The sequence below is a fragment of the Nannobrachium achirus genome (assembly GCF_963921795.1).
Source record: "Nannobrachium achirus genome assembly, chromosome: 8".
NCBI classification, from domain to species: Eukaryota; Metazoa; Chordata; class Actinopteri; order Myctophiformes; family Myctophidae; genus Nannobrachium; species Nannobrachium achirus.
Window position 1 is genome coordinate 52,415,780 of NC_137817.1, and position 121,896 is coordinate 52,537,675.

General features: G+C 42.5%; 1 protein-coding gene across 1 annotated transcript; it reads right to left on the bottom strand.

The window, feature by feature from the left end:
• Positions 1 to 41,776: 41,776 nt before the first annotated feature.
• yap1 (Yes1 associated transcriptional regulator) lies at positions 41,777 to 97,260 on the bottom strand. Its single transcript, XM_080730939.1, has 8 exons — positions 96,424 to 97,260; positions 93,171 to 93,403; positions 70,784 to 70,902; positions 66,814 to 66,927; positions 55,814 to 55,989; positions 49,088 to 49,221; positions 44,533 to 44,645; positions 41,777 to 43,659 (listed from the first exon to the last, which is right to left on the bottom strand). The coding sequence occupies exons 1-8, from the start codon at positions 96,628 to 96,630 to the stop codon at positions 43,418 to 43,420; spliced, it is 1,338 nt and encodes a 445-aa protein (XP_080587065.1). The 5' UTR covers positions 96,631 to 97,260; the 3' UTR covers positions 41,777 to 43,417.
• Positions 97,261 to 121,896: the final 24,636 nt, after the last annotated feature.

Here is a 121,896-nt window from a genome sequence, read left to right on the forward strand (position 1 = left end):
ACTCCTTTATACTGGTTGTTGATGGCAAATGGCAGGACACTACAGTCAGGCATGATGTGCCATTGTGTCAGACTGAGCATTCTTCCAGCTATTAGACGTCTAAAATACGTATATAACATAACGTCGTTGTCGGGTGAAAACCTTGTATGTCCAAGGCCGTTCGTTTTGTATTCATCATTTAAAAAATGAGCTAAACTAGTGAAAATAGCAGATCTACAAGCACACAACGCCTCGCAACGCCTCGCGGTGCGAGGCGTTGTGTGCTTGTAGATCGGCTGGTTTCACTACTTTTGTGCGACAGCCTTGTATGATGAAGCAGGGCTTCACTTGGTGAAAAAACGTACAAATTTGAAACTTGGAGATACGAGGTTTCTGCCCGACAGTGACGATAAGTGAATGCTATTTAGATGTCTAGGCTTAGATTAGACGTTGATTAGTTTTTTTAAGCATCTATATAGACTGTCTATATATATATATATATATAGCCATTGAAATAACGTTGATTCAACGTCTAGGATAAGCCTAGCCGGGTCATTTGGTTTCAAAGATTTCAAGCATGAAATATTTAAAAAGACTTTTATCAAAAAAAAAAACTTCCATTTACTGCTTTTTGAGCATATTTTCCAAAATATGTCCATAAAGTTTTTAATTCTCATTACCGTAACGTTTTTAAAACATCAAGTCCATTTAATAGAAAGCTAATAATTTTGTTCAAAAAGTTGATTGTTAGTTAACAGTAATGCAAAGTTACACGAAACTCTGAAATAATATATTTTTGTAAATTAAGGTTTTTTTATTTGAATTTCACTGATTTCTCTCATTACCGCAACGCCTTTCATAAATTACATCCCAATTTTTTACATATTTCATTGAAACCTGAAATGTTTTCAAAATGATATGGCAATCCTGAAAGAACGTAACATATAGATTCTACACATGTATTTTGAAACAATTTTCCATTTTTCCATGTACTGTATTAAATTAACACCTGTTCTGGTAATGATACACATAGGTTTCGGAAATGAGGTAGATGATTTCAGTAAATTCAATTACCAATTCAATTGTCATATTCAATTGACAATGACAAATATTTCAGTTATCATTACCACAATATAGGTTCTCTCTACTGCAACAGGCATTAAAATGTTGCGGCGTGTGAGACCATGTGTTGTGGAGGATGATAAGAGTTAGTATTCTATGCTAACAATGGCATGTAACAGTATTACTCTTCTGTCATTGTCATTTTTGGAACTTAAATACCTTTAAATTGATGAAGAAATTATGAACAAAGCTTTTTACAAACATGGAATATTTCATGTTGTGGAAATGACAATCACTATTGTCGTGTGCAGGGTTTTAGAGATTAGTTTTCATTTTATAGTTTCACCTATCTATACAACAATCTGTTAGTCAAAGCAGTGGTTCTACAGGGACGTGCTGGGCCCCTGAAAAAGAGTTGGAGAGGCTCTCATTGCGCGCTGTAGAGAGAGATTTCTCTCCATAGCGCTGCTGCTACTCAAAGATTGAGGGATTTGCCATTTCAGATCATGACAAGTGACAAGCCACTGCCAGTAGGCCAATTGAGTTATATTTTGGGTGGAAACCTTGTATGTCCAAAACCGTTTGTTTTGTATTTATCATTTAAAAAAATATTTAAACTAGTGAAAACAGCCGATCTACAAGCACAACGCCTCGCACCGCGAGGCGTTGTGTGCTTGTAGATCGTCTGTTTTCACTACTTTTGTGCGACGGCCTTGTATGAAGCAGGGCTTTGCTTTGCGAAAAAATTTACACATTTGAAACTTGGAGATACGAGGTTTCTGCCCAACAGTGACGATTTACTTAGTTGGCCGCCCAAAAATGGAACGAAGGCCGACATTTTATTTTGAATTTTTTCCTAATGGACCGGCCGGGAATGAACCGGCCGTTCGGGAGTTGTCCCGCTTTTCCCAATGGCCAGCACGTCCCTGGTTCTCAACCAGTGGTCTTGGGACCACCAGTGGTCCTTGAGGGGGTTCCAGGTGGTCCCCAGCTAAATGATGGAGAGTTTGTAACCAAATGGATCCTTATAGAACTCTTGAGAGTGTAAAATGTAACCAAATGGACCCGTTTAATTTGACTCTCTCAAGAGTTCAATTATGGTTAAACATCTGCTTAACTTACATGAAGTCTACACAATTAGAGAATGAATTGTTATTTTGAGAAAGAATTGTTATTTTGGTCAATGTTTGCCTGTTGCCTCTCCTATGGTACAATATCAGTACGAAATTGTGAACACAATCAAACGATAACAAAATAATTTAAGTGTTGGATCTGAGAGGCTAAATCTCATCAAATGGTGGTTTGTGGCGCAAATGCTGAATAAATAATATACCTCGTTAAGAAAAGGGTTTTAAAACCACTTTGTTAGAGAGGTCCTGTACTGTGTGGTGGTTACACTGTACAAAGGTGAGATGTTCCTTTGTTGTCAGTGTGTGTTTTGTACAGTATATAAGTCATGACTAGTTGCTGTTTTAATGACCGTTTCCATGACAATGTCTATACCACAGTCTTATGCCTTTGGCTGATACAGCTGATCAGTGTTTTGGAAAACACTTTTAGGACGTATAAATTATGATGCGTGGGGCTTTCCCCTGAAAGTGGCTATAATGAATGAATGGTTGTAGCCAAGAAAACGTCTAACATGTGTATCACATGTACTGTAGATCACCGGGGGTGAATTAAGATGCACATGCGCTCAATTCGATTCAAAGGAGCTTTTCCGTTTCCGAAAGTTTAAGAAAATGGGGAAATATGCAGTTGGAGGGGGTAAATTATTGTGTTAAACAGAGCTACTGTATGTCACATTGTGTCGTAATATACACTAGTCCTGTGCCCGGGGGTGTGCACAGTATATGAGGGAATGAATGTAGGAGTCTCAGAAGTAATGTTGGAGAACCCAGACCGGTGCCCGTTGGGCAGAATAGTCACCATATTGTGCAATACCTGTTGTATCCGTCTGTCTGGCTGGAACTCTTTTATGCCCATATGGTGTTCCGTGTCCAGGACCAGGCCAGTTCTGTGATGTCATCACTGTAGTGATGTCAGTCAGTGATGTAATTTGGTGATGTCAGCATGCAGACAGATGGTCAGACGGTGGACGGACAGACAGACAGACATTCGTTAAATTAATAGTTATACATGTTATGATATAAAGCTTTTTTCAATCACATTGAGACAATTTGCAGCATTTTGTCTCAAAACTATTTAAATAGTATACAAAAGAAAAAAGCCTCAGATTTAGTTTACTCAAAGGTAGCACCATGTCTCTTCACCAAAAATAGCAGATCTACAAGCTCACAACACGTTTGTAGATCGGCTATTTTTGGTGAATGTTCCCCCCAGAATATGATCAGTCAGTGCCGATCAAAATAATCTGAATATATATTTGAATTATCTGCACACAAAAACGGTGGAGAAATATAAAAGAACAGAATTTGAGATGAAAGACAAACGTCAGGGGGTGGCAATTGTCATTTCCTGCAGGACCCCAAATGACTCCACTGCCGGAGGGCTGTTGGAGCCTTCCCTAAAACACCCTGGATAATGCACCACTTGTCTAAGACTCTTCTCCCTCCTGCAGGCTCCCAAACTGTGGAACAAACTCCCCCTTACAGTCAGAACTGCAGACCCACTCCTATGCAATGTAAAGACTCACCCTCAGGCTCCACCTCACCCGCCAGCACTCCTCATTCTTTCTATAGCCTTCTTGTCACTTAGTTTTTTTAGACACTATGATATTGTCGTTGTCGGTTGAAAACCTTGTATGTCCAAAACCGTTCGTTTTACGTTTATCATTTTTAAAATGATTTAAACTAGCCGATCTATCTAAAACAGCCGATCTACAAGCACACAACGCCTCGCGGTGCGAGGCGTTGTGTGCTTGTGGATCTGCTGTTTTCCCTACTATTGTGCGACGGTCTTGTACAATGAAGCAAGGCTTTACTTTACGAAAGAATGCACACATTTGAAACTTGGAAATACGAGGTTTCCACCCGACAACGACGATATACTGTATATCTTGGCTACCTGTGTATGTTCCTACAACATGTTACTATAACATTAGACATTTTAAATGGGAAAATGGATGGAACCTGTGTTTACAATGAGTCTCACGTAGAATGCTTGTTGACAAGGCTTATTTATAGGATAGGGGAGTTCTCAAATGAATTCAAATATCAAAATATTGATTCAAGCAAGTTAAAAACTGTTCCACAAAAAGTCCCAGGTAGGTTATTATGTTACACGCTGAGGAAGGCCCACAGGGCCGATACGTCCTGTATTTGTGCTGCCGCTGCTGCTGCTGGGGGAAAAAGCCTTCAATAAACAATGAAGAATTCGTCCTAAAGTGAGTGCTGGTGTCCTTGTCTTAAAAGTTCAGGTTATGAAAACCACCTCAACATTTTAAGCTCTGTGCCCAAAAATACATTGAATTAATCTATTAAAGGAGTAGTTCCACAGGCTTCTTTGGGTGTGTAATTGATACAAAATAAGCAATTTTCTGTGTTTTACTCTTTTCTTAAACTTTTCTAAAGTGAAAAATAAAAAGAGACAAATAACGCAGCTTAAGACAAAAGACAATAAAAAAGTAAAAAGACAAAATTACATAATGTATAGTCAAAATTAAACAAAACCAACATAAGACAACAAAGCGACAAAAAGTTTTTTTCATGTATGAAAGTTATTCTATATTTTGGAGGTGTTATTATTTTGAACATGTTTGAATTAAAAATATGTACTATATTCTGAAATGAGAATAATAAAGATGTGTAGGAAACATAAAGAAAAGATATTCCCAAAAAAATAAAAAAATAAAAACGGGTCCCGACCTTTGTTTGGGAAACAAGTGCCCTGGAGAAAACCTTTCCAATAAGAACACTCCAACATGTCCCAGCACAGCACTTTCATCTGGCAGGTAGATAATTATCCCCCTGGTGAATGTGTTCTGCTGGAACAGGTTGGAACTGTTCCTACTCTGCCTACAAGTACTATACACGCACAAGCCCTTAAAAACATAGTATTCAATCAGCAGAGCAGTGTCTTGGACTTGATTTTTTAGATTTATTTTTCCATCTTTTCCCGAAGCGTACCTTCAATCGCTTCTTAATCACTTAAAGTCCTTGACACTTAATTGAACGGAGAACCAAAGGGCTCTATACTACAGGTAGGTGTGCTCCTAACCCTAACCCTTTTCACCGAATGTAGCCGATCTACGTCGCTGATCTGCTATCTGCTATTTTCGCAAGAATGTTAGCCCCCAGAACTGGGACACTAGGGCAGGGTTTCTCAGGGTGGGTGCCGTGAAGCAAGTCCAGAGGTGCCTCAGAATACTTTCAATATTTTGAATGTATCAATATCACTTCAGTTTAACTACTTATACTTAGTAAAAGAGACTGCACTTTTCTTCGATCTTTTTCAGTCTACATACACCGAGTCTCTTCACCAAGAATAGCATATCTACAACGCATCACGTTGTGACGCGTTGTGAGCTTGTAGATCGGCTATTTTTGGTGAATGTTCCCCCCCCAGAATATGCTGGTGTTTAAGTGGACATACTGTACTCATTGGGGGAAATATTTACATATTCGACATAAATGTAAGGTACTGAGGACGGAAAAAGTCATTTACAGGGGTGACCTGAGCCAAAAAAACTTTGGGGACCACTGCTTAGGGTTATATGTGGTTAGCCTTCTTCAAAAAGTCTTTAGTTTAGATATTATAATACCATATAGGCCTACGTTCATATTGAATGTGGTCTTACAATTTCTGTGAACTGTGACACGATGACCGTTGCATTTGATGTGAGGACGGACGCTGAAGAGCTTGTCTACGTGTTCCAAAAGATGTGAGCATTAAACTGTTTTAGGTTTTTAGTCAACTTGACTCGGAAGGCATGTTGCGCTAAATGCCCCTGTCTCTGTGTGTTCAGCAACAATGAGTATATGGCCTTCCTAATGGAACTCCCATTTAAAGACCATCAGAGTTAATTAGACAAAACACACAGTCAAACACAGACATTAAACACACGCACGCACACACTCACCCAAACATGCTCTCATTAAACACTCCCACACAAAACACATGCAAACATTAACCACACTCACACACACGCACACACACACACACACACACACACGCACGCACGCACGCACGCACGCACACGCACACAACAAATAACGAAAACACTCAGACATTCCATCGTCACCACTAAGCCCTCCTGCTGTCAGACAGGAAGTCATGTGACCCCTGGAAGGTGTTTAAAAGAAGACGCCTGGCACCGAGGCTCACAACACAACACGACACGGCCCAGACACGAGCATCAGCACCCAGAGCAGCTCCCGTCTGAACCTGAACCCAGATCAGCTGTGATCCAGAAACCACAGACCAGACCTGCAAAACTCCACTGAGGTCAAACTCAATACAGAAGTAAGTACAATACCCCTCTCCCCTCCCTCTCCATCTCTCTATGTGACTGTCTGTCTGTCTGTCTGTCTCTCTCTCTCTCTCTCTAGCTGTCTCTTCAGATTTTCGGGGCCTTTTTCAGATATTTGCGGCCTGAAAGTCCGGTTAAGTGGTCTCCATATTTGGGTACGTTATTTCTGTGACATAACACATGATGTAATAACTTAGAATGTCCCATTTGTGAGATTTATTGCACCCGTTAATACTACGAACGTGGTGTGACATATAGAGCCGGGTGCAATAACCACAATATACCACGGTTGTGTAATGCCTAACATAAATGCCTTATAAACTAGAAAGAAAGATGCAATTGGACATTGCAAGTGTGGTTGTTGTGACGTGAGTCACACTTGCAAATTAATTCCGTTCCAATTTTCCTCATTCAAGTCAATGGGGAAAATTAATTCACATTCATATATGGAGATCTCTCTTTGTCCCTTTTATGCCCATATATCGAGATTCCTGATGTCCTCAATATTAAGCCCATATCGTGGAATGCCCATATATGGACATACTGTGTCAGTCTCATGTGGTTTATGATGTCAGACATCTATAATTTCAGTCACCTCCATATTTGCCGGTCGATTTGACATATGGCCCAAGTGCGTGCCACCAAAACTGTGGGAGAAAATAAAGTTTATCTGTGGGAGGGGAAAGAAAGATGGATGGATTGATGGATTGATGGATTGGTAACTGTACTAATGTCCAGGCACGTGCACACATAGACATCAAAGGGGGCTTGAGCCTGCCCTTTTATCAGTCTGTTAAAAGTTCCCTCTCCAGACCATGAATGGAGTTTTTAATACAGTGAAATAAATGCAAATGCCCTCTTTCCACGCCATAGAGATTTGCCTTGTCCAAACTCTCCTGAACTTGAACACAGCATCTTATGTTGAAAGAATTGCCCTCTCCGTGTAGAAATCCATGCCGTTACGCCACATCTCCAGTATTATTCACTCGATTATGCTTAGATCAGTGTGATATCAAGCACCGAAAATAGCCGACCTCCAAGCTCACAGCGCGACGCGTTGTGAGCTTGGAGGTCTGCTATTTGAGATATTTCCAACAAAAGGCCCTTTTTAGAAATCTCAGCCCCTGCCTCTGTAACATTCTCTGCACGTCCCTGGCTGACAGTGGTAAATGTACTAATGTACTGTATGTCCACCACCCCCTGCAGACATGCAGTTAGTTCAGACCTCCAGAGTGGTGATGCTGTTCGCTCTCATCGTGGTGATATCAAGCCCCGTCTCTACTCAGCCTCTCAACCACCCGTTGCCGCGACAACTCCAACCTCAGCAACACCACCCGCTGATGCAGAGAGCACGCCCCGCCACCCTGCTTCCACAGGTGACACGCCATGCTGAATACATCCTTGATGCATCCTGCATGCTCGTTTTTAGAACTCAAATACATTTGTAATATCAATTAGATTCATTTAATGTTCAACTCTGCACTTGAAACACCATAAGAGAGCCGGTGGTAAACATATAGCCCACGGTGAGTGTTTACAGTGAGGAACTTTTCTGAATCTTTGAAGCTGTGAATCAAATAGCCTCGGTTTTGATCGGTTCTCAAATCGTGGTTCTCAAACTTTGTCATGCCAAGGACCCCCAAAATGATATTTGGCCGCAGAAGCCCCATCTCAAAATATTTTGTTCCACGGACACCAGAAGCAAAGATTTTCTTTTTAAATGTTCACTCTGAATTTGGGTCTTGCCTTCAGGGGATATCTTCAGAAATAGTGTCAAATCCTGGAATAAATTCCTTACCAAAAAATGTCTTCACCAATGTGTTTGTAAAGATGTCTAGTAACACATCTCACAAAGACTGAAATTCAGTTTCCCTAGCCTAGGAGAATCTGTGACAGCTGCTGAAAGTTGTGTGTCCCATTAACTTAACAATACAGGAAAAAACACACACTAAAGAATATGCTTTAGTAGCATGTGAGGGGTCAAACTAGGGTTTTTTCTTGATTCTGAACCCATTGCAATCATTTATTTTGCATGAAAAACATCCATTGGGCTAAAAACGGACCCACAAACATATGGTTTAGTGATGAGTCATCACTTTTCACAGTTTTGTGGGGGCCGTTTTTAGCCCAAGGAATGTTTTTCGTGCAAAACCGATGCTTGCAATGGATTCAGAATCATGACAATCCCCTAGTTTGACCCCTCACATGCAAGCATATTTATTTTTGTGTTGTTTGTCCCTGTATAGTTAAGTTAAAGGGGAAGACCACCCATTTTCAATATTGAACTATGTCATTAACTCATTCTGTGCCAATGACTGCTTATGACGGTTTTTTTCCAATAGCCCTGTGTGCCAATGACGGCTTATGACGGTTTTTGTGTTTTTTACATAGAAAAAAAAAAAAAAAAAAATCATTTTTTTTCTTTTTTTTTTTCTAAAGATGTCAAAATGACCTGAGATCAGAGAGATGCTTTTCTCTGTTTGTGTGTTCGCTCCCTCGTTTAGCTGATTGAGAAAATGTGTGTTCATGTGTGTCCATTCTAGTGGATGGACACTTTTTTTCATTCAAACAGCTCTATCTCTGGAACCATTTGTCCGATTGCCAAAATTCTTTTTGCCACTGAATCACAACAACTGTCTGTTTCTGTGGGGGAAAAAATTATAAAAAAAAATCTTTTTTTTTCATTGCATAGTAAAGAAAAACATACAAAATCTCGGCACAGCTACCTTGGAGCCATTTTGGCATCTGGCACAGAATGAGTTAATATACCTTAGAGGAGTTGTGTGGAAATAGAAGAAAAAAATTCCCCCTCTTCTGTGTTGCCTAGAACTGGAGGATTGATTTTAGGATTTGTATTGTCAAGTACAACTTGATGACATCACACATTGTACTTTACAATACAAACCCCAAAATCAATCCTCCAGTTCTAGGCAAGACAGAAGGGGGGGGACTTGTTTTCTATTTCCACACAACTCCTCTAAGGTATATTAATGACATAGTTCAATATTGAAAATGGGTGGTCTTCCCCTTTAATGGGACACCAACTTTCAGCAGCTGTCACGGTCACGGATTCTCCTAGGGAAACTGAATTTCAGTCTTTGTGAGATGTGTTACTAGACACCTTTACAAACACATTGGTGAAGAAATGTTTTGGTAAGGAATTTATTCCAAGCACATTTTAAGATATCCCCTGACTATTAAGCTAGATGCAGAATATATACACCTAGCTCAGACCCGTTGGCAACCGAAAGGACACATTTATCCTAGTGCCATGCTACCTATGTATCCTAGTGACATGCCATGCTATCTACCTATCTCTCCTTACTGTTATTAGTGGGCTTGCGCAGTGGTTTTCAAACTTTTTCGTGCCAACGTCCCGGTATTTGGGCTGCGGACCCCCATTAGAAAATGTTTATGTGCCAGGGATAGATACCCTGTAAAAAGAAATCTAAATTAGGCCTATTCAACATTTTCCCAAACAAATGTGAGCGGGGCTAACCACTCCTACGTCAGGCTTTGTGTGTCCCTATGTCTGTATGAGCACAAGACTAACGTCACACGAATCTAACGTCATAGAAAGTATGCAGAGACCGACATCACCATAGCTCACGGACAGAACGGCCCATACAAGGAGATATGCACCTGTGTCATGTTTGAAATACATGCGAAGTCAGCACCGCTCACAGGTGCTGTTTTTAAATATCTTCAAAAATAGCAGGTGTGCAAGCTCACTCTGAGCTTGTAGACACGGCCTGCACACTCCTCATGCATCGAAGGCATGCATTGAAGGAAGTATGAGCTCAGTTCGGGGCTCTCCCCAGGTTGGCAGAGGGAGAGTAGTGCCCAGGATTAGGCTACAGGTGAAAAGTGGGTTACAAAATTGTGGCATAAAAATGTACAGAAACAAAGAAGTATAGTAATACAAACGAGTGTGTATGTGTGCGTGCGTGCGTGCGTGCGTGCGTGCGTGCGTGCGTGTGTGTGTGTGTGTGTGTGTGTGTGTACCTGTGTGCGTGTGCGTGTGCATGTGCACATGCAGGACTGGAAGAAGCGTGCTGCAGTGGAAGACCTGCTGTCCCAGCTCTCTCTGCCAGGGGGCGACATCACGCAGCGCGAGGCTGAGGTGGTTTCCGTGGGAACGGAGGAGGGGGAGACGGTCGCCATGGTGACGGAGGAGGAGGGAGGCGTGGCCAAAGAGGACCTCAACAAGAGAGAGGACGCCCCCAACAGCCTGCCGCCCCGAGAGAGGAAGGCCGGATGTAAAAACTTCTACTGGAAAGGATTCACCTCCTGTTAATGGTACCACAGTTAATACGCATGATTTGTTGTTGTACTATTTACTTTGATTTACTATTTACTATTAGAAGACATCTTTGTTTTTTTTTACAACAGGTGTTCATATTTTAGATTGTAATGAGAGAAAAGAAAAGATGAGTGAGTGTTAAATTTTTTTCATTTACTGCTTTCTATTGTTTTAGCGATTTTAGTATTTTGATTTCAGTGGGTGTGGGTGTGGACACAATAAGCCGGCAATGTCTTTGTTACTAGCCCCCATAAGTCACATCTTCCCATGAAAGATTGCAGTGCATCTTGGGAATGGGCGTATTGTGTCTAAAAAAGACACATTTAGCCACGTGCCCCCACCCCAGGCCAGGTTGGGGCATGCATGCATTGCAAATCAAAATCGTTAAAATCACTAAAACGATAGAAAGGAGTAAATGAAAACATTTTAACACTCATCTTTTCTTTTCTCTAATGACTATCTAAAATATGAACCCTTGTTGTAAAGCCAGTGGCTCTCCAACATGTTCATGTGCAGGGACCCCCAAATGGACAATACAGTATATTTGACGGCAGACCCCCATCAGAAAATATTTTGTGCTATATTGTTGTTGTACCTCGTTGTAAAAAAAAAGAAAAGATAATTTCAAAACTTGTGATCATCTCCAAACCAGGGGTCATCGCCATGCACGGCTTGTGGTGTCCGTTTTTGTCAAAATTTAAGTTTTTCCACGGACATATACAAAATGAGCCTTAAATGACCAGGTCTCCAACTCTGATGGAACCATTTTGTGCACTCTCAGAGTTATGGGGTTTCTTGAAAATAAATAAAAAAAGATTGAGAACCACTGTCCCAGTGGACTCCTAAAGAAAACCTGGAGACTTGACATTCAGTAATTGGGTCTTATGATCAAAATAAGAACATTATAATAGTGTGTAAAACAAATAAATCTAAAGTTTGCCACGGACAAGAACAAGTCTTTGCCACGGACCTGCTCCAAACAGACATGTCCGCACCCCATGTGTTCTTTGGTGCTCCACAAGGGGGCACCAAAGAACACTGTTGAAAAAAAAAACTGCTGCACAGTATAGTTAATAATGATTATTATTATTATGTTATTACTAATCTATATGGCAGATCTACAAGCTCATACCACGATCATCTATTTTCAGGGAAGATATTTAATGTGGACTGGAAACAGAAAAGACACTATTATAGAGATAACAACGTATGCCGTTTGATTGGTTTATGACTTCCGGTTTCTGACCCTGACTTGTTGTTTTGCTCCTAGTTGTGACCCCGCCCACGGCCATGCCAAGACCAATCAACCAATTAAAGACGATGACCTGTACCTGACCAAGACAACCTACCAATCAGCATGAAGCGTGTGTGTGTGTGTGTGTGTGTGTGTGTGTGTGTGTGTGTGTGTGTGTGTGTGTGTGTGTGTGTGTGTGTGTGTGTGTGTGTGTGTGTGTGTGTGTGTGTGTGTGTGTGTGTGTGTGTGTGGGGGGCTATCTGTCTAATTGTCCAATAAAGAAATTAATCAAGTCCTGACTCCATCCCTTTCTTACAAACCTCTTATATATGGGTCATTCTCAGAAAACCAATGAAATACCATGGCAGTGAACATTTCAATATAAAAGTCACAATTTGATAACAAAATTAAATGGAAATTTTAAAGATAATACTTTTCTCTTTCTTGTACAGAGGTTTATTTAGATGTGGAAGTTCATTATTATTGATTTCTGAAATTCCCTATAAAACTATATTTTAGTATGGATAAGCTATATGGATTTTACTAAAACTGAATGCATATTGTTAAATATGTTTTGTAAAAAATATAACATTAATTTATAATAAAAAAAAATACATTTCAATTAAATATTTAAGTTCCAAACATGATAATGACAGACTTTGTGATGAGTCATACTGTTACATGCCATTTTTAGCATAAAATGCTAACTCTCATCCTCCGCAACACATGGTCTCATACACCGCAACATTTTAATGCCTGTTGCATTATTTGGGGGAGTGGTGCTAGCTTGAGGATTGATTACATTCCTTAGAAATGTAATTTCCGCCTATAGAAAGTCCTTATATAAAAAGGCTGCTGATTCAAAATAGAACCAAATTTCGGCATTCTGATTGTGAAAAATATGATATGAAAAGATTATGTCACGTTTCGTTCTATCCCAGGAAGGGGTATAGTCAACTTTTGTCCTGTTGTTTTCTTCCACTACAGTCTGCTTCTCATCAACACTGAGTCACTTAAACCTGTGTGGAGGCAAAAACACACAAACATAGTGTGTGCTTGGTGGAAAAAGTACTACATCTTTTTTTCACATTAAATTAAATTTCATTGTTGTTGTATTAAATAATTAACGTCTTATTCAAGCAAAAGTAGCTTACTCTGTTAGGCTGGACTCACACATATGTGTGAAACATCTTCTCCGTATCGTCTGAGAATGGCCACTGGGTACTAATGCATTGTCAATGGAAGGTTGTTTGGTTTTTTTGTTGTTGCCGTGTCTCTAGCTCAACCACAGCCTGTCTTTTGGCCAAGAGACACGGCAACGACAAAACACCAAACAACCTTCCATTGACAATGCATTAGTACGGCGCCCCCAGTGGCCATTCTCAGACGATACGGAGAAGATGTTTCACGCAAATGTCGGTACGGCGCCTTACAAGTAAAAGCCACTTCAGGCAGCTGCTACTCGAACATGGTAACAATAAACCTAACCTCCCCCTCCCCCTTCATTGTAAATACCTTTTATTTTTCATTATTTTTCTGATGATATCTACTGCATAGTACTGTGTTTACAGATCAACTTTTAGCCAATCATGAAGCAGCATTCTCGGTGACGTCACAATTATAGAGTAAGTCCATTGAGTTCATTGGGGGAGTGGTGCTAGCTTGAGGATTGGTCAAGCTTCACATGACAATTTGGCTACCCAGACAATAAATAGTTAACCACACTTGTCATGAAACTGTACCTTTTCCTATGCAAACTTCTAATGAAGTCTTGAATCAGGTTCTGGGGAAACTTTATTTTCACTAGATAAAAGTTTATGCTGCCATTGATTGATTGATCATTGATTGATTGATTGATTGAAGAATTTATTAGAAGTTTGCAATATACACCCTAGGTGGGGTTGGCGATAGGGCCTTTCTGTGTGGAGTTTGCATGTTCTCCCCGTGTCTCCTAGGGTTGATACCCTCACAAAAACATGCAGTATTCCTGGTCTCTATAATGCCTCCCCCTGGCCAGCTGGGGCGCCTGAAGGAGGGGAAAGGAACTGGTTGGAATAATGTGTTCCTTCCACGCGCTACGTCCAAACCAGGGAAATCCCCACTGTCCTCCTTATGCATAGAAGGAAGCATGAGGTCAGTCCATTGTCTCCCCAGGCGCGGCAGAGGGAGAGCAGAGCAGAGCCCAGGATTACATAAGTATTTAACGTTATGTAAAAATCCTCTAATAGAAAGAACACAATAAGATAAGACAACCTTAAAAAGACACTGGTATGGAACTCCTGGTTTACTGGGACGGGGTTCAATCCCCTGTGGTGTCCTTCTGTCATGTTGTCTATCAAATTGTCTAATCTATTATAGTTATTGCTAACTATCATATATCATCCCGACACTTGATGTGTCAATTACCTACAAGCACCACTAGAGGTCACTAGACAGCAGACAATCACTATAGGTGAGAGTAGGAACAAAGATTGCTCGGTAGACAGAGAGCTTTGCCTTCCGGCTCAACTCTTTTTTTTTCTTCAGAACAATGCGATTTAGACACTGCAAAACCGCTCCTGCTAATCCGATTCTCTGGCTGATCTCGTTCTCTGTCTGCCCCTTTCTCTCATTCGTGAACAAGACCCCGAGATACTTAAACTCCTTCACCTGGAGTAAAGCCTCATTCCCTACTTGGACTGCACAATCCATCGGTTTCCTGCTGAGAACCATGGCCTCAGATTTAGAGATGCTGATCCTCATTCCGGCCGCTGTACACTCGGCTTAAACTGGAAGTCTCAGTTGGAACTGTTACCCCTGCGACCCGATTCCGGATAAGCGGTTGAAGATGGATGGATGGATGGATGGGTGGAGTAGCAAAAAAATGCTAAAAAGATAAGGTTCCTCAATATAACCCAACTTTTGAGTTGAGTTGGCAAAATGAATACAACCCAAAAGTTAGGTTATATTGACTACTATCTTGGGTCATTTTAAACAAATAATTTGGGTCCCACAACAATGTGTCACACATCCCCACGTTCGTCTCGACAAGCTATACAACATACTAAAAGATGGGCATTATCGGAAATGTAAGACTTAAAATCTATGTTTTGACGACATAATTAGTCTTTTTGGGGGTTTTGCAGACAATCTGAAAAAAAAAAAGAATTAATTCATATCCACACGTTCGTCTTGATGAGATATACAACATACTAAAATACGGGTGCTTAAAACCTATTGGTTTCCGAGTTATCGCACTTTGAAGAATCTAGGATTAGATTTAGAATTAAGGAGAACATTTCTAAGACATTTTAAGTGTGCCTGTAACTCAATAAGTGTGTGCAACCTTGTGTAGCCGTTGGTGTTAGCATTAGCATTTGTTAGCATTAGCCTTTATTTTAGCATTAGCATTTGTCAAAAAAGTAGGGTTCCAGGGGTCGCACAGCAATGTGTCACACATCCACACGTTCGTCTCGACGAGCTATACAACATACCAAAAGATAGGCACTATCGGAAATTTAAGACTTAAAATCTATGTTTTGACGCCTTATTATAGTCTTATGTAATTTGGGGGGTTTTGAAGACAATCTGAAATAAACTAATTAATTTCATGTCCACGCGTTCGTCTAGAAGAGCTATACAACATACTAATAGACGGGCGCTTAAAACCTATTGGTTTCCGAGTTATCGCACGTTGAAGTTGTTAGCATTAGCATTTGTTAGCATTAGCATTTGTCGTAAAAAAAGTAGGGTTCCAGGGGTCGCACAGCAATGTTTCACACATCCACACGTTTGTCTCGACGAGCTATACAACATACCAAAAGATAGGCACTATCGGAAATTTAAGACTTAAAATCTATGTTTTGACGCCTTACTATATAGTCTTGTGTAATTTTGGGGGTTTTGAAGACATTCTGAAAAAAATGAATTAATTTCATGTCCACGCGTTCGTCTCGAAGAGCTATACAACATACTAAAAGACGGGCGCTTAAAACCTATTGGTTTCCGAGTTATCACACTTTGAAGTTGTTAGCATTAGCATTTTTAGTATTAGCATTTCTCGAAAAAAAAAGTAGGGTTCCAGGGGTCGCACAGCAATGTGTCACACATCCACACGTTCGTCTCGACGAGCTATACAACATACCAAAAGATAGGCACTATCGGAAATTTAAGACTCAAAATCTATATTTTGACGCCTTAAATGGTAAATGGTAAATGGTGCATTTATATAGCGCTTTTAATCCAAAGCGCTTTACATAGATTGTGCATTACATTCACCCATTCACACACACATTCATACACCGGTGGCGGAGGAAGCCATGCAAGGCACCAACCTACTCACCGGGAGCAATTAGGGGTTCAGAGTCTTGCCCAAGGACCCTTCGACATTAACTCAGGGGGAGCCCGGATTCGAACTGGGAACCCTTCGGGATTTATACCCTTCGTGCTCTAATACCAGTTTCTCTACCCCTGAGCTATGCCGCCCGCCTTACTATTAATAGTCTTATGTAATTTTGGGGGTTTTGAAGACAATCTGAAATTTCATGTCCACGCGTTCGTCTCGAAGAGCTATACAACATACTAAAAGACGGGCGCTTAAAACCTATTGGTTTCCGAGTTATCGCACTTTGAAGTTGTTAGCATTAGCATTTGTTAGCATTAGCATTTGTCGAAAAAAAGTAAGGTTCCAGGGGTCGCACAGCAATGTGTCATTGTGTCACACATCAGTTTACAGTTTACAGTTTAGGCATTTAGCAGACGCTTTTAATCCAAAACGACTTACAATAAGCAGATAAAATATCACAATAATAAACAAGGTTAAATGTCAGTACATCAACAGCAATATAACAAATGCAAATGAATATCTATCTAGCAAAACAATATAATCTGTAAAGATTTTTTTTTCTAAAAACCTAAAAAACAAATGCTAACTAGCTTCATGTATGGACATTGATTTTCCAGTAGTGCTAAGGGTTTAGGTGGAGTCTGAAAAGGTGAGTCTTCAGTCCACGGCGAAAGCTAGCGAGTGAGTCCGTTGTTCTAAGTGCGACAGGGATTTTATTCCACAGCTTGGGGGCCTGGAGGGCAAACTCTCTCGGACGAGTGGATTTTTGCCCTGGGGTTTTTAGCGAGGGTTCTGTCACACATCCACACGTTCGTCTCTACAAGCTATACAACATACCAAAAGATAGGCACTATCGGAAATTTAAGACTTAAAATCTATGTTTTGACGCCTTACTATAGTCTTATGTAAATTTGGGGGTTTTGAAGACAATCTGAAAAAAATGAATTAGTTTCATGTCCACGCGTTTGTCTCGAAGAGCTATACAACATACTAAATGACAGGCACTTAAAACCTATTGGTTTCCGAGTTATCGCACTTTGAAGTTGTTAGCATTAGCATTTGTTAGCATTATCATTTGTCAAAAAAAAGTAGGGTTCCAGGGGTCGCACAGCAATGTGTCACACATCCACACGTTCGTCTCGATGAGCTATACAACATACCAAAAGATAGGCAGTATCGGAAATTTATGACTTAAAATCTATGTTTTGACGCCTTACTATATATAGTCTTATGTAATTTTGGGGGTTTTGAAGATAATCTGAAAAAAATTACGCGTTCGTCTCGAAGAGGTATACAACCTACTAAAAGACTGGCGCTTAAAACCTATTGGTTTCCGAGTTATCGCACTTTGAAGTTATTAGCATTAGCATTTGTTAGCATTAGCATTTGACGAAAAAAAGTAGGGTTCCAGGGGTCGCACAGCAATGTGTCACACATCCACACGTTCGTCTCGACGAGCTATACAACATACCAAAAGATAGGCACTATCGGAAATTTAAGACTTAAAATCTATGTTTTGACGCCTTACTATAGTCTTATGTAATTTTGGGGGTTTTGAAGACAATCTGAAATAAATGAATTAATTTCATGTCCACGCGTTCGTCTCGAAGAGCTATACAACATACTAATAGACGGGCGCTTAAAACCTATTGGTTTCCGAATTATCGCACTTTGAAGTTGTTAGCATTAGCATTTGTTAGCATTAGCATTTGTCGAAAAAAAGTAGGGTTCCAGGGGTCGCACAGCAATGTGTCACACATCCACACGTTCGTCTCGATGAGCTATACAACATACCAAAAGATAGGCAGTATCGGAAATTTAAGACTTAAAATCTATGTTTTGACGCCTTACTATAGTCTTATGTAATTTTGGGGGTTTTGAAGACAATCTGAAAAAAAATAATAATAATTTCATGTCCACGCGTTCGTCTCGAAGAGGTATACAACATACTAAAAGACTGGCGCTTAAAACCTATTGGTTTCCGAGTTATCGCACTTTGAAGTTGTTAGCATTAGCATTTGTTAGCATTAGCATTGTCGAAAAAAAGTAGGGTTCCAGGGGTCGCACAGCAATGTGTCACACATCCACACGTTCATCTCGATGAGCTAACATACCAAAAGATAGGCAGTATCGGAAATTTAAGACTTAAAATCTATGTTTTGACACCTTACTATATAGTCTTATGTAATTTTGGGGGTTTTGAAGACAATCTGAAAAAAATGAATTATTTTCATGTCCACGCGTTCGTCTTGAAAAGCTATACAACATACTAAATGACAGGCACTTAAAACCTATTGGTTTCCGAGTTATCGCACTTTGAAGTTGTTAGCATTAGCATTTGTTAGCATTAGCATTTGTCGAAAAAAAGTAGGGTTCCAGGGGTCGCACAGCAATGTGTCACACATCCACACGTTCGTCTCGATGAGCTATACAACATACCAAAAGATAGGCACTATCGGAAATTTAAGACTTAAAATCTATGTTTTGACGCCTTACTATATAGTCTTATGTAATTTTGGGGGTTTTGAAGACAATCTGAAAAAAATGAATTAGTTTCATGTCCACGCGTTCGTCTCGAAGAGCTATACAACATACTAAATGACAGGCACTTAAAACCTATTGGTTTCCGAGTTATCGCACTTTGAAGTTGTTAGCATTAGCATTTGTTAAAAAGTAGGGTTCCAGGGGTCGCACAGCAATGTGTCACACATCCACACGTTCGTCTCGACGAGCTATACAACATACCAAAAGATAGGCACTATCGAAAATTTAAGACTTAAAATCTATGCTTTGACGCCTTACTATAGTCTTATGTAATTTTGGGGGTTTTGAAGACAATCTGAAATAAATGAATTAATTTCATGTCCACGCGTTCGTCTCGAAGAGCTATACAGCATACTAAAAGACTGGCGCTTAAAACCTATTGGTTTCCGAGTTATCGCACTTTGAAGTTGTTAGCATTAGCATTTGTTAGCAGTATTATTTGTCGAAAAAAAGTAGGGTTCCAGGGGTCGCACAGCGATGTGTCACACATCCACACGTTCGTCTCGACGAGCTATACAACATACCAACAGATAGGCACTATCGGAAATGTAAGACTTAAAATCTATGTTTTGACGCCTTATTATAGTCTTATGTAATTTTGGGGGTTTTGAAGACAATCTGAAAAAAATGAATTAATTTCATGTCCACGCGTTCGTCTCGAAGAGCTATACAACATATTAAAAGACGGGGGCTTAAAACCTATTGGTTTCCGAGTTATCACACTTTGAAAAATCTAGGATTAGATTTAGAATTAAGGAGACATTTTCTACCAAATTTTAAGTGTGCCTGCAGCTCGCTAAGTATGTGCAACCTTGTGTAGCGGTTGGTGTTAGCATTAGCATTAGATTTTTTTTTTAATTAGCATTTGTTAGCATTAGCATTTGTCATAAAAAAGTAGGGTTTCAGGGGTCGCACAGCTTTGTGTCACACATCCACGCGTTTGTCTCGACGAGTTATACAACATAACATTAACAATACAACCGCTAAACTGACTTAAAAAAGAACACAAAGGGAAATCCTATGTATTCTAGAACACATAGAATCTAAAAAAAAAACGTAGATCTAGAACACATATAATCTAGAAAACAGATCTAGAAAACGGATTTAAAAAATATAGAACCAGGAAACAATGTAAAGATCTAGAATTAAAGAAAAAATACTTTGAAATGGAAACAAACAAAAGACCAAAACAAGAATACTACAGTTAGAAGTACAACCAACCCCTCAAATCAACATTCCTGTAAGTGCAATCAGCAGGACACCGCAGGGGATTGAACCCCATCCTAGTAAACCAGGAGTGCCACACCAGCGTCTTTTGCTTCTTGACGTATTTACAGGTTGAAGACAAACTCAACTATTAGACTTTTACTACACTGGACACCTTTATAAAGACACTCTGAACTATTTAACCTGACTGCGCCAGATGGTGGCAGCAGTGCGTATGCCTGGATAACGCTCTGCCTTTGAGGCAGAGCGTTAGGCAGAGAGGCAGAGCGTTAGCCCCGAGGAATCTCGGGGAGAGTTGATAACACTCGTAAAGTCCCGGGCCGGACCAATCAGCGGCAGCTACGGGCAGGCTCTGAGCGGCTCTGAGCCAATAGAGTCTGACTGCAGACCACGTGGAAACCCAGGAGGCGGATTCTGGGTGTAACGTCATGCAGACAGGGCAATAATATATGAGTTATTGGAGTTGGCACTCCCAGACTGTGATAGACAGACGGCCCTATCCAATAACCTGCTGAAGAATTTTAAAAAATGGCCCGCCCCTTACATCGGGTCCGAGCGATCCCAGATTGGAAGGCAGAGCGTTATGCAGGCATACGCACTGCTGCCACCATCTGGAGCAGTCAGGTTATGAACTATTGCTTTTATTAAGACACTCCCAACTATAAGACATTAGCATTGAAAATAGCAATCAAAATGAAAACATGGCGTGTCCATGTCAAAAAGGTTTCTGACCCGGTGACCCCTGTAGGGTTATGAGGGTCAGAACCTGTTTTAGCAGAGTACGCTGCCATCTAGTGGTATAAAGGACTCATTGCCCACACATTCATAAAGCTACATGTGTCTTATTTTACCCACCATACAACATCTGTAATAAAGGTTTCTGATCTTTCCTTATCTTATAAATATATAAATAAACCAGGCTGTCAAAAAGTTTTTTTTTACACAATGAATGTATAGATATACTGTAGGTCAGGGGTCTTCAACGTTTTCAGGCCAAGGGCCCCTTAGATGAAAGAGAGAGATGAAGCAGGGACCCCCACAACCTTTTCATAGATTCCATATAGTTTCATTGTTTGACAGCACGATCATCAGTGTATTTTGGATTCATGTCAATTTGTGTTTTCAGATATTTACGGTAACCACTTGAACTGTCAATACTTAATAAACTTGACCTTTCACTCTGTACTTAGTCTGCTCTTTTTCCCCTCTACACCAAAGCTCTTTGCCAAAAATAGCCGATCTACAAGCTCACAACGCCTTCAAGGTGTTGTGAGCTTGTAGATCTGCTATTTTTGTCTAAAGTTCTCAGAATATGGACACTAGGGTTCAAGTGGTTAATATAAAAAAGGAGAAAAAATAACTTTCTATCACTGGAGATTTGAGAACAGGGGGTTTCCCGGACCCCCTGTTGAAGACCCATGTTGTAGGTAAAGACACTGTTACACTATGCATGTATAGATCTACCTTAGGTAAAGACACTGTTACACTATGAATGTATAGATTATGATATCTATACATTCGAAGCGAAGCCATTGCTTTCTATGCTGCGAAAATTATGTTTTTTTGTCCCTTGTATGGGTGTCGCCCTCATTGTTTGAAAGGTACCCCAGGAATCATAAGGAATGCTATTGGCTGCCAACGGTCATGTGGAACCGCAGGGATACATGGGAGAATGTGCGCAGTGAGGTGTCGGAAGTCCATTTTCCATTCATTTTCACCATAGGGTTTTTCATTATCAGCCACAAAGTCGTAGCAATTCAATGTACACTTACCACTAGGCTGGTGGTTGTAAAATGGTTCTATATGCTCCTGTAGAACCCCCGAGTATGTATGCAATCACTCTAGTTTTAGTAAAAACACATTTTAATCTAGTTCGCACGGAGAAGAACTGCATTTCCCATACTGCTAAACATATACATCCCGTGAAATCTACGTCTGTGATTGGTCTAGCTTCTTCTTCGTTCACATATCTTGCAGTTACCGCGGAAGTAGCTACTGCCCCCTGTCTTCCCGGCGGATTATTGCACTTCAGCAGAACTCCGTGAGCGATCGTCTTTCTTTTACTAATATGATACACTATGTTAAGGATGACGATAAGAGCGTCCACAGAGATGACAAGCAGTACATTTCAGGCCATATGCTGGCCTGGGTAACTAAACTGAGCGTGATTTAAGGGCTATATTTCAGGAAACAAGTATCATTCGCAATGCATTCTGGGAGTGTAGTTTCCGCAATTTTAAAAATAATGATGTACACAGTTGTACCCTGCCCTTTTTTTCAGCTTTCTAATTAATCTTTGCATTAAAAAAAAATTGAATATTGACATGATTCCTCTCCAGCCGAGGTGGCTTTGTCCAAGGCTTAAAAACGTTTAAATAAATACTTTATGAAATGTCTATGGAAGAAATTAACGCGGAAAACGCTTCCGACACCAGAGTGAGGACGGGGTGGGGCTTCAACTGCGATGCTCTATCAGCTTAGGTGGCCACTCCCCCCGCAACTTTATCATCAAGTTTAACATAAATGGGACCATATTTGCTCAAAATGCATATCATGGTGATTGAAAGGGAGTTTTTCACTAGCGACAAGAACCATAAAGTATTTATGACAACGTTTATTAAGGTTAGAAAATCAAAGGGGAAAACGAATGGGGTCCAATGTAGACAAATTCTTTTTGGTACCTCGCGGGGGGAAAACAGCGCAACTAGCGGCCAAACATAGGAAGTTTTAGTTCCGTATTGGATTCGTTTTAAATCGGCGGAACTATACCCCTGATAGATATACTGTAGGTAAAGACACTGTTACACTATGAATGTATATACTGTAGGTAAAGACACTGTTACAGTAGTCAAGTCTATTTTTCTACTTAATTCTGCTTTGACACAATCATCACAAAGCATCTCAGTTTTACATGTGCATAAAGTTTGGTGTATTTTATACACCAATGGCATTTTTTTCCCCATAGTAGCTACTGTACTGTAACTTTTTGTAAACAACGTTACAGTGTGTTCTATGTGCAACTGGTCGGTATAATTAAAAACTTCACAGTATATAATTATGTACAATAGGTGCAATAGGTATACCGTGCTATGTGTTTGAGGTGACACTATGAGTATAGGCTGACTTTTTGGGTGTGTAGACGTGGCTGTTTAGATAAGGTCTGATTCCAAGGTGTTTGACTTGACTAAAGTGTGAATGTGTATAAAAGCTGAATTTACACTGTAGAATCACATTCAGAAAATATAAAATTTCATGTGATTAGCCTAGTAAACTAAACCCAGGGGTACAGTGGGCATAAGTGTGTGAGAGATGGCACACAGTGAGTGAGCATCAAGAAAATGAAAACATGGCGTGTCCATGTCAAAAGGGTTTCTGACCCCTGTAGGGTTATGGGGGTCAGAACCTGTTTTAGCAGAGTACGCTGCCATCTAGTGGTATAAAGGACTCATTGCCCACACATTCATAAAGCTACCTGTGTCTTATTTTACCCACCATACAACATCTGTAATAAAGGTTTCTGATCTGTCCTTATCTTATAAACAAATAAATAAACCAGGCTGTCATACCTGTATTTGTCTTATTCCCAGAATGATTTGATTCTGCCCTTGTGAATAGAATAGTCATTTAAAATAGACAGATTGATGAGTACATCAGGTTATGAAACAAATATTGTCTAAATCCGTTTAGTTCGTCACCTTGGCAAACAGGGCAAACAGGGATGGTTTTAATGGCTATCAGTTAAACTTAAAAGGAGTAGTTCACCCCCAAAATGACTTTTCTGATTACTCACGCCATGGAGACTTGATTTCAATAATATTTATTTCATTTGTCACATTCCAAAGACAAAAATATGTATTATAGTAAATTTGTCCCCATTGGTTCCGAATGCGGACCCAAATGCATTTTTCGCCATCCGGTTCCCCATCCGGAATCAATAGAGGTAAATTTACCATGGCGTGAGTAATCAATAGGGGGGAAAAAAAACATTTTGGGGTGAACTATATGGGGTTATCTTTGTGCCATAATTAATTTGTATTCGTACTTTTCCTTTTTTTTAACTCGTAAACATTTTCACCAAAAAAAATACACGTAAACAAATTAATTTTAAAAAAATATCCGTAAAAAAAAAAAAAGTATGAATGTTTTTTTGGAAGCTGCAGTGATTATTATGCCAAAACTAAAAAAACAAGACAAAATACGAATATTTTCTTACTGTTTTACGAGTTGTTTTTTTGGTTACTTCATCACGAATGCTTTCATCATCTGCACGACTACGAATCTCAGTCAGCAGTTAGGAAACTGCCAAAAATCACATGATAGGCAGAGAGCCAATGATGTGAGGCCTGTCCCACTAGCCAATCAAAAGGCTCCGGAGTTGGCATGGCAACCAGCTGTTGCCATGTCTTCTAAAAGTGAGTACTCTGGGCTTTCTTATCCATAATTTTAGCTAATTCCATCACCAGTCCCTATGGAAGTCTAAATGCTCAAAAAATAATACATAAATACTACAACGAAATGAAATAAAATAAATAACAAAATGATATAAATAAAAAATACATAGTTCTATAGATCTAGGGAGTCATCCATATGTTTTCAGATCTATATGCCCATCCCCATGTTCTATTAATAGATCTATGGAGTCATCATATGTTTTATTGTACTTATTTTAAATAAAGGGGCCTCGGCATCGGCCGAGGGACCCCCCGGGGACCCCCTGGAGCTCTGGGGACTCCCGCGGACCCCCTGGCGCCGCCGCTAAGGGGCTCCGAAGGGGCCCAAAAATAGGAGCGGCACTTTCATGGGAAATTCGGGACTTTGACCGTGCAGACCCCCTCCATGGGTGACGGGACCGGGGCAAACGTGACAGCGCGGCCTGGTGGCGGCCCCCCGGTACTGCAGCGCACATAAAAACCCATAACTCGGGCTAGGAGTGACTGTTCGAGACGGGACCGGTACCCACACGTCTGGCTCGGGTCCCCGGAGCCGGCCGTGGTGGAGCGCCACCTGGTGGCTGAACGCCGGTACTGCAGGCGGGTAAAAAAGGCGGTAACTCTGCCACCGGGAGAGACGGGGCCGGCGGCTGCAGGGGGGTCCCCCGAGGGGTACCCCACCGGACGGACGGACGGACGGACCAAAAAGGAAGTGCCCTTCGCCAAACAGGAAGTGCCTCTATATCTCATGAACCGTTTGTCGTACAGACGCGTGGGTGGCGTCATATGACTTGATTGAGAGTCCTTGACCTTAATTGGTGCAACAGGAAGTGCCCTTCGCCAAACAGGAAGTGCCTCTATATCTCATGAACCGTTTGTCGTACAGACGCGTGTGTTGCGTCATATGACTTGATTAGGAGTCCTTGACCTTAATTGGTGCAACAGGAAGTGCCCTTCGCTAAACAGGAAGTGCCTCTATATCTCATGAACCGTTTGTTGTACAGACGCGTGGGTGGCCTCATATTACTTGATTAGGAGTCCTTGACCTTAATTGGTGCAACAGGAAGTGCCCTTCGCCAAACAGGAAGTGCCTATATATCTCATGAACCATTTGTCGTACAGACACGTGGGTGGCCTCATATCACTTGATTAGGAGTCCTTGACCTTAATTGGTGCAACAAGAAGTGCCCTTCGCCAAACAGGAAGTGCCTCTATATCTCATGAGCCGTTTGTCGTACAGACGCGTGGGTGGAGTCATATCACATGATTAAGAGTCCTTGACCTTAATTGGTGCAACAGGAAGTGCCCTTCGCCAAACAGGAAGTGCCTCTATATCTCATGAACCGTTTGTCGTACAGACGCGGGGGTTGTGTCATAAGACTTGATTAAGAGTCCTTAACCTTAATTGGTGCTTCCTTCACCAAACAGGAAGTGCCCTTTGCCAAACAGGAAGTACCTCTATATCTCATGAACCGTTTGTCGTACACTTGTGGGTGGTGTCATACGACTTGATTAAGAGTCCTTCAGCAGTGATGACCGGGCCCTCGCAGCTCTACCCACGTCACAAGGGGCAGCAGCCAATCAGAAGAGGATGCAGGGCTAGTTAAACCAATTAAGCTGAAGGACTCTTAATCAAGTCATATGACACCACCCACACGTGTATGACAAACGGTTCATGAGATATAGAGGTACTTCCTGTTTTGCAAAGGGCACTTCCTGTGTGGCAAGCATCAGCTTAATGACTAGTATTACATTATTGTCTTTTAAGTTCATAAAGTTAACATAAGCAGGCCTATAACTAAATGCATTTGATGTTAGATTAGAATTTTACTTTTCAGGATTTCAATTCAAAAATAGTAAAAGATTAGTCAGGATTCAAATTCAAAAATAGATCTACAAGCTCAAAACACATCACACTGCGGATCCTTATATAAACACAAAGTAGATCTTTAAAGGGGAACAAGGCAAGCCTCTCAGGCAGGCCTCTCAGGGGAATGTGTTTACAAACACAACAATAATGTTAAAATACAGAAGGGCAGACTGTTTATTATAGCTGGGAGATCATGATGCGAACAATGGGAGTGAGCCCAATAAGGGCAGGTGATATCGGGTGAAGGCTTCAGGGCCTACTGGGTCCAAACACATCTAAATAATATCATGCAAAAGCAAATAAAGTAATTTAAGTAATTAAGGTAATTAGAGTACAAAATCCATGTGTAGCAGTATGGGCGTTGGTTCCCACAGCCCATCCTCCTCCCACTTGTTAGTGAGCTAATTGACGGCAGTATTTAGGCAGCATTGCTTTCAACTGCGAGTTAGCTGTTGTCTCTGAGTTGGAGGGCGCTGCGCCTTCACGGTGTGTGTGCAGCATGCACAGCACTACAGGTGTCCCCAGCTCATGCTGGCCTTAAGGGTTTCAGCTACATTTGTGTGAAGGTATGTTTCCCTTTTGCTGCTCAAACAATGACTGTTATGCGCTGTAGTGTAAACTTGATCATGACCGCTTGTTTGTCGTTTTAGCTTATGGCTACAAACGACTCCTTCTGGAGCTCCTGCTCTGGCGTGCAGCGCTAAATCGCCATGCACACCAGGTAGGTTGGCGGTCCTCCTTTTCTGCAATAGTGTTCATTTGGTGTCTCCACCAACATGAATGTAAACTTGGGCTTTATGTGCATTTCAGTATTAGGCCTACTAACTCTACCCGGTGTCTGCTGCTGTGGATAGTACAACACTGTGTGCTGCTCAGGCAAACAGGGTAGGTTCATTGTGCATCTCTCTGTTACTGTTTCGGAACTTTATATATTAGCATAAGAGGTATAACATGGCCGCTTGTTGCCTTGCCATTTCAGGGCCGGTGGCAACTGCTGTTTTGTTTCCGTGGTTCTACTACTGGATCAACACACAACTCTATTCATGCATTGCCTGCGAAGACACGGCACTCATGGTTGCATAACTATAAAGTCATTTTATCCAGTACTTGAAGCTTTGAGATTTATCTCATTATAAAGTGTGTATTTCACTGAAAGTCTTTTAAAACTGTAATTTCTATTGCAGGCCAGGTGCTGGGGCTCCTCTTTGGGGCAGGTGATGGCTGCCCCCCCCCCCTGGTAGTGGTAACCCCCTTTTGATGTGTTATGATGATTTTGGTTTGCTGTGATTGCTGGAAGTGCCACTGCCATGGGTGGGTCACCATGCCCCTCTTCCACTCCCCCAGCACTGGCCCCCTAGATGCTCAGTACTTTTATTATAGACTCACCATTGATGACACTGCCCTATTGTATTGTTCAACCAAGAAGAATTGAGATTAATGAAATGACTATGTAATTAATAAAAGCTTATTTTGTACTTTTGTTAAACGTGTTTCTGCCTGCCTATGTAAAACGAACTTGTGTGCTTCTTTATACATCAAGGTGTTTAAATGGAGTGATTCTATGTATAACTATTTCCGGTGGCGCAATTCCACCGGTGGTGTTGTCTGGCAATCTAGTTTAAATTATGCCACATTTGACGTAGGTCGGCAGGATTTACAAACCAAAGGCAGAAACATGGTTATTTCTTATTTTTCCTTATATTGTTCCCTTTATATTCTCAATTTGTTCTGTGGGGGGAGGAGTTGTTGTGTGGTGTATTGTGTTAACTAGTGTTTGTTTTTCTTTCTTTTGAAACAAAACAGCAGTTTGTCAGTGGAGGAGAGGGGACCTGTGAGCCGCCTAAACGGTTTCCCTGGTTGGTGTACTCAATTTGGTCGTAAGTCTTTCATTGTCTGCACCGTTATGGAGGCTGAGCTGGAAGTAAAGCTCAGGGCAGAGACTGGTTCATTGAGACAGGCACAGAGAGATGCACATCCAGGGAGTGTAGGTCCCAGTGGTGCCCCTCCCCCATGTAGAATAGTTAGTATTTTCAATTTTGTTCACCTCCAAAGGAGCTGAGCAAGTCATGTTAATGTTTGACTGGCCTTCGGGTTTCAGTTTTTCAGTCCGCGCACTTCAGGTGTGCTTTCAATAGTTGAGTTGTCAGTTTTGTTCACCTCCAAAGGAGCTGAACAGCCAGAGTTTGACTGGCCCAATGGGTTTAGCCCGTCCGTTGTGTTCACCTCCAGAGGAGCTGAATACGTCCTGTTTTAAAAGGTTTGATGGCTGGCTCTAAATGGTTTTAGTTGGTCCGTTGTGTTCACCTCCAGAGGAGCTGAATGCGCCATGTTTTAAAAGGTTTGATGACTGGCCTGTGGGTTTCAGTTAGTCCGCACACTTTTAATGTGCTTCCAATAAGTTGAGTCTTTTCACTTTGTTCTTCTCCAGAGGACCTGAACAGGGGGTAGTTTTAAAATGTTCATGGCTGGCTCGCAGTGGGCTTCAGTCTGGTCAGTGGTGTTCACCTCCAGAGGAGCTGAACACGTCGATTTTAAAAAGGTTAGATGGCTGGCTCGGTGTGGGCTTCAGTCTAGTCAATTTTGTTCACCTCCAGAGGAGCTGAACAAGCCAGGGTTTTAAAAGGTTTGACTACAGCCTGTTCACTCATTAAGGAGTTGGACAGAGGCTTTTTGGCCGTCTCTTCAGGAGCGGTGCAACTGTAGTAGTGGTTCTTTGGTGTCTGGGAGTCTAGAGGTCTCCAACAATGCTGGCCATCAGGCTTCAGCTACAAACCAGTCTGTGTGCTTTTAATATTATCTTTGTTGCACTTAGTGAATCATACAAATTGTTTGGTATTACTAGGTGGGTCATCGTCAGGGCGACGACTCAATTGGGGGGGATAGATTGTAGCAGTATGGGCGTTGGTTCCCACAGCCCATCCTCCTCCCACTTGTTAGTGAGCTAATTGACGGCAGTATTTAGGCAGCATTGCTTTCAGCTGCGAGTTTAATAGCTGTTGTCTCTGAGTTGGAGGGCGCTGCGCCTTCACGGTGTGTGTGTGCGCAGCATGCACAGCACTACAGGTGTCCCCAGCTCATGCTGGCCTTAAGGGTTTCAGCTACATTTGTGTGAAGGTATGTTTCCCTTTTGCTGCTCAAACAATGACTGTTATGCGCTGTAGTGTAAACTTGATCATGACCGCTTGTTTGTCGTTTTAGCTTATGGCTACAAACGACTCCTTCTGGAGCTCCTGCTCTGGCGTGCAGCGCTAAATCGCCATGCACACCAGGTAGGTTGGCGGTCCTCCTTTTCTGCAATAGTGTTCATTTGGTGTCTCCACCAACATGAATGTAAACTTGGGCTTTATGTGCATTTCAGTATTAGGCCTACTAACTCTACCCGGTGTCTGCTGCTGTGGATAGTACAACACTGTGTGCTGCTCAGGCAAACAGGGTAGGTTCATTGTGCATCTCTCTGTTACTGTTTCGGAACTTTATATATTAGCATAAGAGGTATAACATGGCCGCTTGTTGCCTTGCCATTTCAGGGCCGGTGGCAACTGCTGTTTTGTTTCCGTGGTTCTACTACTGGATCAACACACAACTCTATTCATGCATTGCCTGCGAAGACACGGCACTCATGGTTGCATAACTATAAAGTCATTTTATCCAGTACTTGAAGCTTTGAGATTTATCTCATTATAAAGTGTGTATTTCACTGAAAGTCTTTTAAAACTGTAATTTCTATTGCAGGCCAGGTGCTGGGGCTCCTCTTTGGGCCCCCCCCCCCCTCGGTAACCCCCTTTTGATGTGTTATGATGATTTTGGTTTGCTGTGATTGCTGGAAGTGCCACTGCCATGGGTGGGTCACCATGCCCCTGTTCCACTCCCCCAGCACTGGCCCCCTAGATGCTCAGTACTTTTATTATAGACTCACCATTGATGACACTGCCCTATTGTATTGTTCCACCAAGAAGAATTGAGATTAATGAAATGACTATGTAATAATAAAAGCTTATTTTGTACTTTTGTTAAACGTGTTTCTGCCTGCCTATGTAAAACGAACTTGTGTGCTTCTTTATACATCAAGGTGTTTAAATGGAGTGATTCTATGTATAACTATTTCCGGTGGCGCAATTCCACCGGTGGCGTTGTCTGGCAATCTAGTTTAAATTATACCACTATGCCACACATGCAATATTCATTGATGGCCTATAGGCTATACCATACATGGGCAACTGGTGGCCACTTAATGGTTAATATCAAACTCTGATATTTTATTGATTTCAGCTGTTACACTTACATTCCATGGAAACAAAAGCTGTCAGACAGCTAAAAAGGCATGCACATCCTGAGCCATGTAGGCTGGGTGCTGGACTAAAGTTAGTTAACAATAAGAGAAAGAAAAAGAAAGAAAGAAAAGGAAGAAAGAAAGAGTCCGCACACCAAATTTGATGTTCCCAATACTTTAGTAGTTACTCAGGTGACGTTTCGAGCCTGGTGGCTCTTCTTCAGACCTTCACAGACAAGTGATACCAACATTTTTATATGTGTGCAGAGATCACCCACACCTGTGACCCATCAGCCAATCAGTCCCATCAGTGTCATCAACCAATGACAAAGTATATGTAAGTCTTAAATTGTACATCATACACATATTGCATACATAAAAACAATAATACAAAAATCCTGTTGACCCAAGATATGACATTACACATATACAAAAGGACTCAGGCCAAAGGCCATCATACTGCTACCTAAAGAGACAGACATTGAGAGAGCCATTAAAGAACACTGGTACATCATTGATACAGACCCGTTTCTCAAAAAGTGCTTACCAAACCCTCCCCGGGTGGTACATAAGAGACCCCCTAATTTACGCAACATGTTGGTAAGGGCAGATTTGCCCCCCCAAACTCCCTCTCATTTCCTGAGTGAGATTCCATCAGGTAACTACCCCTGTGGCAGGTGCCAACAGTGTAATTTTACACGCAAAACTAACTCGTTCAATCACCCACATACGGGCAGAAAGTATAACATTAGAGGTATCATCACCTGCTCTACAGCTAATGTGATATACATGTTGAAATGCCCATGTGGCCTCTCATATATTGGGAAGACAACAAGACCTTTAAAAACACGCATAGCTGAACATCGCAGTACTATCCGCAATAATGTTATCACTAGCCCAGTGGCTACACATTTCAACAAAGTAGGACACACTGTATCTATGCTCAGGTACACAGGGATCGAGTTAGTACAGACTCCACGTAGAGGGGGGGATGTAAATAAGATGCTTTTAAAACGGGAACTGTTTTGGATCCATACTTTGCAAACATTAGCTCCAAAGGGTCTAAATGAGGACTATGATATCAGACCTTTCTTATGAGGTCAGCTTGGGTCTCTGTGGGCGTCATACCTTGGGAAAAGAGATAGGGGGTGCAAAAAGACAGGGGTGCACTCCTGTTTTTGGTACCTGTTTTGTGTATATTTATACACCTATGTATACTATAGTACCTCTTTGTTGGGTTAACCCAGGTTGTTTTTCCAAATAAGTGATCTCTCATGTATGTTGTTGTTTTTTGTTTTGATTGTGTATGAAAAGGTTTTTTGTCCTTTGAGGTATTTACTTTTACTATTGACAAGAGGCGCCTCTTTAGGTAGCAGTATGATGGCCTTTGGCCTGAGTCCTTTTGTATATGTGTAATGTCATATCTTGGGTCAACAGGATTTTTGTATTATTGTTTTTATGTATGCAATATGTGTATGATGTACAATTTAAGACTTACATATACTTTGTCATTGTCATTGGTTGATGACACTGATGGGACTGATTGGCTGATGGGTCACAGGTGTGGGTGATCTCTGCACACATATAAAAATGTTGGTATCACTTGTCTGTGAAGGTCTGAAGAAGAGCCACCAGGCTCGAAACGTCACCTGAGTAACCACTTACATTCCAAACATGCAAACATGACTGGCTTTAATTACTTCAGTCTATACAAGTAGCTTAGTGACTAGTAGGCTACAAGTCCTTTATGTCCAATGTATTTGTGTTTAAAGTTCATAAAGTTAACAGAACATATAGGCCTAAATGCATTTAAAACTGAATAAAATAACTTATCAGGATTCAATTCAAAAATTGCTAAAATAGCAGATCTCCAAGCTCAAAACGCATCGCAGTGTTAGGGTTTTGAGCTTGTAGATCGGCCATGTAACATAGCAGAGGGCCACCATGCATGCATTTACTATCAAACATAGCCTATGTTTGATAGTGAATGCGTCGTGGCCCTCTGGATTGAGTGTGAAAATATAGAGGTTATCTCCATTATAAAAGTTGCCCATGCACCCCTGGCCTATACACCTAAATGCCCTCAGCACTATTATGGCAGTTTGGCCCAGCAAACAATCTGACAAAACCCAGTCTCAAATAGAATATGGCATGGATGGTGGGAAATACAGTGAAAGGTTGTAGGTTAGCTTGGTTAGCTAGTCCTCCTACAATCGCTCACATAATACAGGTTACCCCTTGATACAGATTCATTACATTATACAAAATATAGCAAAATGACTCAGATACAAGAAAATACCAAAACCTACCCAGTCAATGTATTCAAGGCTCCCTCTGGATACCCGGTACAGCTCATGCTTCCAGGTCTGCTACAAACACCCAAATGAGGCTTCAGGCCAAAGTAGGCCTCACACCTGGCAATCCCTTATATGCACCATCCCCTTAAAGGGCCAGCGCTACAGAATGCAGATGCATAGAGGCTGTCAATGGTTGGTGTTGCAACTAGATCAGGGGTCTTCAACAGGGGGTCTGGGACCCCTAGGGGGTCCTCATAGTTACTACAGGGGGTCCTCCAAATCTTTGTGTGATAGAAACCTCTTTTCTCCTTTTTTATATTGACCACTTGAACCCTAACGTCGATATTCTGAGAATTTAGCCAAAAATAGCAGATCTACAAGCTCACAACGCCTCGCGTTGCGTGCATTGACTGACTGACTGACTGACTGACACCTGTATGCTAAGTAAAGGGGATATGGTTAGTTGCAGTGACTGTCCTGTCCACCAGGTGTTACCATTGAGACAGCAAAGGAAAAAGAAATCATGACAGTGATTATACAATAAGTCACTAGACTAGACAGACAGACAGGGTACAATGAAGTGGTCATTGGGTGCTCACGTACATGGGGAGGGGGTAGTCATATTGAGGGGATGATTTTCATTTAGAGGGTGTTCTAATTTGCTTTAGGCTATTTATTTAACTGATTTAACATTGCCTTCGGTTTCATGTGCTATAGTCGAAAACTGGATCATGAATACAATTGATGCCATATATCTTAACAAATCTAAAATCCATATGTCATTCTCAAAACATTACAATATTACAAGAGACCAAGGATTTCTAATACAGAAATGTCAACCCTCTGAAGTCAGTTACGCCAAAAATAGTTTTTTTGTTGTTTTATTTCGGTCCCATTTCATACAACCTGCACAGTAGGCTACATCAACAATCAGCACTTCAAAGATGGTCTGAAAAGGTAAAGGCATAACCTGAAGCTTATAATGCCTACCCCATTCGAATAACAAAAATCCAATATAACATAATATTTGATTTAACAGGACTGAAAAACAAATTTAAACGCATTTGCTAATCCAAAGAAAGAAAAGAGAACAAAACAATCTAGTTTGGCACCGTAACATGTGGCTATATGACATTGCCACAAAGTACACCAAACTATACAACTTCTGACTTGATAGATGTATAAATAAACATAATAGACATGCATATATAATATAAAATAATATAACACACTCATATACATACAGTATATACATGTACAACGACTCATGCCCACTATATTATATGTTATTTTGACAAGATTTTATTTGTACATTTATCACTTATTTCACTTATTTATAATAAATGCATTCATAATAAGAATTATTTATGTGTACACCTTTTATTTTTACTTTGGGATACTGACATTGACTTTCCCCTTCATTTTCATCATGGTTGAAGTAATACTAAACACTAAATACAGAAATAGGTGTGCCCATATTTGGGTGTAGCTGCATTGGAAACTCCTTGTATGGTTATGGAGTCATGGTGACATGAGCTCAGACGTCAGAGATCCATCTGACTACTGGTTGGTCAGCCTGCCTGCCGGTCCTATTAGGCCAGTTTTAAATACTGGAAGCTCTAGTACGGTATTTAGAGCGTCTAGTCGGCGACCTGGCCAACTCGGGAACAATGTAAATAGGGAATGAATGCCCCGCCCTTTAATGCAAACCCCATTATACCTGTTTTGACCATCTGTTTGCGTGTCCATTTATGCCCATATATGGAGATATTTGTCTGTCTACGTCCATTTTATGCCCATATATGGAGATCTTTGTAGGACCCGTTTTGACCATCTGTTTGCCTGTGTCCATTTATGCCCATATATGGAGTTATCTGTCTGTCTGTCTGTCTTTCTGTCTGCCTGCATCCATTTTATGCCCATATATGGAGATCTATGTAGGACCCGTATTGACCATCTGTTTGCCTGTGTCCAGAAAATCGCGTATCGGGTCGGGCCGAGGCCCCGGCACTGCACTCCACACCGCAGCGGGGAACGCGCGTGCCGAATCTGAAGCCGGTGGGACGAATGGTTCTCGAGATACGCGGATTACATACACACACAAACACACACACACACAGAGACTTCTCGCATTTATTGTAAGATTTGATAATGTGTAAACAATGTGGGGAGTTACTTTCAAGACATCATCACCAGCCGAACTGCCAAAGTTATAAAGACGAGAAGTGGAAGTGACTGTCTCACGTATATACATCCCATAGCCCAAATGGACGGCACACCATAATTGGCTAGTTGGTTGTCAGGCAAACGTTGACGTAATGAAGCAACAACAATGATGCCATTCATAAGGTTCTTCAGTTCTGGTACTGTGAGTTGTCAGAGAAACGATCCAGCAAGGTGTTCGAACTGGATCAGCTCTCCTGTTGTAGCTGCCTTGACATTATAGAGGAGCGGCTCTACTTTGTGGATACCATTACTGTAGAAACTGTATAGACCAGAAGGGAGTCCGAAGCAGAGAGAGTATTGGTCCAAGGCCTGTTCTGAACAAGAACAACATGTGGCCTGAGATTGAGGAAAAGCTGAGGAATAATTCAGGGGATCCCTGTGTTGTTCCAGTGTATGCTGGAGAAATCACAGACGTGGTCTGTGATTTCTGCACTGGAACCAGATGCTACAAGGCCCATGTGTCTTGTCTGGTGTGTCTGGTTTCTTGCTGCGAGACTCACCTCCAGTCTCACTACAATGTCCCTGCGTTGAAGAAGCACAAGCTTGTTCCTGCCACGGCCCGGCTGCAGGATTGGATGTGCCCCAATCATGACAAGCTGATGGAGGTGTACTGTCGCACAGACCAGAAGTGTATCTGCTACCTGTGCATCATGGATGAACATAAGGGCCATGACACAGTGTTGGCTGCAGAAGAGTGGGCCAACATACAGAAACAGCTGGTAACAAGTCAGCAAAATGTCCAGCAGAGACAGAAGGAAGTGAAAGATCTCATAGAGACCCTGAAGACATCTGCAGAAGAAGCTGTGGAGGCCAGTGACAAGATCTTCTCTGAACTGATAGCCTCCCTCGAGAGAAGGCAAAGAGATGTTAACAAACAGATCTGGGACCAGTCGAATACTTCAGTGGCTCAGGCTGAGGGACTCCTGGGGCGGCTTGAGGAAGCGAGAGCCGAGGTGGAGAGGAGACACGCTGAGCTGGAAGTCCATTTCACTCACAGTTCCCGGTCTCTCTCCTGTTCCAGGGGATCTCCGGTCTTACCTGATACTGTCCATCCTCTGCATTCCATCACAAATGAGAGTGATGATGTCTCTGATTTGCAAGACAAACTCGGCAATAGCGCAAAGACAGCTTGGCCAGAGATATCAGTGTCTGCAGGCAGTGTTATAGTTCCACCAGAACATCAGACCAGAAAGGACCTTGGTGAAGAATGTATGTTTGTTAAAAACAAAACCTTCTCCAACCTGGGTGGTGGAGCATCTGGTTTTCTGTTTGAAGGTTCTAGTTTCACCCAAAATCCTGAAACCACAAATTCTCAAATACCCAAAGTCAATATGATGAATGAAGTCTCTGCTGACAGTTGTGTTTCTTGTCAAGCTCCTAACCCCTCAGCTAAAATAGCTTATAGCACCATCAACACAAACCCCTCTGTTTTAAGGACACAATTTGGTAAGAGGCCAGGGCAATGGGACTATGACACATACTATGTACACAATGCAGCTTCTGACAACAAATGTGTAACCTGTCAAAGCACTAATTCCTCAGCTACAACAACTATGCAAACCTTCAACTCTCTTCAACTTTCTTCTTACCTTTCTGGATTGACCTTTAGCGCTGGAAGTGGAAATCCATCCACTCAACCTTCTGCAAATGAAAATCCAACACCTGCATCAGGGTTTGTGTTTGCTTCCACGTTTCCGAAGAACATTGCCAGTCAGCACAGAGAGAAAGAAAAGGAGAGTGGTATTTCCACACCAGCTGTGGATGAAACGGACCAATATCTAAATCCACTATTCACTGGCAAGCCTAACACCTTAGGTGTTGCAGACCTGGCTAAGAATATGGAAGGAGTCCTCCAGAAAGGCTTTCTTAGTGCTTCGTCGACCCCCAACAAGACAGCTGACGCGGGCGAAGAGGACATTTACGAAGAGGATAAGACCAAGGAGGTCGATTTATCTCAACTTCAGCCTGTGGTTCAGATGCCCGACCAGGTACATCTGGTGACTGGGGAGGAAGAGGAAGAGGTTCTCTACTCCCAGCACGCCAAGTTGTTCGGATTCCACCCTGCCACCAGTCAGTGGAAAGAGCGGGGTGTGGGGAACCTCAAGATCCTGAAGCATACAACCAATGGCAAACTGAGAATTGTGATGAGAAGAGAGAAGGTCCTGAAGGTTTGCGCCAACCACTTGATCACGACCACTATGAAACTGATGAAACCCTTGCATTCTGATACGGCATGGATGTGGCTTACCAATGACTTCTCTGTTGGAGACGGCAACGTGGTACTAGCTGCAAGGTTCAGAACCTCAGAACGGGCTAAAGACTTTAAGCAAATGTTCGAGGAGTGCCAGAGGCTTCTTTTGGCTTCGTAAAAGGGAGAAGCTGTCTGGCGTGGGTTGTTAACCCACTCCAGACCCTGCCGCTGAGCAAGAGACCTAATTGTGACCGTCAGGTCGCAGTTACTATCAAAACCTCCACCGGCTGTCAGTCTGTCCGTCAGTCTGTCAGTCCGTCACGTCACACTTATCCCCTACTCATATCTCCGCCACCATTGCCCCGATCCATGCCAAACTTTGCACACACACTCCTTGGCTGCCAAACAACCACTCTAATTTCTCACATGGCCCTCTTCCAGCGCCACCATGAGGCTGATTCTTGCAAGACACGTTTTTGGACACTGCTCCTACAGATTTTGCCCTAAAATCACGCAAAGCGGTACACAGTATCTCTACAGTCATGTCATGAAAATGCCTCTGTCCCATTTCCCATATTCCCTCCTGATTGGCTACCATTGCCTTCTAAAGTTTGTAAGCGACCTGGTGGTCGCTTATCTCCCGATTTAGGGAGTCTTACTGGTAATCATGATGATGATGATAAGCTTCTTTTGGCCCATCATCGGGACCCATGCTGATAGTGCCAGCCCCACCTTGGAGCAGTGGTGGAGGAAGCAGAAGCACTCACTCATGTGTTACTTGAATTCTAAATACTGCAACGTGGAAACACTCTGTTACAAGTAAAAGTCAGAGGATTAAAAAATGTCTTGAGTAAAAGTATAGCCACCAAAATATACTTCAAGTACCAAAATTAGAATTACTCATTATGCAGAGAATGTCTCATTTCACAAGATTTAAAACGTATAGAAATCATTTGAAAATAACAGATCAACAATAGCTAGATCTACTTGTAGATTGTCTATTTTCAAATAGCCAAAGTATAGGGTTGAAGTGGTTAATGTATGTTTAAAAGAATAGTGAAGTAATATGCCATTGAAAAGTGGAGATACTCCAGTTAAGTACAGCATAAACAAACACACAATGTCATTTACAACTAATCATTGCTCTCAAGCTGTACCCGTTTTAACTATGATTGTACTAATGCTTCAGCTGAATATTGTATAACACATGTAAATAATGTGCACAAATTATATAATCAGTGTGTGTGTGTGTGTGTGTGTGTGTGTGTGTGCGCGTGCGTGCGTGCGTGCGTGCGTGCGTGCGTCCGTGCGTGCGTGCGCGCGCGCGTGCGTGCGTGCGCGCGTGTTAATTCTTTGAGCAAATTTAGATTTAGTCTTAATCTTAGTCTTTTGAATAACACTCCATTAGTCTTAGTCCAGTCTTTAGTCTTCTGAAAGTGTTTGTCTAGTCTAGTCTTTGTCGACTAAATATAAAAAAATATTTTAGTCTTAGTCTTTTGAGATTTGTCTTAGTCTTTTAGGCTAATTATTTTAGGCTAGATAATATAGCCACATAACTCTGAACAAGTCATTGTCTTCTACTGTCTGTTACTCGGTCAAAATAATAATAAAAAAAGAAATACAACGCAATTCTAAAAAAAAAGAATATATGCCTAGTGGGTGCCACAGTGCCACTGCCAGGTACATCTCTGCTCTGCAAACAATATAGTAACAGTAAGTATGAATCACATGACACTGTCTGCTACTATCTGTCCAAAACCAACAAGATTTGAAAAGAACAGATGTGCCATTCTCAAATGTAAAGATAAAAGATGTATTTGGTTTAATTTCATTGCAGTTACCAGTGTTAATTTTTATAGCCACTAGTCTTACAGCCATTAGTCTTTTGAATAACACACAATAGTCTCTGAAATTGTTTTAGTCGAGTCTTATCGACAAAATATCAAAATCTTGTAGTGTCTTAGACGACAAAATTAACACTGGTGTGCGCGCGCGTGCGTGCGTGTGTGTGCGCGCGCGCGTGCATACATGATATACTCAACCAACAACATAGGAGAAGTATTACAACAAAGTATATACTTTATTTCAGGCCAATTTCATATGAAGAGAGATATAATGTAACAGAATGTATGGTTCTAAAACACATGCACATATATATCTATAAAAAAAAAACAGATCATTACTGAATATAAATCATTTCATGTGCATTTAGAAAAAGATCTAAATACAGTCCTTTAACTTGTGTAATTAGTTCTAGCTCTACGATGACAGTCAACTGTTTACTATTTTCTGACAATTACACACTAACTATAAGCATCAAAATCATGTTTCTGTGACAAAAGAAAAGGCATCATTTACACAAGAGAGAAAAATAGGAATCTGTAGCCGACGCTAGCCGTGCAATACAAGCACTGTAGTGTACCAGTCTTTTAAAAATCAATTTTTTAGTTGCATTGTTCTCACCAACACTGTTTTTTCCATCTTATATCCACCCTCGACACACGATTCACTGAGCAAGAAAATCCTAAAACTAAACGGGAGCTCCTGAAACAGAAGCCGTTCTCGCCCACAACAAATTTCCTTGTTCGTTTTCTTCCCCTCCAACCTAAATTTCGTATAGTACTGCATTTAATACTGGCAATTTTATGTGTATATATGCTGGGAATCGAGGCCAAATTACGAAACCACAAGGCGATGTTCAACAAAAGGACACGCGTGGTAAAGGATGATTAGCCCAAGATTACAGCAGTGATGCAAAAATGTGTAGTCATGTAAACATAATAATCCGATCGCCGTGGGAGGAAAACGTCTGCGCCGTTCTCTCCGCTATCGTCACTGTGGTTGAAGCAGTTACTGCAAGAGAATGTAAACGTGCGAGCGCTGTGGAAGAATTCACATACCTTTCTACCAGAGCCCATTAAGAACGGGAATTATTTTATACTTTAGCTATTGAAAAATAGCAGAAATACAAGCTCACAGCGCGGCACTCTGCCTCGCTGTGAGCTTGTAGTTCCGGTCTTAAAATGGGCTAGAATCTCATACTCCACTCTCATCTCGGGGTTTAGCAAAATTTCTCTGTAGCACGAAAAAAAGAGAGCAGTTCCACAAGCCAACAACACATTGCGAATCTGTTCTTTTTGGTGACGGACACCCTCATGCGACGGGATACAAATCGAGCTCAGGCCACTCATAATCATTTTCATGGATACAGATTTTCCTCTGCTATAACAACCCATTCAGACATTACCTCATTAACACACACACTGAAGACCAACATCAATGTTCTCATTAGCTTATACATTTTCTTTTTTTGTTTATACAGAGTTGATTACAAATCATACTATTTCTGGATTCCATAGAAAAGGGGGGCAGGGGGGGGGGGGTTAGATTCACTAGAAAAATATCTTTGGAATACAAAGTCACAACAGTCCCCGGCTAAAATCACAAGCGAGGAACTGCGCAGTCCGATTTGTCGATTACAGTCAAACCCTGGTCTATGTTTACTAACGCTATTTACCCGACTACCTGCTCAAACACATCTACAACCACATCGTACGCCAGAAGCCCTCGTTTCAGTTCTTTCACACCGGCTGCAATGCAGAACGTTTGAGCGACGCGTGTGTTAAGTCGACTTAGAAGAAATCAAGAACCATTTCACTTTCCCACCCAGAGCGGCACGGCAGCTCAAGTGATTTTCACGAAAGCGGACAGCCAGTGTGGTGAGTGGGGAAAAATATCGCTTCCAAGCTAAAATGTTGACAGAGCAACAAGTTTCCCCTTGATTCAAGCGACGCGATTTGTTTTCATTGCTTCCGGTGTGAATGCACCTTAACACTATACCGTGAAGGTTTCAAAAGCCTTAGGCAACCTCTAAGTTTAACAAGAGAGTAGAATTGTAATCAGATTTTCCGTTATTGATCAAATAGCTACAGTTCATCTTAATCTATTAGACATCTTTTCCTTTTGTTTATGTTGAATATCTTAAAATCAGGAAAGATAAAACACTGCACGAGACCAACAGCTGTACAATAACATGGTTAGGAGATCAGCTCGCTGATCAAATTGACTCAATTGTTTTGTATCTTGGAGGATTCCATATCAGCGGTAGTACATGAATGCGGTGAAAAGTTGACCCTGTTAGAAAAATCCATCCATTATTACCACTTAACCCCTCTAGTCTTGGTTAAAACGGACTTGAGTTCCGACCGCTATTTTCCCCATCTACACAAAGTCTCTGCGCCAAAAAATAGCCGATCTACAAGCTTGTGTGTTTTTTTTCTTTTTTTTTTTTTTGGCTAATGTCCCCCTCCCCCCCCCCCCCCCCCCCTCCCTCCTCTCGGAATATAGATGCTGGGGTTCAAGTGGCAAGTGGTTAAGGAAATCAAAACAAACAAAAACAAAAGCACATTAAAAAGGCCATTTGCTCTAAGCTATAATACATCATGTAATATTCTAAAAATAAAAAGATCACTAAAAAGTTAAAACCAAGAATGAATCATGAATGGCTCGAGTAAGACTGAGATACAAAGAAGCTAGTGTTCAAAGCAAAATCCCTAAATCCCATAATACATTTATAGAGAAATATAGTTTTGATTACAGAACATTAGCGTAAATAGAATGTGATTAATGTTCGGGAAAGGCAGCCTCTTGGATATTGCTCGTTGCCGCAACACAGAAACGTGGTAATTTGTTGTTTTGCTCGCAAACAAAAAAAGAAATAGTAAAATATTTTTTTTTAAATACAACTGAAGGCACTTGATTTGACAACGGTTTAACTTAGACTTTGCTGGCACAGCCAAGCAGCAATGTAGTAGTGTAGTTCCCCTCTCCTGCCAGGCCAGGGCGCCATTTAGTCCAAAACCCTTCCACCCCTCCAAAAAGACAACAATGTCCAAAACGTAGGCCTTCTTGTGTTCACCTGTACTCCAAATCAGTACTGTTCCGTTCGCACCAGATACATCATTTTTGGTTCAGGCTCACAAAAAAAGAAAAGTTAAATGAGTAAAAACAGTTCCTTTAATTAAAAAAAGAAGGCCGAATATAAAACGCTAGTTGGAAGCTGGAAGAAATAAGTCTCAAACACAAGTAGCGGTGGATTCATGCTAGCGTGCAGTAAAACGAGGCGCTACTAGGTGCTCGAAGGCGGCTGTGGGTGACGGGCAGTCCTTTTTCTGACCAAGTATACATACAGTCCATCCAGCCCAGCACTGCTACGAGGGGTGGAACCAAGGGAAAAGGCGCGGACCCCCACCGTCCCCCCAAACATCAACCCCCATGCAAAAAGACCATCTGGATACACTGACAGAAAGAAAAGAAAAGAAATCGGGGGGACCCTCGAGTTTAATTGCCTGTTCATGGGCCAGCCTTGAAAACACAGACAAAAAAAATAAAGATGAAAAAAAATTAACAGAACGAAAAGAACAATATCACTGCCTCAAACTGAGGTCGTCCTTGCGCGCCGCCGAGACAGAGAGAGACGTCCAGACAGAGACACTCGCGTTTTCTTTCTTTTTTTTTCAAAGTGGGGTGCAGGGACCCCCCCTCCCCTTCAGGGTTCCTTCTTGAGACAATGGACCCTTCAACAGGTCTCTGAGAACGTACAAACGGGGGGTCCATTAGGTTTCCGTTTATGTGCACCCTCCGAGTTATGGGAAGGGGGAAACAAAAAAAAACGTTTGAGAACCACTGCTTTTTTTTTGTGTCTTTGTCTCAAGCAGTTCAGAGAGTGTTTTGGGGGGCGCAGGAAGGCAGGCAGGCAGGCAGGCAGGTTGGTGGTTATGGTTGGTTTAACTTTGGCGCCCCCTTGCTGTGGAAGCCCTCTACAACATTGTTTCTCAAAGTGGATTCCAGGGACTCTGTGGGTTCCTTTAGGGTGGGTCTAAATTGACCCATACGAGTCTGTAACTCTGACAGTGTACAAATGGAACCAAATGGACCCCGTTAGGGTCCATTTGGTTCCATTTGTACCCTGTCAGAGTTAAGGGGAAGACCTTGAAATTTTCAAAAAAAAAGCTTGAGAAACGGCGCTTCTATAACCACGTGAGGAAGCTCTCCTTGTCGATCTTGGTGGCGGCCAGCACGGACTCCATGTCGTTGAGGATGTCCGAGCTCAGCGCCTCCTGCAGGCTGGGCATGAGCTCCTCGCCCTCCACCGCCATGCTCTCGCTCTCCAGCGTGCCCAGGTCCACGTCCGTGCCCGGGATGGCGTCCAGGTAGTCGGGGAAGCGGCTGCCGGGCTGCGTGCCCGCCATGGAGGCCGGGAGCGAGTCTCCTGACAAGAAGGACGAGTCCACGTCAGTTTTTGTTTTTTGGACAGCAATAACGTAATGAGCATACATTTCTTTGTCAATTTGTATTGAACTAAACTAAACGACACACTTCTCGACTGTTCGATTAATTGAAAAAGTAAATCGTTAGAATCATCACCAATAAAAGAATGTCTAGCTGCAGCTAGGCCTGTCACACTTATGACATAATCATCTAATCGCGATTATTTGACATAATCGTTTCCATGTTGAAAAATGTGCACATATGTTCAAACATTTTCAAAACTAGTGAAAATAGCAGATCTACAATCATTTTAGTTTCAATCGTAGTCTAATCGTAGTCTTATCGTAGTCAAACGAGTGAAAATAGCAGATCTACAAGCGCACAGCGAGTTGCTTTGCACTGCATTGAAAGCTTGTAGATTGTCTATTTTCACTTTTTAGTTATATATTTTGTATATCCATGGAATTTCTTACATCTTTTTTTTGTTTTTAACACATCGGGTGCCAACCCCGAGTTTCCCGAGTTTGAAAAGGTACCACCCCTGTGCCAACCCCGAGTTTCCCGAGTTTGGGCCGTTTTTGAAGATCTTTTTTTTTTTTTTTTTTTTTTCAATTTCTTCCAAGCGGATTTTTTTTGTTTGAAAGCTGTGAACAGTGTGCACAAACGTGGTGCATCATCTAGGCATGGGCGTGCACGATCCGTGCACTATAAATTACATGGAAGTCTATGGAGACCATGGCATCGCGGGACATTGAAGAGAAAAAATCACTGCAACTTAAGTGTTAAAATGTATACAATGTAAACCACTGTTTGGGAAATTATACTGCTCTAGATCATATATACGCTATGTCGGGGAGAGGGTTGCGAGGCTCACCTGTGTCCATCTCGTCCACGCTGTTGAGGAAGTCATCGGGGGTGCGAGGGACACTGTAGCTGCTCATGCTCAGACCGCTGTCAGTGCTCTCGTCTCTGGAGTGGTAGGTGCCGCTGAAATGGACACACACACACACACACAAGAAAGGTATAAAATAAGCTCTAGTTAAGTACAATGATTCTCAACCTTTTTACATTTCAGGGACATTTAACATCGTAGCTGTTGGGCCATTATTTAAAAAAAAAAAGAAAGAAGTAGAGGCGGTTCTAGCCATGCTGGCTTGTGGTGTTTTTTTTAACTCTCAAATACCTGGAACGCGCCCGAGTCGCGTTAGATTTTAACCACTTTAACCATTATTGTATGCTTTAACCTTAGAAAAATAGCAGATATACAAGCTCACAGCGCGGCACCGAGTGCCGCGCTGCGAGCTTGTAGATCTGCTATTTTTGAAAAATCGTGAAAATGCGTGCAAGTCTTTGAATATCTTTGACCCGATCTTTGACCCGACTTCTAAATCCTTCCTCTAAATCAGTGGTTCTCAAACTTTTTCATGTCAAGGACCCCCAAAATGACAGGTATTTAGCCACGGACCCCCATCTCAAAATATGTTGTCCCAGGGACCCCCCAGAAGCAAATATTTGAGTTATAAATGTTCGCTTTTAAATAGATATATTCAAAGACTTGCAAAGAAAAATCATGATTTTTCAAAAATAGCAGATCTACAAGCTCGCAGCGCGGCACTTGGTGCCGCGCTGTGAGCTTGTATATCTGCTATTTTTCAATAGCTAAAGCAGTCAATAATCCTAGGCCTAAATGGGTTTAATGTGCCATAGTGTGGTGGTGAATCAGTGTCACACATATTCTGAAGAAAGACTGGAGACTTGACATGGAGTTATTGGGTATTATGATCAAAATGGGAACATTATAAATAATGGTGTTGTGTAAAAAAGAAAAATCTCAAATTTGCCACAGACAAGACCCATTTGTCTGTGTACGGACATATTCATGACCCCCACCCACTGATCAAGAAACTCTCTCCTCCAGATTTAAAGGAGTAGTTCACCCCCAAAATTACTTTTTTTCTATTGATTACTCATGCCATGGAGAGTAGAGTTCAATAATATTTTTTTGGTTTTTGTCACATTCCTAAGACTAAAAATTGATTTGAGTCAATTTACCCCCATTGATTCCGGATGGCCCCATCCGGAACGAATGGGGGTAAATGTATTGTTATCACATTTTTTGTCTTAGGAATGCGACAGAAAACAAAAAAACATTATTGAACTCTAGTCTCCATGGCGTGACTAATCAATAGAAAAAAAGTAATTTTGGGGGTGAACTACTCCTTTAAGACAATCCAATGTGCCTTCCTCTGGCAGAGCTTCAGACGACGCCACCCAACTCTACTCCAAAAAGGAGCTCCTTTAATTTAATTAAAGCAATCTCACAGACCCAACTTGTGTGTCCTTTCCTGCCAATGCCCCCAGTTGGCCTTGAGCGATGCGTAGGCGTGTGTGTGTGTGCGTGCGTGCATGACTCTATGGATCGCTAACATTTCGAGGAATTGAAAATGACTCAGCTGAAGCAGAATTCAACTTTCTTAGTTCCACTTCTAGAATACGGCATTCGAGTAGAGAAAAGAGGGAAGAGTGCGCTAGTGCAGTGGTTCTCAACCTTTTCAGGCCGCGAGTCCCGCGACCCCCACAAGAATCCTATTTTAACTGGGGACCCCCCCACCCTGACGAGCACTAAGAGTTGAGGCATTACATTTTGTATAACACGGTTCTATTGTGAAAATACAAAGCATGTAGATCGGCTACTTCCACAATTTCTGCCTCTAATATTTGACAATTTGGCCAATGTTTAATTTGTCATTTCAGAGGTATTAAAAGGTCCTTAAATTGTCACTTTAGAAATGTGCTACACATTTAAACTTTATGTTGGTTTGGAAAGTAAGAAAACAGTGTTGCACATTAAGTTAATCACCTGGGGACCCCCAAAATAATTTGGGGACTCCCCTGGGGGTTCCGACCCACAGGTTGAGAACCACTGCGCTAGAGAAGGACAGAGAGAGAAAGAGAGAGAGAGAGAGAGAGAGAGAGAGAGAGAGAGATTTGACAAGCCTATACTAATTAGCAGAGAAAATATGTAGGCAGAATATGGCAGTGGACACAGGATGAATGAGGCTATTGTGAGAGCAGGGGAGTGGAAGGGGGTAGGGAGCGAGCTAGGGGACAAGGGAGGGAGTGAGGGAGATTAGACTGGCCGGTCTGCACTCTGACTGGACCACATGTTCTCATGATGGGGCCTGTTCGTTCGCAGTGTTGTTCATCTCTATACAGGGTTCCCACACATCTTTACCAATTAATTTCCAAAACTTTTCCAGAATATTTAACCCGATTTCCAAGACTATATAACAATAATTCAGCTCAATAACGAGTCGCTTACTCCTATGTGCAATGCCCAAAGACAGGTAGTGTATCCCAGTGGTTCTCAACCTTTTCAGGCCGTGACCCCTGAAATAATCATTTCAATCATGCACTAAGAGTTGAAGAATTTTGTATAACACGGTTCTATTGTGAAAATAGCCGATCTACATGCTCACAACGCCTCAGCATGTAGATCTGCTATTTTCACAATTTCTGACTCTAATATTTGACAATTTGGCCAATGTTTAATTTGTCATTTCAGAGGTATTAACAAAAATCAATAACCAAAGACAATGCACAGATATTTTTCCAGGACCTTCCAGGACCCTTGATAAATTCCAAAACTTTTCCAGTACTGGGAAAAAAAAAATCTAATTTAAAAATATTTCCAGGAATTTCATGACTGTGAGAACCCTGTCTATATCCTGGTTTCATCCCAGCTAGGGCTGTCGCGATTACGAAATTTTTACATAACGATTAATTGTCACTCAGATAATTTGCGATTGACGATTTAATTGTGTTTTTGTCGTTGACAAGTACATTATTGTTTGGCTTTTAGGCTTTGAGGTTGCACCGATATGACACATAACCTAAATATACTGTACAAAGAAATGACTGACATATTTGACAACTTTATACTTTACAAAAAGAACATTGATAGTGGAAATAGCCGAGGCGTTGTGAGAATGTAGATCGGCTATTTTCACAGTTTCTACCTCTAATATTTGCATTTGGCCAATGTAACATTTTTCATTTTAGGTCTTAAAAGTCCTTAAATTCTCACTTTAGAAATGTGCAGATAACCTCTATATACACTCAAACTGTATGTTGGTTTGTTTACTGTTGAGTGAGAAAACAATATTGCACATTAAGCTGATCATCTGGGGACCCCCCCAAAATCATTTGGGGACCCCAAATGGGCCGCCACAGGTTGAGAACCACTGGACTAGAGTACTTAGTTGACCAGGGTCCAGAATATGGACACTGCGGTTCATGTTGTAACATTTTAATAAAGTTAACTTAAATCTGAAGACGAGTCAGTGGAACTCAAAAGGCGTACCGTCGACACTAACCTCGTAAATTATTCCTGTCACAGCAACATCTAAAAAGAACATTACTTAATATCTAAATGATTTCACAACTTTAGCTCCATGACAGTGCTTAGGTTTAGAGTGGCTGCTCCCTGCTCTACCGCAGCCGTACACCAGAGGTCGACATTGTGCAATCAAATCCAATATAGCAGCATTGGAGCTGCCTGGTTCCAATGAGTCACCGCCATGTGAATAGGGTTAAAACCCAGAGACTAAACTTTTTTCTCTTTTTTTTCAACAACTTGTGTAACACAGGCAGCTCGCACTGGAAGCTCAACATAGAAACCTCCAGGTACAAAGACTGACAAAACGCAGCCAGCCCGACAAGCTTAACTTGAACCAAAAGACCCAGCCAAAATAGCCGACCCAGAAAATAGCTGATCTAACGAGCGCTGTGAGCTTGTTAGATCGGCTATTTTTGGTCTGTGACACCAGCGTGAACCCGTGATGACTTGTCTTTTAGTTCTACTGGATCTCTTCTCCACTTGTCCCTCGCTGACATTTTAGTATAGTTTTTATTTTGTTGACAGAATTGTCAATATATTTAGTCTTAGTGGCTGTGGCTGTGGCTCATGCCAAAGTGTCCTTGGGCAAGACACTAAACCCTGCGTTGCCTCCAATGCTGTTAGCTCACCAGTTGCTGCGCTTTGAGCTTGTAGATCTGCTATTTTTGAAAAATCGAGAACATTTGAATATTTTTGACCAAATTCTGTTTGACACAATGTCTTCTAAAAAAGTTTTTCTGAAAACCCCATGTTTCTATCATCAGTGGATCTCAAACTTTTTCATGTCGAGGAGGATATGTATATCCTTTTATGTAATATGTATTTGGCCACGGACCCCCATCTCAAAATATTTCCCCCAGAAGTAAAATTTGAGTTACAAATGTTCGCTTTAAAAATACATATATTCAAAGATTTACTCACATTTTCTACAAGCTTGCAGTGTTTTTCAATAGCTAAAGTATAAAATAATTCTAGGTCTAAATGGGTTAAAAAAATCAGGGTGGTTGTGTGCGTGCGTGTCCAAACCAACCTGTTGAGGAATGGGTCGGAGCTGTTGGCGGTCATGGTCCGTGCGTCCTGGCCCATGGGGGAGGACACTGGGTTGGCGGTACCGCCGTCCTGCTCCATACTGGTGGGCAGCTGCTGGTTCCGGAGAGCCAGCTCCTAAAAAACACAACAAACACAATTTACAATTTAGGCATTTAGCAGACGCTCTTAATCCAGAGCGACTTACAATGAGCAAGGTAATACATCAATACAATAAGCAAGGTAGGTAATACATCAATACATCAACATCAATACATCACATGCATAGAAACATCAATCGTACTCAGTAAAAAACTTTATATAAAACCTAAAAATGCTATCCAGCTTTCATGTATGGTCATTGAGGGTAGGTGAGTGCTACAGTAAGTGCTATGGGCTTAGGTGGAGTCTGAAGAGGTGAGTCTTCAGTCCACGGCCGAAGCTAGGGAGTGAGTCTGTTGTTCTAAGTGCGACAGGGAGTTTATACCACAGTTTGGGGGCCAGGAGGGCGAATTGTATACATTAGGACGAGTGGATTTTTGTCCTGGGTTTTTTAGCAAGGGTTCACACACACACACATGAGCGGAGCCATCCATGGAGAGCAATGGTTCTCAAACCGTTTTAAATAGCAAGGTCTACCCTCGACTCTGACCGTATATTGGTTCCATTTCTATACTGTCAGGAGTTTAGACCACCCCCTAAAGGAACCCAGACACCCAGCTCTCGTACCCATTTTCCTGAACGGAGTATAGAAGTATTATCTGCCGTTAATTTAATTATTTGACGATATTGGTCTTTCACTAAATATCGGATAAAATATCGATAATTGGTGGCCCCCACCCCCCCAAAAAAATTTAATTTAAATCAAATCAGACATCCACCAGGCTCTCTAACGGAGAAACCTACAATTCAGGGTGGTCTGCTTTGCAATGGATGGACAGTCTGTCAGCTTCCTCAAGAGACTACTTGCAAATATTGATCACCGAACGTATGCTGCCCGAAACGAACCCGATGTCCTGTGACTTTTCCCCCCCTCTTCTCTTGCGTCCTGTCATGGTATAGAATGTTTCATTCAGGGATCACATATACTGCTCCGGGTCACCGACCGCGTCCTCTCTCTCCCTCTACACCGGGTTTCCAATTACGCAACAGGCCGACTACTGTTTGGAGAGATTTGTTTTCCACACAGCGAGGCAGCGAGCAGTTGAGGGGATAAAGCTGAGGTCACACTTTCTTTATGTCCTTCCTCTAAGTGTGCGTCCTTGAGGAGTAGGCCAAGTTAGGCCATTTAGGCCTAGAATTGTTGAATGCTTTAACAATTGAAAAATAGCAGATATACAAGCTCACAGCGCGGCACCGAGTGCCGCGCTGCGAGCTTGTAGATCTGCTTTTTTTGAGAAGTTGTGAAAATGTGTGCAAATCTTTGAATATATGTATTTTTAAAGCGAACGTTTGTAACTCAAATTTTGCTTTTGGGGGGTCCCTAGAACAAAATATTTTGAGATGGGGGTCCATGGCCAAATACATATAATTTTGTCCTTGACATGAAAAGTTTTGAGCACCACTGACATAGAAACGATGATGATGATTTAGGAGACACTTATGGAATCGGGACAATATATTCAATGACTTGCACAAATGTACAAGATTCTTCAAAGATAGCAGATCTACAAGCTTGTGAGCTTGTATATCTGCTATTTTTCATTAGTTAAAGCAAAACATTACGCGCAATAATGCGTACCCGGTCTAACTGCGTTAAAGACACTATAATTTCACGAGCCAAAGGCAACAACAACATGGAGAATACTTCACGCTGGGTTGTTTTCCTCCCTTTTTACTGGTAGTAAAAAAAGAGGGAAGTGGACGCAACGCCATCTCTCAGATTATCTCCCCAATTATCGTTTTTTTGGGAGGAGGGAGAAAAAAGAAACTCTGGCTTTCCGTGGTGTAAAGTAACTTTTAAATAAGTACTGTACTTAAGTACAGTTTTGAGGTATTTGTACTTTACTTGAGTATTTCCAATTCCCAATACTTTTACTTCTACCCCACTTCATCTCGGATCCAAATATTGTACTTTTACTCCACTAAAATTATTTGAAAACTTTAGTTACTAGACATACATAATAATATTATAAAACATACATAAACCATTTTAGCCCTATTTCATACCTAGGCTGTAAATAAATAGCCTATCTACAAGCACACAACGCGTCGCATCGAGACGCGTTGTGAGCTTGTAGATCGGCTATTTTCAAACATTTAGTACTTTTCCTTTTGGTACTTAAAGTACATTTTGATGCCAATACTTTCCATACTTTTACTCAAGTACATTTTGAATTCTGGACATTTACTTGTAACGGAGTACATCTACAGTGCAGTATTGATACTTTTACAAAATGTGAGTACTTTTTCCACCTCTGCTGTCTTTTGGCCCTGTGTGTGAAGGTGTGTACTGTGTGTACATTGTGACACCAACAGTTCATCTGAAGGTGTTTCCTGCTTGAGCAAACAAGGCCTTATCCTTCGCGTCCCACGCATGCACATAAACAGTCTGCTTTTGATTAAGACATTGGCTTTACGGCCAGCGCTGTGTACTGTAAACATCCTTTATGGCTTTTTTTTACGGCTCTATTTTTGCCCCGACTGCCTCTCGCTTTACTGGGCAGTTTGACAGATCTTAACCGGCTTTCGCCGCACTTTTCTTTTTCTTTTTTTTTACACGCCGTCTTCGGGGTGTGTCGGGTATTACCGCTTAAGATTACGGGTCGCTTCCACTGCAAAGCAAGGACAGACGGCCCACGCAGGTTTCACAACCCGTCTAATGATTTAACCCGGAGATACTGTCCATGAGGGATCACTTTGCAAATGTGATACAACCTCATTGTTTCAAACGGCTCGGGAATTGATTCTTTTTTTTTTTTTACTATAATTGCGATGAAGTGCAAACCTTCCATCCATTCCTAATATATCGAATGTAGTTCATTTCATCTCCCATCTATAAGATCAACTGATCAAGCCATTGTTCGCGGCTGTTATTTTCAATCTGTCGTAACGGAAGCTATACCCTTCTCTCAAGTTTTCCTCGAGACACATACTGTATCTTAGGGCAGTGGTTCTCAACCTTTTCAGGCTGTGACCTTCCAAAAGAATCATATTTTAACTGGGGACCCCCCACCCTGCACAAGCACTTGGAATTGTAGGAGTTGGCATTACATTTAGTTTGACTTGATCTATTCCATTGTGAAAATAGCCGATCTACATGCTCACAACGCCTCGCGACGCGAGGCGTTGTGAGCATGTAGATCAGCTATTTTCACAATTTCTGCCTCTAATATTTGACAATTTGACCAATGTTTGACCAGAGATACTAAAAAGGTCTTTAAAGTGCTTAAATTGTCACTTTAGAAATGTGCGGATACCTGTATGTTGGTCTGTTTACTGTTGATTGAGAACACAATGTTAACATTTAGCTGAACATCTGGGGGACCCCCCAAAATAATTTGGGGACCCCCTGGGGGTCCAGACCCACAGGTTGAGAACCACTGCTCTAGGGTTCATGTGGGTGAAACCAGGAAACTTTCCGATATGGGTGACCTCTAGGCCACACCACCCTGTCCCCATGCTAATTAAGTCAACTATTGACTCGTTTTATCTTTAATCAGTGCCTCTGGCCGCCGTAGCAGTTAATCATTCATGTCTTTAGACTGTATTGTATACAGTATAATGTTATTCAAATCCACACAATAATCCGGTCAACCAAGTATACACTGTTGACCGGAGTCCGCCACGGCTCTAGACTAGGCCCCCCCTCCCGTTTTCTACACCGATTAGCCGATCTACAGTGCAAGTATTAATGACTAACAACGCGCCGCAATGTGTGCGCTTGTAGATCGACTTTTTAACGAAGAGATTAGTTCTACTGGATCTCTCCTCCACTAGTCCCTCCTCGACATTTCGCTCTAGATTTTATTTGTTGACAAAATTGTCAATATGTTTAGCCTTAGTCATCATAGCCTACTTTTTATTTAAGTTTTGACAATGAAAAAAGATAGTTGACCAACATTTTTCGTCAGTTTTATAGAGCAGTGGTTCTCAACCTTTTCAGGCCGCGACCCCCAAAATAATCATATTTGAACTGGGGACCCCCCACCCTGACAAGCACAGAGTTGAGGCATTACATTTTGTATAACACAGTTCTATTGTGAAAATAGCAGATCTACATGCTCACATTTGCGAGGCGTTGTGAGCATGTAGATCGGCTATTTTCACAATTTCTGCCTCTAATATTTGGCCAATGTTTAATTTGTCATTTTAGAGGTATTAAAACGTCCTTAAATTGTCGTTTAGAAATGTGCAGATACCTTCTATACACTTAAACCTTGTGTTGGTTTGTTTACTATTGAGTGAGAAAAAAATGTTTCACATTAAGCTAATCATCTGGGGAACCACCAAAATAATTTGGTGACCCCCCCCCCCCTTGGGGGTCCAGACCCACAGGTTGAGAAACAGTTTTATAGTGGACGAAACAAACACTTCTTTCGACAGGGAGCCTCGGTTTCGACAGGCTGCAGTGAATGAATGGCGTGGTAAACAAAGCCAGCGGAAACCCTCATTCATAATCAGAAAGTGCTGTTTTCTGCTGCACTGACACGGCCTTGAGTAAACCTCCTCGCTGGACTCCACCCACCTCCACCCCGCGTGGGCGGTGTGTGTGTGTGTGTGTGTGTGTGTGTGTGTGTGTGTCTGTCTCAGTGGAGGAAAGTAAATAGGTCGATTTAATCAAGTACTACAGTACTTAAGTAACAGTTTTGAGGTATTTGTACTTGAGTATTTCAATTTTCAATTCTTGGGATTACCTCTACTCCACTACATGTCAGAGGCAAATATTTTACTTTTACCCCACTTCAATTATTTGAACTTTAGTTACTAGTTACTTTGCAGGTATAAATTATAATATAATAAAACATACATTAACCGGCACTTACCCCTATTTTATACCTTGGCTGTTTGAAAATAGCCGGTCTGTAGATCTGCCATATTCAAACATTTTGGTACTTTTACTTTTGGTACTTTAAGTACTTTTTGATGCCAATACATGCATACTCCAAGTACATTTTGAATTCCATGCTTTTCCTTGTAACACAGTATTTCCACATTGCACTATTGATACTAAGTAAAAAAGTACCGTTTCCAGTGTGTGTGTGTGTGTGTGTGTGTGTGTGTGTGTGTGTGTGTGTGTGTGTGTGTGTGTGTGTGTGTGTGTGTGTGTGTGTGTGTGTGTGTGACACATCGCTGTCAGGAAGCAATCAAGTGACCACACAATGACTCACTGCAAAGTTTCACTCTGCCGCGCAAGCCCTGACAAAATAAAAGCTCTTGTGTCGAGAGCAGCCAAAAACACTGAGCTGTGGGTTTAACAAAATAAAAAGCCTTTGTTCAAGGAGCTGCCAGAACAGATTTTTTTTTTCTAACCCACAAATGGGTCCCGACCCACGACCCAGTGTTTGGGAACCAATGATCTAGGACTCCAGAGGTTCCCAAACGTTTTAGCCTGTGACCAAAACTAATGAAAACAGCAGATCTACAAACTCCACAACGCGTCGCTTCGCGCCTCATTGTGAACTTGTAAATTTTGACTACTTCTTAAACGTTTGTTGTCCAATTTATGGAAGTTCTTTCTTCTTGTATTTATTAATGAAATTACTTTCATTCATGAAAATCATTTTGGGGGGAATGTTTTTGACTCAGTGTTTGGGAACCAGTGCTCTAGTCCAGTGTTTCTCAGATGGGGGTACGTATACCCCTAGTGGTACACGGGGGTACTGCAGGGGGTACAGGAGAAAATGGAGATATGTATTTCACAGTTATGGGTAATGACAAAACATTGACAGTCTTTGTGTGAACCTGCTAATCTGTACATTGTAAAAACAAATAACTTGACTAGTACAACTGTTACTGAATAGAAATCAATGTTAATTTGCCATTATGCCGTTTTATTTTTGACATATTATTGGCATTGGAACTGGACTTTTTGATGAGCTTTTGATAAGCAAAATGCTATAGTCAGGGGGAGGTGGTACTTGGCTTCAGAGATCAGTATAAGGGGGTACGGCAGCCAACAACGTTTGAGAACCACTGCTCTAGTCGATACCTAGACCAGGGGTTCCCAAAGGTTTTTGGCTCAGGGCACCCCTATAAATATTATTTTCTTCCGCGGCACCCTTACATTATATACATAATTTTCACTTCCAACACCTTATATTTATGGCATATTTTTGCGATTTTGTTGAGAGGAAAACGGTGAGATAATAGCCATTTTGTTTAGAACTGACTGAAAACGACTTTGTACTTCAAGTTTAAAATCATCACTGTCGGGCAGAAACCTCGTATCTCCAAGTTTCAAATGTGTACGTTTTTTCACAAAGCAAAGCCCTGCTTCATCATACAAGGCCATTGCTTACATCATTTTTAAAATGATAAATGCAAAACAAAGAGTTTTGGACATACAACGTTTCCACCCGACAACGATGAAATGATACTAAATAAGTGTCCAAATAAATTCCAAATATTATAGAATTATCTCGCGGCACCCCTGGAATGCCGTCACGGCACCCCAGGGTGCCCCGTGACCCACTTTGAAAACCCCTGACCTAGACTATGTATTAATGGTTGATGATGACCCCTGGTCTAGTATTGCTAAAGGTCTGGGCTCTGGGGGTCTCTCGCTGACCTGGGGTCTCTGACGGAGCAGCTCCTGCTGCTTGAGCCTCAGCCTCTCCTTCTCCATCTGCTGCAGCCTGAGCTGGCCTCCGTTGCCCCCACCCAGGACCACCGAGCTGTGGGCGGGCGGCGGCCCCCCGTGCAGCTTCACCGGGGCGCTCTGGGAGATCCTCTGCTGGTTCAGGGCTGTTAGGGAGAGAGAGAGAGAGAGAGAGAGAGAGAGAGAGAGAGAGAGAGAGAGAGAGAGAGAGAGAGGGGAAGATAAAAAGGATGATTTAAAAAAGGTTCTTTATTTTAAAACAGGGGTCTTCAACGTTTTCAGACCAAAGACCCGTTAGCTGAGAGAGAGATGAAGCAGGGACCCCCAGATTCCATATAGTGTCATTGTTTGACAGCACGATCATCAGTGTATTTTGGATTCATGTCAATTCGTGTCATCAGATATTTAACAACTTGAACCATCAATACTAATAAACTTGACCTTTCACTCTGTACTTAGTCTGCTCTTTTTTCCCCTCTACACCAAACCTCTTTGCCTAAAATAGCCGATCTACAAGCTCACAGTGAGGTGGTAGATCTGCTATTTTCGGTTAAAGTAGGCTGTTTTCACTACTTCTGTGCAACGGCCTTGTATGATGAAGCAGGGCTTTACTTTGTAAAAAATGTACAAATGTGAAACTTGGAGATACAAGGTTACTGCCCGGCGGTGACGATATATAAAGAGCCGAGCCAGTGTAGCAGGTTGCGTGGGGCGAGGGAACTCCCGGCGGAGGGTTTCCGCCAAGTCTCCAAGAACAATTAATTCCTGTAAGACCTGCTTCGCTCCCACGCGCTGACTGAGACAGGCTTTGTTAGTTTGTACATTGCATCAGTCATGAGTGATCCTCATTGAGCTGTTTTTTTGTTTTTTTTTGTTTCCCTCAAAACAAGTTAACAGATTTCATCCCTGCAGTTCTGACTGACCGGCCCTGACCTGGCCATTATTACTTAAAAATCATTATTTAATGCTATCTATCAAAAAATAGCAGATATACAAGCTCACAGCGCAGCTAGGAGCTTGTAGATCGGCAATTTTTGAGAAACCGTGACATTTTGTGCCAAGTCTTGACCCGATTATATATGTCTTATAATTCCTTCAAAATCAGTGGTTCTCAAACCTTTTTCATGTCGAAGACCCCCAAAATTATAGCTATTTGGCCCCCATCTCAAAATAATTATGTTGTTCCAGGGACCCCCAGAAGCAGACATTTTGAAATATATATGTATTCAAAAGATTTGCACAAAATTTCACAACTTAGCAAAAATAGCAGATCTACAAGCTCATAGCGCGGCACTTGGTGCCACGCTATGAATAAAAGAGCTTATGCTTGGTTGTGCCTTGTACGTCGCGCTTAAAATAGCCGGTCAAGCTTCAACACTGTCGCAGCGTGACGTGTTGTAATGTAGTGTAGATCGTCTTATTTCCGGCGCGAAACACCAGCATACATTTTTTTTTTAAAAGACACAAGCATTAAAAGCAGGCTCGGCTCCGCATCGCGTGTGCTTTTGGTTTATAGCCCTGCCAGCCGAACCAACGCAATGATGGATCAATTTAACTCCCTACTACGCCCCGTGGGTGACAAAAAAACACAAGGGATTCACCATGTAAACACTGCGTTCGCCATTGTCTTTTTACTTTCCAAAGAAAGCACTCGCTCGCTCAGCCAAGGTGAGCAACATGTAAGGGCTGCTATTCAGTCAAGTAACCTCAAAACAAATTCATGAGTGTAGAATACCTGATCAGTCCCTGAAAGAGCTATTGTTGTTTTGTATCCCAGCGGGACGTGTGCGTGTGTGTGTGTGTGTGTGTGTGTGGGGGGGGGGGGGGGGGGGGAGTTGAGGGGGTGGGGCGGCATGGTCTCATAAAGATCAGTGAAAAACAACACGTAATTGTGGCAATCAATGCAAAGTAGGCCAAGCCGTTGTGTTGTTTTTATCACCGTAAGCAAGCGGCGCAAGAGAACGAAACTTATTAAAGAGGCGCTCAAAACCGATCTACAAGCTCACAATCTGTCCGCGACCCACAAATGGGTCCCGACCCGGTGCTTTGGGAACCAGTGCTCTAACCAACCAATGAGGAGTGCTGTGTACTTATGCTGCCCCGAGGCACCGGGGGAAAACAAAACAAAGCAGTGGCGTCAGTTCAGCAAAAGCTAGGGTATGGCAAAGATGGGAGTCCTCATGGAAAAGAGGCATTACATTTTGGATAACACGGTTCTATTGTGAAAATAGCAGATCTACATGCTCACAACGCCTCGCAGTTTTTTTTTTCTTTTTTTCATTTTTTTACACAGATTTCTACGGTTTCTTGGGCTGGATATGCCTGGAACGGTTGTTCAAGTGCAGCTAAACTTAGCATGTTAGTAAACGTGCCAAAATTAAAAATAATGCATTGCACCTGGCTGTGCAGCTGACCTGCGGAACCTGGGAATATACCATTCTGTCAAGATGGGGAGAAGTCTGGAGAATATAATCATAATACCTTGTTAAAGTGACCATTTTGTTACATTTTGCATTTGTAGTTATTTTACTGTAATTTAACAACATGACAACCAGCGCAGATAGACAAAGACATTCATGGATTTATATTTAAAAGTAACTTTTATTTTCCCCCCTGGACCCAGGGTATGGCAGCTGCATACCCCTGCCATACCCAATTGACGCCCCTGAAACAAAGCCATGGGGACGTGGAGACGGGGACACAGTTTTCATGTGGTGCTGTTTTTCTGTCTACAGTGTGTGTCCCCCCCCCCCCCCCCCCCCCCTCCCTGCTACCCACCCCCCACCCCCCTCTGCTGCACCACCATAGCCCCCCCCAAAACCACCACCACCCACCACCACTCGCTCCCCCCGTCCCGGTTCTCTCTCATCTCCATTCAATCACTGTCTGTTTACACTATCTGTGTTTCTGAATGGGTTCCACGGCTCAGGGCTCTCCCTGGGAAGCTGTGGAGGGCACCGCCCCGCCCTGCCCTGGCTCCCCCTCTGATTGTCCACAACACTGGTTCTCAACCTGTGGGTCGGGACCCCCAAGGGGGTCCCCAGATGATTAACTTAATGTGCAACACTGTTTTCTCAGTAAACAAACTAACAAAGTTTAAGCGTATAAAGGCACGTTTCTAAAGTGACAATTTAAGGACTTTTTAATACCTCTAAAATGACGAATTAAACATTGGTCAAATGGTCAAATTGTCAAATATTAGTGGCAGAAACTGTGAAAATAGCGATCTATTTTCACAATCTGACCGTGTTATACAACATGTAATGCGTCAACTCTTAGTGCTCGTCAGGTTGGGGGGGGGGGGGGTCCCCAGTTAAAATAAAGTTGAGAACCACTGGTACGTACGTACGTACGTACGTACGTACGTACGTACGTACTTACGTACACACACGCGTGCATGCGCGCACACACACACCAAAATGCGCTAGAAAGTACTCATTATGAACAATGTCCTGTTTCAAGTTTTCAAATGTATCAAAATCTTTTGAAAACAGCAGATCTATAAGCTCAATGCGTTGACGCATTGTGAGCTTGTAGATGAAGTTTAATTAACGTGGGGTTTGTAATAATGATCAAAATCGACACAGTAACTAGTAAATAAAGTCTTCAAATAAATGTATTTGAGTCAAAGTACAATATTTTGATCCAAGATGTAGTGGAGTAGAAGTAAATTGGATATACTCAAGTACAGTACAAAATACTCAAAAGTGTACAGTACTTAAGTAAATGTACTTAGTTACTTTACACCACTGACAAGAAAACACAGACAGATCTCCTCTCTTCTCATGTCACGCACACACGCACGCGGCACGCACGCACGCACGCGCGCACGCACGCACCACAGACAAAGCAGTGCGTTTCATCTCTTATCTCCGTCAGATACAGGACCCTTGTCGGGCCGACTGCTCTCACCATCAGGGCACCATTAAGCCCAGCCATCCCAGCCCAGGGCAGAGAGCACATGTGGGGGGGGGGGCACTTTACAGCACTGGTTCTCAACCTGTGGGTCATCTGATGAGTCCCCAGATGATTAACTTAATGTGCAACATTGTTTTATCTCTCAACAGTAAACAAAACAGCACAAAGATTAAGTGTATAGAGAGGGTATCTGCACGTTTCTAAAGTGTACAATTTAAGGACTTTTTAATACCTCTAAAATGACAAATTAAACATTGGCCAAATTGTCAGGGGGCAGAAAGACACCACATGGAGTACCTCCGCCGACTCCCCACTGTATTACGTTAATAAACATGCACTTTCCTGACCCAAACCAAGAATATTCGAGGCAGAAACTGTGAAAATAGCCGATCTACATGCTCACAACGTAGGGGCACCAGTAATACAGGTGGTGACAGGTGGTCCACCCAAGAGATAAGGGGACAAAGTTAATGCCGTCTGCCTTTTGTCATCCCACTTATCAGACCATCAGCCCCGCAGGTGTACACGGCAAAGTCCCGCATGTCAATAGACACCGTGGATTTTACAGTGTTATGTACGCGGTGAGTGAGGCCTAGACAGTAAAACCCCCATTATCTACTTGTTAACTCTGACCACGTGCAAATGTAACCAAATGGACCCTCCCGGTTACATGTGTGTACATTCCCAAGGCCCTGACGGATAGAAAGCGCCACTGACGCGAGCACCGTTGACACACTTGTGTCGCTGATGCTAACCTGCTGACGCTGGTGAGTAGCCAACCTGCCGATGCTGGTGAGTAGCTAAGCTTGCCAACGCTGGTGAGTAGCTAACCTGCAGACGCTGGTGAGTAGCTAACCTGCCGACGCTGGTGAGTAGCTAACCTGCCGATGCTGGTGAGTAGCTAACCTGCCGACGCTGGTGAGTAGCTAACCTGCCGACGCTGGTGAGTAGCTAACCTGCAGACGCTGGTGAGTAGCTAACCTGCCAACGCTGGTGAGTAGCTAACCTGCCGACGCTGGTGAGTAGCTAACCTGCCGACGCTGGTGAGTAGCTAACCTGCAGACGCTGGTGAGTAGCTAACCTGCCGACGCTGGTGAGTAGCTAACCTGCAGACGCTGGTGAGTAGCAAACCTGCCGACGCTGGTGAGTAGCTAACCTGCCGACGCTGGTGAGTAGCTAACCTGCAGACGCTGGTGAGTAGCTAACCTGCCGACGCTGGTGAGTAGCCAACCTGCCGACGCTGGTGAGTAGCTAACCTTGCCGACACTGGTGAGTAGCTAACCTTGCCGACACTGGTGAGTAGCTAACCTTGCCGACACTGGTGAGTAGCTAACCTAATTTCGTATTTTTAGCTAGATAATGTCAAATTGTCTGTGGAAGTTTCACTTAACCTTTTTCACTTGGAACAAAAATGCGGTGATATTAAAGCTCTCTCAATTGTATGTATGATGTCAAACAAGTCTTAAGTACAAATGAGTTTCATAACGACTTTGCCATCCCCTATGCACAGTGCAGTGGAAAAGTGTTCTGCACGTTGTGACCATTAAAACCTAGCACGCCGCTGGCTGGCTGGAAAAGATGAGCACTTCAGTAAGAGTGACTTCAGTAAGAGTGACATCATCGAGTGCTCGCCAACAAGGTGCCAGCTCTCTCTCCTGGCCCAAGGGCTACGGCCAAAGAGCTCTTAACCCATTAAGACCCGATTAAAAAAAAAATCTCATAAAATCCTAAGTTTTCGGAGAAATCTATGTTTCTATGTCAGTGGTTCTCAATGTTGTTCATGTCAAGGACCCCCAAAAACCGCTGTATCCCATGTCCCCCCCATGTCCTGCTGGCTTCTTCCTTTCCTTGCACAGTATTTTGCTTCATTGATATGTATTGTTCTAACCGTCACAGCTTGACCGTATCTCTGTCTTTCTGTCTGTCACGCCTGACACTGTGGTTCCCCTGACACATCACTGTGACATCACAGGTACGTCACAGTGATGTCAGATACTCAGAGCAGGGCTCTCCATATATGAGCATAAAAGGCTGACACATCCGCTGTGACATCACAGGTGACATCACAGCGATGTCAGATACTCAGAGCAGGGATCTCCATATATGGGCATAAAAGAGATTGTATGTATGATGCCAGACGACAGAATCCATATAGGGCCAAGACAGAGGGTGCGACCTCACCCTTTAGGGGTGATGTCACTTTTCGCCCTTAGGCGTCTTACTGGTAAACTAAACTCAACTAAGAATCTAAAAATATTTTGTTCGGGGACCCTCCAGAAGCAAAGACTTGAGTAAAGATATTCGCTTTAATTATTATGTTTTCCTTAAAGAGCAGATCTACAAGCTATGAGATTGTAGATCTGCTATTTGTTGTGCCAAGCGGTTCCTTGGGTGCATGTGTGGAGAACTGCAGTGGAACATGCCCACACAGAGGTCAGTCAGTCAGTCTGAGTCAGCCCCCTCTTGAACTTCAACACAGTGCACTCCTGGCTTGTTCGCTGCTCACCACCTCCTTAGATCTTAAGGAGGGGGGGGAGGGGGGGTTAGGTCATGCATGTATCCCTCTATGCCAGTGGTTCTCAACCTGTGGGTCGGGACCCCCAGGGGGTCCCCAGATGATTAACTTAATGTGCAACATTGTTTTCTCTCTCAACAGTAAACAAACCAACATAAAGTTTAAGTGTATGGAGGGTATATGCACATTTCTAAAGTGACAAAATGTATAACACCTGTTCAAATATGGTTATTTTGGGGGTCGCGGCCTTGAAAAGATTGAGAACCATTGGTTTAGGTCATGCTTATACCCCTCTTTGCCAGTGGATCTCAAAGTGGGGATCCTGGAATCCCCCAGAGGTCCTTGACAGTGTTCTACAGAGCCCCCCAGCCAAATGTGGAAACCGTTTGATCGCTTGAAAACGAAAAAAAAAAAAAAAAAAAAAAAACGATTTCATACTTCGGATATCTGCCATTTTCAAAAACATTTGGAAAAAATCTCGAATAGACATGGAACATTTTTGAATACGGTTAGAAAATATTCAACAACACATTCATCTTCTCTTATGGGGGCCCCCACCCGGGACAAAATGGGGGTCCACAACCCACAACCCCCCCCCCCCCCCCAAAAAAAAAAGAAAAAAATCTATTTGACATGAAAATGTTTGAGAACCACTGCTTCTCTGCCCCCCCATCCCCACACACCACCCTGCTTTTGCATTGCCTCTCCCTGCCCCCATGCACAACCACTGCTCCCTCCTCCCCTCACATTGAGAGTTCTTTGACTGAAAAGGTCTGGAACAGATTAAGAGTTGGACCACAGTATAAAGAGGGCCTGGCAGTGATTCAAGTCTGTCTGGGGGCTGCAGCAGCAGCAGAACGGGGCCGGGCCTGCCTAGCCTGCCTGCGCTGGGCCTCACACGGGGAGGGGGAGCCAGTCGGCAACACAGCCCTCAGTTTAAAGGCGCTCCGCCGCTTCTCTCTTCTCAAAGCTCAAATTAGCCTCCATTATCAAAGCAGCTGGCTTACGATTGGAGACCCACATAGCAGGCAGGAGTAGTGAGTGTGCTGGAGGAGAGCTTTTCTAAACCCGGCACAGCCCAATTCCCATGCAGCACGGCACAGGAAATCACTTGATGTAGATATCACTTCTGAAGACAGACTCTCGTCTTTTAAAAAAAAGTGAACCAGCCACTCGTGAAATGGCGAGCATAAGTCCTCCCACCTGTGAGACTGTCGTGGGAGGTAGAGACGAGGTTGAGTGAGATTTGCATTTCTTAACCTATATAACGTAATGACGTGCGGCGGTGATTTAAAGCCATGTACAGCAGCACGTAGTCAACTTGGACAATATGGCACCTAATGAGTTAACACGGTTCTCTCCCGCTCTCTCTCTCTCTCTCTCTTTCAGGGGCCCACCAGGCTTGTGTGTTCAAGACTTATAAATCTTCAAAGAGCTTAACCCATCGGAGCTGCCTCCTCTTCCCCCAAGCTGCCCCCGGTCCTCTCTCTAAACTAAACCCACTCCATGTTTTTGCACTTCCCCGCCTGCCCAGGCTCGGGAGTGGGACACGCATTTACCTTGCAAGCAGAGATGGGACGATACGCGATATTATCGTTTATCGTGATAAAAACCACTCACGATAATCGTATTGTGGAGATTTAATTTATCGTGATATCGTCATCCATCATGCACTGGGATTAATTCACCTTTTATTTGCCGAAATGCATATCCGGTAACATTTAAACCCTCTATTGGTAAAACGTACTTGATAATATACGTACTTGATACAGTCTCTTTTTCAGTCACTATCAAATGTCTTTGCCAAAAAAAATAGCCGATCTACAAGCTCACAACGCGTCGCGATTTTTTGGCAAATGTTCCGCCCCAGGATAATGGATTTTGAATATCGCGATAATATCGTAAATCACGATTTCTTTTGTCACAACAATCGTGACATGACATTTTCATATCGTCCCATCCCTACTTGCAAGCAGGGAGAAGAAGAAGAGGGGGGGAAAAAAGCTCTCTATAAGCTAGGTAACAATACTGCTAAAATTAAACAAGACAACAGGCTGCGGTGCGTGTTCACACATGTTGCCTTTGTCAAAGCGAGGGCGAGCCGCACTGCTTCCCTGGGGAATGGCTGGCTCTAATGAAGGGGACGACACCTCAAGCGTAAATGAGTCAGAGTGACATAAGCAAGGAGCCTTCATCTCCCTGTGTGAGCCTCCCTGGCACCGCACAGGGATTAGCTCATTCCCATGGATGGAGAGAACTAAAAGAAGAAAAAAAAAGGACTTTCAGTCTATTTTGAAAAAGCGAAACAAAACTAACACCCCAAAGAAATCCAGTGCTGTCCACAACACCTCTCCTTCTCCCCGAAATAAACAACATTAATATTAAAAGGTTTAGAGATGGATTGAGAAATAATAATAGCTATATACCGGTGATTGACAATGTAACATTTTGTCATCTAGCACAGTGGTTCTCAAAGTGGATTCCATGGACTCTGTGGGTTCCTTTTTGGGGGTCTAAATTGATCCATACAAGTCTGTAACTCTGACGGTATACAAATGGAACCAAATGAACCCCCACGGGTTCATTTGGTTCCATTTGTATACCGTCAGAGTTAAGGTGCCTCCACACCAAAAATACTACTGGAGACTCTTTCTAACTGTTCACAGACTGCAAAGAACTGCAAAAAACTAAGCAGTAGGTAGGGCTGTCACGATTATGACATTTTACATGACGATCAATTGTCACTCAAATAATTGCGATTAACGATTTAATTGTGTTTTTGTCGTTGACAATTACATTTATGTTTGGCTTGTAGGCTTTTAAGTTGCACATGGCAGATATGACACATAATCTAAAAAAGAAATTTGACAACTTTATACTTTGAAACGAACATTGATAGTGGAAATAGCCAATCTACAAGCTCACAACGTGTCGCATTTTGAAAATGTTTGAAAATAAACAAAACATTTTCAACATGGGATCGATTACGACGAGTATGACAAATAATTGCGATTAGACGATTATTATGTAATAATTGTGACAGGCCTAGCTATAGGCTACGCCGGTGGATGACAACTCTCCGTTTTAGCGTTTTCACTCATACCACCAGAATGTGTGACTGTCCATTCAGCCCCGTGCCCACCACCACACACACTGAACTGTGAAATACTAGCTTGGCCCAGGGAGGTGGGGCGGAGAGGGGGGGGGGGGGGTTAATGAGCGACTCAGCTGTTGCTGAAACACCAAAATGGCAAACAAAAGGTTAGGTGATTTCTGCACCTAGTAAGCAGGGTCTTCCAGGGGTTATGGTAAAAGTTGATCGTAAGCAGTGGTATAAAGTAAAAGTAACTAAGTACATTTACTCAAGTACTGTACTTGAGTATGGAGTATTTTAATGGAGTATTTCCAATTTTCTATACTTTGTATACTTCTACTCCACTACATCTCAGAGCCAAATGTTGTACTTTTTACTCCACTACAATTATTTGAAAACTTTAGTTACTAGTTACTTTGTAGATTATTATTACAAAACATACATTTACCACTATGGCTATTTTCACTCGGTTATTTTCTAAAGATGTCTTTCTTTCCACCACGGCCCAGACTCGTCACTACAGAACAATGTACTAGTGGAGTGAGATGATGAACTATGAATCACACTGGATGCCTTTTGCCTTCTCACTGTCCATACGCTAGTCCTGTTTATCTGCTCACTGCCCATACACAAAAGCCTTGGCAGTAATCTACATTAGTTATGGCAAAATGATGGCTGTCAAAACGTTAAAAAAACAACATTCTGTTTCAAAATGTTAAAAAGAATATATATTAACTATTAATTTACCAAATGTCTGTCTGCATGCTGACATCACTCATAAACATTGTCACCACCATGGTAACAGCCGCATGCTGAAACAATGCCCAAATTTGGAGATGAGTAACAGCCACATGCTGAAACAATGCCCAAATTTGGAAATGAGCATGCTGACATCACTGATACTAAACCGTGTCGCCACCATGGTAACAGCTGCATTCCCATATTTGGAGACGAGCATGCTGACATCAGACGTCATACTCTAACAACATAGTACTGACGTCACAGACTAGCCTGGACACGGGCACTCCAACATGAAACACCATATATGGGCATAAGGATCTACCCAACGTCCACTCCAACATTACTTCTGAGACTCCTACACTCAATCCCTCATATACTGTGCACACCCTCCAGGGCACAGGACTAGTATATAGAAACAAAAACAAAAAAAGATCTACAAGCTCACAGCACATCCCGCCATGCTATGATCTTGTAGATTGTCTTTTTTTGGCAAGATGTTTTGCATGACGAGTAAAGCCATTAGTTTAGGCCAGGGAAAGAAAAAAGAAACACGTTTACATGTTGAAATATGGAAATACAACGTTTCTACCCCAACGGCAACAACAACATAAATTTGTGGGGTTTCTTGACGTGCAAATGTTTTTCGTTTTTTTTTTTAGAACAAAGTGGTATCATGACAGGAGTGACATATGATGAGCTCACCGAAGCGTGGGTCGAGTCGGGGGTCCAGCCAGGACGTGGTCTTGTTCTTGTGATTGATGTAGTAGATCTCTCCGTCTGAGGTAATGGCCTGCTCCCAGCCCTCAGGGAGAGGACCTATAGAGGAGGAGGAGGACAGGTGAAGAGTTGAGTTGTGGGAGATACGTACGTCAGCGCTCATGCGTTGCGTAGCAGTGATACCTAAGTAAAAGTATCTATACTGATATCAATAATGTAGACAAGACATACTCTGTTACAAGTGAAATTTACTTGAGTAAAAGTACAAAGGTATTGGTATAGACATATACTTAAAGTATCAAAATAAAATCAAGCATTATGCAGAATGTCCCATTTCAAGTTGTTCAAATGTATTAAAATATTTGAAAATAGCAGATCTACAAACTCACAATGCGCCGCATCACGACGCATTATGAGCTTGTGGATTGGTTATTTTCAAATGGCCGAAATGTGTATATGCATCCATCTAATATCTAATAATAATGAAAATGATTCAGTTACTTTAGTTAAGTAACTCTTAACTAATGTTTTCAAATAAATGTGGTGGACTAAAAGTACAATATTTGGGGACATTCGAGATGTAGTGGAGTAGAAGAAAAATGATTGTAATTTAGAAATACTCAACTAAAGTACAAATTACTCAAAATTGTACTTAAAGGAGGACTTTGCCACTTTTCAATCCATCTTCATATAATAGGTCCTCACTAATGTTCATAATAAGATAGCAAATTATTTTCCTACTCGGTCCAAGTCTCTTAGGAGAGCTGTGGGAAGTTCAGAAATCCATCGTCTTGTGACATCATTTTCCCCCAAAAAATTAATCAATATTTTTGAAAGAAATATTTAGATTTTTATTATAGCGAGAACAATGGCTTCCACTTTAACATTGCAACTTGTCAGGAGTAGAAAGCCTGCATTTTCTATTAGCTTGGATTCTGACCTGCCCACAACCCTCCTCTGAGGAAAAAAAAGAAAAAAGGGTATTATTTTTTTTTAGTGAGGACCAATTATATGAAGATAGGTTGAAAAGTGGTGAAGTCCTCCTTTAAGTAAAGGTACTTAGTTACTGTACACCACTGGGAGGAGGACAGGTGAAAAGTTGAGATATGGGAGATGCGTTGCGTAGGCGAAGAGAATCAGGTGTTTGTTTGTACATGGTGCTTGAAACATGGGGTGAAAATCCCCTCGGAATTAACGGGTCATGGAACCCGCGGTATAGCCTAGGGATGCATTTTGACGCAACCCTTTTCGGGCAAATATTCTTACGTCAGGTGACAGACAGTTAAGGCGATAGCAAAGATTCTGCTGCTTATTCCTTCATAATGCTCAGACTGTGTTATCTGGGAGATAAATCAACACCGTAAAGAGTGTCAAGCTAAACGACTTCCAAGTAATGCAGCACAGCACCGTATGGAATGCATGTTTCTCCTCCAAATGAACGCATACTGTATAAGCCAAGGGTCTTCAACATGGGGTCCGGGACCCCTAGTAGGGGTCCTCAATGTTACTACAGGGTGTCCTCCAAATCTTTGTGTAAAAGAAACTTTTTTTCCTCCTCAACCATTTGAACCCTATAGCGTCCATATTTTGAGAACTTTAGCCAAAGATAGAATCACAGAGCTACAAGTTCCACAACGCCTCACGCTGCGAGGCGTTGTGAACTTGTAGATCTGTTATTTTCAGGGGCAAGGAGGTTTGGTGTAAAGGGGAAAAAGAGCAGACTAAGTACAGACTAAGAGGTCAAGTTTAAGTATTGATGGTTCAAGTCGATAAATAAGAAGAACAGACTAAAGAACTCTTTTGTACACCAGTCTGTTCTGCTTCTGAACCAGAATCGTTGAACCACTGGACATGTTCTTTTTTGTTCCTTGTTTGTCTCTGTGATGTCTTTCGTTTCGTATTGTATTTTATCTGTCTTGTCTGTACCTTGAACGGTGACGTCATGTGACGCAAAAAGAATTTCAGTGCAAGCTGACAATAAAGTTGTATCGTATCGTATCGTATCGTATCGTATCGTATCGTATCGTATATCTGAGAACACAAATTGACATGAATCCAAAATACACTGATGATTGTGCTGTCAAACGATTAAACTATATGGAATCTATGAAAAGGTTGTGGGGGTCCCTGCTTCATCTCTTTCTCTCTCTTGACTAAGGGGTCCTTGGCCTGAAAATGTTGAAGACCCCTGGTATTAGCAACTTTTAGTTTATGAAAACAGCTCCCCGACAGCTATATTCAGGGTTCCCACACATTTTTATCAATGAATTTCCAAAACTTTTCAAAAACCTTTCCAAAATATTTAACCCAATTTCCAGGATTATATAACAATTCAGCACAGTAACGAGTCACTTACTCCTATGTGGAATGCCCAAAGACAGGCTGTGTAGCAAAAATAAAGCGTGCACGCTGCGAACGGACCGTGGCGTGCATGCGGATTGTACACGATGGACATGCACGTGCCCACGTCAAAAGTACGAAAATCGAGGCAGAGAACCCTCAAATTCGATTGATGGTTAATAAAATCAATAACCAAAATCAATGCATAGCTATTTTTTCCAGGACCTTCCAGGACCCTTGATCAATTCCCAAACTTTTCCAATACTAGATTTTTTTTTTTTCTAATTTCATGACCGTGGGAACCCTGTATATTTTTATATATATATATATATATATATATATATATATATATATATATAACAGTTTGTGTTTAATAATTAATTATTTAGAGATGATGATACATGAACAAATAAAAACCCACCAAGATGTTGAGCTGCTCTATTATTAATGAATCAAATGGATGAGCCTTGCATGTCAACAAATAATATGAATGTATCGAATGACTGACTGACTGTAGGTATTATATACTCGTTTAATCCCAATTATTTGAGATAACATTTTTGCCTTTTTTTCCAAGTATAAAATGTATAAATAAGATGGTGACTTCTTTATATATCTCAGTTCTTTGTCATATCTGTCCTGTGAATTTACGAGGCAAATATATATATTCATACGTTCCAATGTTTCAATGCCAAAAACACAATCAAATCTTTAATCGCAATTATTCAATTAATCCTACCTACCAGCCCTACCTATGAATGCACTGACTGACAGTAAGGCCAGCTGAACGGTGACATCATGGAGAATACAGTCAGAGATACAGTGACAATATAAACTATAAACCAAGCTGTCAGTCAAAGGAGTACCCAAACATGTCGTACAGGACGAGTCACGTTCTACCTCAGTTTCACCCCTCCTGAAGGCACATTCCTTCCCCGTGGACAGAGTGATGCGCCGCTGCCACGCTGTGTGCATGTAACAACTAGACTGGCTGACTGACTGCACACAAAACCTTATTGAAATGAGGGGTGCAACAGTTCAATAATCGAACCAATCAATTAAATCGATTAAAAAATAGATAACTCACTGTTACCCAATCAGTGGGTCGCAGACACATTTTTTAATGGGTCACGACTCGAATGAAAATTAGAGATGTGCCGATTGATCGGTGAGTGATAGTGATCGGCCGATAAGGCCTCTATCGGCTTTGATCGGTATCGCCTTTGCCGATCTACACGTTAGATCAGCTATTTTCACAATATTTATCTGTGGGACTGAACGTAACCTCAGCTTCAACTCCAACACGTTGAAATGGATACTAAAGGACCTCAGCCTGCAATCTCCTAATGTTTATACTTAATATACAATGCTTTGTAAGAAGAATCATTAAACATACAAACACTGCTACAGTAACACAATAACTAGAAGACTTTATGGATTTGACGCTGTGATCGGGAATATCGGCAGATACTAATTCCAGTTGATCAGTGATCGTATCGGCCCCAACAATCGCAATCGGAGCATCTCCAATGAAAATCAAACTTTCTTTCTCAAGCCGGGTTCTCATAATCAGAACTTCCGTCTCCCAGACTGTATGGTGATGTAGCGTACGTACCGCTGGCTGGGTTCATGATGTTCTGCTGCTGTACCGGCGCTGGACTGGCGGGGGCGGCCTGGTTCATCTGGAGCAGAGCTTTCCGCGGGTCCTGCCAGGTCGTGGACTGATCCAGGTGACTGCAAGGAAGACAGACAGGGACTGTTAAAACCAGGGGTCATCAACACGTGGACAAATGTGTCCGTGGCAAGAGTTGGTCTTGTGTTTTGATTTTCTGTTTTACACACCATTAATAATAATTATGGATTGCATTTTTATAGCGCTTTTCTAACCAAGTTGCAAACTCAAGCACTTTACAACGGTTCATTCATTTATACATTGGGAAGTGAAGCGGCGAACAGTCCAACGCCAGCGTCCTCACTTCCCACATTCACACACCAATGGTGGCAAGCTGACACCAACCGACTCATTGGAGGCAATGTGGGGTTCAGTGTCTTTCTTGCCCAAGGACACTTCCACATGTGGACAGGAGGAGCCAGGATTCAAACCGCCGACACACGGATCATTGGCCGACCTCCTGAGCCACAGCCGCCAATAATATATTATACTTTTCTTATGACACGGACTACTATGACACATTATGAGTCCACTGGTACTGGTGGTTCTCAAATGTTTTATTTGCAAGGACCCACACAACACTGATTGTGTACAAATGGAACCGCAAGGGTCCATTTGGTTCACTGACCACTGGTTAAAACCATGTCTCACAACTTTGATTTTGTGTAAACTAACCACCTGAACCTTAGTGTCATACTAGGCTAGTATTCTGTGAAAACACATCTCGTGTGATCATGTAGCCTGAAGCTCGCTGGAAGCCTTGATGCCTAATTTACACTCCGTTGTACGACGGCATCGTGCGCTGAAATTAGCCGATCTACAAGCTCAAGCTGTTTTTGGTGTGTGTAGTTGCACACACTGAAAGCACAATGTGAAATGTGTTACGTGAAAGCATTCACACAAACACCACAAAAGAGACCAGGGGCGTACCATAAAATCATGGCAAATCACTCATAAAAAGAAAGGAATCTGCAAATAAATAAATAATTGAGATTGTGTGATTCAAAAGGTGTATCCCCATAAGGAAATGCAGGCAATGAGGTTAGCTTAATCTGTGTGTCTTATCAAAGTGAAACTTACAGGAACTGATGACTCAGAACAGTTTAAAAAAAGAACTCTTGAAAACTTTCACTTTAACCGATGACTAAATGATGACTTGCAGAAAAAGAAAAGGTCAATCTAATTTCTGTTTGGTTTCAATGAATTTCCATTGAAATACAATTCAATTCAACTCCCTTTTTCCTGTAATGTTAATGGCTTTGGGCTTTTTTTTATTCTACATTTTTTATCTCACGATGTTGTAACCCATTTTTCACCCAGTGTCAATTATCTAATGTAATCCTGGGCGCTACAATCCCTCTGCCAACCTACCTGGGGAGAGCAACGGACTGACCTCATGCTTCCTTCTATGCATGAGGAGTCCAAGTCGCTTCTTTTCACCTTACAGGGGGGAGGGGGGTTTCCACGGTTGGACGTAGCGTGTGAAAGGAACACGTTATTCCAACCAGTTCCTTTCCCCTCCATCAGGCGGCCCCGGGCCAACAGCTTTTCAATATCATGTTAACATTTTTATTTTATTAAAAAAAAAAAAAAAGTAGTGTCAGACCGGTATCAGTCATTGATATATCAGGCACCGATATGCCCTTATTTGGTCATGTTGAGTCTTTAATAAAGATATTGGTTTAAGAAAGCACCTGTTTGTAGTACTATTGTCACTGTACCTTTGCATAATCATATTGGGGAAAAATATTTGCACAATCCACACAGATGTTTTCATTATGCACACATATCGGTTATCGGTGACTGTCCCCTCTCTCGAATCGGTTATCGTATCGGACACAAAAAAAGCCTATCGGTCGGACCCTATTTTTAATAACATTAGTAAGATAATGTTTTTGTATGCCACCACTGCACAACAAAAGGTTAATACAGGGCGAAGTGACTAACCAAGAAAAAGGAAAAGAAAAAAAAAAAAGCCCTAGCGGAAACCATGCTACAAGCCACTGCTGGGAGCAAAACAAGCTATTGTAAACAACCCAAACACTGTTTGTCCATCTATTAGGGCTCGTCTTCACTGGAGGAGGGGAGGGGGGGGGTGGGGGGGGGAGTACGGGCAGGGCGGGGTAGGGGGCAGGGGAGCGGGGGGTGGTGGTGGTGGGGGTCCGCCACATTGTTCATGGCGTTCTCGCGAAGGCATTGATAATTAGTGTTCTGTTGGCACTTGCTGCTTGATTAAGATGGAGGGTTTTTTATACAGGAAGCAACCTCCTCTCGCTCCGAACCGGGGACCCTCGTCTATTGTGGGAGGGGTCAGTGCGAGGCCTCCACGCAGGGGGTCCCCCGGCCCGTCCCCCCTCCTGCCTTTCCTGGAAGCCGCTCGGACGCCGCAGAGTGTCGGGAGGGCTTTAACAATCTGGCGCCACATTTACAAAGCTTTCACCTGCTGGACAAAGGAGCTAGACTGAGCTACGACCTAAAACCTCACCATTCACTTGTTTTCTTTTTTTTTCCCCTCCTCTCCCCTCTCTCTCTCTCTCCTTTTTAAGCCCCCCACCACTACTACCACCACCACACACAGACACACACACACACACACAGTCACACACCTCCTACTCTCATGCAAATGGCCGCCGTACTTAAGCCGGTTGATTATGCAACCCTGCACTGTAAACCCTTTTGGTTGAAACTGTTTGTTTTCTATTTTATTTTTACATTTTATCGACTGGCATCTTCCCTTTTTTATTTGACAAAAGCTTTTTTAACCATCTTTTTTTTTCATATAACAAAAAGGGACAATACTGTTAATTAATCATTATAACTCTCACACATGGACGGGTTATTTCAATGCATGTGTTGAAACGGAACGCAAACAAACCAAGAATAACCCCCTTCTTTACCAAACCAAAGCAGTTTGGAAGTTAACTACTTGAACGCATTTAGTACTAGAATTATTTAATGCTTTAACTACTGAAAAATAGCAGATATACAAGCTCACAGCGCGGCACAGAGTGCCGCGCTGTAAGCTTGTAGATCTGCTATTTTTGAAAGATCCGATGGGGGTCCGCAGCCAAATACGTGTCATTTTGGGGATCCTTGACATGAAAAGGTTTGAGAACCACTGATTTAGAAGACATTTATAGAATCGGGTCAATATAGTCAACATTTTCACACATTTTCTAGATTTTTCAGAAATAGCAGATCTAGGAGCTTGCAGCGTGCGCTGTGACCTTGTAGATCTGCCATTTATTTTATAGTTAAAGCATAAAATAATGGTTAAAGTGGTTCAAATTTCATGTACCATTTCCTCCTCCCGATCCTGCAATCCTCTACACGTCTGCCTTTATTTTATTTGATTCCAAAAGTGCCATTACAGCCCCTGACTTTAGGAGCAGCTGGAGCTAAAAGTGTGAGATTCAGGGTTTCTCTTGGCCTCTATCTACGGTAATCCCAGCCTGTCTGTCTATCCAGGGGTGTCACAGGAGGGGGGGGGGGGGGGGACTGAGTTACTAGGGCCCAAGGTGGAGGAGGGGCCTGGAATTCTCTTATAATTTAGCTATTGAAAAATAGCAGATATACTTATTTTTTTAAACGTTGTGAAAATGTGTGCAAATCTTTGAATATATGTACTTTTTAGGCGAACATTTTGCTTCTGTTCTGGGGGGGGGGGTCCTGGAACTAAATATTTAGAGATGCGGGTCCGTGGCCAAATACATATCATTTTGGGGGTTCCTTCACGGCAACAGTCCGCCATTCCGAAACACCGCTATTCCGAAGCAGGGTTAGGGTTAGGTTTAGGGTTAGGGTTAGGGTTAGGGGTAGGGTTAGGGTTAGTTAGGGTTAGGGTTAGGGTTAGGGTAAGGGTTAGGGTTAGGGTTAGGGGTAGGGGTAGGGTTAGGGTTAGAAGTCAACGTTCGGAATAGCGGTGTTGGGTTAGAAGTCAACGTTCGGAATAGCGGTGTTTCGGAAAGGCGGGGTGTAACCTCCTTCACATGAAAAGTTTGAGCACCGCTGACATAGAAACATAGGTTTTTCCTTTTGAAAAAAATGCACAAATCTTCACGATTTTTCAAAAATAGCAGATCTACAAGCTCGCTGTGAGCTTGTATATCTGCTATTTTTCAATAGTTAAAGTACCCAGGGCCCAGAATTTGGTGCGACGCCCCTGTGTCTGTCTGTCTGCCTGCTCTGTATCCCAGCCCAGAGACGGAGAGAGAGAGAGAGAGAGAGGGAGAGAGCCTGACTCAGCACTCCTACCCCCCACACAAAGCGACCCATTTTGAAGCCCCCTCTTGTTTATGCTTTACTGATCAAAGGAGCTGCCAAATCCCCCACCAGCCCCCGACCCCAGCCTTCTCTCTCTCTCTCTCTCTCACACACACACAGCAACATGAACACGCACGCACGCACGCACGCCCGCGCCCGAACCAAGCAAAATAGCTCTAGCTGTAGCTGCTCAGACCGAGAGAGAGAGAGAGGCCCCTTGAGAAGGGTCAAAGCGGGGAGGGGAGAGACGGCTATACGAAAGAAAAGAGCGAGAGAGGGAGAGAGAGAAAAAAAAGAGAAGAGGCACGGACGGAAGCAATCCCTCAGAACTCCATTGGCTGCGTAAGTTGCTGTGGTACTTTTACACTCTCAGCGACCAAACCCCCCTCCCCTCTCTGTAGCCGCCTTCCCACCCTGGAAACTATGACATTTATAATAGAGGGGAGGGGAGGGCCAGGGGTGTCGCACCAAATTCTGGGCCCCGGGCGGGTACAAGGATTCACTGCGGGGCCCCTGTGCTTTAACTATTGAAAAATAGCAGATATACAAGCTCACAGCGCGGCACCGAGTGCCGCGCTGCGAGCTTGTAGATCTGCTATTTTTGAAAAATCATGAAAATCTTTGAATATTTCAAATCCTTCTAAGGTTTTTCTTTTTTTTTAAATCTATGTTTCGATGTCAGAGGAGCTCAAACCTTTTCATGTGAAGGACCCCCAAAATGATATGTATTTGGCCACGGACCCGCATCTCAAAATATTTAGTTCCAGGGACCCCCCAGAAGCTAAATTTGAGTTACAAATGTTCGCTTAAAAAATACATATATTCAAAGATTTTTCAAAATAGCAGATCTACAAGCTCGCAGCGCGGCACTCGGTGCCGCGCTGTGAGCTTGTATATCTGCTATTTTTCAATAGCTAAAGTATAAAATAATTAAGGCCCCTCCACCACCTTGGGCCCTAGTAACTCAGTCCCACTTTCCTACCCCTTGTGACGCCCCTGGGAGGGCTGTGTGTGAGAGAGAGAGAGAGAGGGGGGGGGGGGGGGGGGGGGGGGGGGGCTGGGATAAGGAAAAGTAAAAGGGAGGGCGTATCATAAGTGAGAGAAAGAGGCCCTGCACACCCTGGTACGCCAATAATACTCGCTCAAGGTAAAAAAAACACAACAGAGTGTTCGCTGGGGCTAAAAGGGCCGCCGTTACTTCACACACCAAGCACCAGAACTATAAATATAATAGGTTGCTGTCAGGCAGACAACCTCTTATCTCCATAGTGTAATGTTATGTTTTGTTTTCCGTAAATCAATTCCTTACGTCGTCATACTACCAGTGTTGATGTTGACAGCAACATTTGATTTAGTCTTAGTCATAAGTCTTTTGAATAAAAAAAATCACACCCGTGTGAACTGAGCGGTGGTTTCCCCCCCCCCCTTCCCCCCTGTGTGTGTGTGTGTGTGTGTGTGTGTGTGTGTGTGTGTGTGTGTGTGTGTGTGCCTGGTCTGGCCTGGCCTGAACAACAGCGCCCCTCCCTTAACATGTGTGGTCACTGGTCAGAAAAGGTTACTGCAGGCTACAGACAGACAGACAGACACGCAGACAGACAGACAGACAGACAGACAGACAGACAGACCCACACACACGGCCACGTATAGGAGCGTTGTGACCACCGCTCAAAAATATTTAGTATAGTTTTGAAGTTAAAGGAGGACTTCACCACTTTTCACCCTATCTTCATATAATTGGTCCTCACAAAAAAATAGCTTTTTTTTTCTTCTTTTTTTTTTCTCAGAGGAGGGTTGTGGGCAGGTCAGAAACCCATCGTCTTGTGACATCATCGATTGGGAATCCAAGCTAATAGAAACTGCAGGCTTTCTATTCCTGAAAAGTTGCAAGAAAAAAATTGCTATTTTATTATGAACATTAGTGAGGACCTATTATATGAAGATAGGTTGAAAAGTGGTGAAGTCCTCCTTTAAGTATCTTGAACAGATTTTTATAGTTTTACTCACATTTTTGTCATCTGAAACATTTTTGTTTTAATCTATCTTTAGTCGACAAATTCTCCAGTTGATTTTGTCGACTAAAATGTATTTTGACGGGCTCTGATGGCGTCGCAATACCAGAAATCATCCTTGGGTGCTGAAAATAGACGATCTACAAGCTCACAGTCACAGCGCGTCGCAGCATGGTGAACAGTGTTGCATTGCTGATTCAATGTCTGGGGGTACGCGATTTTCATGACGTCACGTAACACCTACTATACAGGTCTATTGATATGCACACAGGCTCGTTTCTTTGTTAAAACGCCCTGTTGTGACACTAAAGCGTTGGCGGGGTGTGAACTTGGGGCTTGTTTGGCATCGATGCACGTCGTGCGCGTGAGCGGCGTGACACAGGTCAAAAAGGATATGGGCCGCGTGACCGGACCATTTTGCATCACCGGTGGTGAATGACATCCTTAGTTATCATGATAGCGCTTGATGTTAACAGCCCTTAAAACTGTACTGTATGTCAAATGGCTAAAAATAGCAGCTCTACAAGCTCACGCGTTGCTTTTAGGCGACACGTTCCGAGCTTGTTGATCTGTCATTTTCGTTGAATGTTGGTCTATGTGAACGCCAGAGCTCATTTAGTTGGATTTTGCCGTGCTGTGTACAACATGAATATTAGCAGCAGATTAATAACCAGCCCTAGGGCTGTCACGATATGACATTTTACGTGACGATTAATTGCCACTCAAATAATTGCGATTAATGATTTAATTGTGTTTTTGTCGTTGACAATTACATTTCTGTTTGGCTTGTAGGCTTTGAAGTTGCACATGGTAGATATGAAACATAACCTAAATATACAAAGACATTACTGACATATTTGACAACTTACAACTTAAAAAATAACATTGATAGTGGAAATAGCCAATCTACAAGCTCCGCGGCGCGCTGTGAGCTTGTAGATCGGCTATTTCCTTTACTTTTGAAAATGTTTGAAAACATATGAAAATTTTTCAACAGGGAGACGATTGTGACGATTATGACAAAATAATTGCAAGTACGTCAAATAATTGCCATACATAGCCATCAGCAGCACCCACAATAATACTGACTGAATGCTTCTGGGAGAAAGGAGACAAACAGTGCTTGGATCCTAAAAGGACTACTGACCATCGAGTGACCTCTAGACCCATACAAACAGAGCTGCTACCTAAACCCATTTTAAATCTGAGGCTTTTTCTTGTGTACTACTTAAAATCGTTTTGAGGAAAAATGTTGCTATTTGCCCCAAAGCGACTGCAAAGGATTGCTACTATTGGTTTCAAAAAGCTTTATACCCTGTATATACATGTTTATAACGACGAAATGCGACATAGCTCTGTTTACACAACGCTGTACCCCCTCCAGCTGTATTTTACATTTGCTTTGGCAATGTAAACGTATGTTTTCTCATGCCAATAAAGCTCCTTTGAATTGAAATTGCTTGTTGTGTGTGTGTGTGTGTGTGGGGGGGGGGGGGGGGGGGGGGATTAACATCACAACTGTAGCCCAGACCCCAGAGCACCTAGGCTACAGTACGTAAACCAAGTTTAAACGCGTTATATTAGAACAGGGATCTTCAACGTTTTCAGGCCAAGGACCCCTTAGTTGAGAGAGAGAGAGAGATGAAACCCTTTTCAGAGATTCCATCGTTTTGTTGTTTGACAGCACAATCATCAGTGTATTTTGGATTCATGTCAATTTGTGTTTTCAGATATTTAACCACCTGAACCGTCAATACTTAAGGGCTAGGGTTAGATCTGCTATATGGGGGAAAGTTCTCAGAATATATACACTAGGATTCAAGTGGGTAACATAAAAAAAGAAGAAATGTGTGTATCACTCAAAGATTTGGAGGAACTCTGAGGACCCCCTAGGGGTCCCGTCCCCCTGTTGAAGACCCTTGTATTAGAATGAGGATGATCATCGCCGGAACTAAGCTGCAGTTGTGTTTAAGACTGTGCACCGTCCAGGGTAACCGAGAACCCTGGTAAATAAGTTACAGGTCGGGCAGTCATTTATTACCAGGCTTTCAAACTAAAGCATAATTCATTCACACAAGCTGCCTCGACTCAGTAATACAGGGCATTTCCCATCACGAAACATGATCCATGGATGCCAAATAAACATCATTATTCATTATTATAGGCAGTGGCTCAGGGGTAGAGTTGAGGACCCGGAGGGTTCCCAGTTCGATCCCGGGCTCCTTAGTGTTTAAGAGTCCTTGAGCAAGACTCTGAACCCTGTGGATCGGCTATTTTTTTGGCAAAGTTGATAAAATTTGATAGAGTGAAAAAAAAGAGACTGTATGTATCGAGTATATTATAAGTACCTTTTACCAATTGTAGAGAGTTTAAGTGGTACCGGATATGCAGCGCGGCAAATGAAAGGTGAATTGATACCAGAGCATGACGGAGGACGATATCAAGGCAAATTAAATCTCCACGATATGATTATCGTGAGTGTTTATTTTATCACGATAAACGATAATATCACTTATCGTCCCATCTTTATTGGAGACCAGGTTGAATGCAATTAAATCCTTTTACAGAGTAAAAAGCCAAGTCTAGACTTCGGTCCCCCAGATTTAGAGTGGAGATCCATGCATCGGCATATACAGCCTGCTGGGGCTCCTTTTTCCCCTCCTTTTTCCCCCTCACGCTGTCATCATGGTGGCCTGTGGCTTCAGGAAAGCACAGAGTACGAGTCCTGGTCCGCCCAGGCCTCTGTGACTGATGGCCCAATTATCAAGGTGGTGTTTATTGTGCCAGCGTTATTTATAATGTCACATGCTGGCTGGGGGGTGACCCGACCAGGCTCTTGGGTCCTCTTCACACTAGGGCTAAAAAACCTGACTTCAGTTCCAAAGATTTTTTTTGGGCACGGAAACCATTTAGGTGGGCCGGGCTGCGCTGAAGTGAACACACGCTACAGATGAAGCCTGGTGTTGCTTTTATTTTGTTGTTGCAAAAACACTACCCAAACAAAGCATGTCGAGAACTTATCGGCTGGAATAATCATCTATAAAAACACTAAAACAGTTATCGCTGCAGTCGGGCAGAAACCTTGTATCTCTATATTTCAACGTTTAGTTTGTTTGTAAATTAATGCCCGACTTCATCATACAAGAGTGTCACATAAGGCAGTGGTTCTCAAACTATTTTGCTTGCAGTATCCCCTTATACTGATTTCTGAAGCCAAGTACCCCCTTCACCCGAGTACAGCATTTTGCTTATAAAATGTACATCAAATGTCCAGTTCCAACACCAATATGTTCAAAATAAAACGGCATAATGGCACATAATCATTGCTTTCTATTCAATAACAGTTGTACAAGGTATTGATGTAATTTGGTTTAACAATTTACAGATGAGAAGGTTCACACAAAGACTGTCAATGTTTTGTCATTAACTAGAACAGTAAAATAGAAATACATATTCCCCATTTTCTCCTGTACCCACTGCAGTACCCCCGTCTACCCCTAGGGGTACACGTACCCCCATTTGAGAAACACTGACATAAAGAGTGTCCGGAGGGTGTTGTGAGCTTGTAGATCGGCTATTTATACCATTTTAAATCGGTTTTTTTTTATAACACAAAAATGAATTTTGGACTTCAAAGGTTTCCACCCAACAGCAACGTTATATAAAAGTATATCAAGTATCGTTGCACATTTTTTACCACAGAGGAAACATTTGTGACACCGTCTCTCTGCCGCACAGCGGCCTCGGAAATTTGGAATATCGAGCATTTCCCATTATGCATAGAGAACGTCTCAATCCAGTTCTGACATGCATCAAAAAAGGAGAGCTGAGCTTTAGATCTGAATCCATTTAGAACGGGTACACATTATTGCGTATCATTATTTTATGCTTTAACTATTGAAAAATAGCAGATATACAAGCTCGCAGCGCGGCACTCGATCTGCTATTTTTGAAAGATCGTGAAAATTAGAATTTTGACCCGATTCTGTAAGTGTCTTTTGAATCCTTCTAAGATTTTTTGAAAACCCTACGTTTCTGTGTCAGCAATCTGGCTAGCCATCGTCAAAGAAAAGGTCCTTTTCACTTAACTGGAGCTCAGTCTGTTCTTGAGAGACTACTATGTCAGTGGTTCTCAAACCTTTTCATGTGAAGGACCCCCAAAATTATATGTATTTGGCCACGGACCTGCCATCTCAAAATATCTAGTTCCAGGGCCCCCCAGAAGCAAAATTTGAGTTACAAACGTTCGCTTTGAAAATACATAATATTCAAAGATTTGCACACATTTTCACGACTTTTTCAAAAATAGCAGATCTACAGTTAAAGCATTCAATAATTCTAGGCCTAAATGGGTTGTTAACAGTGAGATTTAGCTTTTCTCCAGGGCTTGAAAAAAAGAAAGAAAATACAAGCCAAACATCTCTCTGGTGTAGATATGGGGCCAAAGTGCAGGCAGCCACACAGCTGAGTTGTCAAATGTTAAAAATGGGCTCCCTCCTCCTCCTCCTCCCTTGGCCACAGCAGCGGCTCCACCCAGAGAATATATGGTGGGAAGATGGTTTAGGGCCCGCAGCGAAGACATACGGCTGAGCAACATGCTAACAGCAACGACTACTATACATAGTAGAGTGGAAACCTTGCATGTCCAAAACCATGTAGTATTCATCATTTTGAAAAAGGATTTAAAATAGTGAAAATAGCTGATCTACAAGCACACAACGCCTCGTGCCGCGAGGCGTTGTGTGCTTGTAGATCTGCTATTGTCACTAGTTTTGTGCGACAGTTTTGTCTGATGAAGCAACTGATGAAAAAAAACGTACAAATTTGAAACTCTCTGCCCGACAGCGATGATATGGTTAAAAAAAGAAAATGTTTTTCAAACTTTAGTGTTCCGCTGTAGAAGTGCAGAATTTCATCTCAGGCTAACAAATCAAGTTGCATACTGGAGAAAATCTTGTCTTTTTAATTGAAGAAATTGTACCATTAGCATTCCCCAGGAACCCTTTCTGGCGTATTACGTTCTTTTTTTCTTTTCTTTTTCACATACATCGCAGTTCATATAGCAATTACAAAGTTTGATAGCACAAATAGTGCCCGATTTACACTTGGCAGCTAAGTATATCAACCTTAACTTCAGGTGTGGTAAAGGTTTCCAACAAGCCGTAAGACTTTCTTGGATCTCGTTTTAGTTGTGACCTTGTACCAGTGAACTGCACTGTCATGAAACTGTACCTTCTTTTCCTATGCAAACTTCTAATAAAGTCTTCAATCAATCAATCAATCAATCAAAGTGCCTAACACTGCAGAGAAGAAGTGCTCTGGCCCTGTGGGGTCGGGGCGGGGGGTGGCATGGGGGGGTCCCAGATGAGGATAACCACCTCCACTCTGACTGGACATGGCAGGGGGTCCCGGGACGCCTCACTGCCTCTCCATCAGCAGGACATCATCAAGAGAGATTATTGGAGCAACCTCCGTGACCCTGCGGTGGTTTGATGTTTCTACTTTGAAGGGGGTCCCCGTATCAGCAGAGGAAGAACCAAGTGTGAGTTCCCCGTCAGCGTTAGCACTGTGAATGAACTGTTGCGATAAAAGAAGGCTCGAGCAATGGTTCTCAACCTGTGGGTCGGGACCCCCAGGGGGTCCCCAAATTATTTTGGGGGGGTCCCCAGATGTTTAGCTAAATGTTAACATTGTTTTCAAGTGACAAGTTAACTTTTTCTCTGCCAAAACAACACTGATGTTGAATATATATAGGCAGGGCTGTCACGATTATGACATTTTACATGATGATTAATTTTCTCTCAAATAATTGCGATTAAGATTTAATTGTGTTTTTGTCGTTGAGAATTACATTTCTGTTTGGCTTTTAGGCTTTGAAGGTACACATGGTAGATATGACAGATAAGCTAAATAATACAAAGAAATTACTTGACATATTTGACAACTTTATACTTAAAAAATCACACCCGTGTGAACTGAGCGGTGGTCGTGGAGGCTGCGCAACAGCAAAACAAATATATAATAATAATAATTATAATAAAAAATATTTAAAAAAAAAAATATATATATATGTTACAGGATATTTGGGTAACCCAGGACGTTCATTGTAAGAGCGCTCGTTTTGTAGTTCACCACACACTAATCACCACCAGATGGCGACGTCAGCCACTGGATAAGAGAGTTACGTCACGCTTTGAACTCGCCGCAGACCGGAAGTGTTTACTCTTTATTTACTAGCCTAGCCTAGCCTAGCCTAGCCTAGCCTAGCCTAGCCTAGCCATTAGCTCCATTGTAGTCACTTGGACAGGGCGTTTAACGTGCGCTTGCCCAGGCCTTACGGCCTGGGCATAAATATAACGATTGCATTCACCACGGCTTCGTAACTCGCGCGGCCGGCGCCCTGGCCCGCTCTTCGCGGCCCCTCGCGCCTGCGGCCACTCGCGCCGCTTGGGGCTTCGTGGACCCAGGGGGGCCTCGTAACTCGTTTGGGCTTCGTGGATACAGGGGGGCTTCGGTAGCCGCTCGCAGTGTCGTGGACAATAGAGCGGCGCACCGCCTGGAGTACGTTGTATTGGCGACCGCTTGCTCCGCCCCGTGCCGCACCACGAGTGCTCCGCGTCTCGAATGTCCTGGTTCTCTTTAAAACCGTGACATATATATATAATATGGGGGGGGGGGGGGGGGGGGGCTTGCTTGCGTGTGAGAGAGAGAGCCATCCATCCATCCATGTCACTCAGGCCACCACTGGTATTGCAGTTGATGCTCAGGGCAGACTAGACTCAATAGCACCTCTCTGGTCACCAGGGGTACTTAGGCTACATACGGACCCACATACATAGATACACACACGGCCACGCTATGGAGACGGTGTGACCACCGCTCAAAAAGAACATTGATAGTGGAAATAGCAGATCTACAAGCTCACAACGCGTCGTGAGCTTGTAGATCTGCTATTTCCACTATTTTTGACATGGAAACGATTATGATGATTATGAAAAATAATCACGATTATCTCAAATAATCACGATTAGACGATTATGTAATAATTGTGACAGCCCTATATATAGGCCATGTATTCCATCCATGACTCAAATAAAGTAGCGTTCTGACTGCCAACATCACAACCGCCGTCTTAACAAATCTGGATTTTAGAGTAAAAAGCGTTGACCGAGTTTTGAGTACTTTCGGGAACTCTAAACCCCACTCGAGAAAAAGCTCCGTCCTCCTGAATGAAGTGAGATACTGCATCTCTGTGGAGATGCCCTCCGTTGACAGTGGGGGCATTGAAGTCTGGAGCCGGGGTGTTACATCGGGATCTTTGGTAAACACTGGCCTGACTTTTCTCACAGTCCCATCTGTGTACCGAGCTGACAGGGCTCAGTTCAACAGGAAGGGGCCTTGTCTGTGTGTGTGTGTGTGGTCAATAAACCAAAAACTTTAGCAAACCTTTAGGGCAGCTAGGCTGAAGCTGGGATACTCACAGTTAGGGCTGTCACAATTATTACATAATCGTCTAATCGTGATTTTTGGACATAATCGCGATTATTTTTCATAATCGTCATAATCGTTTCCATGTTGAAAAATGTTCAGATGTTTTTTTTTTAAGTAAAACATAGTGGAAATAGCAGATCTACAAGCTCACAGCGCGTTGCATGGCGACGCGTTGTGAGCTTGTAGATCGGCTATTTCCACTATCAATGTTCTTTTTTTAAGTATAAAGTTGTCAAATATGTAAATACATTCTTTGTATCTTTAGGTTATGTGTCATATCTACCATGTGCAACTCCAAAGCCTAAAAGCCAAACAGAAACGTAATTGTCAACGACAAAAACACAATTAAATCGTTAATCGCAATTATTTGAATGACAGTTAATCGTCATGTAAAATGTGATAATCGTGACAGCCCTACTCACAGTTTGTGAGTAGCCTTAAAAATAGCGTAAAAAAATCACTGCATGTTTACTGGGCGGTTGACACTCGACACTGGATACTAAGGGTAACAAAACTACTAGCATATATACCGCCTCGTGTTAAGATTGATGTGTTCTCATTACACAACCCAACTCCAGTTCACTCGCCGCACTGAAGCCATATCACACACAAATGTTACTGCATATGGTGGCAAGCCTAGAGAGCTAGGCCAGGTGGCAGACCACTTATGTTTATATCGGCTAGGGTCAACTTCTTCGTTGCATGGAAATCTTCAGGACGTGACCATTTCAAACGTGTGGATCCATCCATACATTGTCGTTGTCGGGTGAAAACTTGTATGTTCATTTTGTATGTATCATTTTGAAAATGATTTAAACTAGTGAAAACAGCAAATCTACAAATCGCACCGCGAGGCGTTGTGTAGATCTGTAGATCTTGTAGATCTGCCGTTTTCACTACTTTTGTGCGACGGCCTTTTATGATGAAGCAGGGCTTTGCTTTGCGAAAGAACGTACACATTTGAAACTTGGAGATACAAGGTTTCCACCCGACAACGACGTTATATAGGTAGTTTACAAGACAAGAGGTGGATTGGAATGCAAAAGGCGGCGGCACCTTTGTCACCTTTGTTGGTACATGAGCTTAAAAATGAGCTCTGTTTTGCTAGATTATGTGCCGGAAATTCTAACATAATCTCAAACATACACACACACACACACACACATCAGCGGCGCACATACAGTGCATCCTACTGCATTACAAGTCTCCAAAAAGTCCACAGGCTCCCAGTAAACGCTTTGATAGCTAGTTTAGAGAACGTCTGCTGTACGTTGCTTCCTGAACATCTGTTGAATCACGCAACGCAAGTCAAAGAGACCTCTTCTTAAGCAGAGGAAAAAATTACTGTGTGTGTGTGTGTGTGTGTGTGTGTGTGTGTGTGTGTGTGTGTGTGTGTGTGTGTGTGTGTGTGTGTGTGTGTGTGTGTGTGTGTGTGTGTGTGTGTGTGTGTGTGTGTAGTATTCATTGTGACCCGAGGCCATGTGACTTTACAGTATAATTGCACAGAATAACAACAGGGCAAAGCATCATAAACCACGACCCAAGCCCCTGAGAAGAAGAGGAAGTAATCAATAAATGTTGCCACTTTGAATAAGATAAGATAAAGCTTTATTGATCCCCTGGGGGAGTTTGCCAAGAGAGTAGGGGTGCACCGATATAATCATTCATGGACAGTGCCAATACACCTACAGGGCCATTTGTGCCGAGTACATTTAAAACTTGTATTGTGCGTTGAATAAGATGCCTGAAAAGTAATACGTCTGGCTTTATTCCACGCATCCACATTTGTCGGCGGACAGAGAATATTTGCGTGACGCGTCACCACCAGAGAGGGTTAAGTTAATTATCTGGTGGTCTCGCTGTCGCTTTAGGAAAATTTAGTGCGCCTAGTAATGTGAAACAGGCGACTACGGGAGAAAACAACATTGTGAAACGCAAGGCATTTTCACATGAGCCATTTCATAGCCAAACAGAATCATCATCTCCCCCTGCAAAAAAAAAAAGAAAAGAAAAAGACCAAATGTGGGGGAAGTAGTAAGGTGTCACCTATCATCAAAAAAAAGCTACACCTGGTCTTTAGGTCAGATAAGGGCCCCCTCCCCAGGTTCAGGTCGACTTCCCACGGAAGAAAAACCAAACAAAAACTAATTTAGAGCTGCATTTAATAAGCCCCCGGAAGCCCCAACGATTACCCCTCCCATACCGCTGGTGGTGGTGTGTCGAAATTATACCCGAGTTATACTTGGTTTGCTTGGCGGGGTGTCGCGCAAACCCAACACAGCAGATCTACAAGCTCACAGCGCGTCTCGGCCGGGACGCGTTGTGAGCTTGTAGGTCTGCTGTTTTTTAGGAAACACGATGAGCGACCCGAGTACGTATAAAACCTTCATTAGTTTATGACCCCCGGGGCCCTGGAGGAAGAGTTGCCCTGCCCAGGGGCGTCACAAGGGGGGGAAAGTGGGACTGAGTTACCAGGGCCCAAGGTGGAGGGGCCCTAGAAACTTTAGCTATTGAAAAATAGCAGATATACAAGCTCACAGCGCGCTGCGAGCTTGTAGATCTGCTATTTTTGAAAAGTCGTGAAAATGGAACTAAATATTTTGAGATGAGTGTCCGTGGGCCAAATACATATCATCTTGAGGGTCCTTGACATGAAAAAGTTTGAGCACCACTGACATGGAAACATACGTTTCTTGCACACATTTTCACGATTTCTTCAAAAATAGCAGAGCTACAAGCTCACAGCGCGGCACTCGGTGCCGCGCTGTGAGCTTGTATATCTGCTATTTTTCAATAGTTAACATTCATGGGGGGCCCGCAGTGAATCCTTGTACCCCCAGGGCCCAGAATTTGGTGTGACGCCCCTGGCCCTGCCCCCCCATCCTAAGCACTGAGCAAGGTGACCCAACCTCCTGCCCCTGCTGCTATAAATCAAAGACCACGGCAAACGGCAGGAAGAAGGGGAGGAGGGGGGGAAAGGTCAACAGACTTTGTTGACATTCTCCCCAATCTTCCCCTTACTTAACCACATAAACCCTCCTGTACCCATTCTGTGGGGTGGGGGGGAGACGACGCGACACATTCGGCGAGACATTGCAGATCAATGTGTCGCGCTGTGCGTGTTTAAGAGTGGTTGTCTTCTGCTAAGAGAAGGGCCCTATTATGATCCAGGTCTTATGCCTTATGCCTTAACTTCTTTGCCTTTTTTTACTATTTTGTTTTTGTTTTTTAAATATTTGAAATAGCTGATCTGCAAGTTCACAACGTGCAGATGTAGATCAGCATTTAAAAATGTTTTTCAAAATAGTGAAAAAAAGGTAAAGAAGTTAAGGCATAAGGCATAAGACCTGGATCATAATAGGGCCCTTGGTGTTGGCCTACAGTAGACTCTGGCGAATTACAGTACCAAATCTCTCGGTAGAAGAGATTTCGTAGAGGAGATTTGTTGACGGGAAAGGGGAAGGGGGCCTAGTACAGACCCCTGGGAGACAGTCAATGAAGTATATAGGGTTTTAAAGTGGTATAGGCCTAACCACTTAAAGGGCCAGTTCACCTCTGGGACAACCAGATCTTATTTTATTGTTGTTTGGAACAAGATCAACACAATCCCGAGTTATTTTTGTGTGTTCAATCTGTGTTTTGAGATATTTTAGTTTTTCAGCATGAATGATGATGCATTTTGCATCATACGATGCAGCATGATGACTCATATGATGCAAAATGCATCATCATTTATGCTGAAATACTAAAATATCTCAAAAGACAGATTGAACACAAAAAATATGTTGATCTTGTCCCAAACGACAATAAAATAAGATCTGGTTGTCACAGAGGTGAACTGGCCCTTTAAGCCCCAGTGAAAAGGCCAGTGAAACAAACTGGTAAGAACCAAAAGGCCCAAACGTTGCCTCATGGCCCAACCACTGCCCCAAAGACCAAAACAATTGTGTGCTTGTAGAGTTTGCTGTATACCACTACTGTATTGATACCCATTTAGGCCTAGAAATGATTGAATGCTTTATCCAGTGAAAAATAGCAGATATACAAGCTCACTCGGTGCCGCGCTGCGAGCTTGTAGATCTGCTATTTTTGAAAAAAGTCGTGAAAATGTGTGCAAATCTTTGAATATATGCATTTTCAAAGTGAAGGTTTGTAACTCAAATTTTGCTTCTGGGTGGTCCCTGGAACTAAATACTTTGAGATGGGGGTCCGTGGCCAAATACATATCATGTTGGGGGTCCTTCACAAGACTGACTAACTGAGCTCCAGTTAAGTGAAAAGGACCTTTTCTTTGACGATGGCTGGCCAGATTGCTGACCTAGAAAGATGACTTAGAAGGATTCAAAAGACACTTATAGAATCGGGGTCAAAATTCTAATTTTCACGATTTTTCAAAAATAGCAGATCTACAAGCTCGCAGCGCGGCACTCGGTGCCGCGCTGTGAGCTTGTATATCTGCTATTTTTTTATATTTAAAGCATAAAATATTGCGTCATATTGTGTTCAGGCCTAAATGGGTTAAGACTCGGAACATGTAATAATAGCCTCTGGAGCCATGATCATCAACAGAACAAGAACAATCACACGTGGTAAAAAGAAAAAGCAAAGTCCCCACGACTGTAAAGGAAGCCGCCCTCGTTGCCCTCTCTCAACCCTCCCGTCTTTAAAAACCTCGTCCCCGGCCATTTGTCTATTTTTGGACGGCTCACATGAGTCTCAACAGGCCTGTGTGGACTGAATAAAGATCACCTTTTCTCTGCGGGGACAAAGGGAGGGCCAGAGCCCCCCCTCCCCTCCCCTCCCCCCCCATCCCCCCCACTCTCTTCCAGTCATCTCCACATGATTGCCATTTAAACTCGGCAGACAAAAGGAGAGGAACCACCACAGTGCTGCTGCCGTGGTCTCGTCCATTCATGCTCAAAATGAAATGGATGTTGGGGTTATAAAATAGGGATGGCACGATAAGTGATATTATCGTTTATCGTGGAGGAAAAAAAAAACACTCGCGATTATCGTATCGTGGAGATTTAATTTATCGTGATATCGTCCTCTGTCATGAACTGGGATCTATTAGAGCATCGGGTCACTTAAAAATCGCCCATTCATTTTCCCCATAGACTTTTACAAATATATGTATAACAATTATGTTAAGCCTCGAACAAGGCCATCCAGGATGGCAGTGAATCATGAACATGAGACCTTTGTTCCTATGAAAAGGACGTTTTGAAAATCGCTAAACAAAGGGTATTTATTAAATGTAGTATATCAAATAATGTAATATTAAAATATGTTTTCACATCAAAGGTTGTATGGTCATGATTCACTGCCATCCTGGATTGTTCGAGGCTTAACATAATTGTTATAAATATTTTTGTAAAAGTCTATGGGGAAAGTGAATGGGCGATTTTTAAGTGACCCCAGTAAACCACTTCCGCTGCGATGCTCTATTCACCTTTTATTTGCCGAGCTGCATATCCGGTACCACTTAAACCCTCTATAATTGGTGAAAGGTACTTATAATATACGTACTTGATACAGTCTTTATTCACTCTCTATCAAATGTCTATGCCAAAAAATAGCTGATCTACAAGCTCACAACGCGCCGCGTGTGAGCTTGTAGATCTGCTATTTTTTGGCAAATGTTCCGCCCCAGGATAATGGATTTCGATTATCGCGATAACGTCTTAAATCTCGATGTCTTCTGTCACAATAATCGTGATGTGACATTTTCACATCGTCCCATCCCTGGTTTAGAAGGGAACCCACGGCACGGAGCGGCGGTGACTCACCGGCCCGATGCGTAGCCAAACTGTAGGCATCAGATTCCTCCAAATGACTCATGGTGAACTCACTAACAAACTAAGGAGAAGAAAGGGGAGGGGGGCAGGGGGGGGGGGAAGACAAACGTAGAAATCCCCACCGCCGCTCACAACTCTCACCCCGGCTGGCTGGCTGGGTGGGTGGGTGGTTAATGGACGCGTGAAAGGACAACAGCGGTCACCTGGTTGAAATCTGACCCCCTCCTGATCGACTGGCAAGTGAAGCCCCCCCCCCCCCCCTCTCCCTCACTCCACCACACACACAGTGGTGTAAAGTAACTAAATACATTTACTTAAATACTCGAGGTATTTGTACTTTACTTGAGTATTTCCAATTTCCAATACTTTTTTACTTCGACTCCACTACATCCCGGATCCAAACATTGCACTTTTACTCAACTATTTGTTTGAAATCTTTAATTACTAAGTTACTTTGGAGATATATATTATAAAAACATACATAAAACCACTCCAGCCCGATGGCTATTTGAAAATAGCAGATCTACGAGCGCAAAAAGCATCGTGAGCTTGTAGATCTGCTATTTTCAGACATTTTGTACTTTTACTTCTGGTACTTTAAGAGTTTAAGTACACGTAGATGCCAACACTTTCAACACTTTTAACTCGAGTGCATTTTGAATTCCGGACTTTTACTTGTAACAAGAGTATTTCTATATTACGCAGCATCGATGCTTTTACTCCAGTAAAAAACATGCAAGTACTTTTTCCACCACCGCACCACACCACACATGATCCTCTCTCTTTAACGCTCACACACGAACTCCGCTTCCCTCCCTGCAACACGTCTGTGTCAGAGTCTGACAGCCGTGTGTTTATAAATAGGGGAGTGTCTTTTCCAGCAGTGTGGCCATGCACCGAGGCCGCCTTTAATTTCAGATCAAGTGTCTGCACTTTGATCTAGCCGCGGTAGATGGAGAAATGATTTTCCTTTCTCTTTTTTCTTTTTTTTTTTTTGTTCTCCAAGTTCCCTGGCTCACATTGGACGCAAGCGAGCGAAGCCAAGCTCCAGGGACCAAGCTGTGACACAAGCAGCGAGTCAAATGCAGGCCAATCCTGAGCCTCGAGTTTAATCCACTCTGTGTAGCAACACCATAGTTATGGTACGTTTTGGGACCCCTACGTATGTGTGTGTAAGCGCGTGCGCGCGCGTGTGTGTGTGTGTGTGTGTCTGTGAGACATAATGTTAAGACTGAGACAAGATGATTATAGAATTGCGCAATAACGCAAAAACAATAATAAAGGTTATGCAAGTGACGTCATCATCTTAGTACCGGAGGTTATGTGGCAACGCCTACTGAGTGGCAAAAAACGACTTTCTGGCCATGACAGCCCATACATCCAAACAGAAAGGTCCCATCTGATTGCATTAAACAAACTAACTCTTTTCCATTCACTTAGTTTACAGTATGCATGCGCATAGCCGCGTACCCTCTATACTAAAGCGCCATCACAACGATTAAACCATCTTCAAATAGTGAAAGTGAAATTTAGTTTTTAGTTTTTTTAGTTGCTTTTTGTTTCACTCAAAAGTGTGGGTTTCGAAGTTAAAATACAAATTATTTCCTCCCGATCCATACATGATGTTTTTGTTTGCGTTCCACACGAAACAAAAGTATGTCACAGTCTGGTTCTGCCCACCATCGCACATGACGATCCATTAGTTTCCAAACAACGGCGGTGATCCTGTGAACGTCTGTGAGAACAAGCCTAACCCCCCCCAATCCCTTTTTACTATTTCAGAGGAGCCTCCCCAAAAACCAGGCCAGATGTTCTCCAGATGTGAAACATTTACACATCTGGCCCTCAAAAGCTTTCTTTTTTATCCCAGTAAATTTGAGGGCTATCATGTTTGTTCGGAACCCTGTCATTGGTCAGGAGGACGGCGTTTCTTTCTTTTTTCTTTTTTTTCTTTCCAGAAAGTGGTCTATATGGCTTGTATCTGACGATAACAGGAAAAGGGGACTTTCTCGCTGAACTCACCTCTGCGCCAAAGGTAAAAAAATAAATTAAAAAAAAGCATATACCGGTAATCACTCAATTTCATTGAAAGAACCCATTGAAGGAATACAGCAGCGTAGAAATAAAACTCCCACCACTAAACGTTTATCGATACAATGCAGTGAGAGGGGGGGGGGGGGGCTTCTCCTTTCCGAACTCTGGTATTAACTTCTTCTATCTCCACCATTTGCCTTTTGGATCACTGATGTGGAAGAGATCCACTCTCCGCACTGCAGCAGCAGCAGCAGCAGCAGATGAGTTTTGCAGACCTGGCTGTCCTGTGTGCTGTCTGGGGCAGCTTATACAGTGCTCCATTGTTTCTACTGAAACCTGAGCTCAAGGAAAGGATCACCAAATAGAGAGCAGCGGCAGTGCGCTCCTACAGAAGAGCTCTCTTGTTTTGCAGCGGGTTCCCAAAAATCTAATAACCTGCAATTTAAAGTATCCCAATGTTGGCCTCTTTTTTTTTTTTTTTTAAAGGCACCCGTCCCTGGCCCCTGTAGCACACCCAAGGAGATCATTCGCCAATCACGGCGAGCCAAAAATAAATAAACAAATCAATCCGGGCAAACCTATTACAACGAAACTTGTCGACAGCAATGGTTATTCTCGCAGCTGACGGGAAAAGAAAAAGGGCAGCGGCGCGCGCGGCGCTAGAACGTTCGCTGACAGCGCCGGCATACTTTGCACGGCTACTCGAACGCATACTTGCATAGCCGGGCTACTTACTTGAGGAAGTATCTCTGGCCAGAGGCGGTCTTGGCCATCTCCCACCCGGGGGGCAGGGGCATGTCGTCGGGGATCTCGTAGGAGGACTGGCGGAGGTGCTGAGGGGAGGCACCTGGCGGGGGCATCAGCGCGCCGCCGGGGGAGACGGCTCCCAGCTGAAGGGAGGCGGGGGACGAGTGGGCGCGGACGTGGTGAGGGGCCAAGGCCCCCGCCGTACCGCCGTCTGTGCTGGTCTGTGGGGGGAGGAGAAGGAGGAGGAGGAGGAGAGGCAAAACAGCATGGTTGAGATAGACAAAAATTACCACCAAAACAAAGCATTGATATATGCAAATAATAACTAGAAAGATGCAATTCTGGGGGAGATTGCAAGTATATACACTGTATTGTGATGTCACAAGAAGAAGCTTGTAAACTTGTAAACTTTTTGACTGAATTGTTGTATGTCTGTTGGTACCAGGGCCATAGTTCTTCCGATTTAAAATGACTCCAATACGGAAGTAAAACTTCCTATGATTGGCCGCTAGTTGCGCTGTTTTCTCCCCCGGCCGATCGCAAAAAGAATTGTTCTCCATTGGATCCCATTCATTTTCCCGTTTCGTTTTCTAACCTTAATTAACATTTTCATGAATACTGTATGGTTCCTATCGCTAGTTAAAAATTGCCTTTCAATCACCATCATATTTGTTTTGTCGAAATGTGGTCCAATTTATTTTAAAATAAATGATAAAGTTGCGGGGGGGAGGGGCCAACTAAACTGATACCAGCCGGCTGTGTTCTTCTTCGTGTGCTGTATTTCGGGAGGCTCCGACCACATTCTCCCATGTATCCCTGACCGTTGGCAGCCAATAGCATCTCTGATGCCTTTACAATTCTATGATGGCGACACCCATTCCAAGGGGTAGAAAGAGCCATTTGCGCTGCATAGAAACCAATGGCTTCGCATCGTCCATATTTTTCTACAGTCTATGGTTGGTACCAAGAAATCCATCTACTATAGACTATATATCTTGCTGGCTGGTGCATGTGGAGAGGCAAAGGGAAAGTGTAGTGTGCCGTTCCCGATTGTGTTCAGACTTCAGAACCGCATAGAATCGATAATTTTCGTGCACGCGCATTTTCGTGTTATCCGGGTGGTAAGGCTGGATATCTTGGACAATATAATGTCCAAGCAGATGATACACGAAAGAAGAAGAAGCATCAAATGATGTATTGTGATAGCAGAGATTGACATTAACATTAAGGCTTGTTCTGTTGTCCGGGACAAGTGATAAATCCTTCTGGACAAGTTCACTTGTCCAAGTGACTCTTGATTTCACTTTTTCTGTGACGCTCCTACTAGTATAGCAGCTTTGTGCTGTATGCAGACTATGGACTGCCCATACTATGAATGGGGGGTGGAGGGAGCAAGGAGGTCGTTAGCAGTCCTTTTGTTATTAATTCTTTCAATGTCTGACTCTGCCTGCATTTAAGAAAGAAATTTCAATTTTTTATCCAGGCAAGTGACTTTTGTGCCTGGACAAGTGAATGGGAAATGTACTTGTACCTCTTGAGGAAGTTCCAGGGGGTCGCCCACTGACCCCAGTCAAATTAAGTTTATAATATAGAATCAAAAGCGGTTTAAGCACTTCAAACATTGGCCATTTTTACAAGCTCACAATGTAGACTATTAGATATGTGTCAGCTCTTTTCATTCATGCATCAAGACAGCAACAATGTTTTCATAAACTGTCTAAATCAGTGCAGCTCTCAAAAGGTCCTGTCCTTTGGGGCAGCGATTGCGCATGCTCCAACACGTCTGTCTGTGTGTGTGTGTGTGTGTGTGTGTGTGTGTGTGTGTGTGTGTGTGTGTGTGTGTGTGTGTGTGTGTGTGTGTGTGTGTGTGTGTGTGTGTGTGTGTGTGTGTGTGTGTGTGTGTGTTACAGCCAGGACTGCGCCTGCGCTATGGGTTTCCAAAACTTCAGAAAAATCACAGCAACAGTTGGACAGAGAGAGGAGCTGACAGTCATCCTACAATACAGTACACCATGTTATTAATCCATTTAACAAATTATACTCTCTGACTTTCACACAGGCCAAACATCTCATAGTCAGACTGTCAAGTAACAAGCCAATTGCCAATGTCTCGTTTTTAAAAACAGACACAAACAATCACACAAACAAATGATTAGGCCTATAACTATTAACTAACTAGTTATGTAGGTAATTTAAAGTGGCCTACAACCGATCTACAAGCTGCCAGGACCGGTTGTTGTAGTAGGCTACTCTGTTCTTTTCGGCAAGCGACACCACCCTGGTTGGCTCAAAGTGTGGTCCAGGGACCCCTCAGGGACAACGCGTTCTTTTTAGGGGGTCCCAGACTCCCAGGTGGACCCCTTCCATGATGTCTGTATCTCAGAGTTTGTAACACTTTTGTAACACTCTGTCTCAGAGTTAGTTATGGGGTTATCTGTGAAATAAATTGCCTAAAATAAAAGTTTCTGAAGCACATTGCTTCTATAGTTGGTTCTCAAAGTGTGGTCTGTGGACCGCCCAGGGGGTCCTTGAGGGGGTTCCAGGGGGTCCCCCAGATAAATGGTGGATAGTTACCCATATGGACACTTAATGAGGCTGTAACTCTGTACAAATGGGACCAAATGGACCCTTACAGGCCTGTAACTCGGAGAGTAATCAAATGGAACCAAATGGACCCTTACAGGTCTGTAACTTTGAGTGTACATACGGAACCAAATGTACCCTTACAGGTCTGTAACTGTGAGTGTACAGACGGAACCAATTACCAAATGTACCCTTACAGGCCTGTAACTCAAAGAATATACAAATGGAACCAAATGGACCCTTACAGATCTGTAACTCAGAGAGTATACAAATGGAACCAAATGGAGCCTTACAGGACTGTAACTGCGTATACAAATGTAACCAAATGGACCCTTCAGGCCTGTAACTCTGCAAGAGCACAAATGGAACCAAAATAAAATGTACCCTTACAGGCCTATAACTCTGACGGTACAAATGGGAACCAAATGGGCCCTTGCAGATCTCCAACTCTGAGAGTATACAAATGGAACCAAATGGACCCTTGCAGATCTCTAACTCTGAGAGTATACAAATGGAACCAAATGGACCCTTACAGATCTGTAACTCTGAGAGGGTACACATGTAACCAAATGGACCCTTACAGATCTGTAACTCTGAGAGTGTAGTTATGTCTAAATCTAGGTGATCATATGGGGGTCTCAGTCTCTCTCTCTCTTACTTGTCTGGAGTGGGAGCCGGGTTCGGGGGGCTTGAAGAAGGAGTCGGGGAGCTTCCTCATCCTCATGGGGACGGAGGGGGGCACGATGGTGTTCTTGGGGTTCATCACGGCGTTGAAGAGCGCCTCCAGGTCGGTCTCCGAGTCTCCCCGGACGTGCACGATCTGGTGGCCCGCAGGGGGCTGCTGCTGCTGGCTCGGATCCATCATGTAGGCTTTAGGTAATGTTAATGTCCCCCAAAAAAGGAAGAAAAAAAAGTTGCAAAACAAAAAACAACAACAAAATATATCTAACCTGTCCGATAAAAAGGGATGTAAAAATTAAGAAAAAGTTTCCGATCCAAACTTTGTTTTTGTTTTGTTTTTGTTTGTTTTACGCAGTAGGATTGTTAGAGGAAAAGCCACTTTTTAATGGTTTTTCCGAGTCATTATACAAGTTTGTGGGACAGCCAGCCCTCAGCCCTGTTCGGGAGCGTTCTTTTCCTTGGAGTTCCGAACACCCGACAAGTTGTGTTAGCTGTCCGAGTTTGCAGTGAAGTACGACTTTCCCCTGCCGTAGTTTCTCGAGGGCATGCTGCTTGTATAATGTGTAACAAAGCGCATTATATATGTAATAGCCACCGCGCAGCAGACTGTACTATGTAACCTTTTGGAGTTGTAGTCAAAGCCGGAGCTGTAACCCCCAAAAAAAAATCGCAAATACCCACGACAGAACGCGTAGAAATTCAAGTAAAAAGTCCCAGCTTGCGTTTTTTTTAAAGCCCCCGTTCAGTTCGGGCTATTGTTGACTCGTAAAAAAAATAAAACAAATCTAAATAAAAAAGTATTGTTGGTGCGCCGTGCAAATCACTGCCCTCCCCTCTGAAAAGTTTTCGAAAAGTTTCTTGTGTTCTTTTTCTTTGTGACTGGGGTCTAAACTCTGGGCAGGACATCAAACTTTATGAGTCATGCCATGTCTGCACCAGAGGCGGAGCACAAGGGCCGTTAAAGGTACAGTTCACCAATTCGATGCTGTGCTTGGTTGCAATGCAGAGAGGGGACAGTGGTTGTGGTTCAGTGGTGGTGCGTGGTGGAAAAAGTACTCAAATGTTTTGCTTAAAGTAAAAGTATCAGTAGGCTACTGCAGTGTAGAAATACTCTGTTACAAGTAAAAGTCTGGAATTCAAAATTAACTTGAATAACAGTAGAAAAGTATTAAAAGGTAAGGTATAAAAATGTACTTAAAGTAAGCCTAACAAAAGCAAAAGTACTTACTCTAAGCAAAATGTTTTCAAATTTTGAAAATAGTAGAACTACAAGATGTGACACATTGTGAGCCTGTAGATCTGCTATTTTCACATGGCCGAAATGTATTGAAGTGGTTAATGTACCGGTATGTTTTGTAATAATCAAAATCTAGTATAGTCTAGTAACTAAAGTTTTCATATAATTTTAGTAGAATAAATGTATTTAACAGTAACAATATTTGCCTGATGTAGTGGAGTAGAGGTAAAAGTAGGCCTATTGACAATTGGAAATACTTCAGTAAAGTAAAAGTACCTCAAAACTGTACTTAAGTACAGTACTTAAGTAAATGTACTTAGTTACTTTCCACCACTGGAAGTGAAAGTAGGCCTATATTTAATAATAATAATAGCCTAGGCCTACTCTGTTTCAAGTAAAACGCTTGTATTAAAAAATGTACTTGAGTACTTAAAATTGCAGATTGCAGATACATGTCATGTAGAGCAGGGGTATTCAACTAGATTAGGCAGGGGGCCACGCCACAATAATGTAAAATGACTTGAAGCCGGGGGCGACAAGACTGTTTTCATGGTTAAAGGAGAATTCCAGGCTATAGCCGTCTCAGAAGGTTCATCTGATGTTATGATATCAACCGTTATTTATTTTTATTTATTTATTTTTTCATCTCAAGTCCTCTGCAGCTCCGACCGCGAGCAGTGGGATTTTACGCTAAATCACTTATTTGTATCACTCGACGATTTATTTTTCTTGTTTACATAATATGTCCTTCATAATGGCGGAGATGTATCGACAAAGTGTTGTCAATAATTGACTGCCGTAAAGAGACGAACGCTTGATAAATCCCACTCCCTCCGGTCAAAGCGAAATCACTAGACATTTTTCTTCCGTCTCTACCACTGGTTAACTCATTTGCTGCCCCCTCACGAGTTTCCCAAATTATTCCGGGACTCTGACGCCGCCACGCCCGAGTTTTGGTCCGGTTTTGCCAAAAAAAGGAGAAAAGATTTTTTAGATTTTTTTTTTTACTTTCTTCTATCTACTAAGCATGATCGCGATCGCGAAATTGCATGTTTGACCCCCATACCAACCCCATCTTTCAAATGTTTGTTTACATTCAGCCCAGGACAGATGAATCATACTGTGTAAAACCTACAAGTGGCTGGAGAAGATGGAAAATGGGCAAAATCCTTTCAAAACTAGCTAATGCATGGAGAAGGAGACAGCAGCCACTCAAAATAGCTACAAATGAAAACAACTATACTTGAAAGCTATGTTATTCTGAAAGTAGAGAGAAGTAGATAACAATTCTGGGTGTTAAATACATGTGTGGTTTAACTTTTACTGGAGTAAAATGATCTTTCAGGTAAGATACAGTATTTGTACCTTTACTCTAGTATAGCTTTCAAGCTCAAGGCCTACTTGCAGTTATTTGCAACATGCCTGCCTTGCAAATTTGTGTGTGTGTGTGTGTGTGTGTGTGTGTGTGTGTGTGTGTGTGTGTGTGTGTGTGTGTGTGTGTGTGTGTGTGTGTGTGCGTGTGCGTGTGCGTGAGCATGTGTGTTGGCTTTTTTTGTTTGTTTTTGTGAATATATAGAAAACGTTTGGAAAATGTAGAATAATGTTAAAATACAAATCTTCTCTTCTGGGGGTCCCATTTTCAGATCAATTGGGGGGGGGGGGTCGTTCATTGACATGAAAACGTCCGAGAACTACCGGTTTATGCATGTCTCATGATCTAACGCTTGACAGACAGCCTCATGAACAAATCAGTTTTTGATTAAAGAAATAATCCCACAACTCGAGCTTGTCTCTCTTGTCATTATGCATAATGCACTCCCCCCCCCCCCCCCCCCCCCCCCCCCACCCCTCCCTTCTCTCTCTTTTTACAGTGCCACTGAAATCCATGCAGTTCCCACAATTGTTATGCAAATGAGACCCCTGGTTCCATTGAGAAATCATTTTGTCAAGATCCACTCTTTGGATGCAGAGGCTCTGTATCAACTCTTTTCCCATCCATACATACACATACAACATACAATACATACATACATAGGCAGACATACATACATAGTACATACACATACTGATACAACACACATACAGTACATACTTACATACATACACACATACACCGACACACACCTACATACATACATACATAGACATAGTAGTAGTACATACATGCATGCATGTGAGCGCGCACGCGCACACACACACACACACACACACACACACACACACACACACACACACACACACACACACACACACACACACACACACACACACACACACACACACACACACACACACACACACACACACACACACACACACACACACACATAGAGAGAGACTATAGCCATGCAGAATTAATCATTATGAAACTCCTGTTAAATCAGTCCCAGACACTGTAAAAGCCACAATGAACAGTGTTCCACTGTGAAGTTCATTTATTTTTTTTATTTTTTCGTTTCGTTTCGTTTTCATTATATTTTTTAATGACAAGTTTTTGTATTATTATTATTATTTTCCATGGCTGGTGTTTTACTATTTTAAAGGTCAGCAGTGTGTTAGGCTATTTGGACAGAAAACAAACTTGCCACAAAACACACCTGTGCTTTGATTGACAGTGATTTGCGTCAAAGCATAAACAATGAACTTTATAGGACGCCTAAAAAACATTATTATGTTTTGTTTGCCAACTGCTCTGCCCGCGTGCACGCATGCAAGCGGCTGTGGCTGAGGGGTAGAGTGGTAGCTTGGCAACGGGAAGGTACCCAGTTCGATCCTAGGCTCCCCCAGAGTAACTGTCGAAGTGTCTTTGAGCAAGACACTGAACCCCTAATTGCTCCCGATGTGCAGGTTGGTGCCTTGCATGGTTTGCTTTGCCATCGGTGCGTGAATGGGTGAATGTAATGCACAATCTCTTTAAAGCGCCTTGGATAAAGACGCTATATAAATGCACCATCTACAGATCTAAAGCGCACAATGCGCCATGCGATGTGACGCATTGTGCGCTGACGCATTGTGAGCTGTAGATCTGCTATTTTCTAAAGATTTGTATACATTTTGAAAACTTGTGTGAAATGTGTACTTTATACTCTTGGTACTTTAAGTACATTTTGATACCAATAACTTTGCACTTTTACTCAAATACATGTTGAATTCCAGACTTTTACTTGTACAAAGTCTTTCTACATCGCAGTAGTGATACTTTTACTTAAGTAAAAAACTTTTTCCACCACTAGAGACAGTGAATGGAGTGCAGTGCAGTGCTTATTGGACCACCCACTTAGCAGAATGGGGGCAATTTTAATTTAGTCCACATTTCTTCATCCTGCACGGCTGCTGGTTTTTGGGACGTCGACGACTCCAATCAGGGGTGTCGCACCAAATCCTGGGCCCTGGGTACTTTAACTATTGAAAAATAGCAGATATACAAGCTCACAGCGCGGCACCAAGTGCCGCGCTGCGAGCTTGTAGATCTGCTATTTTTGAAAAATCGTGAAAATGTGTGCATTTTTCAAAAATACTTCAAATCCTGCTAAGGTTTTTTGAAAAACCTATGTTTCTATGTCAGTGGTGCTCAAACTTTTTCATGTGAAGGACCCCCAAAATTATATGTATTTGGCCACGGACCCCCATGTCAAAATATTTCATTCCAGGGACCGCCCAAAAGCAACATTTGAGTTACAAATGTTCGCCTAAAAATACATATGTTCAATGATTTGCACACATTTTCACGATTTTTCAAAAAGAGCAGATCTGCAAGCTCGCAGAACGGCACTCGGTGAGCTTGTATATCTGCTATTTTTACAATAGCTAAAGTATAAAATAATTCCAGGCCCCTCCACCTTTGGCCCTAGTAACTCACCCCCCTTGTGACGCCCCTGGCCCTGACTCCAATTAAGCGTGAACTTGTTGAACGTTGCAGGATGAAGCCATGCAGTGTTATTCTGGTGACAGACAGTCAACTCAATCCAACCCAGTAACTGTTTTCTACAGAATGAAAATAAAGAGATAATGGCTAGACTGGCTGAGCCTGTACTGTCTCTTCGAGAGTTAAAAAAAAAGTCTCTTCACAATGTGAGCGTGAGCACCCCCTACAGCATGTATGCAGGAGGTCATAAACAATGAGCACAATTTACAATTACAATCTTAATCCAGAGCGATTTATACATTAATCACAGGTGCAGCGCACAACTTGGTTGGTGAGTTGGTGAGACGAAGGAGAACTCCAGGCAGGAATACCCCACAGTACTGGAGAACTCTACGCACCTGTGTCACCTCAAGACCTCAGGAGGGACCCACCCAATACCTCCCCAGAGAAGCCTCTTGTTGGGAAAAAACAAATAGAGCAGGAGAGGGGAGTTTAGCCTTGGTCAGGAGGAGGAGATGGGCAGTGATTTGGCCACCACTGCCGACCCGGCCATCAGGAGGGTGTTGTGGTTTGTGGGTCGAAACACCTTATGATCGATGGATACCACCTGAAGACATCAAATTTTCCTGGCCAAGGCTACATTCACCAAACGTGAATGGAGGAGAAGCATTGTTAGATGTAATTATAATCAACCAGTGACTTCCAGGAAAGTCTGGATGGAAACCGAGGAAGATTGGTGACGCTGGAGAGACAGATGACCACCAGGAAGAGCCTGGCGTGGGTGTATTAGTCCGGGAGCCGTGGGGGTGAACGTGGATTCGCCTGTAAAAGTTTTTTTCTCAACTGATTCTTGTAGCTTGGGGTCACCTCTTAAGGATTCAAGATGATGACCAGTGATATCCATTGAGCATTCTTTATTATTAACCCCTTAATGCCTGAAACACAAGAAATCCACCCAGGAGGAAAATACCCAGAAAAAGATTTTTTTTCTGGGTATTTAAGGAGGATCTGAGGGGTCTAACTAGGGGTTTGTCATGATGCTGAATCCATTGCAGGCATTTGTTTTGCACAAAAAACATTCCGTGGGCTAGAAATGGCCTCAGAAAACAATACACGTATGGGTGAGTATTCATGTTAGTCGGAGGCCTTAGGGTTTTTTTTTCTCGTGCTAATCAGTCTAAAAGTGCAAAATTTTGCACAGATGTAGCTCAGGGCATGCTCTAATGATTTAGCTAGGGCGCCTGAGTCTGCAACATTCGGGGTCGCCACAGCGGCCAAATCAAGTTGGGTTCCCATCGACTTTAGTGATGAAAAGTGATGAGTCAGAGTTTTGTGAGTGCTGTGGTACCCCACAGTACTGGAGAACTCTACGCACCTGTGTCACCTCAAGACCTCAGGAGGGACCCACCCAATACCTCCCCAGAGAAGCCTCTTGTTGGGAAAAAACAAATAGAGCAGGAGAGGGGAGTTTAGCCTTGGTCAGGAGGAGGAGATGGGCAGTGATTTGGCCACCACTGCCGACCCGGCCATCAGGAGGGTGTTGTGGTTTGTGGGTCGAAACACCTTATGATCGATGGATACCACTTGAAGACATCAAATTTTCCTGGCCAAGGCTACATTCACCAAACGTGAATGGAGGAGAAGCATCGTTAGATGTAATTATCTATCTATAAATGCGAGAAGTCTCTGCGTGTCTGTCTGCGTGTATGTAATCCGCGTATCTCGAGAACCGTTCATCCCACCGGCTTCAGATTCGGCACGCGCGTTCCCCGCCGCGGCGCGGAGTGCAGTGCCGGGTCTCGACCCGACCCGCCGCGCGGTTTTCCCGAACCGGCGCGAAACGTTCGGAATCTCCTTATGCGGGGTTGATTGTTGACATCAGGCTGTTCCGGAGGAAATCGGCGAAAGCTCTGACTCATTGTGACATCACTTCATAAAAGGCTCTGACATCACGTACGCCACGTCAACAAAAAATCTCTGTGAGTGTGTATGTATGTATGTAATCCGCGTATCTCGAGAACCGTCCGTCCCACCGGCACGCGCGTTCTCCATATATGGGCATAAAATGAATGCCCCCATATATGGGCATAAAATGGATTGCAGACAGACAGATACAGATATCTCCATATATGGACATAAATGGACAGGCAAACAGATGGTCAAAGATCTCCATATATGGGCATAAAATGGACGCAGACAGACAGATACAGATATCTCCATATATGGGCATAAATGGACACAGGCAAACAGATGTTCAAAACGGGTCCTATGACAACAGGTATAATGAGGTTTGCATTAAAGGGGGAACCGGCACTGTGTCTGCAACACAGTTGGAGCCACAGACAGATACTCCATATATGGGCATAAAATGGACGCAGATAGACAGATATCTCCATATATGGGCATAAAATGGACCCAGAACTATAACTGCAGTGATCTCCATATATGGACATAAAATGGACGCCGACAGACAGACAGACAGATACAGATATCTCCATATATGGGCATAAATCGACACAGGCAGACAGATGGTCAAAACGGGTCCTATGAAAACAGGTATAATGGGGTTTGCATTAAAGGGCGGGGCATTCATTCCCTATTTACATTGTTCCGAGTTGGCCAGGTCGCCGACTAGACGCTGGGCCGCCCTTCAGCTTCTAGTAATAATAATCAGCAAGGTAATACATCAATACATCAACATCAATACACACGTGCACACGCACTCTCTCACTCACACACACACACACACACACACACACACACACACACACACACACACACACACACACACACACACACACACACACACACGCACGCAACACGCACGCACGTACGCACACACCATTCTGTACAATCTTTCCGCTTTTTTTCGTTAAAAAGTCTAGGCCTTATAGGCCTAACACAGAATCGGAATTAACATATGAATGACTACAGCCTAATAAGACTTGTGATGTTTGCAAGTCGACTCAACTATCTTTTGATGACGTCATCACATTGAATTGAATAATAATAATCTTAATTCCTATATAATGTTGGATCCAACAGGATAAAGTTGGTGGCGACTGTTACGACCTCTGACTGCAGTCACTGCACTGTCAGTCCAGCCTGTCAATGTGACAGAGTGGATGGAAAGCGCGCACACACAGCCCACATTTTATCTATCGTCGTTGTCGGGTGGAAACCCTGTATCTCCAAAACTGTTCTTTTGTATTTATCATTTTAAAAATGATTTAAACTAGTGAAAACAGCTGATCTACAAGCACACAACGCCTCGCGCCGCGAGGCGTTGTGTGCTTGTAGATCTGCTGTTTTCACTACTTTTGTGCGACGGCCTTGTATGATGAAGCAGGGCTTTACTTTGCGAAAATCGTACAATTTTGAAACCTGGAGATACGAGGTTTCTGCCCGACAGTGACGCTATGTTGTATTTCTTTCAACTTTCGACTTTCCCTGGTGGGAGTCGACTTGAGTAAAGAAGTCGACTGAATCGACTTGTCGACTTTTTGTTTAATGCCATATAGCCTATACCTTTATGAAAGTACCAACCTCTCGAGACAGAGTCAATGATGGCTATGCAAAGGAAGAGAGATATACCGAGTGGGTGTCGCCCTTTCTTTGATGATGGGTTCCCAGATTGTGAAAGCACAGACCAGCACACAAAAAACGGCTGCTATGTAATAAATTAATACATTTGATTGAGCTGATGGATTGGAGTGTGTCTGTGTGAGTGTGTGTGTGTGTATGTGTGTGTGTGTGTGTGTGTGTGTGTGTGTGTGTGTGTGTGTGTGTGTGTGTGTGTGTGTGTGTGTGTGTGTGTGTGTGTGCGTGCGTGCGCACGTGCGTGTGCGTGTGCGTGTGGCGTTATGACATGGACCAGTTAGGCACCAACTGGTCCATGCAGATCTACAAGCTCACAACGTGTTGCTTTGCGTCGCGTTGTCGATCGGCTATTTTTTCGACTTAAACATTTCTTTTCTAATTTATGGAATTTCTTATATTTAGTTTATTTATGAAGGAAATTACTTATGTTTTTGAGGAATGTATATATTTTGAAATAATAATAATTTAAAACAAAATAAAGGAAACAAAAAAATTAAGGGACCCATAACAATGTGTCCACGACCCACAAATGGGTCCCGACCCAGTGTTTGGGAAACAGTGAGTTAGCGTATAGTATAATGATTCTGGCCTGTGAAGTGAAGCATACCTTATTACTAACAGTAAAGTCGTTCAAGGTTAACAGCTGTTAAAAGGCTCACATTTCCTACTTTCACTATTTCCATTTCTATTCATCTTCAACTAGTCAAAAGTGTCATAAGTCCCCAGTGCAAATACATCATTTAGATTTTGTGGAATTTTGTGATCTTGTGGAATCTAGAGTATTCTTTAATTCTTCTCTTTCTACGTTGTCTTCTTCTTCTTCTTATCATTATTATTATATTATTATCATCATCACTTAGAACAACGGACTCACTCGCTAGCTTTCGCCGTGGACTGAAGACTCACCTTTTCAGACTCCACCTAAACCCTTAGCACTACTGGAAAATCAATGACCATACATGAAGCTGGTTAGTATTTGTTTTGTTTTTTTGTTTTTTTTTAGAACTTTGATTATATTGTGTTTTTCTCTAGATAGATATCCATTTACATTGTTATATTGCTGTTAATGAACTGACATATTATCTTGTTTATTATTGTGATGTTTTTTATCTGCTTATTGTAAGTCGCTTTGGATTAAAAGCGTCTGCTAAATGCCTAAACTGTAAACTGTAAACTTAGTTAGGAGCTCAACCAAACTGTAACAAATCACATTAGTAAATAATCAAAGCAATAATGACGTCGATATGAATTCTCAAGACAAATGAAACAACATGAATATTGTTTTTGTTTTGTGTGTGTGTGTGTGTGTGTGTGTGTGTGTGTGTGTGTGTGTGTGTGTGTGTGTTTAAAGGTTGTGCTTTTAAAAGATATTGCTATAGTCTGCTTATGACATCTAATTATCATTAATTCTTTTTCAGTAGAGTGATCCTGGCAGGGCATCAGAGTCACTCTGGGACGTCCTGACAGGCTTTTGTCTGGAAGCTGCATAGTCACTGGCAGGCATTGGGAAAAGCGGGACAACTCCCGAACGGCCGATTCATTCCTGGCCGGTCCCAGGCCAGCCATTAGGGAAAAAAATGGCCTTCGTTCCATTTAGGGGGCTGGGCGGCCAACAAAGTAAATCGTCACTGTCGGGCAGAAACCTCGTATCTCCAAGTTTCAAATTTGTAATTTCTTTCGCAAAGCAAAGCCCTGCTTCATTACAAGGCCGTTGCACAAAAGTAGTGAAAACAGCCGATCTACAAGCACACAACTTGTTGTGTGCTTGTAGATCGGCTGTTTTCACTAGTTTAAATCATTTTTTAAATGATAAATACAAAACTAACGGTTTTGGACGTACAAGGTTTCCACCCGACAACGACGAAATATAACTCTTGTAATTGGCCAACTGGCGTATTACATGAGTAGCAGCAGCTCTATAGCACGCAATTAGGGCCTCTCCAACTCTTTTTCCCGGGCTGAATCAGGGGCCCAGCACGTCCCTGGTCACTGGAACAGAGCAGAGCTCACCTCAGGACCCCAGGCTGGGATCTCTGGCCCAGGAGGAGGTGTCACACACCTGTCAGGCTGACATTTACGTCCCTCCTCGGATAACCACGCTGGGCATCTATTGTCATCTTTAGGACCGCTAAGAAGATTGTTTCACACAGCTTGTCGAAGTGGTGCTCCAGGCATCAGATATAAGCCGGCCATATTGTGTTTCTCTCTGTGTCTGTTATCTCTTGTCTTGTGAATGATGTTGCCTGAAGTTCGCCGGGGGGCTAAAATGTGTGACTGACTGACTGTAACGTGCAAAGACAAACACAGCGATCAAGTTGTGGTTGTTGTGCATCTATCTGGATGGAATGCATAATATATAGGACTTAATTTCAGTAAGGGCTTTTAAGAACATCTTTTGACCAAGAGTATAGACCAGTGTTTCTCAAATGGGGTACGTGTACCCCTAGGGGTTACGCAGAGGTAGGGGGTATTTGAGAGAAAATGGAAACATTTATTTCACTGTTGTGTTTAATGATAAAACATTTACACATGTATGTGAACGTGCTGCTCTGTAAAGCTTTAAACCAAATTCAGTAAGAGGTTTGACTAGCACAACTGTTACTGAACAGAAAACAATAGGCTACTTACTTTTTCAACATTATTGACATAAAAACCGATGTCAGTATTTTCTGATCAAAATGTTGTTGTCGATTAAAGGGGGTACTTGGATTCAGCAATCAGGAAAAGGAGGGACTGAAGCCCAAAAAGTTTGAGAACCACTGGAGTAGTAAATCTGAACTGAATTTACACGTAAAAAGGTGTCGTCACATTTCAGAGGGGCGGGGGGATGGGGGGGGGGCTCTTCAAATGAGCTTGGGTCTCAAAGTGAGCAAGTCCTGGCAGGCAGAGCGAGGGCAGAACCAGACATGCAGATTGTTTGAGGAGACGGACAACTTAATACACCTCACTAGCAGCCCCACCTTTTGTCTCTCAGATAAGGCACACTGTAAAACTCTCACAGCGTAGAGACGTATTTGTTTTGTCGCGCACTGTCAGAGGTAACGCTCAGGACTTTACTGTGCAGGGGCTTGTGAAAGAGGTGCCATATACTATAGAGCAACGTCCTGATGATAGTTACGGTTTATTTATTTAAAAAAAGACGAAGTTTCAACTATTATATAAATCCCTTATAAACAATATGTTGTTGCATTTAAAACACAGTGTAGTTTACTGTATATGCCTATTCATTTTAATACATTGCTAAAAAGAGTCACAACTTTCACTTTCAAATAGCACAGATGAAATTGTGAAACCCATCTGTACCTACCTACTGTATTGTTTAACAGGTTCACGTGGTTCCTTGTGTACACTGTCAGAGTTACAGACTTGTATGGGTCAATTAAAGGGCCGTTTATAGTTCCGTATGCTTGATTTTGTGTACGTTTTGGGTGAGAGAGTACCTGCAGTAATTACGTCGACATGCTTAGCTTAGTTCTACGGTTTGTGGGTACCGACCCGCTCTCCGCTCTAATTCTGCTCCTGTTGGGGTCGCGCGCCAGCCACATATTGCACAGAGCAGCACAGAGCACACGAGAGATTCTCAGCGCGCCCCAACCAGGATTTCACTCTAATGTCTCTGACACAAGTCTTTTTATATTATACTTTGTGTCAGTTAACGTTATATCACCAGCCAGTCAAAGGATAAACGATTCGAAACGCAAGTGAAACATTTTTCTTTCTTTTTTTCTTTTTTTTTGGCTGAATAAACACACTCAGCTCGAGTAGCCCCTATCCTTCGAATCTGGTGATTAATCAATAAGAGAACGGCGTCCACGCCACGGAGCTTTCCATGTTGGTATCATAGAGGTATAAGAACGACATCTTTTCGCTCTTTTTGCGGAGTCCTCACTACTGCTCCCACGGTTGACAAAAGTTCGCCACGGGTAGTTCATGCATATGTACGTTTTAATCGGTTTTAATACGTCGGGTTGGGTGTTGTCCGCTAGGACAGGGAGAAAGAACGGACACCAAAGAGACCAAACGGTAGAAATCTCTCTCCCCCAACTTTTCTAGTGTAGACACTAGAAAGCACTTCACCCATTTTCTAGCTGTCTTCAAATGGTCCTCACTAATGCCCATGACAATTTACAAATACAATTGACAATTTAGGCATTTAGCAGACACTCTTAATCCCGAGCGATTTACAATAAGCAGGTAATATACATCAATACAATAAATCACCAGCTGTCTACTCACTTTGTATCTCAGAGGAGGGCTGTGGACCGTTCAGAAACCTGCCTACCAGTGACATCATTGGTTGGCAACTTTGGTCATTTCGAAGAAGGTTTTGACCTTTATTATTAATTGTGCCAGCAGAGCATCCAAGCCAATGAGGGACCAGCATTCTGGTGATGCCAGTGGTGAGCGTACCTCATGGCACGCTCTGCTGGCTCACAAGTAGGCGATACATGTCCTACTTGTGCGCGAGGCACAAGTTGGCACCTCAACAGAGTGCAGTTCTAGTTATATACTTACTATTTTTTGTACAATTTCTTTTTAAATGTGGGGCATGCGTACGCATATAGGGGCATGCTGTGTACACGTGGCTAAATATGTATTTTTAGACACAATAAGCCAGCAGTTTCTTTATTGCTATTTACAGTAACACTTCTAGCCCCCATAAGTCACATCCAACCATGAAAGGTTGCGTTGTATCTTGGCAATGGGCTTATTCTGTGCAAAATGACATATTTAGCCACTTGTACGCATCCCCCAACCACTGAAATAAGAATCTCTAAAACAATAGAAAGAAGTAAATGAAATAATTTTAACACTCATCTTTTATATTATTTAATTACAATCTAAAATATGAACCCTTGTTGTAAAAAACTAAAGTTGTCCTTTAATGCACAGCCCTCCTCTGAGACACAGACCAGATAGACAAAATCCTGCCATCTTATAATGAGCATTAGTGAGAACTAATTGTGATAGGTTGGAAATAAATAACAATCTCTGTATCTGCGTTATGCTCTGTTGCATTATGGTTTGCTGCAGCCTGCATTGCATTCCATTCCATTGTTTTAAGGGAAGTAGGCTACGCAGTAAAATCCTAAGTGTCAATTAGTGTTAAACGGACCCTTTACAGGTCCATTTGGTTACTCTTTTGTCTTTGTCAGGTCATTGCCATTGCAATTTATTAACGTGTGTGTGTGTGTGTGTGTGTGTGTGTGTGTGTGCGTGCGTGCGTGCGTGCGCGTGTGTGTGTGCACGTGTGCGTGTGTGCACGCGACCCTATCTTATCCCAGCAGCCTGACAAGTGATGTGTGAGCAGTGGTGTAAAGTAAAGTACATTTACTTACTATACTTAAGTACAATTATGAGGTATTTTTACTTTACTGGAGTATTTCCAATTTTCAGTACTTCTACTCCGTTACATCTCAGAGGCAAATATCATGCTTTTACTCCGCTACAATTATGTGAAAACTGTAGTTACTAGTTACTTTTTAGGTTTTGATTAGAAAACACACATTAACCACTTCAGCCCTATATACATTTTGGCCATTTGAAAATAGCCGATCTACAAGCTAACAATGTGTCACCAATGCGACGCATTGGGAGCTTGTAGATCTGCTATTTTCACAATATTTTTGTATACATTCGAAAACAAAGAGACATTCTGCATAATGAGTACTTTCTACCTTTGGCACTTTATAGGTACATTTTGATACCAATATTTTTGTACTTTTACTCAAGTACATTTTGAATTCCGTACCTGTTTACTTTTACTAAAAGAAATGGGCAGTATTGATACTTTTACCTAAGTAAAACATGTAGTACAGAACATGAGTACTTTTCCCACCGCTGTGTGCGAGTGTGTTTCAGCTATTTTTAACACCAAAGGCTTTGTTCTGTGTACTGTGTACTCCTCCTGGCCTACATAGTACAACCAGTGATCACTCACAAGTGATCACTCAGGACTTTGAGTGCATGGGACCTAAAGCACAGGAGCAGCGTTGCCACGCGAGCTTATTATAAGCATTTTTGGGCCTTTTTTCCCTCCTGTAAAATCGTTGTGGGTTGGGGGGGGGCGCGCGGGGGGGAGGGCTGTTGTTTCTAAAGTTAACTCTTCGTAACCGCACACAGGGGTTTTACAAGGGGGGGGGGGGGGGGGGGGGGGGGGGGGCTGAGTTACTAGTGCCCAAGGTGGAGGGGCCTTAATTATTTGATACTTTAGCTATTGAAAAATAGCAGATATACAAACTCACAGCGCAGCACCGAGTGCGGTTGATTCGAATATAAAGTTGTGAAAATGTGTGCAAATCTTTGAATATAATGTACTTTTTAATTGGACATTTGTAACTCAAATTTTGCTTCTGGGGGGTCCCTGGAACTAAATATTTTGAGATGGGCGTCCATGGCCAAATACATATCATTTTGGGCGTCCTTCACATGAAAATATTTGAGCACCACTGACATAGAAACATAGGTTTTTCAAAAATCCTTAGAAGGATTTGAAATATTCAGATTCCGCACAAATTTTCAAAAATAGCAGATCTACAAGCTTGCAGCGCGGCACTCGGTGCCGCCCTGGAGCTTGTATATCTGCTATTTTTCAATGCTTAAGCACAAAATGTGAGTGAATCCTTGTACCCAGGGCGCAGAATTTGGTGTGACACCCCTGACCGCACAGATGTGGGCACGATTTGCCGTCGGAAAGCGTCTGCTGCCGACAGGGAGCCATCGGGAGCTTGTCGGCAAAAGACGCTTGCCGTCGATATAGGGCTGGAACCCGCCGATGATTTTCGTTTTTTTTTGCAGTCGGTGGTGATGTGGTGGTAAATCCTAATCCTACCACTGTAGAATGGACCTCTAGTCTGCTACAGTGCAGTGCAGAAGCAAGCCTAAATAATTAAGCCAGAGACATTTTCCCGTAGGTGTAGCCTTGTTGCTTGCTTATTTTGGGCTCGCTTTGTGATGTTGTTTAAACCAGCATTTCTCAAACATTTTCATGTCATGGACCCCCAAATGAATAGTTGTCTGCAGACCCCTCCCATCTGAACATAGTTTATGCCAGGTCTTGGAACTAGAACGCAAGGACTTTTTTGATGCAATCCTTTTAGACAAAGTGTATTTTTTTACCGCACTTGTGCTGTTAAGCATTTCTGTCTAATGTCAATATTCAATCAATCAATCAATCAATCAAATCAATCAGGGAGTGGCCACCCATACACAAGTTGTGTTGATAAAATGTTTCAAAATTATACCCGACATTTTCCAAATTTTCTTCATTATTTATTTGTCTGTGTTGGAAATAGACCATCTACAAGCTACAAGTTGTGAGCTTATAGATTATATGATGACTAATTGTTGCTATTTTCAAATATAGCCAAAGTATATTAGTTTAAAGAGCTCGCCTGTTTTTTTTTGGGGGGGGGGCTTGTTTTCATAGACCCGGTTGGCTTGTTTCTCCCGCGGAACCTGGTAACACTGCACAGAGGAGAGAGAGAGAGAGAGAGAGAGAGAGAGAGAGAGAGAGAGAGAGAGAGAGTGCTCTCTCAAGCAGGGGCGTCAATTGGGTATGGGGTATATGCAGCTGCCATACCCCCAGGGGGGGAAATAAAAGTTACTTTTTAAATATAAATCAATGAATGTATCTCTATGTCTATCTGCGCTGGTTATTACGTTGTTAAATTACAGTAAAATAACTACAAATGCAAAATTTTACAAAATGGTCACTTTAACAAGGTATTATAATTATATTCTTCACACTTTTATTCTCCCCATCTTGATCAAGATGGTATATTCCCAGATTCCGTAGGTCAGCTGCACAGGTACAATGCATTATTGTTAATTGCGGCACGTTTACTAACATGCCAAGTTTAGCTGCACTTGAACAACTGTTCCAGGCTGCCATATCCAGCCCAAGAAAAAATAAAATGTACTTCTTAAAATAAATGTATCATTCCTGTTGCTAAGATATGGCAACATGACCGGTGTCTTGCACGCACCAGTCACGTTGCCATACCTTAGCTTTTTCTGAACTGACGCCACTGAGAGAGAGAGAGAGAGAGAGAGAGAGAGAGAGAGAGAGAGAGAGAGAGAGAGCTCAGAGGAAGAGCTCTCATTCTCAAGGTGGATGCAGTTGTAAAAAAAAGGGAGGTTGTAAAGTAAAGTAAAGCCTCCGGCAGAGATTGACATCAGCACCTCGTAGAGCCTGTCGATTGAGTCTGGAGCACACAGACCATAATCTTCCTCTCCACACACCACAGGGCCCTCAAGGAAAAGCAAATATCCACACCTTTCACGTTGCAACATTGCTCTCTATGAATCATTTTCCTTTCCCCCCCCATTATGCAGGCCTGCAGCCCATTTGTTCACTATAGTTACCTAAGGACGGAAGTACTTCATAAACCCGTTCATAAGTGCTGTGTGTATTATGATATTCCGAAGTCTGATTACAGTAAATAAAGATGTGTATTATGTATTGTTGCTATTAGAGGTGTAACGATACATTTAATAGCGATACGATACGCATCACCATACATGGTTGGTGATACGATACATGGACGATGTTGGTTCATTCATGGCGATACGATACGATTCGATTCAATGATTTAAAATCGATATAGTAACTATTTAGCAAAGGAATTAAATCTGTGTGAAACGTGTCAATAGTGCAGTTTTTTTTTAAGGGAAAATCTATTATTATGATATTGTCACGGCCCCATATGTTGGGCCTGTGTGGTTCTATGCTTAACTGTCTCCCCACAGGTCCTACTGGAGAGACGTGAGGTGCCAATCAAGTGTATTGGGAGCACCTGGCCAGTGCTCCCAGGGTGCACTATAAAAGGCCGGGTGTGGCACTCAGTCTTTCTCTCTCTCCATGGCAGCAGCACTTTACTTTAGTTATTCCTTGGTTTGCACCATTCAACACCCTGCACTACACATACCACACATCCACTCACTGACACTACTGATTCCACTGATAGACACATCCCATATGATCATTGTTGCACTTTAAGTTGGTTTATTTATTGTTAATAAACGTATCTTTAGATACACTTTTAAGACAACTGTGTGCCTTCCTCCTCTTTGTCATGGCCTAAGAGCCAGGTTGTGACAAATGGGGGCTCGTCTACTTGTCCGTCCTAAACTTGACTTGTGCTGTTTGGGAAGAATTAGAACTCGGTTTGGCCGTGACATTGTTGAGCAGGTAAAGTAAATGTACTGTTTTTTGTTGAAGCCTGTAGACTGCAGGTTTGTCACCAGTGTTAGGAGGAGGTACACGGTAGTTGAAGTGTTTTTGGTTGTATTTGTTAGCTCGGTTTAGTAATACAGTATTTGATATTTTGTTTTGTGCTGCTGTCAAGTAATTGGTATTACAGCAAAGTCAGGATGGGAGTGACAGGTGTGTCTTGTCTGAGGGGTGGTGATCCCACATAGGTTTAACAGCCTTTCCCCCTGTGGTACTGGCTGTATTTTGTTGTTTTCGTTGATTTATCTTTTTAGATTCTGTTCCACACAAGCTGGGATAGGGTGGGGTCACTGGGAGGCTTCGCGGGAGGCTCACTCAGGAGGACCACCGAAGACCAGGGTTGAGTGAGTTAGTTTAGTTATGTTAATGCAGCTGAGGTAGGGGGATCACTGCACCTGTAGGCACACCTGTAGCACCTGTCCTGGCTTTTCAAGGTTGGAGAGAGAGCACTTTTTTTTTTGTTTGTTTGGTTAATAGTAATTTAAAGGTCACTTGTCCACAGTTTTGTCATCATAGTTTTCTCTTTATGTCTGTATTGTTTGGTCCAGAATTGTCAGTACTGTAAGTCTAGGTTTTGTGAGTTCCATGTATGGGAACTGTAGATCAGTATTGTAATGGCAGGAGTTGTCTTCACCAGGCCGGTGCAGCTGTGAGGCAGTGTTGTATCTGCCAGGCTGTAGGTGGCTGGGAGGTGTAGATTTGGTTTGATCCTGTCAAAGTTTGCGATTTGTCTTGCCAAGCCGGAATGGCTTGGGGACAGTGTTCGCTGCCTCTTGTCCTTCTGACATATGGGTCGGTTGGAGAGGGGGGTTAGTTCGGGCAACGCTGGATATATTGATGTGGGGCTTGGTGCACACTCCCGGTGAGCTGGGAGGAGCCGCCACTCTGGGTTTTATTCAGGTTGGCCTAGCTGGTAAAGTGTACTGAATGATTTGACTTTGTAGTTTATCTGGATCAGAACATGTTTTGACAGTGTCTTATGTTGGACTAATTGACCAGTGTTTTGTCTCTTTTCACATATTGCCTGACTGTCTTGTTCCTATCTTTGTCCCTGTTCCTCTCCTCTTAAATACTTCAAGAATACCGGTAATCTTAGTTGCTGGGGGGTGGGCCTGGTGTGCTGGGAGCAGATGGGATTGGTTAGAGTGAAGGGTATTTAGGTGTTTATGTTCAAACTTATGATATGATTGTTTTGGTTCACGTATTGGCTGCTAGATTGGCTACTAGGGTAATGTTGGTGGGACTGAAATTAATTTAGGGTCTTGTCATTATATTTAGTTTTAGTTTTCTTGGTAAATTGTCTGGTTACATCGGTTTGGTTAATTTTGGTCTGTATGGTGAGTTTGTGCAGATTCCCATCCTTTAATAATTAAATCATGAATTTGACTAAAGCATTTTCTTGCTGATTGTTAAAAGGTCTAATTTCTCAATTTCTCAATTTCAACAGTTGCCTGGTGGGAGATTGGTGTGTCAGAACTGGTTACGGCAGGTGATGAACCATCAGACCACGGGGAGTGTGTCTGTGGTTTTAGGTGGGGAGGTGGAGGCTGACCACGTCCGCCCTAACCCACAGCGACCGTGGGGAGGGAGGGGACGCTCTCTCGTCCCATGGTTGAGCACAGAGCCGTAGGTCATACTGTAAGCTGAGGGGGGCTCGAGGAGTCTCGGCTGGCCTTCCATCTCTGAGAGGTGGAGCTCAAAATAAGAGTTGATGCTGGGGATGCATTAGGGCTAGAGCTGACAGGGCATACCTGAACCCTCAGCCAAACACTGCCACTTTAAAAGTATTTAACATCAGCAAGCAAATTTTGTTCTATTTAGTGTATTTGTATTTGGCTGCATTTTGCATTTAAATTGGTGGGTAAGGCTGCACAAACTTATGTTGTTTCTGTTGGAGAACAACTGCCAACCCAACTTTGTAGTATTATTTAGTCTTTGTAGTATTATTTCAAAGTAATATGTTCTGGTTTTTGATTATTAAGTTACACAAATGTGTATTAAGTTATATGTGATATAATCTATTTTTGATTAACTGTTACGTTTCTCGGTCCCTTAAGGAACCTCTCTTTGAAGGGGGAGGGTGTCACGGCCCCATATGTTGGGCCTGTGTGGTTCTATGCTTAACTGTCTCCCCACAGGTCCTACTGGAGAGACGTGAGGTGCCAATCAAGTGTATTGGGAGCACCTGGCCAGTGCTCCCAGGGTGCACTATAAAAGGCCGGGTGTGGCACTCAGTCTTTCTCTCTCTCCATGGCAGCAGCACTTTACTTTAGTTATTCCTTGGTTTGCACCATTCAACACCCAGCACTACACATACCACACATCCACTCACTGACACTACTGATTCCACTGATAGACACATCCCATATGATCATTGTTGCACTTTAAGTTGGTTTATTTATTGTTAATAAACGTATCTTTAGATACACTTTTAAGACAACTGTGTGCCTTCCTCCTCTTTGTCATGGCCTAAGAGCCAGGTTGTAAGATGGCCAGGTTGTAAGATGGCCTAAGAGCCATAAGTAAACACTGATTCTCTAGCAAATACATGGACATTATATTTCCACACAAATGGACAAACCCGCACCTTGACATGCACAGAAATTTCCCTCTTTTTAATTTTCCTTCTTAAAATTGCTAAATACAAGGCACAAATACTTAGTTTCCATAAAATGGGTTAATTGCATTGTAAAATGATACGATACGATACAAAGCCAAACGGTGCGATATGTTTTGATCGTTACACCCCTAGTGGCTACAGTATGTATTGTTGCTGCCGGGCGGAAACCTTGTATGTCAAAAACTGTCGAAAACCATTAAAGGAGTAGTTCACCCCCAAAATGACTTTCTTTCTATCTTGCTCATGCCATGGAGAGTACAGTTAATATTTTTTGGTTTTTGTCACATTCCTAAGACAAAAATTTGATTCGAGTAAATTTACCCCCATTGATTCTGGATGGGGACCCGTTTCATCCGGAACGAATGGGGGTAAATTTATTGTTATCACATTTTTGTCTTTGGAATGTGACAAAAAAAAAGTCTCCATGGCGTGACTAATCAATAGGAAAAAAATCATTTTGGGGGTGAACTACTCCTTTAAAACAGAGAAAATAGCCCATCTACATATCTAGATTGACATTTGGTCCATAAATACTGTCAAATATTGTCGCTGTTACATGAATGACCTTCCATTCACAATTTAATTTCATATTTTGTTCAAGTCGATCTTATACAAAATGGACGAAGTGAGTTGACCATGGGATACTTGAGTTATTTATTGATTTTATTAGGATTATCAAAGGAGAAAGTACATTTTTGGGGATCTTTGGATGCAGCGGAATTCATCCGCTTACAAATAAGGGTTTATAAATTATAATAAACAAAACGCAAAAGACACAAGGTGCAGCATTCATTTCAAGTATACTGTATATTATTTATTATCAAGTTTTTCTATATGTTTTGTAGCCCTATTTTTGGATTGCATCGATACTGAATCAACATCCTTCAATATAGATTACATAATGGTATTAACCCATTAAAACCGGGAAAGTCATTTCAGATTTTAGCGTTGGCTCTTCAAAAATAGCAGATATACAAGCTCACAGCGCGTCACTTCGTGCCTCACTGGGAGCTTGTACACCTGCTATTTCTTTTTACATTTCAGAAAAATCTTGAAAGCGGTGAATAACTTTGAATAACGAAAAAGTTTGAGATTGAGACTGATTCAGAAGGCAGTTGTGGAATTGGCCTCAGGATTTTAATGGGTCAATGAAGTAAAAGATAATAAAAGTCTTAAACAAAATACAAACTAATTGCAATTAGGCACTTACAATAACATAGCTTAATAGTAATTATGTAATTAGAAGGATAAAACATGTTTTGAATATTTTGTGTATCAATGTTACTGCAAGTGTTTTGAATGACTTCTGAAACGTCATCTGAAAAGTTTTAGTTTAAGTCTAGTTTAAGTCAACTAAATATCATAAGATTTTAGTCAACTAAATATCATAAGATCTTAGTTGACTAAATCTGCAGTTGATTTTGTGGACAAAAATGCATTGGTGTCGTAATGCCTGACTTTACACTTTGTTGCATGCTGAAAATAGCCGAACTACAAGCTCACAACACATCATGACGCGTTGTGTGAGCTTGTAGAACTTCTATTTTCAGAGCGCAACACCGGGGCGCAACCAAACATAAAATGACTTGCCTTTTATTACTACTGGATCTCACATTTTCGTCTTTGACCATGAAATGCAAAAAAATATCAAGTTGGCTGTTTCAAATAAGGCTGCAAACATGATGGAAGATTTGGAGGTGATGATAAAGTGCTTGGTGACACGGCCTGCCCAGGATATGATGTACTTGTAATTTATGTTAAAATGTTAACCCCTTTAACCCATGGTGTCCCTATTTTCAGCACACTTTCAGACATTTTCAATCTCCAGCGCCCCAAAGTCTTTCCTGAAATGAACTGTTGTTTGAGCTTGTCGATAGGCTACATTTATGTTCTGCTATATTTGTCAAGTGCTTGAGCGTTTGAGAAAATGTCCCTGCTAAGTTGTCTTGCTTGAGCGGTTAAGAAAATGTCCCGCTAAGATGTCTTTAACAATTCAAACCCTGCATGTTCCATACAGCCATGGGATGTGGGCGACAGCCAATCAAAGACCTTCCTTCCGTCAGTCAGAACCTCCTCTGGTTGCGGGAGCGGCTGTCAGCCGAGAACGAGCGGTGCTTGTGGTAGACGGCAGCTTTACTTTCCCGCATCTAGAATGGCCATAAGGAGGTGAGGTAAGGGACTGCAATGCAAGCACATCCCGACATTTTGACGGGTGCTCGAACACCCTGGGGGTCTAATATAGATCCCCAGGTGTGGTTATAATATGCAAATATGTCTTCCCTGTGTATGTTTGGTTACTTCCTGAAAGCTGAAAGCCTCTGAGTCAAAAGGGCCAGTTGAAATAAACTGATTTAATGACATCATAAAACCCCCCCCTCCCCTTTTTACCATTCAACAACACTGTGGGTGTGGCTAACATCAGCTGGGTCACACCCACCTGACAACCAGGTATAACTGTTTTACCGCTATGTACGTTAACGTACGCCCCATTCAGGCAGGTTACTATTGCCAAAACGAACGACCATTCGTTAGTTCTTTACCTTGTTTGAGCACTGTAAGCAGATGAGGGGGAAAAATCACGGCAGCCCATCTTTAAAGGTACTGTAATGCGCCTTGTCAAATGAACCACAAAGTTCCGAGCGATATCAATGCAAGCTTGGTTTGTTAAAGACACACACACACACACACACACACGCACGTACGCGCACACACACACACACACACACACACACACACACACACACACTTACAGAAGGTGTGTCTCCATGCATGAGGCTTCGAGCGGCAGTCACGTCGCCCCCACTGTATTCCTGTACACCTGCAACGTATAAGCCAGACACAAGTCAAGTGTTTTCTGACAATGAGTCAACAAAAAAAATACTCTACATCCTCCCGGTGGGGGCTCCTCAGTAGCAGGTGGATACACTAGGATACTAACCTGATTTCAGACTCAGCTGAAGCTTGAGTCTGACATTGTGCCCTGTTTGAGCGATTTCTGGAGGGGAGGGACTTTGACTTTCCCTAAACCAATCACTACAGATCAAAGCAAAGCACCTCGTCTTCTGATGATGACGCACTGATGATGACGCCGTTTGAAAAACGGGCACGGATTGGTTATTCGTTAAACCCACCCCCGACCCCCTGCGCTCACTGGAGGAGACGTAATTTCGGACGGGATAAACCGCCTATTATTAACACATTGACCGCCATTTTAACATTCACTGTAGGCTCCCCTGCCATTTTGTTTAAGCATTTTCTTCATATTTAGACATTTTTCCTAAATTCCCTGTTTGCACGAAAATGTCATACAGTGCATGGATTAAAAGAGGACATCCTCTAGTCTCTCCAAAAAATATTTTTTTGTATGTACGATGTAGCAATCTAGAGTTTTGGCCATTTCAAACCCCTTGTTTTTTCAAAATCCAGGTGGAAATTCAAAATAATTGGAGTTATTGACCTTTTTGTGAATGATCTGTTTTCAAGTGGATAACTCACTTGAGATGTGTCTTTATGGCTTCAGGCATTATCAGATAAGTGTACTAATGTAATTATGTAATAGGATTTATTTTTAGAATTTTCTGTTTAGAAAAATGCAGAGAAAAATATTTTTATTGGCTATATCTGACCAAAAAACTCACATACTATATTGCAGTATTTCTGTGAGTATTTCTGTGAGCCCCCACTTGGGGGCGCTTTCTCTCTGTCTCTGTGTGTCTGCTGGTTGTCTTTTGCTCTGTACAGGTGCACACACACAAATAGACATAAAAGGGGGCATGAGTCTTTTTTCTAACATGTCCTAGAATGTGAAAATAGCAGATCTACAAGCTCTACAAGCTCAACACATCGCTCTGAGACTGTGACACATTGAGAGCTTGTCATTCAATTTTATATGAGATACTTCAATGGTTTCCAGTGGAAATAAGCTGTCTTTTCATGGATCTCCTTTTAGTAGACCTTGTACCAGTGAACTGTACCGTCATGAAACTGTACCTTTTCCTATGCAAACTTCTAATAAAGTCTTCAATCAATCAATCAAAGTCGAGCTTGTAGATCTGCTATTTTCACATTCTAGGACATGTTGGAAAAATGTCTCCCCCTGCCCCTAAAAAAATCCTCTGCACTGCCCTGCTAAACAGCTCCTCTGCGTCTTTGCTCGTTAGTAACGACACTAGTTGATCTCTTGCTTTTTGGGAGGAGCGTGGTGGGGGAGCGTGGGAGTTTTGGTGGTGGTCCGTGAGAAGTGTTGGCTGGAGACCAGGCAGGGTAATGAGAGGACGGACCCCCTTCCAGGGACCACTTCACTTGTCTCTGACTCAACTGGATCGCGTCGTGAACTTTATGTAATCGGGCAGTTTTATTGATTGATTTTGTAAGAGTTGATTATCGTGTTCCCACTGCTCTGCGGAGCGAAGCGTTGGGCCCGCGGACCCCCTGTTAGAAAGCCGACCAGGGACCCCCCTTTGCAAAGGACCGCCTGGCGCCAATGGCCTGCTTGGCTGCTTGTGGACCATTACAAAACAATATATTATAGCCTGGATATATGGATTATAACCTGTGGATTCTAATCAACCATCATCATTCTCAGGTATGTTTTAGAAGCATTTATATGGCGAATTGGCGATAATTATTTTGTATCTAGAGAGAGAGAGAGAGAGAGAGAGAGAGAGACAGATCTCTGAATCAGAGACTCTGATAGCACTGTGCTGATCAGGACAGGGGGACCACTGAAACAGACAGTGGTCCGTGGACCACCAGCCAGCTAAGAGATGTTCACACACACACACACACACACACACACACACACACACACACACACACACACACACACACACACACACACACACACACACACACACACACACACACACACACACACACACACACACACACACA

Excerpts from the sequence above, each read along its gene's own strand:
- yap1 (XM_080730939.1), bottom strand. The coding sequence starts at position 96,630 with ATGATGGATCCGAGCCAGCAGCAGCAGCCCCCTGCGGGCCACCAGATC. Across the intron at positions 49,222-55,813 it reads TGCTCCGTCAGAGACCCCAG|GAGCTGGCTCTCCGGAACCA; the intron begins GTCAGCGAGAGA and ends TGTGTTTTTTAG. Across the intron at positions 44,646-49,087 it reads TCCGACCCATTCCTCAACAG|CGGCACCTACCACTCCAGAG; the intron begins GTTGGTTTGGAC and ends TGTCCATTTCAG.